General features: G+C 46.3%; 2 protein-coding genes and 1 pseudogene across 3 annotated transcripts; 1 reads left to right on the top strand and 2 right to left on the bottom strand.

Moving 5' to 3' along the window:
- Positions 1–303: 303 nt before the first annotated feature.
- Positions 304–57,700, bottom strand: KLHL18 (kelch like family member 18). Of its 2 annotated transcripts, none has more exons than XM_062200729.1 (10): positions 57,541–57,700; positions 26,283–26,413; positions 22,245–22,385; positions 16,601–16,799; positions 14,231–14,391; positions 11,455–11,591; positions 9,978–10,215; positions 6,378–6,482; positions 4,726–4,837; positions 304–3,490 (listed from the first exon to the last, which is right to left on the bottom strand). In XM_062200729.1, exons 1-10 carry the CDS (start codon positions 57,667–57,669, stop codon positions 3,104–3,106), a joined length of 1,740 nt encoding a protein of 579 aa, XP_062056713.1. In that variant the 5' UTR covers positions 57,670–57,700; the 3' UTR covers positions 304–3,103. The 2 variants fall into 2 exon arrangements, with proteins under 2 accessions (XP_062056713.1, XP_062056715.1); XM_062200731.1 differs by having other exon boundaries at positions 9,978–10,200.
- On the top strand, positions 39,942–40,597 carry LOC133766670 (large ribosomal subunit protein uL18-like; annotated as a pseudogene).
- A 12,107-nt stretch (positions 57,701–69,807) lies between the features above and the next one.
- On the bottom strand, positions 69,808–70,982 carry LOC133766902 (14-3-3 protein theta-like). The gene is given in 2 exon segments (XM_062200732.1): positions 69,808–70,317; positions 70,320–70,982. Coding segments are annotated over 2 exon segments (876 nt in total). The 5' UTR covers positions 70,744–70,982; the 3' UTR covers positions 69,808–69,865.
- Between the last annotated feature and the right edge of the window lie 42,151 nt (positions 70,983–113,133).

Below are 113,133 nucleotides of genomic sequence, written 5' to 3'. Positions count from 1 at the left end.
ATTTAATGCTATAACTAGTACTCAAAGAGTATGTTTCACTTTGTGTTTCTATGTGGGTGCAAACTGTTGAAATCTTTACTTAATGTGTACTAAATTGATCTTCTGTATATAAAGAGAATGGAAAATGAATCTTGATGTGAATAGAAGGGGAGAGGGAGCGGGAGAGGGGAGGGTTGCGGGTGGGAGGGAAGTTATGGGAGGGGGAAGCCATTGTAATCCATAAGCTGGACATTGGAAATTTATATTCATTAAATAAAAGTTAAAAAAAAATAAATCAATACAAGACAAGCGCTATTAGGAGTATTCTCTTTATTTCTCTCTTTGGTTTCTTAACACAAAAACATGCGCTCTATAAATAAAATAAGATTTTCTGGGAAATAACAAATTGGGGATATGTGAGGAGAGAATTCCTACCTAGTCATATTTCTGTGGCCAAGTCAAGAGGCTGGTCTTCAGGCGCCATCTAACTGTGATCTCGGATGAAATCCAGAAGAGGTTTCCTATGTTATCCAAGAAGGTTAGATCCCCAAGGACAATAAATAACCAGTCCTCTGCTCGGAGCTAGGCTAGACTCCAAGGCCTACTGAGCACACTGTCTGTCTTGCCTCCTTATTAAATCTTTTCCACAATATTCATGGATGACGCATCTTTAAGGTGGTTTTGGAAAGATTCCAACACCAAAGAGCCAGACCAGCCATTTGACATCAATCACACTGAAGAACCTTCTGGGGAACGTGTAAAAACGGTGTGTGCTCGAGCACTGGTGCGATCTGACTTAGAAACACTGCATTCAGGTACTGCAGCGAACTTTCACACCAGAAGTGGGAGTGGACTTGGGAGGGCAGACCACTACAAAGCAGCAAACCATGGAAAATGATCATCCACAGTGGCAGAATCTAGCCAGCATCCCACGGAGCCAGCCAGGCCCATTCAGGAATCCAGTGACCCCTTCCCAATCCAGGTTCATCAGTGCTGCTTCACATTCATGGCAGAAGGGCTTACAATGGTAACATCAGCACGGATACACTCCTAAGGAAAACACAGACCCCAACCTTCTTCCTAGCTTACCTCTGTAGGAAAACCGGGAGGAAGGGAGGAATGCTGGAGCTCCACCATGAGCCCAGGTTAAACAAAAACAAAAAACTACACCAGCTATCAGAATTTTGAGACTTTTTAAAATTAAAAAAAAAAAAAAATCCTTTTCAAGTGCTTATAGCAGAGGTCCAGCTCCTAAGTTGCAGATAACAAAGGTCCTGCCCTCTGAATGCATGGCGATTGCACACTGGTTCATCTCGCGGTCCTACACACCCTGGACTCCACATTGTGGCTTTCTGAACAGGCTTCCGGGCCACGCCAGGCAGACCGCCACGGACAAGAAACCAACCAGGTGGAGACTGGAACCCTAAGGCCCAGTCTTGGGTGAAAGGAACTGAATCCTTTTAGTCTCTACTGGAAGAATTTTAGAAAACCAGATTTTGGCAGCAGCAGTTGAAGGACAGCATCACTGCCCAGTGCACTGGTCACAGAAAACGTCTTCCTCGCTGGGTCCTGCTGTGCTACATTGAGGTCCCATCCAGGAAGAAGGAGGAAGGAGCGTGGAGTCTCTTCAAGAGGTCATTTGTCAAGATTAGAGGAAGAAATATAAAATCTGTTCTTTGCAGCAGCAAGAGATTCTTTCAGCCTTCAGTTCTTAACCAACTCTGCTTGCAGGTAAAGGTCCTCCTTGCTGGTCGGTCAGCCAAGGGCTGGAGGGAGTCCAGGCCCCTGGAATTGGCGAGTGGATGGAGGAGCAGCGGAATGGCAGGGCAGACAAGGTTCCCACACCGTGTCAGCCCATGGCTGGTAAGAAGGAGCAAGCCCCTGGTTAGGTTCTGGAGATAACAAATGGTGAATGTGCCCCAGAGACATCACAATGAGGAATATTTTCCAACAATAGGTGGACAGGTAAGAATCCGGCCGGACCTGCTGTTTCCTGCTGGTCCAAAAAGGAAGGAATGTATGTGGGAGCGGAGAATCTGAGCGAGTGCGGTGCTGGCAGTGGGAGGTAATCGCAGGGGCATCTGGAGCCACGAGGCTCCCACCTAGAAGAGTGGCAGGAATGCAGCCAACTCGCTAAGCCTATGATTAAAAACGTCCTCTGATAGTGGGTGTGGAGACAAACCCCAAGAGCACCTTGCTACAGGACCAGTCACGAATGCACTGATTCCACACACGCTGGGGCTCAGAGGGAACCCCAAGTGCTGTGCGAGGCCTCAGGACCCTGGGATCCGAATGTGGGAGTGGATACTGCCCTTTTCATGTCTGACAGTTTTCCACTGAATCTTGTATTTGTCTTTAGTGTCTTTTATGCTCTTCCCCTTCCTGCAAAAAACATTCCCTTAAAATAACCAAAAAACAGTATTTTTCTTTCCAGTTTCTCTCAAGTGTCTCTTTGTTGAAATTTCCTTCAGTTTCTTTCAAGTATCTTTTTTTTCCCCCTCCTTCAGTTTCTCCTGGACAAGATGAAAAAGACCTCACTGAAATCCCAAAATTAAACAGGGGAAAATTTTCTGTTCTCCCTGCTGACCCAGCAATGAGGACGCAATCCTCCGTGCCCGAGGCAGTGTGTTGCCACAGCTGCACCATCATCGGCAGGGTGGACACTGGGAGTGTGTGCTTTCTCTCCCTGCTACACCCCAGTTTGCAGCAGCTTTGGCCCCTGCAGCCTCCCCATGGCAAACTGGCCACAGCACAGATGGAGAACAAGCAGGCGGGGAGGAGTGGCAGATGAAGGCCTCTGGACAGCGGCAGCCCACACAGCTGTGGCAGGTGGCAGCTGTGGTCACATGCAGCCTGTGCACACAGGAACCGGCAAAGCGGTTCGTTCCATGTCACCAGCTGCAGACCTGGCTTCTGCTCTGTGCTGTGCATCTTGATGACCTAGGCCTGAAGGTCTCAAGGACAGCACAGTGAGGGAGGACTTAAGCACCTGGAAAAACTGTATCCCCGGCAAGCTCACATTTCATCCCATCTTTGGGTCACCACCTCTCTTGAGAGGGACTGTCCCTGGAAGGAAGAGCCTGTTTATACCAGATCCCTACCCCACCACATCCCACCCTCTGCCTTAGATGGTCAGGAGAGGGATGCAACCCACGCCAACCCCTCCCTCGTGGCATGCCATAGGAGCCATAAATGTCCAGCGGTCTGTCTCTGGGTCATACATCTCCACCGAGCTTAGGTTCGACTGTCCATCATAGCCTCCCACGGCGTAGAGGCGCCCACAGCTGGCCACGAGGGAGACCCGACTCCGACGTGTGTGCATGGGTACTATCAGGCTCCACTGGTCCGCCATCGAGCTGTACACTTCAGCGATGCTGAGGAAGCCGGAACCGTCATAGCCCCCACAGACAAACATCTTGCTTCCAAGGGAGGCAGCTCCGTGCCGGCAGCGCTTGTTGAGCATGCCAGCTGCTGGGTGCCAGGTGGCCGTGTGGTGGTTGTAGTGCTCCACCTGCAGTGTGGAGAGAGGCACAGGTACAGGACAGTCAGAGCCAAAGCCTTGTCCACAGGCTGACCTTGCACGGCACAGTAGGCCACATGGTACCACACTCTGGTGGAGGCCTGGGGATGAGGAACTCTGCCAGCAGGTGCTCCGGCTCCTCAGCTGCACACCTGCTCTCGGGTATACAGGGGAGCCAGAGAACAACCACTCTGGCTCTTTTTAGATGCAAGGAAACAAAAGGTTTGCTGAAGGGTGCAGTGCCAGGTAGTAACAGAGCTAGCTCTTTTTTTGGTCTGTCCAGAGAGGATTCTACCACAGCAGCGGCTGACTCTATGGGCCCACCACAAATAGCTGCTAAGCACTTTCACAGTTTCAAACCAACTGTCTCGAGTACAATTATCCGCACACTCACATTTGGTATATAATGGAGCTTACTTTGGGTGGGAATTTCACAAGTCTGATGCAGCATTTGATGGACAGGTAACCAGGGTGGTGGTGGTGGCAGGGTAGAGGTGACTATACTGGACCTCTCCTTTGTGTACACTGGCTACCATTTTCCCAAAGTTAAGCATTTTAGAAGGTGCACTACATAGCCTGAAACCTCACTACATGATGCATTATCCAGTAGTGGCAAGGTTGAATTTTTTTCAATCATCTTTGAAAACACTATCAAGCAGTGGGCATTTAGTCTAGCAGCTAAGATGCCTGTGTTATATAGTGAGTGCCTGGGTCTGATTTCCCCGCTCAGGCTCCTGACCCCAGCTTCCAGCCACTGCAGATCCTGGGAGGTAGTGGTGAGGGCTCAAGTAACCAGATCCCGGTTCCCAACATGGTAGATCTGGATTGCATCCTTGGCTTCTGGTTCCAGCTATGGTCCATCCCTGGCTATTGTGAACAGAGTTACAGAGAGAGGGAGAGACAGAGTTCTTTCATGTGCTGGTTCTCTCCCCAGGTGACTGCAACAGCTGGATGATCTGAAGCTAGGAGCCAGGAGCCAGGAGTTTCTTTTGGGTCTCCTACATGGGGGTAGGGGACCCAAGCACTTGGGCCATCTTCCACTGCTTTCCCAGGCCATTAGCAGAGAGCTGGATCAGAAGTGGAGCAGCTGGGACTCGAACCAGTGCCTATACAGATGCCGATGCTGCAGGTGGAGGCTGTAACCTACTACACCACAGCCCCTGCCTCCAAAATAACTCAACATGGAAGGAGTAGCTGCCCTTAGCCCAAGAGGAGCCCAGACTCACACTGTTGAAGATCTGCAAACCATCATGGCCGCCCGACACATATATCCTGCCCTCAAAGACTGTAACCCCAGCGGCACTGCGATTTGAGCTCATCGGGGTCACCACTGTCCACCTTTAAAAAAGAGTCAAAATAAAGAGAAGACATGAGAGCTGGTCTCCTAAGACAACTTACCAGGGCTTGGGTGGACCGTGGATAATCTCCCCACATTTTACCAGCTTTCCCATCATTTCTGTTGCTGCCTCTCACACAAGTGCAGACACAGCCCATCTTCTCTGCTCTTTTCCATGTGCACTCCAACCCAGCATGTATCAAACCAGGCCTCTTTCTCCCACATATCTGCTCCTCCCCTGTCTACTCCCTCATCCTGTTAATGGGACCACCAGCTATCTCCTTGCTGCACTTAATAAAAGTCAGAATTTGGGGGGCCGCTTCTCCCTCATCCTTAACATTCTTGTGGTCCCCAAGTCCTGGCTGGTTTGTTTCCTGGTTGCTGATTGTTCCCATCTCCATCCTTCCGCCATAGCTCTGGCCTCTCACCCCGACTATAGGAACAGCCTCCTTACCAGTGGCCTGGCTTTCAGACCACTTCCCATCCCAACCCATGTAGCCAGTGGCTGTACCACATCCCTCCTCTAAGGCAGTTTCCAAGTTCCTTAATGTGTTTTTTTACCACTTTGTCCTCACCCACTTTCCAGAGCCACCCCTTGCCACACTATATGTTTCAGCCCACTGGAGGCTAACTGCTGTCCTCGCCACTGTGAACACTTTCTTACCGAAGAAAGTGCTGGCTCCCTGCTCATGATGAGCAGCCTCTCCCACTGTCTGTCCATGATAGGTCTCACCTTGGAAGACATCCCGGCCACTCTGCCTCTCCTCCCAGCCCCAGGGAGGATGAAGGTGCTCCCCAATCTCTGTCCAAGAGCACCAGACACAAGCCTCCAGGGTAGAATGACAACGCATTCATTATGAAATACTGAGTATTACTTTAAGGATCTCATAGCCAGCTTATTGCCTGATATCTAGTAAGTTTGTGAAGTGACAGAATAGTAGCTCAAAAGCATCCTGATGAGTCCACTCAGCTCATTTGCTTATATTTTGTTACACAATATGAGAGTATTCAGGCTAATCTTGTGTTTTCCAGACTGTTTCACAAAATAACCTCAAGATGTTGCTAGGTATTATATAAAACACAAGGTTAAACTTCACTCTAGAAGTTTTTAAAGCCTTTAAAATGTTAACAGGGATTAAGGAAAGACAAGGACCCTGGTGGTACAGACATCAACATTTCCCAAGCTTATCTGATCATATAACATCTTTCTTTTTTTCCAAATCATATCTTTGGAAAAAAAATCATATCTTTGGAACATGTTGCTGGTCTACTTCCTAATCTCTTTTACTTGCATTTCCATTAAAATAGGCTGACTGATTAAGAGGTACACACCACCAAACAAATGCTTCCAAGTATCTGTATAGACTGTTTAAAAAAATTATTCAACAATTCATTCATTTAACTAAGGATTATTAAATACCTATCACACACAAGACATTATAGGTTAAGATTTGTCTACAGTCAAGAAGTCTGTGGTCCCAAGTTTTTTCACACTCTCTGTTCAGTAAGCTCCAGTTGCCCCAGAGGAGCCAGAACCCTTACTTATCCGTCTCAGGCGAGTAGGTCTCCACAGAGTTGAGGGAAGAGTTTCCATCGTAGCCCCCACACACGTAGATCTGCCCGTCCAGCACGACTGTCCCCATGGCACTGAAACAGACAGAGCTGTCATTCCAGATGGGCCTCAGACTTCCAGGTGCTGCCTCTTATGTCCACTAAGAAGTTAACCTATCAATGCCTTTTTCTGCCTGAAATGCTCCCTTCCAACCTGCCAGGCTCATGGTCTAATTTACCTTTACTGCCCAGGTCAAATTCCTCTTGCCTCTCCCTCCTTAAAAGCTATCTGAGACCCCTCAAACAAGACTTACTCTCTTCAACCCCACATTCCCCCAGCTGCTTCTTTCTTTATTACATCACTTGTTGCAATCATTCATTTATTCATCCATCATATTTTTATCAGTCACTCACAGGGCACACTGTCTCAGGCACTGGGTTTAGAGTGGTGAGTAAGCCCAAGCTTTTGCCCCCAGGACACTTATGTTCTGGCACTATGGAATGCTAGGGCTCGGTCTGCCACCTCTTCACAAGACAGGGAAGGTCTTCATATGTGTGACCTTGACAGTAACTAGTGCAGTGTCTGGGATACAAGGCCCTCACTACATGTTCACTGTGTTACCTCTGGTTCTTCCCGCTCAAAATCACAGATGTGTTTTCATTACACACATGGCCCTGTCTGATGCCTAATTGTCTAAGTGGGTGATGCATGTCAGCTAACAGAAACTTCACAAAATTATATACTTCATTCAATTGTTTTAAATGGATACATGGCTTTTAATCATAAGTACTTCAAGAGCAATAACTTCCCAATATTTTTAATATTGAAATTAGTTTTTTCTGCTCATACATATTCAGTTTTCTTTCTTTCTTTATTTTTTTGGTTCTCTATTTATTAGCTACCACTACACTTACTATTTTCAACCCTCTCCACACCCTGCAAGAAGTGTGGGTCACTATCATTAACTGCACAAATGAACAGCTGGGGCTCAGGAGGCTGGGTTTTCTCCAGTCTGCCCAGGGAGATAACTGCCTTCAATGTAAATGAGACAAGATCTACTCCCTGCCCCTCACCAAGCCAAGTTCCCAGAGTAGTAAAGACCCAGGGGACTGGTGAAAACATTTAATCTGCTTTGATTCCTTCTGATCCAGCTCCCTATTAATGTGCCTGGGACAACAGTAGAAGATGGCTGCAGCGCCTGGGCTCCTGTCACCCACATGGGAGACCTGGATGGAATTCCAAGCTCCTGGTTTCGACTTGGCCTAGCCCCAGTTGTTGTTGACATTTGGGCACTGAACCAGCAGATGGAAGATCTCTTCCTGTTTCTCCTTCTTTCATTGTAATTCTTTCAAATAAATAAAATAAAACTTGAAAAAAAGAGACAGATTAAACATCAATTAAGTGGCAAGACAAGTGTGTAGAGAAAAGGGAAAGTGTTGATCAGCGTGGACTGGAGTAGCCCAGAGCAATAAAGTTCCACGGAGGTGGCCTGGAAGACTGGAGGTAACAGGAAGGAAGACAGGAGAGAGGAGGTGTCACTAACTGACGGGATGGAGAACAGTGTGGGATGTCAGGAGAGAAGCAATGAGGACCATTTTAAGGTAACTTATAATTTAAAGGGGATGAGATGGAACTGGTCCCACGCTACTAATAACAGGGCATTAACCACAGTGAGCAGAGGAATACCCTGAGGACTTTCCTCCAGAAAACATTCTAAACCCAGTGACATCAAAGCAAGAGGCCCAGGGCAGACACAACGAAGGGCACCGGACTGTGGTTAGAGCAAAAAAGCCAGTATGGCTGGGGACACAGAGCAATGATTCCTTTGATCACAGAGCCTGCACAGGATTCTAGGGACAGAAGGGCAAGCACCAAGGTGGGCATGTTGGCAGGAAACAGCTGTGAGAGCACTCCTGGGAGGAGCAGATCTATGTACTTTTTGGTTTCTCCCAAAACTAACCTACTTTGATGCTTTGTGAATCTGGGTAGTTGGTACACAGGCAGGGTCCTCTTGGCTCACTGTCACATGCTAACACTGCAGTATGGAAGATGTGTAGCACAGCCGTGATGCTTTTATGTGACAGAGGACTTCTGCATTCACTCTTCTTTCTCACGTGTGTCATAACTTGATTTTTTTCTTCCTAGGTCACATGTTCTCACAAGTAGAGACTCCAAAGCAAGGACAGGCAAAGGAGTCGGGGAAGCAAATACTCTTTCTGTTCTAATCTACTTATTTATTTGACAAGTCAGAGAGAGAGAGAGAGAGAGAGAGAGAGAGAGAAAATCTTCCATCCCCTGGTTCACCCCTCAGATAGCCACAATGGCCAGGGCTGAGCCAGGCTGAAGCCAAGAGTCAGGAACTCCATTCAGGTCTTCTGAATGGATAGCAGGGGCCCAAACACTTGGGCCATCCTCACTGCTTTTCCTAGGCCACTAGCAGGGAGCTGGATCAGAAGCGGAGTAGGCAGGATACAAACTGGTGACCATATGGGATGCCGGTGTTGCAGACGGCGTTTTTACATGCTATGCCACCAAGTTGGCCCCAGGAAGCAAATTCTCTCATAACAGATTTACAAAGCAGAAAGGTCCTTAAAGAGCAATAGATTTAGTGGTTTTCAACCTGCCCCCTTAAAAAAGACAAATTCATGCAACTTTCCTCTCAAGGAAGAGAGCTAATCACAGAGGTGCTGTGGTTAAATGGGCAGGGGCCCTTGGACTGCCTTCCCTCCTTATAGGACCTCTGAAGAGAAACATTAGAGTGCCACTGGAAGCCACTCATCTGGTGTGGCCTCACTGGAGACTGAGGAACAGAACCTGTCTAGTTACATGGCTTGAGCAGTATCGGTCTTTCCACTGTCCAAGCACGTGAACCCTCTGCCACACATCTGCCTATCACCTGTGCACTGAGAAGCCTAAATGCAGTCACCACTGAGGTGTCCTCTAATTCCACTTCTAACTGAGGAAATGCTGAGCAGGCAAGTGGCAGAGGAAGTAAGTAGCTGGATTGTGTTCAGTGACATATAAACTTGGTCCACCTTGCAAATATACCTATGTGCTCATGTCCAGAACAATGTGTATGATCCTGCAGGAAGGAACACTGCTTTAATTCATGTACACCAGGGGCAGGGAAAGCACATGTGTGGCAGGAGTCCTAGGGGAAAGAAAGTTTAAAGAAAAACACCTTGCATTTCCTTTTATCGCTAGTAAAGTTAAATCCTCCTTATTCTTCAAGTTTCAACTTTAATCCCACCTCTTCCCTGAAATCTTCCAGATGTTCCAGTCCAGTTTCTCTCCCTCCTCGAATCTTCCATAAAACACATTCTCAGTCCTTATCTGGCACTTAAATAACAATACAACTTCCACATGTCCACGTCTCATTTCCCCAGGTTCCTCAAAGGACAAGGCAGGTATTTTACTTTTAAGCAGGTGGGGGCTCGTTCCCAGGAGGCACCGGCAGTGGCTGGCCTGGCTGCAGGACATTCCCAGGCCAAAGCTTGTGTTTTACTTTATTACGTGCCCCTGCTCGTCTAGCATGGCACTCCCCAGATGCTCAGTGTGTATGCTCAGGCTGCACGTGGCTTCCAGAATACCTTCTCTTGCTATTCATGCTCCCCACTCTGGTCCAAGTGTCCGTCTCCGGATTGTAGGCCTCCACGGTGCTCAGCCGTAGTTGGCCATCATATCCCCCGATGGCGTAGAGAAGCCCATTCACCACAGCCACACCAACGCGGCTGCGGGCTGTGGTCATGGGATGGCATTTCTCCCAGCGATTGGCGACGGGGTCAAACACTTCCACCACATTCAAGGAATCACCTGCATAAAAATTTGCTACTCAAATTAAAACAAATGAGACCACTTGTTTAGATCACAACTATTAGGCATTGACTATATGGAACACTGACTTGCTTCTATATTAGCTCTTCCCACAGAACCACTAAGGGCACAATGGCCCACTAAGAAATTTTAGCCATCATAACCTCCAATCTGACTTTTTAAGGAGAAATCAGAATAAGATAGGAGCCATTTACTTTTTAGAGAAGGCAGTTTTCACTTACAACCAGGGACTCCGCCTGCTTAAAGTAAAAGACACAGGCAAACAGTTATACTCTTTCCCCAGAGGGAAAGGTGTGGGTTGTAACCACAATGACTAAATGCTACATTAGGTAAAGCACCCAGCATGGCTCTAGTATCTATTTAGTATTCAATAAATAGTAGTCATACTTGTAGTAGCAAGGAGTGACAATCCCAGTGCTACCTTTTTCATGGTGCTTTTGTGATTACCAAATAACATGATCTCCCTTTCTGTCTTGTGCTACTTCGGGGCACTTGGCACCTGCCACACTCCAGCCTTTACTGAGTTAAGGACTTACCTTTGCCAGGTCATACGACGAACAAGCAGCGAGTTAGTACCCACTTCTCACTAACCTTCAGTTGAAAGTAAAACCGCCCAGCACTGTTCACCAACGCCCCCAGGAAAGGAAGGGACCCATATAACTTCCCTGAAAACCTGACTGTGTGATACAAGAGGTACCCATCACACTGAGGCTGCAAAGTGTGTGTGCATTTCACAGGGGGGTAGGGTGAAGAATAAAAGGTGTTACTGAGGTGGCAGGTCCTACACTCTGGATAAACGTTCATTTTTGGGGGGAGACATTCTCATAGTCAAGCACACATGACCAAATGAGAGCGGCCTGGTAACAGGATGAGGTCTCTGTGTCCTAGTCAGGGTTGAGTGAGTAAACACTACAGCCAATGTGATACTAGGGAAAAAGAGTTGCTTTAGCAATGACACTTGAGTTCTACCAAAAACAACCTGTGAAGATAGTGAAAGCTCTCCGGGCCTCAGTTTCCAAATCTGTAAGGTAAGGGGCGAGGCCTCCAGGATTTCTCATGCAATGGCATGAATATAGGACAAGCACTAATTATGGAGTAATCACATCAAATCAAGAAGGGAAAGGAAGGTGAGATCACGAAAGAGAGGAACCAGAAGGGCCAGGCTAAGTTGTTTGGTGCTTCTTTGTCCATGGAGTGCACGATGGGGCTCTACAAAGGGGAGTTGCAAGATACCTGCTGAGTTGAGGCCCCCCACAGCATAGATAAGCCCAGCAATGGAGGTGCAACAGCGAGGCCGAGTTCTGAAAGCTGGCAGATGGGGCCGGCGCTCTGGCATGAGGTGATAGTCCTTTGCTTCATCTACCAGGTCCCTGGAATAAGGTAAAAAGATGCTAGGATAGGAGGTATCTTCTCTACTTGGTCCACATTTGTACTTCTGATCCTGGCGCCTCAACCCTCACAGGAAAGTTAGATCTCAAAAACCCAAGTGTGGGTCTGGCATTGTGGCGCAGCAGGTTAAGCCACCACCTACAATACTAACATCCTATATTGGAGTTCTGGTTCGAGTCCTGGTTGCTCTGCTTCTGATCTAGCTCCCTGCTAACAGACTTGGAAAAGTAGGGGAAGATGCTCCAAGTACAAGAACCCCTGCTATCCAAGTGGGAGACATGGATAGAGTCCCTATCTTTGGTCTGCTTCAGCCCCAGCCATTGCAACCATCTGGCCATTTGGGGAGTGAACCAGCATTTGAGAGATCTCGTTCTCTCTCTGTCTCTCCCTCTTTCTCCTTCTGCCTTCAAATAAATAAAATAAATCTTGAAAAAAGAACCAAGGTGCGATCTGGGGAAACCATACAGAGCTGAGAATTGCTCAAAATTGAAGGGGCAAAATGAGTAGAGCCCTCCTTAGCACATGTGATCACAATGAGTATCTTATAATAGGCACAGACCAGTCACAAGAACAACTGGGTGGTGACTAACACAGCCTGCATCCTGCCACCACTCAGACCTGGCTCCTCCTTTCCACGCTAGGACTGTACTACGGCTCACATCCTGCAGTGAACAGGCAGTCCCAGCCAACAGCTCCTGGTGTATAATTTCCCCGCCTCCAGCCTGCCCCTCCATTCCATCCTTCGCACTATAGTCCAAGTTGTTTTTCTTTTTTTAAAAAATATTTATTTATTTATTTGAAAGGCGGAGTTGCAGAGAGGCAGAGGCAGAGGCAGAGGCAGAGAGAGAGATCTTCCATCTGCTGGTTCACTCCCCAAATGGCAGCAATGGCTGGAGCTGCACTGATCCAAAGCCAGGAGCCAGGAGCATCTTCTGGGTCTCCCAAGTGGGTGCAGGGGCCCAAAGACTTGGGCCATCTTTTACAGCTTTTCCAGGCCATAGCAGAGAGCTGGATCTGAAGTGGAGCAGCCAGGTCTTGAACCAGAGCCCATATGGGAATGCTGGCATTGAAGGCGGAGGCACTACCCACTATGCCACAGCCCAAGTTGTTTTTCTGAGATCCTCCGATAGCTGCCCGCTGCTGACAGAACAGTTCAGACTCCTCAACAGCACATTGCAGTCTGCTGTCACAGGGCTCCAGTTACTGCCACCCCTTCCTGACATACACCTTCACAGTGCCTGAATCGAGCCACTGGCTTCCTCCCGAACCAGCTGATCCAGCGCTGAGAAAATGGAAAGAACTGAGTATGTGTAAAAATCTTGTCAGCAAAGGAGAAGGAGGTATTTTACTGTTGTGAATACAATAAGAAATTCAGGGACAGAGGTTTTTCTTTACTGCTTTGCCTCTATACAATGCTCCAATAGGGCAGCCCTCTTCTGGTCTATGTTGGGAGCTCTACTGTGCCCTGTTATCCCTGATGTACTCAGGCTAAGTTTCATTTGCTGGGAAAGAAGTCCCCCTCCCCCCCAGACAATCATCATCGAGGCAAAGTCTGCACCTAGCAGCAGTCTGTGCACTAACTCATATTTACCAAAGAGGGGGAGGGGCCCAGAAAGTCCCATTTGCACCATCCAGTGAGCTGCTGGTATGGATAGGGTCAAGGCAGGTGGTATAGTTGCTTGCACATTCATAAAAAATATCAGTGGACGAAGATGCTAGAAAATCATCATAAAACTTAAGAGAAAAGCCCCTCTGACTTGCTACTTCCAAATGGCACCTCTCTTTGCCCAAGGATTAAGACTTATGTTCTTGCTGGCGCTGCAGCTCACTAGGCTAATCCTCCGGGCACTCCAGGTTCTAGTCCCGGTCGGGGCGCCGGATTCTATCCCGGTTGCTCCTCTTCCAGTCCAGCTCTCTGCTGTGGCACGGGAAGGCAGTGGAGGATGGTCCAAGTGCTTGGGCCCTGCACCCGCATGGGAGACCAAGAGGAAGCACCTGGCTCCTGGCTTTGGATTGGTGCTGCACACCAGCTGTGGCGGCCATTTTAGGGGTGAACCAATGGAAGGAAGACCTTTCTCTCTGTCTCTCACTGTCCACTCTGCCTGCCCAAAAAAACAAAGACTCATGCTTTTAACACTTCTTTTTCTAGATCCTGGACAGAGGACAGACCAATGCATGTGCCATGAATTAAGACTATTTGGCCGGCGCCGTGGCTTAACAGGCTAATCCTCCGCCTTGCGGTGCCGGCACAGCGGGTTCTAGTCCCGGTTGGGGCGCCGGATTCTATCCTGGTTGCCCCTCTTCCAGGCCAGCTCTCTGCTATGGCTCGGGAAGGCAGTGGAGGATGGCCCAAGTCCTTGGGCCCTGTACCCGCATGGGAGACCAGGAGAAGCACCTGGCTCCTGGCTTCGGATCAGCGAGATGTGCCGGCTGCAGAGGCCATTGGAGGGTGAACCAACGGCAAAAAGGAAGACCTTTCTCTCTGTCTCTCTCTCTCTCACTATCCACTCTGTCAAAAAAAAAAAAAAAAAAGACTGACTACTCCAAATTCTTCCTCCCCTAAGCTGCAACAGGTGGCTAGGTCCCCTTCTCTGCCCAGACCCTCAGCAGTGTCACTTACCTGCATTTGTGGCAGCAACGCACCAGGTCATCTTGCTGCACTCGATCTGACAGGAACTGGGGCCGGCAGAGAGGCAAGCGGATGCTAGACAACAGCTCAGGCAGGTAAGGTCCTCTCTGTTCCCGGTCATATCTGACCCAGGCCAATGCGGCTTCAAAGACCTGCGTGACAGAGTAGAAGCTCTGGCAACACCTCCTCTCATCGAGGATAAACCCACCTCTGCACATCAACCTCAATCCCTTCATTTTCTATACTGAGGCAGCCCCTGGAGTCATCAGTCTTCCCAGCTACTCGCCTCTGAATCCACTACTTTCTCTCCACTTCCCCAGCCACCCTCTTGGTTGTCCAGTCTTTAGCAATGCAAGCCAAGATGATTCTAACAGCTTCTTGGGTTTAAATATGATTTCCTAATGAAAAACTGTCAATGAATCTTCTTTCTTTCTGTATCAGAAGAAAATGCTCATGTTCCTTCTTTCCCGCTGCTCTGCACCCCACTCCCTCTAAACTACCTTCAATGCCTTTACTCTAGCCAGGCTGAGCCAACTCCCCTGTTCACACTGCCTGCCCCAAATCCTCCCCACTCCCAATACCCTCTCCTCTCCTTGTCACCTAAACCCACTCCCTTTTCTTGAATGCCTGCCTCTCAGAGGAGCCTTCCCTCTAACGGCTCCAGCCACAAGGATATCTATCTCCCTTACAGAATATGTCACTCAGATAAATTGGAGTTGCTCCAGGTCACATCACTTGGTGGAAGAGCTAAGGACAAAATGCTTTTTCTTGGGATGAGCCTGCTCTTCTAAATTACAGTGTTTCTACTGGTCACTAACATGGGGGTGGGAGCTCTTAAGACACTCAGGAAATCTGCTGAGTTGTGCTAGCATCCCAATGGCTGGCCTCCTGGAGCCTGGGGCTTCTGCTGAATCTGTTTCATGGCAGCCCAGAGCACTTTATTTCAAATATCCTAAGCGGCTCTGCCTTTGGCTGGACTGATGCTGCAGTGCCAGGTACAAACTTCTCACCTCTGTATTCAACACCCTTCAGTGCCAGCCCCTACCACAGACTAACACTTGCTCTCTAAGACATCTTGCATCACACACTGTTGTTGAACAGGAAAGGTCATCCTTTGTTCTTTTCCGGTTACTAAACCCCAAATTCTCATTTAGGCTTCTTAAATTCAACTCGCCCTCTATTCTGCACCAGCACAGTATATGTGGTTGACAGAAAACATACAACAGAGCTGACTGATGTACTTGAAATTTCTGACTACTCAGCCTATCAGGCCCTGCTTGCTACCTGGCCCTCTCCACTTCCCTAGCATTGTCCATTTATGCTCCTCTTGCCTAGAGAACTATTTCATATCTTTTAATCTCTCTCCAAATTTTTAATACTCCTCCCTCATCCTTCCAGCTGAGAAAAAAGAAAAAAAAACAGGCAAGAATATCAATTAGAATCTACAATCGTCTCTTTTGTCCACCTCCTAATGTCTGGCTGTGTGCAGTCAGTTCTCCCTCTAGCTGCTGTGGACACGGGTGGCGTGCACTCAAATATGCACCCCCTTAAGCCCTATATTCTCTCTTCTCACTCCAGAACATCATTCCAGCAACTATCCTCCTGTGTCTCCTTGTCTCCTACATTACCAATTCTTCCCTCTCTTCTAGAAAATCCCCATCGGCAGTACAAAAAAAAAAAGTTATTGGGACTGGAATTGTGGTGTAGTGGGTTAAGCTGCTGCTTGCAACACTGGCATCCCATATCAGAGCACTAGTTCGAGTCCTAATTGTTGTTCTTCTGATCTAGCTCCCTGGGAAAACAGCAGAGGATGGCCCAAGTACTTGGGCTCCTGCCACCAACACAGGAGACCAGGATGGAGTTCTGGGCTCCTGGCTTCTGCCTGGACCAGACCTGGCTGTTGAGGCCATTTGAGGAGTGGACCAACAAATGAAAGCTGTGTGTGTGTGTCTCTGTGTGTGTGTGCTCTCTGTCACTCTTTCAAATAAATCAAATCTTAAAAAAAATAAAATTCTTGATTTCACATTCCTTTCCAGAAACTGCCCCAATGTTCCGTTCTTTCCTAGGGGAAGACTCTTCCACAAAGTTATCTTTCCTTGCCATTTCTAGCTCACGGCAGCATTACTTTTAATAGTAAATATTGAAAATCACCCCAAAATCCAAGAATAAGGGAAGTGGATTTGACAAGATCGATAGAAAATTATTTAGACACTGAACTATAAAAAAGAAACCCCATAAAATACAATAGCTGCATATGTCATCTTAAATTTGTTAAAAGAGGAAAAACTGATACAGAAAGCAGTGATTAAAAAGAGCAGCACCCCAGAGGTCACCTACAAAGACCACTCTGCCCTCACACACCTGCTCCTCGGATTTGACGTTCAGCTCATCCCGGGACACGAGCTCCAGCACATCTTCCAAGGGCAGGGCCAGGAACTCCTCTGACATGGACACCTCTACGAAATGCTGGTGGATGAAGCTGTTGGCCGCATCATAGAGCACAGCACACATCATCGTCTCGGCAAACTGCCGTACACCCAGGCAGTTTTTTGGGTGAAGTCTTTTGGCATAAAAAAAGGAAAAAAAAAAAAAATTAGAGTAAGAGGGGTAGAGGATGGAAAGGGGAAAGCACAAGGGCTGTTAGTGCAGGATAATGAAGGGAGAAAGAGAAAGAGAGAGATCATCCATCCTCCCCAAATGCCACAACATTCGGCGCTGGGCCAGGCAGAAACCAGGAGCCAGAAACTCAATACAGCTCAGCCACGGGGCTGGCAGGAACCCAACTACTTGAACCATCTCACCTGCTGCCTGCAAATCAGCAGAAGTTGGAATTGGGAGTAAAATTTGAGGTTTTTTTTTTTTTTTTTTTTTTAAGATTTTATTTATTTATTTGAGACGTAGCGCTACAGTGAGAGGGAGAGACAAGACAAAGGTCTTCCTTCCGTTGGTTCACTCCCCAAATGGCCACAACGGCTGGAGCTGTGCCGATCTGAATCCAGGAGCCAGGAGCTTCTTCCGTGTCTCCTACGCCAGTGCAGGAGCCCAAGCACTTGGGTCATCTTCTACTGCTTTCCCAGGCCATAGCAGAGAGCTGGATTGGACGAGGAGCAGCTGGGACTAGAACCGGCACCCATATGGGATTCCGGCACCGCAGGTGGAGGATTAACCCACTGCGCCAGGGCACCAGCTAGATTTGGGGCTTAAACCCAAGCACTCTGATACGTGATGTGGACATCTTAACCACTAGGCCAATGCCCATCACAGGCTTATTATCTTTATCAGAATGCTTTCTTTCTTTTCTCCTATGCTGGTTTAAGGTTCTAAGCAGTTCTATTTACTAAGCAATATTCGCCACCGTCTCCTGGAAGCGGACTTGTTAAGGGCTGAGAGGTCAGGGTATCTCAGGAGCTTGGCTTTATGTCCACTCTAAATTTTACATAGCTGTGGTTTCAGTCCAGTTTCAATTTGGGCTTTCAGTTGCTTTGGAAACCATGTGAATTTCCAAACACAAAGGAAACATGAGCAGGGAACAACGTATAGCCAAAGCAGCATGGCCAGAGAGGACCACAGAGCTCAAGGTCAGAATGTCACTCAGGGGAAGACATTTGGCCCAGTGGTTAACACCAGTCACAACACTCATGTCCCACATCTCAGTGTCTGGGTTTCATACTCAGCCCCGGCTTGTGATTCCAGTGGACTCTGGGATGTAAAGGTGATGGTTCAAGTGGTTGGGTTCTTGCTACCCATGTGTGAGACCTGGATAGTTTTTGGTTCTTGGCTTTGTCCCAGCCCAGTCCTAGACATGGCAAGGACTGGGGGGAGTGAGCAAGCAGATGACAAGCAGATGAAGGAGTGCTCACTAGCCCTCTCTCTTAAATCCTAATACATAAAATTTTAAAATTAGAAAAAAAGTCACTCATTCATCTGTCAAATAATGCCTTTCGCCATAAACCCTTGTGATTTAGACTTGAAGCATTTCAAAGCGGGGGGGGGGGGGCAGTGTTGTGGCGTAGTGGGTTAAACCGCTGCTTGCAATGCTGACATCCCATATGGGCATCAGTTTGAGTGCTGGCTGCTCCAATTCCAATCCGGCTCCCTGCTAATGTGCTTGGAAAAGCCGTGGAAGATGGCCCAACTACTTGGGTTCCTGCCACTCACTTGGGAGACCTAGATGAAGCTCCCAGCCCAGCCCCAGCCGTTGGGGCCATTTGGGGAATAAACCAGCAGATGGAAGATCAATCTTTCTCTCTCTTCTTCTCTAACTCTCTCAAATAAATCTTTAAAAAACAAACAAACAAACAAACAAACAAACAAAAAAAACCAAAGAGTTAAAATACGTAAAGCAGGCTTGAGGATGACTTTTCCCTGGGCCTGTATACAGCATGTGCTTCACTCACTCCTACAATGTGACATCAACCCGAGAGAAGGTTCAAAATGCCACAGACTGGAAGCTGGTTAGTCCAAAGACATGGGAGAAGATGATCAATGGCAGCATCCCTTTCCATCCTCTCTTATTCAGGTTAGGATTTCTGTACCCAATTTTCAACAAACGCTGATGTGCTTGGCATAATACTGCACACTAAACACACTGTCTCAACTGAACTGGGCTTGCACATCCGAGAGGGAACAACGTGGGGAGAAGCCTGTTTATAAGGCATGGATGGGGAGGGAGGAGGGAGAGCTGTCACACAAGGAAACGGGTTCATGGCAGGAGGAGGAAGGAAACAGGAGAGAAAATAAGCCTACAGGGGAGATGCAGACCCAAATCCTTCACTAGCCACTTCATAACCTTTTTCCTTGCTGACGTAGCTCAACTTTTTTTTTTTTTTTAAATTTTATGTAAGTTATACAAGTTTCATGTATTTCATATAGGCAGATTTAGGAACACAGTGATACTTCCCTCCTTCCCACCCATGCTCCAACCCTTCTTCCTCCTCCTTCTCCCATTCTCACTCTTAATTCTTACAAAGACCTACTTTCAGTTTACTTAATGATTGTAAGGTTAACTCCAACTAAGGAAAAGAGCTCAACAAACTGCATGGAAAAAAAAAACAAAACAAAACAAAACACTGTAAGCAAGGAGGCTACATAAGACACAAACACTACTGGAAGCAGGAAGTGGTGACTTGAATTAAACAAGTTATGACTTGGTTCCTTGATGCATTTGATGTTATAATCTAGCTCTGAGAGGAGACTTTCAGAAAATACATAATTTCAAGGCTTACCTAGAAGCAAATAGGCCCATACATCTGAAGGCAGGGGAAAGGGCCACATGAAAAAAAAAAAAATCAACTGTAGCCTCCGGGAGGAAAAAGCAGGTCAGAGATCTTATACACTAAGCAACTTCAGCTACTACTGTTTTCCTGAAGCCGAGGGTAGTCCAACCTGGAAACTGAAATGCTCAAGGTGCTTGTCCTTGAGGGTACAAAGGAATTGAGGAGTTGGGAGGCCCTACCACACTCTGTAGCCAGGTTTGAGATGAACCACCCCAAAGAACAGAGGCAGTAACAATAACTACAGAGAAAACAGAAAGCAGGTCATGGCTGTGGGGTTTGTGGCAAGGAAAAAAGACAGGAATGAGATGTGGGCTTGAGTCTCAGAAGAGTTTGACAGGACTGAATGAAAAACTATCAAGGAAAGACTCAAAACATCAGGCTTTATGTTTAAGTGCCTGATCCTAAAATAGTACCGGTGCACATAAAAACATCTACAATGGCCTAAAAATCACTTCCTAGGGGCGTGGCACTGTAGCGCTGCGCATTAAGCACTACATGCAGTGCCATTATCCCATGTGGATGCCAGTTCAAGTCCTGGTTGCTCCACTTCCAATCCAGTTCCCTGCTGATGGCATGGGAAAGCAGTGCAGGATGGCCCAAGTCCTAGGGCACCTGTTACCCACGTGCGAGAACCTGGAAGCTCCTGGCTCCTGGCTTGGGCCTGGTTCAGCCCTGGCCCTTATGGCTATTTGGGGAGTAAACCACAAGGTGGAAGATCTCAATCTCTCTCTCTCTCTCCTTTTTCTTTGCAACCCTGCTTTTCAAATAAATAAATAATTTTTAAAAATCACTTTCTAAACATTTTTAGGTGACAGTGCTTTATGAGAAAGCCAGGATCCAGCGTTGACAGTCATGACTTCAAAAACCCCTAGGTGGAGCTGTTGTCCCTTGGTGAAGGTTTGAGGATGACCAACTCACTCCTTTCCAGAGTGTCTACTTAATCAGAAAGCCATTCTCTGACTTCTACAGGAAGTTACAAATAAGCAGCAAAGACACTGTGCATCCTTCCAGCCTGCCCTAGGAGGCGTCCCAGGGTAAGAATAAAGCAGGCTCTGGAGCTACACTCTAATTACAAGGTCTCCATCTGTAAACTCAGAACCCTACTCTGTTGGGTACCAACTAAAACCATTTACCCAGTGCCCAGCAGATAAATGTCCCTGCATTTTTAGGCATCATTCATGCAGTTACTATGAATGGCTGTCACATGGCAGTGTTCAGTAATGCTCATGGCACCAGCAGGCAAGATGAGCGTGGTGGACAGCAGGCAGGGTCTACAGACTGTTAAGCAAACTGGATTGGTGGAGCAGGAATGGAGGAAGGGTAGATCATTTGAGTCAGGAAGGATTGCTGGTGATCAGAGACCTTGTGAAAAGGGAAGGTTCAGGGGAGACTGGGCTACAAAAGCACTGCAGATATGGGTTGTCACGCCAGTTTCTCCCTGTACGTGGCCTAGCACTGACCCTTACCACCAAGCCTCTGATGGTTACATGGCCTTTACCTTGTAACTAAGGGCTCTTCTCTTGTAGGGTAGGGTAAGGGTAGAGAGGAGGAAGAGCCTTCTTTTTGCTAAAATATCACAGGAGACTCACAAGGCCCACTGTCAAGTGCTACAAATAGGTGGAGGCATAATGCATGATCCTAAAAGAGCACAGACTGCCTCAAGTTGGATTTATGAAATGCATGAAGTTTGTATACCTTAACTAAAAGGTTTCTGGGTTGGGGGGGGAGAGGATACAGACTGATTAATCCTAGTGTAACCAAGGACAGAGAATTCCTTGATATTGGGACCAGTGTTATAGCGTAGTGGGTTAAGCCACTGCCTAAAATGTATCCCTTATGGATGCCAGTTTGAGTCCTAACTACTCCACTTTCAATCTAGCTCCCTGCTAACAGCCTGGGAAAGGCAGCAGCGGACAGCCCAAGTGCTTGGGCCCCTGCCACCCACGTGGAAGACTCGGATGAAGATTGTGGCTCCTGGCTTCAGCCTGGCTCAGCCCTGGTCACTCTGGCCATTTGGGGAGTAAATCAGAGGATGGAAGATCTCTTTCTCTCTATATCCTTCTCTCTCTAACTGTGCCTTTCAAATAAATAAAACATCTTAAGAAGAAATTTGGTTGTGTTCTGAAAGAGTTGAGGTATAAAAAGGAGGGTCAAGAAATGCAAGGAGGGGCCAGCGCCGTGGCTCACTTGGTTAATCTTCTGCTTGCAGCGATGGCATCCTACATGGGCACTGGGTTCTAGTCCCGGCTGCTCCTCTTCCAGTCCAGCTCTCTGCTGTGGCCCAGGAGGGCAGCGGAGGATGGCCCAAGAAGGAGGGAGGGAGGGAGGGAGGGAGAAAGGAAGGAAGGAAGGAAGGAAGGAGAGGGGAAGTATCTAAACCAAGATGGAAATGGCTATCGAGCAGTCAGGGAACACTGAATAAATCAGTTTGGAAAGAAATCAGCTAAATGAGAGGCAGGTCAGGTTGGAGAGAATGGATCAGAGAATGGGCACATCAAGCCAAGGCAGAAAACAGGCACGATTATGTAGATCAAGTTCTGTAAAGATTCATCCCAAAGAAATGGACGTGGCTTGATACCAATTCAAGAAGTGTCATCAGTGCAGAGTACCTTTCCTAGCTCCTTAATAAAAATCCTCTGTGCACCGAGGACTCAGCAAATTGGCAGGGGGTTCCCGAAATGAGAAGACCATGCTGCCCACCACAGCCCAGGCCCACCACCCCATCTCACCGTTCTCGGAGGAACGTGCAGCAGGCGTCTTTGATGCTCTGCAGCTGCAGGAAGCTCGCCCCCATCAGCAGTGACTGGACATTTTGCTGGTCAATAGCAAGGTTGCCGTTGTAAGCAAAGTTGATCAGAGCCTCCAGGGCACTAGAGGAAAGAGGAAAGCTATTAGAAGCTCTTCAAAGACAAGTCTTAGTGTACAGGAGACTCAAGCCCTAACTTAACTGGCATTACTCCCTAGAGAAGAGATGTGCCACATTAGAAAATCCATTTAGCCTTGGAGAACTGATCTGAATGGAATCAGTACTACATGACAGTCAAAGATACATTCCCCTGTTACCTTCACTGCCCAAATAATTTTATTACAGGAATTTCTAAAACAGAGAAAATAATCACTCATAGACTGACTACTAAAAAAAGTCAACAGTGGTCATTTTTCTAGGTTCACTTTCAGTTTCTGTCAACACGCATGCATAAATTACATGTATATAACCACAAAACACTTATCAAGTCCTTTCCCATGTTACTGCACTGTCTTCAAGTTTTGCAGGAGTGGAGAATCTTTTTTCTGCCAAGGGCCATTTGGATATTTATAACATCAAGTAGAGAGCCACACAAAATTACCAACTTAAAAATTAGCCTGCTAAAGATTTATTGAATTTTAAGACCTGCCTGCAGCTGCCTTGGCACGACCAGACCAAATGATTTTGTGGGCCTTATATGGCCTTTTGTGGGCCAGGCATTCCCCACCCCTGTTAAGTGGCTTCTATATACTATTTCAACATGCAAAGATGCTATAATTTGTTTCCTTTATTGGCAGGCATAATAGCTATTATCATCTTATTACCATTATGGTTTTGGATTATTATTACTTGGGATAAATTTCTAGAATGAGATTTCCAACATTTTTTCTGGCTACCAATTCATACTGAGACTGAAATTCCAATTCACCTATGGAGCTGCTTGTGGACTAGCCTCTCTCCATCTCTGTGACCTCATTACTGTCATCTCTTTCCCATCCACACTTCATTCTAACAGTGTGAACACGCTCACCACAGGGCCTTTGCACAGGGGTTGCTCCTTCTGTTTAGAGGGCTCTTTACTAAGATTGCTGACTCTCACTTCAATTATGCTCAAATGTCCACAGAGGCCTTCCCTGATCACTCTGAAATAACACCAGTTTCTACCATCATTCACTGGTCTTTACTTTTTCACATCACTTTCACTCCTAGTCATATCATGTGTCTATTTGTTGCTAGATCCCCATGAGAAAGCACCATGAGAAAGCATGTTTCATTTTTATTTTTCTCTCTCTGCTAGAACTTAGTGCCTTGAACTGTGCACATCACACATGTTCACTTTGTTTATGAAGTACCTGAACTTGACACAGAAATTATCAAGGCTCCTTCAGAATTCAGAGGAGTACACAACTGCCCGTGGAGATTCACTTCTGTATTTTTCCTTACAAATAGCTGACCTGATATTTCTGCCTGGTAATGAGGCATATAAATCCTCTCTTTCTTTTTTTTAAACATGTATTTATTTATTTGAATCACTTTCTTTTTTAAAAAAACATATTTATTTACTTAATTTTAATTCATTTATTTAATTTAATTAATTAATTTATTTTTTTGGACAGGCAGAGTGGATAGTGAGAGAGAGAGACAGAGAGAAAGGTGTTTCTTCCGTTGGTTCACCCCCCAGTGGCCATTGCGGTCGGCACACTGCGCTGATCCGAAGCCAGGAGCCAGGTGCTTATCCTGGTCTCCCATGCGGGTGCAGGACCCAAGCACTTGCGCCATCCTCTACTGCACTCCCGGGCCACAGCAGAGAGCTGGCCTGGAAGAGGGGCAACCAGGACAGAATCCGGCGCCCCGACTGGGACTAGAACCCGGGGTGCCAGTGCTGCAGGCGGAGGATTAGCCTATTGAGCCGTGGCGCCAGCCTAACATGTATTTATTTATTTGAAAGTCAGAGTTACACACAGAGAGAAGGAGAGGCAGAGAGAGAGAGAAAGAGAGAAAGTGTGTGTGAGCGAGCTCTTCTATTTCACTGGTTCACTTCTCAATTGGCCACAATAGCCAGAGTTGCACCAATCCGAAGCCAGGAGCCAGGAGCTTCTTCCAGATCTCCCAAGTAGCTGCAGGGGCCCAAGGACTTGGGCCATCTTCCACTGCTTTGCCAGGCCATAGCAGAGAGTTGGATAGGAAGTGGAGCAGCCGGGACTTGACCGGCGTCCATTTGGCATGCTAACACTGCAGGTGGTGGCTTTACCCGCCATGCCACAGTGCTGGCCCTGGCAGATCACTTTTTTTTTTTTTTGACAGGCAGAGTGGATAGTGAGAGAGAGACAGAGAGAAAGGTCTTCCTTTCTGCCGTTGGTTCACCCTCCAATGGCCGCTGCAGCCGGCGCATCTTGCTGATCTGAAGCCAGGAGCCAGATGATTCTCCTGTTCTCCCATGCGGGTGCAGGGCCCAAGCACTTGGGCCATCCTCCACTGCACTCCCGGGCCATAGCAGAGAGCTGGCCTGGAAGAGGGGCAACCGGGACAGAATCCGGTGCCCCGACCGGGACTAGAACCCGGTGTGCCGGCACCGCAAGGCAGAGGATTAGCCTGTTAAGCCACGGCGCCGGCCCCTGGCAGATCACTTTCAATCATGCAAAGGATACCACACAGTCTCCTAGCTATTTTCTTTAGCATTTACCATTTGAGATTAAGAAGTAATTAAGTAAGGTTACTGGTTAATGGGATAACCTTGGCTTGATGTCCTTGGACTGCAATTTTCTGGTCCATCAATTAACCATAATACTTGCCACATTCTAGACCTGCATTGTCTGATACAGCAGCCATAAGCCACATGTGCTTATTAAAAATAAAACAATTCATTAAAATCAAAGAAAGTTTAAAACTCAGATTTTCAGTTCCACTAGTCACATCTCAAGTGCTCAAAAGCCTTCTATGGCTAATGGCTACTGTGAAAGACTGATAGACAAGACTGCTCTGGACTGCTGAGAAAGGAAGCGAAGGAAGACACATATTTGAAGAACTACTGTGCCAGCCAAAATCACTAGCTCAGGAAAGTACAAAGAAGAATATACTTGGGGCCGGCGCCATGGTAACTTGGTTAATCCTCCGCCTGCAGTGCTGGCATCCCATATGGGTGCCAGATCCTAGTTCCAGTTGCTCCTCTTCCAGTCCAGCTCTCTGCTGTGGCCCAGGAAGGCACTGAAGGATAGCCCAAGCACCCACATGGGAGACTGGGAGGAGGCACTTGGCTCCTGGCTTCAGATCAGCGTAGCTCCAGCTGTAGCGGCCATTTGGGGGGTGAACCAACGGAAGGAAGACCTTTCTGTCTCTCTCTCTCTCTCTCTCTCTCTCTCACTAGCTCTATCTGTCAAACAAATTAAAAAGAAGAAGAAGAATATAATACCACTCTTGTACCTAGAGTATCTTGGATTCTAGGTTTTACTAAATGTGTTATAGTAAAAAGAACATCAAAGCTCTCTTTCTTTTCTTTTTTAAGATTTATTTGAAAGAGCTACAGAGAAGAGAGAGAGATAGTTACAGAGAAAGGTAGAACCAGAGAGAGAGAGAGGTTTTCCATTTTCTGGTTCATTCCTCAGATGGCCATAATGGCTGTAGCTGAGCTGATCTGAAGTCAGGAGTCAGGAGCTTCTTCCGGGTCTCCCACATGGGTGCAGGGCCCAAGGACTTGGGCCATCTTCTACTGCTTTCCCCAGAGCTTTAACAGCTGGATAGGAAGTGGAGCAGCCAGGACTTGAATCAGCACCCATATGGGATACAGGCGCTGCAGGCTGGGGCTTTAACCCTCTGTACCACAGCAGTGGCTCCCACTCCCTTCATTTTAACCCTGCCTCAGGCACTGGCTGAGATTCCAATCTGTTGACAAATCACCTACTATGTGGGTGGAGTTGTTGTGCTATTATAGACATGTCCTGCTGCAGGCTCTCAAGAGGCACCAAGCACCAGCACAACTGTACCTGCAAAGCAGCCTGTGAAACCCAACTGTGAGATTTAGTACCTCGGGTCCATTCCTTGCATTACAATCTCATCCTGCTTGCACTCCATCATGTCATTTGTAAACATGGCATGGAAGTACGGGATCGAGGCTGCGAGGACGATTCGGTGAGCGCTGAATTTGTGGTCCCCAATCTGTGGGCAAAATAAAACACAAAGACAGATACTGAGTGATGCAAATATAGAAACCCAACCTGGCCTTCACAGTTTACCCTTTTGTCCACTACAATGGTGCTGGAGTCACTGCAGGGCATAACAGCTAAGGCTTATCATAGAGACCGTCAAGATCCACTTACTCCAATAGCAGAATGATGAGGTGGTAACACGGTTTGACAAACCTAAGCCTGAATGTCTCAAGTGGTAGCTTCTACCTGCACCCCTCTCAATTCTTCCACCAACTCAGATATTTAATTCCTTTTACACTATTATCCCAGTCCCCAAAAAAAAAAAAAAAAAGCGGATGGAATAGACAAACAGTCCAAGAATGCTGGAGATCCTAACAGCATGTTCCTAAAAAAAAAAAAAAAAAAAAAAAAAAAATCCAATACATAGTGACAGGAAGAGATAACGAGAAACTAAACCCGACCTCAGCTGGGGGCTTGTGTGGTGACAAAGCAGGGACCACAGGCTTTTTTTTTTATTATTAATTTAAATTTTTTTTACAGGCAGAGTGGACAGTGAAAGAGAGAGACAGAGAAAAAGGTCTTCCTTTTTCCATTGGTTCACCCCCCAATGGCTGCTGTGGCAGGCACGCTGCACTGATTCGAAGTCAGGAGCCAGGTGATTCTCCTTGTCTCCCATGCGGGTGCAGGGCCCAAGGACTTGGGCCATCCTCCACTGCTTCCCCAGGCCACAGCAGAGAGCTGGACTGGAAGAGGAGCAACCGGGACAGAATCCGCTGCCCCAACTGGGACTAGAACCCGGGGTGTCGGCGCCGCAGGTGGAGGATTAGCCTATTGAGCCGCGGCTTAAAATGCTGGGAGGTCACTGAGTACTAAGCAGGTTCTGGTAGCCAGGAAGCCCAGAATTCCTCTAGGGAAAACAACTCTGGCAGCAGCAGGAACAACTGGTGCTGTGTACTGGCCAGAGGTCTGTGTGGCCCTTAGGGATAGAAACCAACTCTTTCTCTAATTTTTATCAAACCATCCCAAAGGCAGGCACAGTGGCACAGCAGGTTAAGCCAATGGTTAGTAGACTGGTATCCTGTATCAGAGTGCCTAGAATCACGCCCCTTCTCCACTTCTGATCCAGCTTCCTATTAATACGCACCCTGGGAAGCAGCAGGTGATGATGGTTCAAGTACTTGGGTCCCTGTCACCCATGTAGGAGACCCAGGTGGAGTTCCTGCCTTGTGGCTTTGGCCTAGTCCAGACCTGGTTGTTGCAGGCATTGAGGGAGAAAATGAACAGTTCAAAGATCTCTTTCTGTTGCTCTGCTTTTCTTTTTATTCCATTTTTTAAAAAAAGATTTATTTATTTGGCCGGCGCCGCAGCTCACTAGGCTAATCCTCCGCATTGTGGTGCCGGCACACCGGGTTCTATTCCCGGTCGGGGCACCGATCCTGTCCCGGTTGCCCCTCTTCCAGGCCAGCTCTCTGCTGTGGCCAGGGAGTGCAGTGGAGGATGGCCCAAGTGCTTGGGCCCTGCACCCCATGGGAGACCAGGAGAAGCACCTGGCTCCTGCCATCGGAACAGCGCGGTGCACCGGCCGCAGCACGCCTACCGTGGCGGCCATTGGAGGGTGAACCAACGGCAAAAAGGAAGACCTTTCTCTCTGTCTCTCTCTACTGTCCACTCTGCCTGTCAAAAAAAAAAAAAAAAAGAAAAAAAAGATTTATTTATTTGAAAGGCAAAGATACAGAGAGGAGGAGAAAGAGGGAGAGAGACATAGAGAGATCTTTCACCTCTAGTTCACTCCCCAAATGGCTGCAACAGCCAGGGCTGGGTCAGGCTGAAGCCAGAAGCCAGGAGCTTCTTTCAGGTCTCCCACATGGCTGCAGGGGCACAAGTACTTGGGTCATCCTCTGCTGGTCTCAGGTGCACTGGTAGGGAGCTGGATCAGAAGTGGAATGGCCAGGACTCGAATTGGCACCCATATGGGATGCCGATGCTGCAGGCAGAGGTTTAACCTTCTATACCACAGTGCTGACCCCTCTGCTTTTCAAATTAAATACATTAAAACCTTTTATTTATTATTTTTTTAAAGACTGTTGAGGTCAATGCTGTGGCTAGTAGGTTAAGTCTCTGCCTGCAGTGCCGACATCCCATATGGGTGCCAGTTTGAGTCCCTGCTGCTTCATTTCCCATCCACTTCCCTGCTGGTGGTCTGGGAAAGCAGAAGATGGCCCAAGTTCTTGGGTCCCTGCACCTATGTGAGACCCGGAAGAAACTCCTGGCTCCTGGCTTTGGATCAGCTCAGCTCTGGCGGTTGCAGTCATCTGGGGAGTGATCCAGCGGATGGAAGACCTCTCTCTCTCTCTCTGCCTCTGGCACTCTGTAACTCTGCCTTTCAAATAAATAAATAAAAAATCTTTTAAAAAAATCACCAATGCATGTCTGAGGAATTCTATAAAGCATTTTCCAACCATCTGCCAAAAGACTATTCCCTTCAATAAGCCTTGCCATTTATAGCTCCAATTTTTGCAAATATTTTTACTTAAGAAACTCCCATTCTCCAGAAGGAACAAATTAGTCCCCCACCCCCTTCTTCAGATTCCACATTAGTTAAATGCCTGAGCATCTCACTGCCTGCTGTTCATCAGCTGTGTCACAGTATTCAGGGATGACAGAGCAGGTGAGGCCACTAAGTCCTCTTTCACTGAACTTCAGATTTACTACCTGTAACTAGTCCTTCAAGGTCACACACAAAATCTTAGAAATGCCAAAGGATCCTTACCAGATTGAAATTGTATTTGTTCCTCCTATAATCCACATGTTGTTTTATGTGCTACTATTGCAGATGTTAAATGGCTGCATGTTTTGGGCAGAGGGGGGTGTTCATAATTTTTTTCAAAAAATTTTTTTTGATTTATTTTATTTGAAAGAGTTACACAGAGAGAGAAGGAGAGGCAGAGAGACAGAGGTTTTCTGCTGTCCACAACAGCTGGAGCTGCACTGATCGAAAGCCAGGAGCCAGGAGCTTCTTCCAGGTCTCCCATGTGGGTGCAGGGGCCTAAGAACCTGGGCCATCTTCTACTGTTTTCCCAGGCCACAGCAGAGAGCAGGATTCGAAGAGGAGCAGCTGGGACTAGAACCAGCGCTCACATGGGATTCCAGCACTGCATCCCTAGTCAAGCCTGAATGATAGCTGACTGCAACTTCTTTAGGGAAACATGTGCCATTCAAAAAAATCATTTATTTATTTATTTACTTGAAAAGCAGAGTTACAGGCACAGGGAGAGAGATAGGAGGTCTTCCACATGCTGGTACACTCCCCAAATGACCACAACAGCTGGAGCTGGGCTGATCTGAAGCCAGGAACCAGGAGCATCCTCCGGGTCTCTCATTTGGGGTGCAGGGGCCCAAACACTTGGGCCATCTTCCACTGCTTTCCCAGGCCATTAGCAGAGAGCTGGATCAGAAGAGCAGCAGCCAGAACACGATCCAGCGCCCATAAGGGATGCTGGCACCTCAGGTGGAGACTTAATCTACTATGCCACAGTGCTGGCCCCAATATTTGTCATTTTGAATACTAACCCTAAGTAAATGACTGTTCTCTCAGGAAGCTTTTAGGACTTTCTCTTTGGGGCCAGCGTTGTGGCATAGAGGATACGGGTGCCAGTTTCTATCTCAGCTGCTCCATTTGAGATCCAGCTCCTTGCTAATGGCCTGGGAAAAGCAACAAAAGACGGCCCGAGTGTTTGGGTCCCTGCACCCCTATGGGAGACCCAGATGAAGCTCCTGGCTTCAGCCTGCCCAGCCCTGGCAGTTGAAGTCACCTGGGGAGTGAACTAGGAAATAGAAGATTGATCTCTGTCTCTCCCTAACTCTTTCAAATTAAAAAAAAAATTAAATAAAGAAAAAACCTTTCTCTCTTTTTTTTTTAAAGATTTATTTTTTTTACTAACTATCATATTTTTAATTTCCAAGAAGTCTTTTTTTTCTAAGTTGCTTTTTAAAAGAATCTTATTTACCTTTCATGAATACAATGTTTTCTCTAATTTCTCTTGGGATATTATATATGGATATTTCAGAAAGTTCATAGAAAATGGAATAAAAAACAGAATCCAAAGACAAGTTAAGAAAACCAGTGTTGTGGTGCAGTGGATTAAGCTGCTACTTGTGATACCCTCTATCACAGTTGGAGTCCTTGCCACTCCACATCCAAACCAGCTTCCTGCTAATGCTCCCGGAAAGGCAATGGAAAATGACCCAATTGCTTGGATTCCTGCCACTCATGTGGGAGACCAGGATGGAGTCCTTTTGACTCCTGGCTTCTTCTTCTTCTTCTTTTTTTTTTTTTTTTTGACAGGTAGAGTTATAGACAGAGAGACAGAGAAAGGTCTTCCTTCCGTTGGTTCACCCCCGCAAATGGCCGCTATGGCTGGCGCTGCACTGATCCAAAGCCAGAAGCCAGGTGCTTCCTCCTGGTCTCCCATGCGGGTGCAGGGCCCACGCACTTGGGCCATCCTCCACTGCACTCCCGGGCCATAGCAGAGAGCTGCAATGGAAGAGGACCAACCGGGACTAGAACCCGGCGCCCATATGGGATGCCGGCACCACAGATGGAGGATTAACCAAGTGAGCCATGGTGCCAGCCCAACTCCTGGCTTTGACCTGGCCCAGACTTGGCTGTTGTGGCCCTTTTTGAAATGAACCAGCAGATGGAAGATACTCATTCTCTCTTTCTCTCATTCTCCCTCTTCTCTTCTTTCCCCTCACCTCTCTGTTACTCTGCTTTTAAAATAAATAAATCTTCTTTTAAAAAGATTTATTCATTTATTTGAAAAGCAGAGTTACAAAGAGACAGGAGAGACAGAGAGATCTTCCATTTGCTGGTTCACTCACCAGATGGCCAAAATGACTGGAGCTGGGCCAAGCCAAAAGCAGGAACCAGGAGCTTCTTCCCATGTGGGTGCAGGGGTCTGAGCACTTGGGTCATCTTCCACTGCTTTCCCAAGTGGATTAGCAAGTAGCTGGATCAGAAGTGGAGCAGGGGCTGGCACTGTGGTGCAGTAGGTTAATCCTCCACCTGTGGCACCAGCATCCAATATGGGTGCTGGTTTTAGTCCCAGCTGCTCCTCTTTCCGATCCAGCTCTCTGCTATGGCTTGGGAAAGCAGTGCTTGGACCTCTGGACCCATGTAGGAGACCTAGAAGAAGCTCCTGGGGCTGGCACTGTGGCGCAGTGGGTTGATGCCCTGGCTTGAAGCACTGGCATCCCATATGGGTGCCGGTTCAAGACCCCGGCGGCTCCACTTCCAATCCAGCTCTCTGCTGTGGCCTGGGAAAGCAGTAGAAGATGGCCCAAGTTCTTGGGCCCCTGCACCTACGTGGGAGACCTGGAAGAAGCTCCTGGTTTCTAGCTTCAGATTGGCACAGCTACGACCATTGCGGCCAACTGGGGAGTGAACCATCAGATGGAAGAACTCTCTCTCTCTGCCTGTCCTCTTTCTGTGTAACTCCGACTTTCAAATAAATAAATCAAACTTTAAAAAAAAAAAAAAAGAAGCAGCAGCTCCAGTCTCTTGGCTTCAGATCAGCCCAGTGCCAGCCATTACAATCATTTGGGGAGTGAACCAGCGGATGGAAGACCTCTCTCTTGATTTCTCCCTCTTACTGTCTGTAACTCTATCTCTCAAATAAATAAATAAAATCTTTTTTTTTTTTTTTGACAGGTGGAGTGGACAGTGAGAGAGACAGAGAGAAAGGTCTTCCTTTGCTGTTGGTTCACCCTCCAATGGCTGCTGCAGCCAGTGCACTGTGCTGATCTGAAGGCAGGAGCCAGGTGCTTCTCCTGGTCTCCCATGTGGGTGCAGGGCCCAAGGACTTGGGCCATCCTCCACTGCACTCCCTGGCCACAGCAGAGAGCTGGCCTGGAAGAGGAGCAACCGGGACAGAATCCAGCACCCCGACCAGGACTAGAACCCGGTGTGCCGGCGCTGCAAGGCGGAGGATTAGCCTGTTGAGCCATGGCGCCAGCCTATAAATAAAATCTTTAAAAAAAAAAAAAGGTGGTGCAGCCATGACTCAAACTGGTACCCATATGGGATGCCAGCATTGCAGGCAGTGACTTTACCTGCTGAGCCACAGCGATGGCCCCCAAATAAACAAAAAAGGAAGTTTAAATGGCACAATGTTTTGTTTCTTTATTTTTTAAAATATTTATTTATTTTATTTGAAGTGCAGCAGCTGGGACTTGAACCAGTGTCCATATGGGATGCCAGCACCACGGACGGCAGCTTTACCTGCTACGCCACAGCGCTGATCCTGTGCAGTGTTTTAAAAATCAATGCATACAGGCCGGCGCCGTGGCTCACTTGGCTAATCCCCAGCCTGCGGCGCCTGCACCCTGGGTTCTACTCCCAGTTGGGGCGCCAGGTACTAGTCGTGGTTGCTTCTCTTCCAGTCCAGCTCTCTGCTGTGGCCCAGGAGGGCAGCAGATGATGGCCCAAGTGCTTGGGTCCCTGCACCCACATGGGAGACCGGCAGGAAACACCTGGCTCCTGCTCGGATCGGTGCAGCGCTGTAGCAGCCATTAGGGGAGTGAACTAATGGAAGGAAGACCTTTCTGTCTCTCTCTCACTGTCTATAACTCTCTCTTCACTGTCTAACTCTGCCGGTCAAAAAAAAAAAAAAAAAAAAAAGGCTGGCGTTGTGGCTCACTTGGTTAATCCTCTGCCTGTGGCGCCGGCACCCCTGGTTTTAGTCCTGGTTGCTCCTCTTCCAGGCCAGCTCTCTGCTGTGGCCCAGGAAGGCAGTGAGGCAGTAGAGGATGGCCCAAGTGCTTGGGCCCTGCACCTGCATGGGAGACCAGGAGGAAGCACCTGGCATCTGGCTGCAGATTGGCGCAGCGCTGGCCGTAGTGGCCATTAGGGTAGTGAACCAATGGAAAAAAGGAAGGCCTTTCTCTCTGTCTAACTCTGCCTGTCCCAAAAAAAAAAAAAAAAAAAAAAAAAAATCAATGCATACAAGGGGTCTTCAAGATAGTCATGGAAAATGCATATTACAGAAACCTATACATGGATTTTTAGATTTTTGTCCCCCAAATAAATTTACCCTTTAATTCTATTTTTCCAAAAATTGAAGTACCCCAAATGGTTAAGCAAATTTTTTTTCTCCTTTCCTGTTTTAACTGTTTCCTCTGTTACTTTCTCTTCCGTTTGTTTTGATCTGTCCTTTAAGGTACTTCCTCTAATCATCCGATGACACTTTGCTCTCTGTTCATACCTTTAAAGCTATTTGATAACTCCAGGGATGGTAAGGTTAGAGAATAATTTATGGTCAGGGCCGGCACTGTGGCACAGCAGGTTAAAGCCCTGACCTGAAGCACCAGCATTCCATATGTCCACCGATTCTAGACCCGGATGCTCCTCTTCTGATTCAGCTCTCTGCTATGGCCTGGGAAAGCAGTGTAAGATGGCCCAAGTTCTTGGGCCCCTGCACCCACGTGGGAGACCAGGAAGATGCTCCTGGCTCCTGGCTTCGGATCAGCGCAGTTCCGACTGCTGCAGCCATCTGGGAATTAACCAGCGGATGGAAGACCGCTTTCTCTGTTTCTACCTTGCTCTGTAACTCTGTCTTTCAAATAAATAAAATAAATATTTTAATAATAATAATAATAATAATAATTTAGGGTCTTCCCTTTAAGGCAAGAATCTGATATTGTATTGAAGATGCCTAGAAGTAGTATACCCCCCCCCCCCATTTTTGGGGGAAGATTTATTTTACTTATTTGAGAAACAGTGCGACAGAGACAGAAAGGGAGAGATGGAGGAGATCTTCCATCCTCTGGTTTACTCTCCAAATGGCCCCAATAGTCCCAGCCAAAGCCAGAAGCTGGGAATTCTGTCATGGTCTCCCATATGGATGGCAGGGGCCCAAGCACTTGGACCATCTTTCACTGCTTTCTCAGGTACATTAGCAGGGAACTGGATCATAGGCAGAGTAGCTAGAACTCGAACCAGCACTCCAGTGTGGGATTTCGGCAGTCAACAGTGGTTTAACTTGCTGGCACCTAGTCTCTTTAGGACGTCTTCCTCTGGGCCCATTTTTATCAGAGGAAGATCTTCTAATCTCTTGTACTGGGTGTGAAATGGTGACAGTGCTACCATTCACTATTTAGAACTAAAACCTACTAAACTTATTTTCAGTTTTGTTCTATATTGCACCCTTTCTTCTGTACCCACTGTGCCTCAATTTGGAGCCTCTGGTTGAATATTTTGGACTAAAACTTTTTTTTTTTTTTTTTGACAGAGGTAGACAGTGAGAGAGATAGAGAGAGACAGAGAGAAAGGTCTTCCTTCCGTTGGTTCACCCCCCAAATGGCCGCCACGGCCGGAGCTATGCCGATCCGAAGCCAGGAGCCTGGTGCTTCCTCCTGGTCTCCCATGTGGGTGCAGGGTCCAAGCACTTGGACCATCCTCCCCTGCCTTCCCGGGCCACAGCAGAGAGCTGGACTTGAAGAGGAGCAGCCAGGACTAGAACCCAGCGCCCATATGGGATGCCGGCACCGCAGGCAGAGGATTAACCAAGTGAGCCACGCCGCCGGCCCCAGGACTAAAACTCTTGTCTCCTGACAGTAGGGAAGGTAGTTTAGACATCTACAGGGGATTTTAAAAAAAATGTGTGAAGATGGAATTTAAAGTTTATTTTGGGCGTGGGCATTTGGTCTAGTGACTATACCAGCTGGAACACCCATATCCTATACTGGACTGCTTAAGTTTTAGAAGTGGCTTCACTTCTGATTTCAACTTCCTGCTCATCTGTACCCTGGCAGGCAGGAGATATTGGCTCAAGTAATTGGGTCCCCATCACCAACATGTGAGATGTAGATTGATATCCCACTTTTGGGCATTTGGGGGAGTTAAGATAGCAGATGGGAGTTCTTTCTCTCTTGCTCAAAAAACAAAAAAATTTAATAGTTTACTTTGGGGTCCCAGTGTAGTAGCACAGAGAGTTAAGCTGCTGCCTGAGATATGGGCATTTCACCATATGAGCATTGGTTCGAGTCCTACCTGTTCCACTTCTCATACAGCTCCCTGCTAACATGACTGGGAAAGCACATATCTCTTTCCCTTTACTATTATTTTAATGGAGCTAAAGGAGAGAATGAAGATTAAAATTAAAGAATGTGTTCAATTTGTTGCATATTTAACTGCTATGCATTTTTTTTTAATTTTTTGACAAGCAGAGTTAGTGAGAGAGAAAGACAGAGAGAGAGTTATACACAGTGAGAGAGAGACAGAAAGTCTTCCTTCCATTGGTTTGCTCCCCAAATGGCTGCTACGGCCAGTGCTGTGCCGATCCGAAGCCAGGAGCCAGGTGCTTCCTCCTGGTCTCCCATGCGGGTGCAGGGACCCAAGCACTTGGGCCATCCTCCACTGCACTCCCGGGCCACAGCAGAGAATTAGACTGGAAGAGGAGCAACAGGGACAGAATCCGGCGCCCGAACCGGAACTAGAACCCAGGGTGCCAGCGCCGTAGGCAGAGGATTAGCCAAGTGAGCCACGGCGCCGGCCTGCATTTATTTTTTTAATCTATAAAAATAACCAGGAGACAAAACACAAGCTATATGGGCATCAAAGGCTAACTTGATTTCTAAAAACAGAATTTGGCTCAAGAGCAGACAAGCCTATCTTGGAATATGCTAGGAAAATTACATCTGAGTTCTGAGTTTGATTAAGGGGAACAACAAATATGAAACTTGTCCAGAAGAGGGAGACCAAGATAGGAAAGGGTCTAGAAGCTGCATCTTAACGAGGAAGGGTTAATGGATAGTAAAATCTGGTGGGGAATGATGGTTGTCCTCAAATCCAAGAAGGCTACTGTATGGATAAGGGCAGATCAAGAAATTACAGCGAGGCAAATTTTAGTTTATCATAAACAGTAAGTATTTATCCCTATCAACAAAGAATGTTTAGGGAAGAGGGGCCTTAGGCTGGCTATAAAACTATTAGTTAACTGTGTAAGGGACCTTCTAATTCCATAATCCTGTGATACTCTGCTTTTGTGAAAAAGCTTTCAAAATCCAAATACTCATGTGGTGTAGCAGGTACAGCTGCTGCCTATGCAATGCTGGAATCCCATGTGGGCGCTGGTTCTAGTCCCAGCTGCTCCTCTTCCAATCCAGCTCTCTGCTGTGGCCTGGGAAAGCAGCACAGGATGGCCCAAGTCCTTGGGCACCTGCACCCGGTGGGAGACCCAGAGGAGGCTCCTGGCTTCAAATTGGCCCAGCTCCAGCCATTAAGGCCATTTGGGGAGTGAATGAGCGGATGGAAGACCTCTTTCTCTCTCTCCACCTCTGCCTTTCAAATAAATAAATAAATCTTTTTTTAAAAAAAAAATCCAAATACTCTCATTTGTAATCTCAGTTTAAAAAAATCACTTTAAAAAAAATCAGGTGTGGGGTGGAAGAAGTTATGAAATACCACAATATTCTTAGAATTTTATCTATGAACTTTTTTTTTTTTTAAAGATTTACTTATTTATTTGAGAGTCAGAGTTAGAGAGACAGAAAGGGAGAGACAGAGAGGTCTTTCATCTCCCCAAATGGCCACAATGGCTGGAGCTGAGCCAATCCAAAGCCAGGAGCCAAGAGCTTCATCTGGGTCTCCCATGGGGGTGTAGGGGCCCAAGCATTTGGGCCATCCTCTGCTGCTTTCCAAGGCTATCAACAAGGAGCTGGATGGGAAGTGGTCCAGCCAGGATGTGAACCAGCACTCATATAGGATGCCAGTGTTGCAGGCAGAGGCTCAACCTATGACACTATAGCACCAGCTCCCTACAAACTATATTGAATCTGTTAAAAACTAATTAAAAACTTAAACAGCTCATGTCAAGAGCCTCAGAGGGTCACTGATGTCATACATTAGAGTGTTAATTGTTAACAACAGGAGTCACTGTGTACTAATTTCCCATGCAGGACCTCTGTCCTCTGTCTTCAATGACTTGTATTATGAGAGTTAATTGTAAAACTTGTTCTCAGTTTGTGTGTTGTGTATGTGTGTGTGTGTAAATTATTGAAATCTTTACCTAGTATAGAGCTGGTCTTCTGTGTATAAAGTTAATTGAAAATGAATCTTAATGGAGAATGGGACTGGGAGTGAGAGAGAAAGGAGGAGGAGGGGTGAGAATGTGGGTGGGTATGGTGGGACAATCACTATATTCCTAAAGTTGTACCTATGTGGCCAGCACCGCGGCTCACTAGGCTAATCCTCCACCTTGTGGCGCCGGCACACCGGGTTCTAGTCCCGGTTGGGGCGCCGGATTCTGTCCTGGTTGCCCCTCTTCCAGGCCAGCTCTCTGCTGTGGCCAGGGAGTGCAGTGGAGGATGGCCTAAGTCCTTGGGCCCTGCACCCCATGGGAGACCAGGAGAAGCACCTGGCTCCTGCCATCGGATCAGCGCGGTGCGCCGGCCGCAGCGCGCCAGCCGCGGCAGCCATTGGAGGGTGAACCAACGGCAAAAGGAAGACCTTTCTCTCTGTCTCTCTCTCACTGTCCACTCTGCCTGTCAAAAAAAAAAAAAAAGTTGTACCTATGAAATTTGTATTCCTTAAATAAAAGGTTTCTTTGGGGAAAAATTTTAAAATAACAATAAAAAGAAAAAATCAGATGAGGCCATCATTGTGGTACAGAGGGTTAAGCCGCTGTCTGTGACACCAGCATCCCATATGGGTGCTGGTTCAAGTCCTAGCTGCTTCGCTTCCAATTCAGGTTCCTGCTAATGTGCCTAGGAAAGCAGTGGAACATGGTTTAAGTACTTGGGCCCTTGCCACTCATGTGGGAGACCCAGATGCAGTTCTTGGCTCCTGGCTTCATCTGGGCCCAGCTCAGGCTGTTGTGGACATTTAGGGAGTGAACCAGCAGATGGAAAGATCTCTCTCTCTCTTTCTCCATCTTTCTGTAACTGTGCCTTTCAAATAAATAAATATTTTTTTAAAAAATCAGATGACCATTTATAAGCTCTTTTTATATGTGGTGAATTATGTCAAGTTCCAGTTATGCCTGCTTTAAGTGTCCACTTCCACATCCTGGGAGGCAGAAGGTGATAGCTGAGGTACTTGGGACCCTGCCACCCATATGGAGACCTGGGCTGAGTTCTGGGCTCCTGACTTCAGCCTGCCCTAGCCTCCTGGCTGTTGTAAGTATTTGGGGAGTGAACCAGCAGATGCTAGATCCTTTTCTCTTCTCTGCTGTTTAAGTGAAAATGATGTGTTCATTAAAAAAAAAAACAAAAAACAAAAAACAGATCATATTCAGAATCTTCCCAGGCATGGCCCTGCCCTGTTGGTATCTTTGGATTGGCAGCGATAGTGCAGCATGACACCACAAACTCTGGTTCCAATTCCAGGCAGGTGGGCTCAGCACACAACCAGTTACAGGAAAAGCAGTTGGGCAAATCTGAGTTGGCAGTAATCTGAGACAGGTGTTCCCAAAGGAAGCAAAAAAATAAACCCAGAAATAGACTTCTCTCTAATGGAAAACATTTTCATACAACTGTTCCTACCTTCTAGGAGCTCACGATCAACATAAATAAAACAGTAAGTGAACAGTTAATTGCTCAGCCCGCAGGGAGAGAGACAACCCCTGGGATCAGTGGGTTTTAAGACTAAAGCTTTCAGGCAGTCACTAGAAATGCTGAAAGTGCATGATAAGTAGTAATCCATAATGTTATTGAGGCACAAATTGGATTCATAAAGGCTATGAAGCTGGTGTGTAAAAATAGATTTATAAAATGGAGAGGCAGTAGGAATAGATTAATGTCTAGCATTCCTTGAGGCTGGAAAGTCAATAATTATAAATTCTTAAAGATTGAGATGGCATATCATGGTGCATAAGAATAGGTACTTTGGAGACAAACTACCTAGGGTCAACCTAGGTCCCAACATTTATTCGTTCTGTAACACTGGGCTAAATCTCTTATCCTCTTTGGGCCTTAATTTACTGATCTGTAAAATGGGGGAATGCAGTACCTGACTCATGGGGTGACTGTGAGGATTAAATTAGCTGATGAGCTAGCCGTGGATGCTGGATAGGGTCTGTTAAAGTTGTCAAGAACAAAGCCTACTTTAAGAGATACCAAATGGGGCCAGCGCTGTGGCATAGTGAGTAAAGCCACTAGCTGCAGTGCCAGCATCCCATATGGGCACCAGTTCGAGTCCTGGCTGCTCCACTTCTATCCAGCTCTCTGCTATGGCCTGGGAAAGCAGTGGAAGATGGCCAAGTGCTTGAGCCCCTGCACCCATGTAGGAAACCTGGAAGAAGCTCCTGGTTTCAGATCAGTGCAGCTCCCAGCCATTACAGCCATCTGCGGAGTGAGCCAGAGGATGGAAGACCTTTCTCCCTCCCTCCCTCCCTCTCTCACTCTTTCTCTCTCTCTCCCTCTGCCTTTCAAATAAATAAATAAATCTTAAGAAAGAAAGAGAGAGAGAGAGAGAAAGAGAGAGAGAGAGAAAGAGAGAGAGAAAGAGAGAGAGAGAGAGAAAGAGAGAGAGAGAGAAAGTCTGTGCAACTTATGCATACAAACTACCAAAGTATGGTGTGAAAGCTGGCCTGATCAATTATGCTGCAGTGTATTGCACTGGTCTGCTGTTGGCTCGGAGGCTTCTTGACAGGTCTGGCGTGGACAAAACCTGTGAAGGCCAAGCGCAGGTGACTGGACATAATACAATGTGAAGAGCACCGATGGTCAACCTGGTGCCTTCACCTGCTATTCTGAAGCAGGCCTTGCCTTGACTACTACTGAAATGAGGTTTTGGAGCCCTGAAGGGAACTGTGGATGGAGGCTTGTCCAACCCTCACAGTACCCGAAAGACCTCTTGGTTATGATCGGAAAGCAAGGGGTTTAATGAGGAAGCGCATAATTTATCAGAAGCACATCAGGGGTCAGAACTCTGCAGATTATACATGTTACCTAATGGAAGAAGATGAAGAAACTGTTCTCTCCATACATAAAGAGCAGTGTAACTCCTAACATGATGGAGATGGATGAGAAAGTTCATGCAGCTTTATGAGAGAATTCAGTACGTAAGAAGAAGTCTAAAAGAGAAATTAAAAGGACATGGGACCCTCCCAAAATGCCCCTTAATCAGAAGAAAGGTCAGATAGCTCAAAAGAAAGCAAGCATCCTCAGAGCTCAGGAGCAGGCTGCTGAGCGCTAAACCAAACAATATTCTATGAAGAATTCTGATAAAGACAATAAACTTATTGACAAAGCAAAAACGATTATTTTTAATAAGTAAATTAACTGATATTTGTAAGGTTTTAAGATGGCATCTGGCACATATTTAGTGCTAGAAAAGAGCTTATTGAATGAATAAAAATAATATCCTAAAATTTAACTGTATAGAATTTATTTTTAAGAGCTTTAGAGAAGAGGTTGGCAAAGCATGGTCTGTGGGCCAAATCTGTCCTGCTTCCTGTTTTCGTATGGCCCATGAATTAAGAGTAGTTTCTACATTTTTTAAAAAGATTTATTTATTTATTTAAAAGTCAGAGTTACAGAGAAGGAGAGGCAGAGAGAAGTCTTCAAGCTGCTGGTTTAGTCCCCAAATGGCCACAATGGCTAGAGCTGTGCTGATCCGAAGCCAGAAGCCAGGAGCGTCTTCTGGGTCTTCCATGCAGGTGCAGGGGCCCAAGGTCTTGGGCCATCTTCTACTGTTTTCCTAGGCCATATCGGAGAGCTGGATCGGAAGTGGAGCAGCAGGACTTGAACCGACACCCATATGGTATGCAGCATTGCAGGCAGCAGCTTTACCTGCTACACCACAGCGCCAACCCCATTTGTACATTTTTAAATGGAAAAAAAATTAAAAGGCTAATAACTCCATGATGTGAAAGTTTTATGAAACCCACATTTCAATATTTCTGTATAAAGTTTTATTGGGACGTGGACATGCCATTATGACAGCAAAGCTGAGTAACTCCAACAATGACCACTGGCCCACTGAGCTAAAAAAGCATTTACTTCCTGCCCTTTTACAGAGAAAGCTTGCTGACTTCCGCTCTAGAGTCACCAGGAACAAATACTACAAATAGGGAAGTAAGCACAAGTGAGCACATTCTCTAGAAAGGAGAAGCAGACCCTTATCTCGGAACACTCCCCTCTCCCCACCCTCACCCCAAGCCCACAACACACCTAATCTCCTGCTGGTATTAATGGACTTCCCTGCTGAACTAACCTCAACTTTATGGAGTTCAACACTGAAATGAACTACATCCTATAAATGAGCTGTGTCTGAAATAGAAGCACTCACATGGGAGCCATAAATGGCCCCATGGGCCTGCCACCACCAATGTGCCTTTCTGCTGAACTTCAATTTCTTAACCACACTTACACAGTTATTCGTTTTTTCCCCACCTCCCATTGGGTTCAAGTGTTAATTAGCTTCAGCAAATAATGCAACATTGCCCATCAGAAATGGAGGAGATGGGGGGGGGGGGGCTGTTGTTTGGAACAGCAGGTAAAGCTGCCACCTGCAATGCTGGCATCCCTTAGGGGCACTGGTTCAAGTCCCTGCTGCTCCACTTGCAATCCAGCTCCCTCCTAATCTTCCTAGGAAAGCAGTAGAAGATGGCCTAAATCCTTGGGCCCTCGCACCCACATGGGAGACCCAGAGAAAGCTTCTGACTACGGGCTTCAGTCCAGAGACCAGCCCAGCTCTGGCCATCATGGCCATCTGGGGAGTGAACCAGTAGATGGAAGATCTCTCTCTCTCTCTCTCTCTCTTCTCTTTCTGTAAGCTCTGCCTTTAAAATACACAAATATTAAAAAAAAAAAAAGGGGGGGGGGGACCAGTGCTGTGGCACAGTGGGTAAAAGCCACCGCCAAGCAAGTCCAAACCTGTAGGCTGTGCTTGCAGGATGGAGATTCAGCTAAGATTTGATGTTACATTCCTGAGCCCCAAATACATGGGGCAGGAGAGCAGGCAGGAAACGCAGGCAGGGTTTTTATCAAGCAATCTTGAGACAGAACTGTTTTTTTCTTTAAGAAACTTAATTTTTGTTAAACATTGGAATAAAGCCCACCTACATTACATACCACATCAGAAAATCTGCTTAACTCAAATGAAATCACATAAAAAAAAAAAAGTCACAGTACTATCTAGACTGGGGTACGGCCAAACAATTGGACACAAGTTGACACATACAACCATACCATTACACACAGACAAGCTAGTGAGAACACAGGAACAGCCATTTCAGAAAACAGTTTGGCAATTTCTTCTAAACAAAAAAAGCAGTTATTGTATGACACAGCAATTGTACTCTTGGGCATTTATCTCAAGAGAAATGAAAATCTATCAAGAGTTCATATAAAATCCTATCCAGCAATGTTCACAGCAGCTTTATCTATAATAGCCAAAAATTGTAAATGTTTTTCAATGGGCAAATGATTAAACAAACTACGGTATAATTACCTTGGAATTCTACTCAGAAATATAAAGGAAAGACTGCCAATACACAAATAACTTGGATAGCTGTCTAGGGCACAATGCTGAGTGAAAAATGCCAGTCAAAAGGTCACATATTCAGGGCCGGCGCCGTGGCTTAACAGGCTAATCCTCCGCCTTGCAGCGCTGGCACACCGGGTTCTAGTCCCGGTTGGGGCACCGGATTCTATCCCGGTTGCCCCTCTTCCAGGCCAGCTCTCTGCTATGGCCTGGGAAGGCAGTGGAGGATGGCCCAAGTCCTTGGGCCCTGCACCCGCATGGGAGACCAGGAAAAGCACCTGGCTCCTGGCTTCGGATCAGTGAGATGCGCCGTCCGCAGCGGCCATTGGAGGGTGAACCAACGGCAAAAAGGAAGACCTTTCTCTCTGTCTCTCTCTCTCACTCACTGTCCACTCTGCCTGTCAAAAAAAAAAAAAAAAAAAAGATCAAAAGGTCACATATTCATGATTCCATGTACACAACTTTTAAAAATTTATTTATTTATTTATAGGTCAGAATTTCAGAGAGAGAAGGGGAGAGATCTATCCACTGGTTGACTCCTCAAATGGCAGCAATGGCCAGGCCTGGGCCAGGCTAAAGCCAGGAGCCAAGAACTTCATCCCAGTCTCTCACGTGGGTACAGGGGCCAAACACCTGGGTCATCCTCCATTACTTTCCAAGGCACATTAGCAAGGAGTTGGATTGGAAGTGAAGCAGCTGGGACTCGAACCACAGCCTGGACTTGAACCAGTGCCATATGGGATGCCAGCACTGTAGACAGTGGCTTAACCCGCTGTACCACAGCACCAGCCCCACAATGTTCTTAAAATGAAAGAAAAAGAACAAATTAGTGGTTTCCAGAGGGATGGTGGGACAAGGGGGATGAGTGTGAATACAAGGGGGCTGCACAAGGGAGATCTTTGTGGTTGTTGGGCAGCTCAGAATCATGGAAGTCACTGGTAACCTTGACAAGGGCAAATGATGGTGGCCTAACATAACTAACTCACCTATCCTTACTAAGAGTTCCATCAAAGGAGCAATCTGTATATTTCATGTTTCCTGAAGCAATCTGGCAATTAACATTCAGTATTTGTTGAACAAATGCAATTTCTTAATGAGTCAACTTAACATGAAGGTGCCTCAAAAGTTCATGGAAAAATAGAGTCAAAAGATGTTTATTTTAGTGCAAACCAAAATAAACCCGTGCATACTCATACAATAGTCTTGTCATGTCTGTCCCCCGAAATTGCAGTATCCTACTGCCTAACTCCAATCTAAATCCTAAACTGGCCCCAATTTACCTCATCCAGTTTTATCCCCCCTCCTCCATGCCTCTCTCTAAGCTGCTAGCATTTTTCCAGAATTCTCCTGTCCCCTCTGCTGGGGATCCCTCTCCTCTGTTCCTCCACCCAGTGAGTTACTCTTCATCCTTCAGCATTCAGCTCCAGTGCTCTCTCCTTTGAGGGCCCTCCCTGGCTTCCAAGCACTCAGGTCTCACTTTCTGGTGGCACCTGGTACAGGTCTCCACTCTGGCACACATAATATTGTCCCTAATGAACGTCTCTCCATCTAGGCTGAATATTCTTCCCACAGAAAGGAAGACTGCATTAAAAAAAAAAAAAAAGATTTATTTATTTATTTGAAAGGCAGAGCTACAGAGAGGCAGAGGAAGGGTGGAGGAAGGGAAGGGGGAGGGCGGGAGGGAGGGAGGGAGGAAGAGGATCCAAAGCCAGGAGTCAAGACCTTCCTCTGTTCCAAGGACAGAGAGAGAAATAGAGAGGTCTTCCATCTGCTAGTTCACTCCCCAATTGGTTGCAATGGCCAGAGTGCACTGATCTGAAGCCAGGAGCCAGGAGCTTCTTCTGGGTCTCCCATGTGGGTACAGGGGCCCAAGGACTTGGGCCTTCTTCCACTGCTTTCCCAGGCCACAGCAGAGATCTGGATTGGAAATGGAACAGCCGGGACTTGAACCAGCAGCCACATGGGATGCCTGCATTGCAGACGGCAACCTTTCTCGCCACACACAGGGCTGTCCCCTCACTTCTTTTAAACTGCTGACCTTTGACTGTGGAGCCAGTCAAAATGGGAGCTCAGAGATGGCAAAGTAATGAGTGTCACTCTCTAATTTTACCAGAAAAATCAGGTAAAGATTTGGCCCAACTTGGGGCAAAGGGACTTGATTTTCAGGCTAAGAGTGCATTCCCAGCACTAAAGAAATAAGCAAGCCATACTAGCTACGTTGTTCAGGTGCGTTTCTAACAAAGTGGCATGTATGGAAATGTACCTTCACTCTGAGAGCTGATGACCTGCCCAGCAGCCTAGAATTTGGGAAGAGGGACACTTATCCATTGTACTGAAGGCAGAAGTGATCAGTCCTCAACAACCTATGTGACTGGGAAACAATGGCAAGAAAAACAAAACACAGTGGACTCCATCTGTGCTTTTGGTGGTATTTAAAAGCACACTGGGGGGCTGGCGCCGTGGCTTAACAAGCTAATCCTCCACCTTGCAGCGCCGGCACACCGGGTTCTAGTCCCGGTTGGGGTGCCAGATTCTATCCCGGTTGCCCCTCTTCCAGGCCAGCTCTCTGCTATGGCCCGGGAAGGCAGTGGAGGATGGCCCAAGTCCTTGGGCCCTGCACCCACATGGGAGACCAGGAGAAGCACCTGGCTCCTGGCTTTGGATCAGCACAATGCGCCAGCCGCAGCGGCCATTGGAGGGTGAACCAACGGCAAAGGAAGACCTTTCTCTCTGTCTCTCTCTCTCACTATCCACTCTGCTGTAAAAAAAACAAAAAACAAACAAAAAAACAAAACAAAACAAAAAAAAACACACTGGGACCGGCACTGTGGTGTAGAAGGTTAGGCCTCCAGCTGTAGCACTGGCATCCCATGTGGGTGCCAGTTTGAGTCCTGGATGCTCCACTTCTGATTCAACTTTTTTTTTTGTTTGTTTTTTTGTTTTTTTTTAAAGATTTATTTATTTGAAAGTCAGAGTTACAGAGAAAGGTAGAGACAGAGAGAAAGGTTTTCCATCCTCTGGTTCACTCCCCAGATGGCTGCAACGGCTGGAGCTGCGCCAATCTGGAGCCACGAGCCAGGAGCTTCTTCTGGGTCTCTCACGTGTTTACTACACCTACCCACAAAGTTAGGAAAATAATATAATTCTCAAATGTGGCTTTTCTTGAAGTCAACTGTAGTTGATAAGTTTTATTTCACTGGTTAAGTTTTAGATGCAGAAAACCAATGTTATACTTTAATGAATTGTACATAATTTTTCCATTTCTGTGGTATCTGACAGAGTTAACATTAATTGCACATCATGCAAAAGGAAACAGCAGATTTCATCAGCATTGTAATGACTGCTCTTTCAAGGTAGTAACTGTAAACAGAAAACCTTTGTTTTGAAGCTAAACACTTAAATAAATCAGATATTTTGGTCAAGTAGCTTGACTCAGAATATAGACAGATACATATAAACATAAAATACAGGAAAAGAAGTCTGAAATTCAGATTGTTTGTTTAGATCCTGAAAGTAACTAGTAATCCCAGAGTAAAGAAAATGTTGCTTTATTGGATCCTTTTGTCATTTATTTCACTGTTCTATATTGAAAAAGATTTCTAATTATTTTAATTTATGTAAGTTGAGCCCATGAAGCAAAGAATATTTCTATTGTTTAATTTCCTGTGATATAAAACTTTTAAACTTTTGTTTTATAAAATCAAGCTAAAAATGACAATGATGAAATCAAGTTAAATTTGTCCTTTTTTTTTTTTTTTTAAAAGATTTATTTACTTGAAAGAGTTACACAGAGAGAAGGAGAGGCAGAGAGAGAGAGGCCATCCACTGCTGGTTCAATCTCCAGTTGGCCGTAACAACCAGAGTTGTGCCGATCTGAAGCCAGGAGCTTCTTCCGGGTCTCCCACGCGGGTGCAGGAGCCCAAGGACTTGGGCCATCTTCTGTTGCTTTCCCAGGCTACAGCAGAGAGCTGGATTGGAAGTAGAGCAGCCGGGACTAGAACTGGCACCCATATGGGATGCCAGTACTGCAGGCGGTGGCTTTACCTACTATGCCACAGCGCCAGCCCCTTAAATCTGTCTTAAAATAGTTTGATATTAGTATATTAATGCAACTTAATGGTCATTGGAATGAATTCAATACTCATATTACAAATGGTTTCTCATGCCTACTAGGCTGTAGGGCCTAAGATTTATCAAGTTGAGTAAGTCTTTGAATCTAATGGATAAGCTTTGATTATACCTACACCTCTTCCCTCTTATAACAGTAGACATTAAAATAAGCATCCTTTTAATAGGGCAGATATCATTTGCTGTTAGTTTAGCTGAGCAAATATTGTATTGTAGTGGTTTTCCACACTCTTTGCCTTATTGGCAGCCTAGTTTTCCTTATGTACTTAAAGTCATACTTATCTTTTGCCTTCATTGGTAATGTCATTAGGGATATTCTTTCTATCTAGTTGGTAATATTTTCTAATTTTAAGGCAAACTTCTAAAATGCCTTTTCTAATTTGTATTCTAAAATCTTACATTGTAATTATTCAAATTATTTCATGCTTGGTGTTAGTGTTCTAAGATCTTTGTGTTAACTCACTTAACTGTCACTTTTATTAAATATGTATTCATAGTCTGGAAAAAAAAAAAAGAATGAGGGGCTTTAAGGTACAATGGAAGTTGGAGAGACGTAAGACTATCTTCAGAAAGCTGGGACTTGGGCCGGCGCTGTGGCGTAGTAGTTTAAGCCTCTGCCTACAACGGTGGCATCCCACATGGGCTCCAGTTTGTGTCCCGGCTGTTCTTCTTCCAATCCAGCTCTCTGTTTATGGTCTGGGAAGGCAGTGGAAGATAGCCCAAGCAATAAAAGATGGCCCAAGTACTTGGGGCCCTGCATCTGTGTGGGAGACCTGGAACAATCTCCTGGCTCCTGGCATTGGATCGGTAAAGCTCCAGCTGCTATGGCCATTGGGAGTGAACCAGCAGATCAAAGAACTCTCTCTCTGTCTTTCCCTGTCTGTAACTCTGCCTCTCAAATACAATACAATAAATCTTAAAAAAAAAAAAAAAAGAATGCTGGGACTTTACACAATGTCCTCTCCACCAACCTCCGACAACCATTGCCACAGGACAGGCAGGGCAAAACAAAGATGGCATGGTATCTGACAAACATAAACTTACAGGTTGGTGAGGAGACAGGTGTACAAACTTGTGATCAGAAGATGATGTTGGCCGGCGCTGCGGCTCACTAGGCTAATCCTCCGCCTTGCGGCGCCAGCACACTGGGTTCTAGTCCCGGTCGGGGCACCGATCCTGTCCCGGTTGCCCCTCTTCCAGGCCAGCTCTCTGCTGTGGCCAGGGAGTGCAGTGGAGGATGGCCCAAGTCCTTGGGCCCTGCACCCCATGGGAGACCAGGATAAGCACCTGGCTCCTGCCATCGGATCAGCGCGGTGTGCCGGCCGCAGCGGCCATTGGAGGGTGAACCAATGGCAAAGGGAAGACTTTTCTCTCTGTCTCTCTCTCTCTCTCACTGTCCACTCTGCCTGTCAAAAATTAAAAAAAAAAAAAAAAATGGCTGGCGCCGTGGCTCAACAGGCTAATCTTCCGCCTTGCGGCGCTGGCACACCAGGTTCTAGTCCCAGTCGGGGCTCCGGATTCTGTCCCAGTTGCCCCTCTTCCAGGCCAGCTCTCTGCTGTGGCCAGGGAGTGCAGTGGAGGATGGCCCAAGTGCTTGGGCCCTGCACCCCATGGGAGACCAGGAGAAGCACCTGGCTCCTGCTATCGGATCAGCGTGGTGCGTTCGGCCACAGCGCGCCAGCCGTGGCGGCCATTGGAGGGTGAACCAACGGCAAAGGAAGACCTCCCTCTCTGTCTCTCTCTCTCACTGTCCACTCTGCCTGTCAAAAATAAAAAAAATAAAATAAAATTTAAAAATTAAAAAATAAATAAATAAATAAAATTTAAAAAAAAAATTAAAAGAACTGTCTACAGTAAGAAGCATCCTCAACACAGGCTTCTTAACCTCACCAGCCAGCCAGGCACCTGAAGCCTCAGGGTGAACCCCATGAATGCTCCTTGGCTGGTAACAGATTTCCCAGGCTGTAGCTCCAACCACGTTAGGCAGCTTCAAGCTCTCATTCACCCAAGTGGTGTACAAATTTAACAGCTTTACCCATAATGTAAACAGAATTGCTGATGAATATGAAATTCTTTCCACGAGTGCTCTGCTCCTTAAGGAGAATATTGATCTTCTCAGCCTCAATTGGTCATTTAAAAGATACAAAGGGAGCTCAGGTATTTAGCCTACTGGTTAAGACACGTGAATTCCACATGGGAGTACCCAAGTTCTATTCCTGGTCCTGGTTCCTGGCGCCAGGTTCCTGCCAATGCAGACTCTGGGAGGAAGCAGTGATGGCTTAAGTAATTGGGTTCCTGTGACTTGCATGGAAAACCTAAGTTGTGTTCTTGGTTCTCAGCTTCAGTCCCAGACAGAGAATATTGTGGGCATTCGGGAAGTCAACCAGTGGATGGTACTATGCTAGCCCCCTCTCTCTCAAATAAGTAATCATTTAAAAAAAAGAAAACAAGGCTGAAGGTGAATACAACTACTTAAATAAATAAATAAATTAAAAAGCCAGTAGAGGGGCTGGCACTGTGGGCGTAGCAGGTAAAGCTGCCACCTGCAGTGCCAGCATACCATATGGGCGCCGGCTCATTTCCAAACTGCTCCACTTCCAATCCCACTCTCTCCTTATGACCTGGGAAAGCAGAAAATGGCCCAAGTTCTTGGGACCCTGAACCCATGTGGGAGATCCAGAAGAAGCTCCTGGCTACAGATCAGCCCAGCTTTGGCTGTTGCAGCCATTTGCAGAGTGAAACAGCAGATGGAAGACCTACCTCTCTCCCTGCCCTCTCTCTGCCTTTGCCTCTCTGAAACTCTGCCTTTCAAATACATATATAAATATTAAAACAAAACAAAACAAAACAAAACAAAACAAAAAAAAAAAGCCAGTAGAAAACCCCAGGAGTGCAGCCGGTGCTATGGTGTAGTCATTTCAAAGTCAAAAGGCCAGCCCTGTGGCTCACTAGGCTAATCCTCCACCTGCAGAGCCGGCACACCAGGTTCTAGTCCCAGTCGGGGCGCCGGATTCTGTCCCGGTTGCCCCTCTTCCAGGCCAGCTCTCTGCTGTGGCCAGGGAGTGCAGTGGAGGATGGCCCAAGTGCTTGGGCCCTGCACCCCATGGGAGACCAGGAGAAGCACCTGGCTCCTGGCTTTGGATCAGTGCAGTGCTCTGGCCACAGCGCGCCAGCCGCGGCGGCCATTAGAGGGTGAACCAACAGCAAAGGAAGACCTCCCTCTCTGTATCTCTCTCTCACTGTCCACTCTGTCAAAAAACAAACAAAAAAAAAGCAAAAAAAAAAAAAAAAAAGTCAAAATCCTGCATCTTTCTTCTTTCCTGAAACAGAGAGACGTGGTGTTGCATCTGGACACACACATCACTGCCCTTCATGCACAAAGATGACATTAAAGGCGGTTTTTCCCTCTGCTTCCTACCATCACCAAGGCAGCTGGGTGACCTGACAGGATGTGAAAGCATTGCTTCCACCAATAAACAGCTGTGCTGGGGCTCAGCTAACACAGCTTTATGCCTTGGGCAAATCCCTTAATAGCTCTAAGCCTTAGGGTTTCTTAATCTGTAAAATGAATAGCTTTGATAAAGGGCTTCTACAGCCTCCTTTAAATATGATCATTCTAGCTCTGTAATCATCCCTGTGTAACTCACTGCACTACACACAACATGAAAATGGCATGCATCAACAAGTCCTTACTTCATTTCCTGATATCTTTCTCCACCTATTCTATCATCACAAAACCAGTGGTGACAACAAGTCTGGCATGATTCCGGATGCGGATGTTCAGCTCTTGAATCCAATTTCAGTGCTAACTGTGTACCTGGATTTAGCAGGTCAGAAGGAAATACTTAGGTACTGTGCCTTTCACCCACTGAAAAGACATTTTCTTCTGGAAGCTAAGTTCTCAGATCCTGATTCAAAGCCTCAGCAGGGGCCTTTGGCAAAATGCGAAGACTGATGTCAGCAAACCTTTCTTTCTTTTCTTTTCTTTTCTTTTTTTTTTTGACAGGCAGAGTTAGACAGTGAGATAGAGAGACAGAGAGTTATAGACAGTGAGAGAGACAGAGAAAAAGGTCTTCCTTCTGTTGGTTCACTCGCCCAATGGCTGCCACGGCCGGCGCTGCGCCGATCCGAAGCCAGGAGCCAAGTGCTTCCTCCTGGTCTCCTGTGTGGGTGCAGGGACCCAAGCACTTGGGCCATCTTCCACTGCCCTCCTGGGCCACAGCAGAGAGCTGGACTGGAAGAGGAGCAACTGGGACTAGTACCTGGTGCCCCAACCAGGACTAGAACCTGGGGTGCTGGTGCCGCAGGTGGAGGATTAGCCAAGTGAGCTCACGTGGCTCCTGGCTTCAGATCAGCGAGATGCGCCGGCCGCAGCAGCCATTGCAGGGTGAACCAACAGCAAAAAGGAAGACCTTTCTCTCTGTCTCTCTCTCTCTATCCACTCTGCCTGTCAAAAAAAGAAAGAAAGAAAGAAAGAAAGAGAGAGAGAGAGAGAGAGAGAAAGAAAGAAAGAAAGAAAGAGAGAAAGAAAGAAAGAAAGAAATGGACCAGGTAGCTCCAATCTCAAGGGTAACAACAAGGAATCTGGGGAGTCTGCCCAACTGGCTGGTCCCAGACAGACCTGACAAATGCTGCCTGAGCCGCAGTTCCTGTTGGTCCAGGCAATGAGATGGAATCACCCACTGGGGAGAGGGGATGAGAATCTCCATGGATGCAACACCCTACTGGGACCAAATCTTTTGTCAAGAAGTATTGGACTGGGACTGGTGCTATGGCACAGTGGGTTAAAGCCCCGGACCTGCATTGACAGTATCACATACAGGCACTGGTTCAAGTCCTGGCTGCTCTACTTTCAATCCAGCTCCCTGCTAATGTGCCTGGGAAAGCAGTGGAGGATGACAGTGGAGGATGTCTTAAGTCCTTGGGCCCGTGCACCCATGTGGGAGATCCAGAGGAAGCTCCTGGCTCCTAGCTCCAGTCGCTGCTGCCATCTGGGGAGTGATCCAGCGGATGGAAGACCTCTCTCTCTGTCACTCTGCCTTTGAAAAATAAATAAATAAATAAATAGTATTGGACTGCTAGCCTTCTAACCTTTAAGATAAAATGATTTGTCAAGGAGGACCAGGGGTTTTTCTTTTTTTCTAAGGTTAATTTAATTTATTTGAAAGACAGTTACAGAAAAAGGTAGACACACACAGAAAGAGAGAGAGAGGTCTTCTATGTGCTGGAGAGAGAGAGAGAGAGAGAGAGAGAGAGAGAGAGAGAGTCTTCTATGTGCTGGTTCACTTCTCAAAAGGTCACAATGGTTAGAGCTGTGCCGATCCAAAGCCAGGAGCTTCCCTCTAGAGGGGTCTCACACGTGGGTGCAGGAGCCGAAGGACTTGAGCTATCCCCTGTTGGTTTCACAGGTGCATTAGCAGGGAGCTGGATCAGAAGTGGAGTAGCTGGGACCCAAAGGAGCACCTTCATGGGATGCTGGTGCTACAGGCCAGGGCTTTTTTTTTTTTTGCCAGGCAGAGTTAGACAGTGAGAAAGATAGAGACAGAGAGAGAGTTATAGACAGTGAGAGAGACAGAGACAGAGAGAAAGGTCTTCCTTCCGTTGGTTCACCCCCCAAATGGCCGCCACGACTGGCGTGCTATACCGATCCGAAGCCAGGTGCTTCTCCTGGTCTCCCATGTGGGTACAGGGGCCCAAGCACTTGGGCTATCCTCCACTGTCTTCCTGGGCCACAGCAGAGAGCTGGACTGGAAGAGGAGCAACCAGGACAGAATCCGGCACCCCAACCGGGACTAGAACCTGGGGTGCCGGCACCGCAGGCGGAGGATTAGCCTAGTGAGCCATGGCGCTGGCCCCAGGCAGGGCTTTAACTGGCTGAGCCACAGTGCCAGCCCTCAGGGGTTTTTTCTGATGACTTTCAAGTTACCATAGATACAGAATGTAATTTTTTAAAAAAGATTTATTTGAAAGGCAGAATTGCAGAGAGGCAGAGGCGAAGATAAAGAAAGAGATTGAGAAAAAGAGGTCTTCCATCCGCTGGTTCACTCCTTAAATAGCCACAATGGCTAGAGCTGGGCTGATCCGCAGCCAGAAACCAAGAGCTTTTTCAGGGTCTCCCATGTACGTGCAGGGGCCCAAGGACTTGGGTCATCTTCTGCTGTTTTCTCAGGTATGTTTGCAGGGAGCTGGGTCGGAAGTGGAGAAGCCAGGACTCAAACTGGCGCCTATATACGATGCCAACACTGCACACAGCAGCTTTTAACTGTTACACCACAGTGCTGGTCTCCAGAAAATGATTTTAAAAAATAATGTATTACTCTTTTCTGTCATCCTTTTACTAGATTATTCAACAGGCTCTCAAGGAATTTAGATTTCCAATATTTCCAAAAAGAAAAGTCTAGGTCCATGAGTTCACAGTGTATTTTGAGAATGTGGCATGCCTACTAATGCTCACTTTCACACTCTACCTATAACTCAGGAAGACAGAAAACAAGATCACATATTAAAGATGAGTACATGGGCTGGCGCTGTGGTGTAGCGGGTAAAGCCGCCATTTGCCAGCATCCCCTATGGGCATCAGTTGGAGTTCTGGCTGCTCCACTTCCGATCCAGCTCTCTGCTACGGCCTGGGAAAGCACTGGAAGATGGCCCAAGATGGCCCCTGCACCTGTGTGGGAGACCCATAAAAAGCTTCTGGCTTGGGACTGGTGCAGCTCCGGCTGTTGCAGCCATCTGGGGAGTGAACCATCAGATGGAAGACCTCTCTCTCTCTCTCTTTCTCTGCATCTCTATAATTCTGCTTTTCAAATAAATAAATAAATCTTTAAAAAAAAAAAAGATAAGTACAACTGACCTGAAGGTAGATCAAGTCACACTGTTGCAGCTGAAATCAGTTCAGTCACTGTCAGAGACAGTGGAGAAGGAGCGCAGCAGTCTAGTCCTAATTCTAACTCAACCTGTGACCCTGGACAAGTCCCTTCCTGTCGGAGATCTGGTCCTTATCCGTAAAATGCAAGCTTATCAGAGCAGTGGGTAAGGCAATGACCATTTGGTTCAGATAAAATCACTCAAAATTAAATGAGGAGCTAAATCAAACTCAAAATGGCAGGGTGAATGTACGTATATATCTCTTCACTCCTTCTAGAAACTCCATCAAGTTTATTAACAAATATCTACTGCTTACTAAGCATCTGCTATGTAGTTATTTGAATACATTAGTCAATAGAATCCTCAAGACTCAGGTAGGGAATGATGCCCATTTTACTGATAAAGAAACGGAATCACCAGTATTTAAGGAAGCTGTTGAGTGTTTTTTTGTTTGAAGAGCTGTTTATTTCTTTGAAAGGTAGACCAAGAGGCAGAGAGACAGAGATCCTGCATCTACTGGTTCACTCCCCAAATGGCTCCAACAGCCAGATCTGGGTCAGACTGAAGTTAAGAGCCAGGAACTCTGTCCTGTCTCCCACATGGGTGCAGGGGCTCAGGCACTTGCACCATCTTCCACGGCTTTCCCAGATCCATTAGCAGGGAGCTGGATCAGAAATGGAGCAGCCCGGACTCAAACTGGCACTCTCCAACATGGGATGTGGGCGTCATAAGCGGTGATTTAACCTGCTGCGCCATACTGGTCTCCTTGTTTCCAAGTTTTCACAGCTAATGTGTGGCAGAATCAAGATGCAAACCCAGGCAGTCTGGCTCCAGAGTCTGTGGGATGCTGCCTCTGACTGAAATTAAGGCACAGCAAACATCCCAAGGAAAAACAGGCAGATTAGAAAAGTCAACAAAATTTTAGAAGATGAAAAGCAGACAAATGCATATAACTGTCTTAGATGAGAATTCTCAGCTCTGAAGATGGCAGGCCCCTGTAGAGCCTCTCCAGAACTTAACCACTGGAGGCACCAGCTTCCTCACGTGAGCACGAGGAAGGGCTGAAAACAAGCTGCACCTGTCCCCGTGCTCAGGCGAGCAACTGCGCAGTCACCACCCGTGAGGAGACGGGAGGCTGACTCTGAACAGGACGGACCGGAGACTCCAACTTGGGTAACGAGGGCGCCGCTGACAATCAGAGCCAGGCTTAAGGAAGCAGCCTGAAGGAAGGTCCATGGACTCTAAACATGGATCCATTACCCATGGCTCTCACAGTATGATGGTGGACCACGCATAAGCATCTGTGGGATTTGTCAGAAATGCAAGTTCTCGGGCCCAGGCCAGACCTGTGAACCAGTCATGCTGGGCTGAGGGCCCAAAACCAGCATTTACACAAGACCATCAGGTGATTCTCCTGCCCACTGCAGTTTGAGAACCACTCCCCTTCAGGAAGGCCTACAAATCAGTAAACAATCCCACACCAAAAAGCTTCCAGCCAGCTTTTGAGTACCTGTTTATCTGAGAAACAGCCTGGACGCACAGGAGTTCAGGAAGAACTCCATCATGAAAGACAGAGGCCAAAACAGAGTCCACGGAGCAGCCCTGGAGGAGGGCAGTGAAATGTGGCAGAGCCTGGTTAGCTTGGCCTCTCCCCGGCCTCCACACTGCTCAGAGCTAGGCCTCAGTCTCCACGTAAGAGTTCCAAACCCAGGGAAGCAAATGCTCTCAGCAGGCCTGTACGGCACTAGCCTAAGCCTTTTACCAACTCTTATGTCCCAGATCCTTCAAACTAACACAGCAATTCAGACTGACACTCCCGGCGCCACCTATCATAATTTACTTGTCCCTTTGAATGAATAAAAAGCATTTCAATGGAAAGTCATACAAGAATTTTTATAAGGGTTTGCTCTAGTCTGTACTTGCTTTATTTTAATTTTTATAGAAAGCTTTTATTTAATAAATATAAATTTCATAGGTACAACTTTTGGATTAGAGCAGTTGTTCCCCCCATAAGCGCCCTCCCATCCCCATGTACTTGTTTTTTTTTTTTTTTTTGACAGACAGAGTGGATAGTGAGAGAGAGAGAGACAGAGAGAAAGGTCTTCCTTTTTGCCGTTGGTTCACCCTCCAATGGCCACTGTGGCCGGCTCATTGCCTGATCCGAAGCCAGGAGCCAGGTGCTTCTCCTGGTCTCCCATGCGGGTGCAGGGCCCAAGCACTTGGGCCATCCTCCACTGCCTTCCCAGGCCATAGCAGAGAGCTGGCCTGGAAGAGGGGCAACCAGGATAGAATCCGGCGCCCCAACCGGGACTAGAACCCGGTGTGCCGGCGGCGCCGCAAGGCGGAGGATTAGCCTGTTAAGCCACGGTGCCGGCCTCCCCATGTACTTGTTTTAAATACATAGGTGAAATGTCCTACTTTAATTTCTGTACAAGTGGCAGTGACCATCCGACTCTGCCATGGCCTTTTTGCTTTTCTGTGTCTCACAAGCTCACCTGGATCATCCTTACTAAATCTTACAGCAAACATTCTCTCCCATTGCTGCTTTTCACCAGGGTTTACTCAGATGTTACTGCCACAACCACACTGCTCCCCCACTTACAAATCTCTAGCGGCCTTGACGCCTGCCATCTCATAAGCAGGTGGACCAAAACACCTCTCCTTTACTCGAATTTCCTCTGCCTCCTTTAGCCCAGTTCATTGTTCTCAATCCTTTTGGCTCCGCTCTCCCCACCTGAGAAGATCCTGCCACTCTGTCCTCTAAAGCAGAGGCTTACAGTAAGTAAAAAGTTTCGTCAGGCATAACGCAAGGAACACTTCAAATTTCCTCATTTAGTTCTCACACGAATGTGATGGATTCGGAATCATCTTTATTTTTACGTTTGGAAAACTGAAGCTTAGAGAGATTAAGGAACTTGCCCAGGGTTACCACTAGATATTAATCCAAATCCTCCTCTCCGAAGCCATCTTCTTAACCATCCCACTCGACAAGCTCCGGCGTTTCTGACGCACATATATGGAAAAACTGCCTTTACCATGAGAAGAATAAGAAGGGCAAAAAGATCTCTGCACAATTCTTTCTCAAACACAAGGTCACCCATAAACGCTGAGTCTTCCAGCCAAAGCCCGGCAGGGAACACACCTGCAGCCGCGCCTCCGCGGAGTCCCGGAGCCCAGGAGGGCGGCTGGCTCTCGCCACCGGAATGCGGGCGGGGAGCAGGTGGTGGACCACGCCTCTCCCCGCAGCCCGGCCCGGGCCCGCACCTCGGCGGCCTGGCGGGAGGGGTCCCCTTCCAAAGACCTCCAGGTCCGCCCGTAGCTCTTGAGAGGCGAGACCGCGACCTGGCGATCAAGGGCAGGCAGTGACCAGAGCGGGTAGCAGCGGCGCCCGCCAGCACGCGGAGGCTGCCCAGCCCCTCCTCCGCAGGGGTGACAGGCGAGGGAGGCGGGCGCCCAACGTCGCCCACTCCCAGGCCTCCCAGGCGCCCCCTCAGCCCTTCCGTCCGAGGGCTCCCAGACCGCGCCTCTTCGCCGCCCGCTCGGCCCCGAGCCCCCGTCCCGCCGGGGCCCTTTCCGCCCAATGCTCGCTCCCCGCCGGCCCCCCGCCCTGGGCGCCCCGCTCGGCCCCGTTCCCCTCAGCGCCCGGGCCGCGGTACCTTGAGCGTCACGTCGCACAGCTTGCCCTGCCGCCGGATCTCCTCCATGACGCCGTAGCCGCGGCTGGGCAACTCGGATACCGAGAAGTGCACCAGGTCCTCCAGCTCCTCCGCGCCGTCCTCCACCATCTTCCCCCGCCGCCGCAACTGCGCAGGCCTCGCCGGCCAGCCCCACTCCCACCAGGGCGGGGCGAGGGTGCACGCCGGCGGCAGCCGGGAGCGCGGAGCTCGAACCGGAGGGGCCTGCGCGGCCGCCGTAGTCGCAACTCCTGTCCGCCGGAAGCCCCGCCGTCCCGCTTCCTGGTTCATCCACGGCCGTCGTTCCCCGACTACATCGACCTTGGCTTCGCTCATGCAGCTGCCGCAGTCTTTCGAGGTTAACTGGCCTCATCTCCCGTCTCCCCGATACACGCCTAACCTCACCCGAATCCTCGACGGAGGCCCGCGGACTTCCTTTCCGCCACCACCCGTACTTCCGGAGTCCCCGGAAGCGCCCCGTTGCCATGGCGACCGCGTACCGCCGGGCGGCTGCGCCCGGGGCGTTCGGGTCTGGCGCGGGGTTTTGGTCTCTGCGTTTGCAGAATTTACAGTGCTGGAGCGCGGCGACCCCGCAGGCTGTGAGCAGGGGCCGCGCCTGGGCGGTGAGGGTGGACAGAGGGAGACGGCCGAGGGCTGTCGCCCGGGCGGCGGCCGCCGCTGAGCGGCGAACACGGCTCTCCGGGAGCTCCCGGCTCACCGCGGTCGCGCCCGAGTCAGGCCGTCTGGTCTCGGGTTTTCGGGCGCGGTGGGAGAGGCTCGGGACCACAGTCCGAGTCCTGCGCCCTTGCAGGTGTGAGGAGCCGCCGCGCAGAGGAGCGGGAACGGGCCCAAGGCCCCGCCGCCCGGGCTGCACAGGGCCCGGCACGTCGGGTGAGAAGCAGGAGAAAGGCGGTTGTGCCGCGGCCCCGGTTCCGCGTTCAGCCCAAGGCCGGGTGCCGCGGGACCCCGTGTGCTGGCTTCAGGTGCTGTTGCTGTCGTCGTCGTGAGGGTTCCCAGGAGGGCCCCTGGTATGAGCAGGACGATGGCAGGTGGGGACCCTCCCTGTGCCTCCCGGCCCTCCAGGCAGGGGTGCTTGGTGCAGTGAGGAGGCCGCGAGCCTCTCAAACCCAGGTTTCCTGATGGCCGCGTGGACTCCCTTTGTTACGCCAGAAATGTCCGAGGCCGGTGCCCAGAAGAAAGGGGCGTTCCCACAGCTCCGAGGGAGAAAGAAGGGGCTGGGCAGGCTTCCTGTACCTGGAAAACCGGTGTCCACCAGAGGTGGTGTAGAAGGGAGTGAGGTTACATGCCCCCTTGGGACCGTCAGTAGTGGCCAAAGATGGACCCACCTATGGACATTTGCCCAGCATTTCTTGAGCACCTGCTCCGCGCTGGGCATTGTTCTGGAGAGGAAGGGCACAGTTCTAGTCCCCATGCAGGTTGTAATTTAATTTGGGAGCTGAAACTCACCAGAGGAAGCCAAGGATGAGCTGGCCGGCAGCACTGAGTGCAGGATGGCCCGGGCTTCCCAGTGTCTGTGTGGCAGCCTCACAGGAGGGCACCGCTCATCGGGCAGGCTTGTTGCAGGTGGGTGTGGCCCCTGGCCAGCTTGGAGCTTTGGCGTAAGCATGGAGAGGGCATTAGGCAAATTGCAGGCATAGACGGGCAGGCTGGGGGGCGGGGGGAGGAGTGCTTAGAGCTCACATATGCCACCCTTGTGCTGTCCATGGTTGGGGGCTTCACAGGGAGAGGGCTGGGCTCCTGCTCCCAGAGCCCCTGCTTCTTCATGGTCTTCCCAATCACGCAGAGCTCCCTGGGTGATACCTTAACTTCCCTGGGAAGGGAGACAAGCCTGTGGGGTTGGTATGAGGAGCGGTTCTCAGAGCTTTAGAAATGAGTGTAAGTGTTTGAGTCAAACACTCAAACCTCTACCCCAGCGTTCCAACACCGCAGATCAAAGGGAATTGGAGATGAGATTGTTCTCTGCGTTCCTCAGTTTGGGGTTTTGTGATGTTTTACTTCTATAGCTCAGATATGTAGACAAAAATATTAGGACCTAAACAAGCCATTATTCCTGCTTACCACAGTATCTTTCAGATTCATAAAAGACTCCCGTGAGGGGCCAGCACCTGGCTCACTTGGTTAATCCTCTGCCTGCGGCGCCAGCATCCCATATGGGCACCGGGTTCTAGTCCCGGTTGCTCCTCTTCCAGGCCAGCTCTCTGCTGTGGCCTGGGAAGGCAGTGGAGGATGGCCCAAGTGCTTGGGCCCCTGCACCTGCATGGGAGACCAGGAGGAAGCACCTGGCTCCTGGCTTTGGATCGGTGTAGTTCCGGCCATAGCGGCCATTTGGGGGGTGAACCAATGGAAGGAAGACCTTTCTGTCTGTCTCTCTCTCTCACTGTCTAACTCTATCTGTCGAATAAAAAAAAAAAAAAGACTCCCATGAAATAATAACTTGAGAAATGTAAGATGTATACACACACTACACAATGGGCAAATGCTTAAGTACAAGTTTCCTGCTTTCTTTGACATCTGAAGAGCTTGTAGTTTGTCCATATCATTGAAGCAGTAAGCTGAAAGGGCAGGGTCTGTCTCTGACTTGCTTTTTTTTTTTTTTTTTAAGATTTATTTATTTATTTGAAAGAGAGAGGAGAGGCAGAGAGAGATCTTCCATCCAATGGTTCATTCCCCAATTGGCCACAACGGCAGGAGCTGCGCCAATCCGAAGCCAGGAGCCAGGAGCTTCTTCAGGGTCCCCCATGTGGGTGCAGGAGCCCAAGGACTTGGGCCATCTTCTACTGCTTTCCCAGGCCACAGCAGAGAGCTGGCCTGGAAGAGGAGCAGCCTGGTCTCGAACCAGCACCCATTAGGGGATGCTGGCACTTCAGCCAGGGTGTTAACCCATTGCACCACAGCGCTGGCCCCTCTGACTTGCTTTTTAACATCACTTGATGATAATTGATATAATTGTTATAAGAGGAAATGAAGTAGTTACCATAAATTGTATCTGGAAATATTGTGGATGTTACTATTTTAAAATTTGGAATCATTTTAGTTAGCATTTAACCTTTTGTAACACTGAATTTTGTTACAATCAGTGTTGTAACATTGAACCTTTTTTGGATAGTTACATATAAAATATTACCATTTGTTCTTTTACTTTTTTTTTTTTTTTTTTTTTTTTGAGAGATAGGCCAGAGAGAGGGAGCAGTCTCATCTGCTAGTTTATTCCCCAAATGTCTGTAACCTCCCCTTGGCTGAAGCTGGCATCCAGGTTCAGGCATGCCACGTGAGGTGGAAGCCCTTTTACTTGAACCATTGTCACTGCCTCCCAGGGTTTGCATTAGCAGGAAGTGGGAGTCAGGAGCCAGAGCTGGAAATCAAGCCCAGGAACTCTGATGTGGAGTGCTGGTGTTTTAACCCCTAAACTAAATGTCCACCCATATACTCTGGTTTGAAGATTGAAACTGTCATCTCTCTATGCCATGTGTACCCTAACTTTTCATAAATTCAGCACATTGCTTTGATGGTTGTCTTTTTCAGACATATTTCTAGGAGTTCTTATGGCCTCGACTTTGCCCTCCACTATGAAAGTACAGGTTATTTTAGAGAGAAATGTCTCGTTTATTATTAAACTGATATAACCCTGGAGCTGGTGCTGTGGCTTAGTAGGTAAAGCCACCACCTGTGCCACCATCCCATATAGTCGCTGGTTCAAGTCCCGGCTGCTCTATTTCTGATCCAGCTCTCTGCTGTGGCCTGGGGACTCAGCAGCGGATAGCCCGGGTACCTGTATCCCTATACCCACATGGGAGACCTGGAAGAAACTCCTGGCTCCTGGCTTGGAATCAGCCCAGCTGCAGCCATTGTGGCCATCTGGGGAATGAACCAACAGATGCCAGATCTCTCTGTAACTGCCTTTCAAATAAATAAATAAATAAATCTTTAAAAAAATAAAAATTTATATAACCTGAAGAGAAATCAAGAGGAGTGTATTTTCCTTGGACCTTTTCTCAATTCAAATTCTGTTTTGTATATTATGGAGTATTAATTCTAAATAGTTTTTTTTTTTAATTTAATATAAATTTCGAAAGTACAACTTTTGTATTATAGTGATTTTTCCCCCCATAACCTCCCTCCCACCCGCAAACCATCCCATCTCCTACTTCCTCTCCCATCTCTAAATATGTTTTTTGTTTTTGACAGGCAGAGTTAGACAGTGAGAGAGAGAGAGAGACAGAGAGAAAGGTCTTCCTTCCGTTGTTCACCCCCTAAATGGCCGCTATGGCTGGCGGACTGCGCCGATCTGAAGCCAGGAGCCAGGTGCTTCCTCCTGGTCTCCCATGCGGGTGCAGGGCCCAAGCACTTGGGCCATCCTCCACTGCCTTCCCAGGCCACAGCAGAGAACTGGACTGGAAGAGGAGCAACTGGGACAGAATCCGGCGCCCCAACCAGGACTAGAACCCGGGGTGCTGGCACCACAGGTGGAGGATTAGCCTAGTGAGCCGCGGCACCGGCCTCTAAACAGGTTTTAATACTGTATATTCATGGCTCTGTGAGAGGGAAATTCCTGAAATTTGAGAGCTCAGTCTCAGGGGCTGTGTAATCATAAACTACATGATGATAGTGTTTAAATTTTTACAAAGGAAATAACTGTTAGATTGATCTTAGAAAAATGTTTACATGTAAAAATAGAAATGTTCCATCTTAAAATAATTTAAAAATATATTATGTTCATTTCTCCCAATGGTTTTAGGTAATGACATTTTTTAGACTTCTATTTTATCTGCTAGTATTATTTAAGCAGATTTAACACAATTTCTGATGATTAGAGAAGGGTATTTGCTTAGCTTTCCTTAGAGCACTTAGGATTGGTATGTAATCCCTTGTCCTCAGTGTATCTAATGAGGCACCTGAAGAGCTGGTTAAGTTTTAAGTTCTCCTCAAAGCAATAAAAATTACTGCAGTTATTACCTCTATTTAGTAACCCTCTTTGCTTCACCACTGTATGTTAATTATTGAACCAAAATTCACTAATATTAAATATTTTCATTTAGGCACTCCAGGATAGGACCTGATGGTACCATCCTAACCGATGGTACTAATATCCAATAAATAAGAGATTTATCAGTTACCATTTAGAGAGTTGCACAATTTGACTTCCATAGTTTTTATGGCATATTGTCGTTGGACAAGACCTTAGGAGTCAAGGTATCTTACATTCAATGCACTAATTCCTTTTGTAGCATCACTTCTTGATTTTACCTGACTGTTCATGGTGTCTGTGGTCCTTACCTTGAGAAGATCTTTCCCTAAATCTGCCTTCCAGGGTGGGCATTTGGCTTGGTGGTTAGCCTAGGTTCAAGTCTTAGCTCCACTCACAATTCTGCTTTCTTGCTAATGTGCACCCTGAGAGGCAGCAGTGATGGCTCAAGTGATTGAGTCCCTGCCACCCACATGAGAGGCCTGGATGGAGTTCCTGGCTCCTGGATTTGGCCTGATCAGGCCCTGACTGTTAAGGGCATTTGGCGAGTGAACAAGCAGATGGGAGCTCTCTGTGTCTGTCTCTCAAGTAAATAAAAATTTTTCAAAAAGAAAAAAACCTGCTTCCTTATCACTTATGTCAGTAAGCTTTCATCCTGTTCCCTGAATCCACACTCAGTATTGTTTCAGCATTGATTATCTTGTACTCATGATAATTACTTATGATAGTATAAATGAAAGAAGACAGATATAGGCCGGTGCTGTGGCTTAACAGGATAATCCTCCGCCTTGCGGTGCCGGTACACCGGGTTCTAGTCCCGGTCGGGGCGCCGGATTCTATCCCGGTTGCCCCTCTTCCAGGCCAGCTCTCTGCTATGGCCCGGGAGTGAAGTGGAGGATGGCCCAAGTCCTTGGCCCCTGCACCCGCTTGGGAGACCAGGAGAAGCACCTGGCTCCTGGCTTTGGATCAGCGAGATGCGGCGGCCGCAGCGGCCATTGGAGGGTGAACCAACGGCGTAAAGGAAGACCTTCCTCTCTGTCTCTCTCTCTCACTATCCACTCTGCCTGTCAAAAAGAAAAAAAAAAAAAATCTTGCCTTGGAAGAGTTGATGCCTCCTGCCAGCCCTGAAACCCTGGCAGCTCATGGCCTTGCTAGAAAATGGCTAATGCTCCATATCTCCCTCACCTTCTTAGGAAAAAATTTTTTTCAGTTTTTCTGTTCCCTGAGATTCCATGTTCTTCCCAGAAATCCTAAGGCCAGAACATCTCTTGGTGTGGGGGATATTAGTGCATTTTGTAGACCTTAGAGTCTGGGCAGATGTCTGCTTTAACCAGTTAATGTCACTGTTCCTCATCTACCCATCCTCCTGCATGTTGGAATCCCTGATGTGCTTGGCTACTTTCATTGGTTCCCTTCACACCACAGGTCCTGGCTGATCCCAGACATGCTGGAGGATGGGAAAACTGTCCTTGGATCTGTTTTCCTGGGTGTCATTGAGACATGTTTGGAAGTGTTTGCAGGCATTATCATGTTTATGAGCAGACAGCAGCTGACAAGACATACAACATGACGTGGGCAGCTAAGAATTACAAGCACCAGGGGATCCTCCCTCGTGCCCTGCAGCAGGTAGAGAATGGGCTCATGGAAGGATGCCATACAAGTCCCTTCTGTCTGCCACAGATGCTGCCCATCCCAGGCCAGCTGCCAGAGAAGTGGGGTCCAGCCCTCGAAGGAGTTGCAGCTGGTGCTGGTACCAGAGTCGGGATACACATGGCTAGGTGGTGGGGAATCAGGGGCCTCGGGAAATTGAGTTTCAGATTCTGACCCACACCAAGCCTGCTTCCTCATTTGTGAAAGAGCTGACATGCTAATCGGCCTCGTGCTGCTCCATAGTCTGTGATCCTGTCATTAAGGACTTGGAGGTCCTAAACACGTTCCTTCCTGGTTTTCATGAGAATAAGAGCCTTGCAGAGCTTCCTTACCAGGCTGCTGTGGCTTCTTCCACTACCACACCCCTGAACCAAGGCAAGAAGCAGAGCATGACCTCAGCTGTCAGAACTGTCAGCCCAGGGGTTCTGGAGACACAGCTGAAGACAGGGCTAGCTTGAGTTCTATGAATATCCTTAGGGGGTGGGGGGGGTGGGGGAGCCAGCACCATGGTGCAGTAGGTTAATTTTCCACCTGCGGCACTGGCATCCCATGTGGGTGCTGGTTCCAGTCCCAACTGCTCCTCTTCCAATCCAGCTTTCTGCTGTGGCCTGGGAAAGCAGTAGAAGATGGCCCAAGTCCTTGGACCCCTGCACCTGTGTGGGAAACCTGGAAGAGGCTTCTGGCTCCTGGCTTTGGATCGGCGCAGCTCCAGCCATTGTGGCCATCTGGGGAGTGGACCAACGACAGAGGACCTTTCTCTCTGTCTCTCCTTCTAACTGTCTGTAACTCTACCTCTCAAATAATATATATATATATGTGTGTGTGTGTGTGTATATATATATATATATGGTCGGCTATATATATTTTATATATAGTACATTATATATATTACTATATATTATATTATATATTACTACATAGTATAGTATATATATTATCTCCTCTGGTTGGAGTTAGAAGGCAAAAGGCCTCTCTTCAAGAGCGTCTTGGGCTTCGTGGCCCTGTCCTACAAGAAGTATAGACATCCCTCTAAAATGTAAGCCATCTATGCTCAGTTTTTAAAAACATTCATGGCTGGCCAGCGCCGCGGCTCACTAGGCTAATCCTCCACCTACGACGCCAGCACACCGGGTTCTAGTCCCGGTCAGGGCGCCGGATTCTGTCCCAGTTGCTCCTCTTGCAGTCCGGCTCTCTGCTGTGGCCGGGGAGTGCAGTGGAAGATGGCCCAAGTCCTTGGGCCCTGCACCCGCATGGGAGACCAGGAGAAGCACCTGGCTCCTGCCTTCGGATCGGTGCGGTGCGCTGGCCGCAACACGCCAGCCACAGCGGCCACTGGGGAGTGAACCAATGGAAAAGGAAGACCTTTCTCTCTCTCACTGTCCACTCTGCCTGTCAATAAATAAATAAATAAAAACATTTATGTACTTTACTTTAAAGGCAGAAAGAAAAGGAGAGAGAATTTCCATCTGCTGGTTTACTCCCAAATGCCCACAACAGTCAGGGCTGGGCCAGGCCAAAACCAGGAACCAGGAACTCTATCCATATCTCCTTTGTGGATGGCAGGAACCCAAATTCTTGAGCCGTCATCTGTTGTCACCCAGGTGTATTAGCAGGAAGCTAGATCAGAAGTGGAGTAGCTGGGACTCAAACTGGCATTCTGATACGGGATGCTGGCATCCCAAAGCAGGAACTTAACCCTCCACACAACAACACTGGCCCCATGTTCTAGTTTTTGAGGTCTGTCGTATCACAGTGTCAAAACTTGTGTATCTCAGCATCTTAGACTTTAGTAGTATAGCTCAGTGCCACACAATAGAAATATAACTCATATATGAAAGAGTTTTCCAGTAACCATATTTTAAAAATTAAAAATAGGGTTCAGTGTTGTGGTGCAGTGGTTAAGCTGCTGCCTGCAGTGCTGATGTCCCACATAGGTCCCAGTTCAAATCCTGGCTGCTCCACTTCCAATCCAGTTCCTTGCTAATGTGCCTGTGAATTCAGCAGAAGATGGCCCAATTGCTTGGGCCCCTGCCACCCATGTGGGAGACCCAGATGAAGCTCCTGGCTCTTGACTTCAGCTTGGCCCAGTCCTGGCCATTGGCAGCACTGGACAGTAAATCAGCAGATGGAAGATTCTTTCTGTCTCTACCTCTCTCTCTGTAACACTGCCTTTCAAATAAATAAATATTTAAAAATAATAAAAATTTAAACGGGTTAAATTAATCGCTACAATATTTTATTAAACTCAATATACCTAAAATATAATTTTCACATATACAAGGGGTCTTCAAAGCATTCATGGAAAATATGTATTATGAAAACACTGCATGAATTTCAGTAATGTTTATATCAAAATAAACTTGTTCAATTCCATTTTTTCACTTACTTATCCTCATAATCTAAAAGCTTTTGAGGGGCTGGTGCTGTGGCGTAGCAGGTAAAGCCACCGCCAGCATCCATACTATACCACAATGCAGACCACTATTTTTTTTTTTTAAAGATTATTTGAAAGTCAGAATTAGACACACAGAGAGATCTTCCATCACCTGGCTCAATCCCCAGATGGTCACAACAGCTGGAGCCACGAGCCAGGATCTTCTTCCAGGTCTCCAACACTTGTTCATCTTTCACTGCTTTTCCCAGGCCATTAGCAGGTAGCTGGATTGGACTCAAACTGGCACCGATTTGGGATGCCAGTGTTGCAGACAGTAGCTTAACTCACTATGCCCTGATGCCATAAAGACTTATTTATTTAGAAAAGTTACAGAGTCAGAGGGAGACAGATCTTCCACTGCTAGTTCATTCCTCAGACAGCTGCAACGGCCAGGGCTGGGCCAGGCTGAAGCTAGGAGCTTCATCCAGGTCTCCCACAGTGGGTGGCAGGGGGCCCAAATACTTGGGCTATCTTCTGCTGCTTTTCCCAGGCTGTGTAATTATTTCTTTTAAATCTTTTATTTGGGGCCAACACTATCACGTAGCTGGTAAAGCTGCTGCCTGTAGTGCTGGCATCCCATATGGGGGCTGTTTCGAGTCCCAGCTGCTCTACTTCTGATCCAGCTCTCTGCTATGGCCTGGGAAAGTAATGGAAAATGTCCCAGGTCTTTGGGCTCCTGGACCCTCATGGAAGACCCAGAAAAAGCCCCAGCTCCTGTCTTCGGATTGGCCCAGCTCTGGCCGTTGCAGCTATTTGGGGAGTGTACCAGCAGATAGAAGACTCTCTCTCTGCCTCTGCCTTTCTGTAACTCTGCCTTTCAAATAAATAATAAATAAGTCTTTTAAAAAATTAGTCTGCTGTGGCTGGTGTTGTGGCGCAGCAGGTTAAACCTCCACCTTTAATGCAGGTATCCCATGTGGGCACTGATTCAAGACCTGGCTGCTATACTTCCAGTCCAGCTCCCTGCTAATGCACTTGGGAAAGCAGGAAAAGATGGCCCAAGAGCTTGGGCCCCTGCACCCACGTGGGAGATCTGGAAGAAGCTCCTGGCTCCTGTCTTTGGCCTGGCCCAGTCCTGGCCATTATGGCCATCTGAAGAGTGAATTGCTAGATGAAAGATCTCTCCCCTTCTTTCTCTGTCTTTCCTCTTTTCTCTGTAACTCTGCCTTTCAAATAAATAATAAATCTTAAAAAATAATAATCTGCTATAGATTTACTGATTTTTAAGTCCTACCTACAGTTGCTTTGGTCAGACTAGACCAAATGATTGCATGGCATTATATGGCCCGCGAGCCACATGTTCCCCACTGGATTAGGGAGTGAACTAGTAGATGGGAGATCTCTGTCTCTCTGTGTCTCACTCTCTCTATGCCTCTCCCTTAAAAATAAATTAAAAATTTTAAATATTTACTTTTTATTTATTTGAAAGGTAGAGTTATAGAGAGGCAGAGGCAGATGAAGAGGTCTTCCATCCCAAAGGGGCCCAAGCACTTGGGCCATCTTCCACTGCTTTCCTAGGCCATAGCAGAGAGCTGGATTGGAAATGGAACAGCCAGGACTTAAACTGGTGTCCATATGGGATGCCTACACTGCAGGCAGAGACTTTACCCACTATGGCATGGCACTGGTCCCAGACTAATTTTTTTTTTTTTGGTTTATAAAATGTAACTTTATGTTCTGTTGTTACATAGGGCATAACATTTTCACAAGGCTTTTTTGGGACTACAGTCAATGATTAGCAACACAAAATAGTGGTCCCACTCTCTAAGCAACAATCACTAGACAAATTGGTCACCTCCTCACCTGTGCACAGATCTGCATGGAAAAGTACTGAAGTTTAGATGTGGACTGGCGCTCTTTAGCTCCCCTTGCTAGTGTGTTCAGAAAAGACATGCACTTTAATTTGCCAAAGCAATGCTTGTATTATGGCAGCGACATACTTCTATTACGTAGTAAAGTGAACACCAGAACTACAAAGGCAGGAGGTGCAAGTGAATTTTTATTGGGAGGGAAATTGTCAACTCAAACAGCAGCAAACAAAGAGTGAGTAAGAAAATTCCCTGTTGTCATCTATCCGTGTCCTCTGTGATCTGATGCAGGAGGCATTCTAATTTGTGACCCCCCAGCCCAGAACTGCCAAGTGCTTTTCTATTCAATCTAATACTTACCAATTCCTACTAAAAAGGAATACATGGGGGCTAGCACCATGGCGCACTTGGCTAATCCTCCGCCTGTGGCGCCGGCATCCCATATGGGCACTGGGTTCTAGTCCTGGTTACTCCTGTTCCAGTCCAGCTCTCTGCTATGGCCTGGGGAAGCAGTGGAGGATGGCCCAAGTGCTTGGGCCCCTGCACCCGCATGGGAGACCAGGAAGAAGCACCTGGCTCCTGGCTTTGGATCGACGTAGCTCTGGCCATGGCAGCCATTTGGGGAGTGAACCAACGGAAGGAAGGCCTTTCTCTCTGTCTCTCTCTCTCACTGTGTATAACTCTGCCTGTTAAATAAATAAATAAATCTTTTTTTTTTTTTTTTGACAGGCAGAGTAGATAGTGAGAGAGAGAGACAGAGAGGAAGGTCTTCCTTTACGCCGTTGGTTCACCCTCCAATGGCCGCTGCGGCCGCCGCATCTCGCTGATCCAAAGCCAGGAGCCAGGTGCTTCTCCTGGTCTCCCATGCGGGTGCAGGGCCCAAGGACTTGGGCCATCCTCCACTTCACTCCCGGGCCATAGCAGAGAGCTGGCCTGGAAGAGGGGCAACCGGGATAGAATCCGGCGCCCCGACCGGGACTAGAACCCGGTGTGCCGGCGCCGCAGGTGGAGGATTAGCCTGTTAAGCCACGGCGCCGGCCAAATAAATAAATAAATCTTTTAAAAAAAAAAACATAAAAAAAGAAGGAATACATGAAGAGCATGGTAAAGCTGCTCACTGAAATGAAACCCCTGAAGAAGAGTAATGGAGGGAATGAAGAAATTAAGAAGTTATGCAGAACATCCTTTGAATTGTAATTAACTACATTTTCATATCTTCACAGTAATACAAAACACACTCACTTGCAGCTGGTTCAGATTACTTAAATACCAGATACATTTTTAGTCCTCTACATAAGTGTTTGGAAGTTACTTATGTTTACATGAAAAGAAGCTATTAATACTTTTTTACAGCACTAACTGCACACCAGGAAGACCAAGACAGACACAGACCAAGGAATGGAGTTTTCCTAAAGTTGCAGTGTGAAAGAACTATAAACAGCTGCTTTCATACACATGAACGGGCTTCTCTGATATAGGAAATCCAAGTGGCTGAAGGAATGGAGATGTGTAAAAAGGTTTTTTGAAGGGAAGGAGGATGACGCCTTGTGTCCATTTAGTTTTCCGCCCCTCTGCTGCTCTGTCTGATGTCCATAATGTTAAATTGTCTCTAAGCAACTGCATGAGGGTGCTTTCTTTGTAGGAGTCTACGTTAAGTGTGTCGAGTTCTGCAATGGCCTCATCAAAAGCCGTTTTAGCCAGTGTGCAGGCGAGCTCTGGGTTATTAAGGATCCCATAGTAAAATACAGAAATGTTCAGAGCCAGCCCCAGGCAGGTTGGGTGTGTGGGTTGCATCTCTTTCTTGCTTATAAAAAATGCCTCTGAGTAAGCTCCGTGGGAATTATCTATCGTTTGTTTTTGATCACCACCACATGCAACTTCACAAGGTACCCGAAGTAATCTCCCTTCATTTTCAGATAGGAGACCTTACTCTCTGGATTAGTTACATTGGCTATTAAATACTTATCCAACAACTCCAGCACCGAGGTGCAGATGGACCACAACTCCAACTCCACCTTCTCCAGGTAGTCCTTGCTGAGCTGCAGCTTCTTGTCGGAGGTGTGGGTCTTTTGCTGGATGCTCGAGATGACCCTCCCGGCAGACTGGTGGCCCCCGACCATGTTCTTGTAGGCCACCGAGCGCAGACTGCGCTCCTCATTGGCCAGCTCGGTGTCCTGCTCCGTCATGGCCTTCATGCAGATGGCCATGTCATTGTAGCGCTCGGGCTGCTCGGCCAGTTTGACCTGGATCAGCTCCGTCTTCTCCATGGTGGTTGCCGTGCACGAGTGGGTTGGGACGAGGGCCTCCATGAGGGCTTCACATCTTGGCAGCCGTGACGTGAGTCCCCCAGACTAATTTTTAAGTTGATAATTTTATATGGCCCCCAAGTGATGTTATAAATATCCCAATGGCCCTAGGAAGGAAAAGGGTTCCCCACAGAAGGTGAACGGAGGGAAGGGAAGGGAGAAGCCTTGTAGACTACTGTGCAGTACAAAGTTCAGCATGGCTGCTATGATTTCTTGAGCCAAAGTCAACCAAAAATAATAGATCCTCACTAACATCCCTGCCGTACTCAGTCATTGCTAGAAGCATTGCTGGGGTGACTTAACACACATTTATTATTTCACAGATCCTCTGGGTCAGGAGTCCAGGCACAGAGAGGGCAGGTCTTCTATTGGGTGTTGTCACGAGGCTGCAATCAATGTTTGTTTGATCTGTGTTTCTTTCACTAGCCTGGGGGCCTTCTTCAAAACTTGCATGGTTGTGGGCAGAATATGGTTTCTTGCAATTCTAGGGTTAAAGTTCCATTTGCTTGATGGTTGTCAGCTGGAGCTTCTCTCAGCTCCAAGAGTCTTCTCACAGTAATAGTGGCTACAGTAATATTATAGCTCACATTCCTTGCACCCAGTTCCCCATGGAACAACGTGGTGAGGGCAGGTACAACGTGTTTATGGAGGGGATAGGTATCTGCACTACTGGAGAGGATAGGAGCTGGCACATTCATCCTGTTTCCCCTCTGTGTAGCAAAGAAGATTGAAAGGTGAGAGGAAGAGAGGGAGGGAGGAAGAGAGGAGAAGAGGAGAAGAGAAAGCACATGTAAGCAAATCCTCTTTGGAGAAAGAAAGGGAAGGTCCCCATCCTGGAATGTAAGCATTTGGCTATTCCACAGAAAGATCTTATCTCCCACTGAGTGGGAACAGATGGCTTGGGTGAGTAGATGGCCTGGAAGTAGAGGGAATTAGAGGAGGAGACAAGTGGCTCCAAGTCTACCTTCCTTAGAATGTGAATAAAACAAATTGTCCTGGGCTGTGTGGGGAGACATTATCTTCATGTCAATTCCATTGCTTAGAGCCACAGGGGGAATCCAGGGAGGCTTTCCTTAAAGCAGATGCCCTCAGGACAGTGAGAGCCCTGGTTGTTTACAGTCCCTGGATTCACACCTGCTTTCCACCTGGCCCCTGGATACATCCTTTACTTTCTTACAATATCAGACTTTCATTCAAAAGAAAACTTTAAATATTTGTCTATCAACTTTAGGTGTTTTGTAGGAGGAGGGTTTCTAAATACTTAGTCCATTGTATCATTGAAAATGGAAGCCTCCACCTTTTTTGGGCTGAGATACACTGCAAAAGGTGTAGGACTTGGAACTGGAGGTCTGGGGCTTAATTCCAGGTTTTTGTTTTTTTTTTTTTTTTAAAGCTCTGAAGCCTTAGCAAATCATTTTTCCCAAGTCCCAGTTTACTAATCTGTAAAAGTGGAGACGTAATAACACCTATCCCAAAAGGTTGTTCTGTGGCTGGCATTGTAGTGCAGTGAGCTAAGCTGCTGCCTATGACACCAGCATGCTGTTAAGAGTGCTTGTTAAGTCTCAGCTGCTCCACTTCCCATCCAGTTCCCTTCTAATATGTCTGGGAAGGTAGCAGAAGATGGCCTAGGTATTTGGGCCCCTGCCACCCATATGGGAGACCCAGACGGAGCTCTGGGCTCCTGGCTTCAGCCTGCACCAGCTTCATGGGATTGAAGCAGTAGATGACTTGCATACATGTACGTATGTCCTGTTTTTATTATCCTGAAAGTGTGCACTCTAAAGCTACATCAGGGCAGGTGTCTGATTAAGAAGCCGGTCTTAAAGACGCTGGTGTCCCACACGGGAGTAGCCAGGGCCCAGCTCCGCCGGCACCCTGCTAACGCAGACCCCAGGAAGCGCTGGTGATGGCTCCAGTGATTCGGGTTCCTGCCACCCACGGGGGAGATGTGGAATTTGTTCCTGACTTCAGCCTAGCCCAGCTATTGTGGGCATTTGGGGAAAGAACACAGATTGGAAGTTCTCTTGTCAAATAAATCTTTTTCTTTAAGGGACATCAGGATCCCACCCTCTTCCTCTTCTCTATCATTGCCCCTTCAAAACGAAAACAAAAAGTTGGTCTGAAAATCAGATAGGATCATATATTCCAAGCATCTAGTCCAGGGCTTTGCACACAGTAAGTACGCTGTGGAGCTGTTCAGAAGCCTGATGGGTATTGCATGAGCACTTGGTTAGCAGCAATAATTCCTCAATCCTTAACGCCTTCCAGAACTGTGACCTTGCTGAGCTCTGATGATAAAACGACAGATGCGAGGCCCAAAGATGTTTCCTGTGGGGTGGGGAAGAGGGTGGGAAAAACCCATGACAACCATGGCACAGTGTGAGCCATGTTCCGGGAGTGACAGGCAATGGATGGATGTGGGCCAGGGTGGGGGAGTCAGCAGAGGACTCCTCTGGAGGAAAGGGTACTTCCTGTGACCTTTGGAAGTATTCAAGAGCCAGAAAGGCAAGGGAAGGGGTCTGAAGAACAAACATGCAGTGACCCCTGTACTTTCAGCGAGTAAACAGGATTTATAGAAGAGGTAGACAGTGAGAAGCTGTAGAGATGGAACTACATCCATCCATAGCTCCAACTACCCCCATCCATAGCTCCACAGCCCAGGCCTCCCCTCCTTGGCAGGTGCTCTCCTCTCTCCCAGGGGTCATGACATCCCTTCCTAAAGCTTGTTCTCAGCATTTTTCTCAGGGATCTTTAAGGAAATAGGAGTCCATCCCATCAGGACTTTTTTTCTCTAAGAACAGTCATTTCTGCCACACTCCCTTTTAAGTGTACCCTGGTCATAGACCCCAGGGCTGTGAATTGAAAACAAGATCCTGCTGTCCCTTTACAAATACAGATTCTTTCTTTTTTATTTTTATTTTTTAAAGATTTTATTTATTTGAGAAGCAGAATTACACAGAGAGGGACAGAGAGAAAGTAAAAATTATTTCTTTTTTCTAATTTTTAAAAGTAATACATATGCACTGGAAAAAAATTGAAAGCACACAAACTGCATAAAAAGGAAAAAAATAAGCCTATATATCTTAACCCAGGAGCAGAGCAACTATTACTAACATCTTGGTAGCAACATTCTGCTAATCTCTTCTACGCTTTTGCCTTCTTTAGATCATACCATGATGTATTTTGGATTCCACATTTGTCTTTTCAGTATACTTTCAGTATTTTCCTGGCTGCCTGATATTGTACCACCCTGTGCAATCGTTCCTTAACTGTTGGCTATGCAGGCTGTTTCCAATACACTACTCATGAACATTTTAAAGGGGCTTGATTCTTATTGTCCCCTTGCTTTTCGGGAAGCCGTACCAATTCACACATCCTCAACAGCAGGGGAAAGCAGAGATGCAGACTCCAATTTGTCTTCCTTTTTAGTAGTGTGCAATGGAAGCTTGCCTGGAAGGTTCAGCTGCTGGCAGTGATCTGACATCCCTCCTACAGCTACTGATGTCACTGAAAACCCAGGGGAGAGCACTGTGGCATAGCAGAAAATGCTGCTCCCTGTGATGCTGGCATCCCAGATGGGCACCAGTTCAAGTCTCAGCTGCTGCAGTTGCAATCCACCTGCCTGCTAATGCGCCTGGGAAAGCAGCAGGGGATGGTCCAAGTGCTTGGACCCCTGCCACCCATGCGGTAAACCTAGAAGCTCCTGGCTCCTGGCTCAGTCTGGCCCAGCCCTGGCTGTTGTGGTCATTTGGGGAGTAGGCCAGCAGATGAAAGATCTCTTTCTGTCTCTCCCTCTAACTGTCTTTCTTTATTTCTTTTTTTTTTTTAAATATTTTATTTATTTATTTGAAAGAGTTACACAGAGAGAAGAGAGGCAGAGAGAGAGAGGTCTTCCATCTGATGGTTCACTCCCCAATTGGCCACAGTGGCCGAAGCTGCACCAATCTGAAGCCAGGAGCCAAGAGCTTCCTCCAGGTCTCCCATGTGGGTGCAGGGGCCCAAGGACGTGGGCCATCTTGTACTGCTTTCCTAGGCCATAGCAGAGAGCTGGATCAGAAGAGGAGCAGCTGGGACTAGAACCGGCGCCCATATGGGATGCCAGCGCTTCAGGCCAGGGCGTTAACCCACTGCGCCACAGCGCTGGCCCACCCTGTCTTTCAAATAAATAAATTAAAAAAAAAAAAAGGGGAAAGAAAAGAGGTTCACTGTTGTGGCACAGTGAGTTAAACTGCTGCCTGTGATGCTAGCATCCTATATGGGCACCAGTTTGAAACCCAGCTGTTCTGCTTCTGATCCAGCTCCCTGCTAATGCACTTGGGAAAGCAGCAAAAGATGGTCCAAATGTTTGGGCCCCTGCCACCCACATGGGAGACCAAGATGGAGTTCCTGGCTCCTGGCTTCAGCGTGGCCCAGCCCTGGCTGTTGCAGCCATTTGGGGAGTGACCCAGCAGATGGAAAAATCTCTGTCTGTCTGTCTGATTCTCTCTCTGTAACTCTGCCTTTCAAATAAAATAAATAAATATCTTAAAAAAAAGAATTTATAGGGCATTATCTTACTTAATGTTTACAAAAATCCTGTGAGGTAGGACCTGTCCCTGTGTGGCAGCTGTTGCACATCTGCTGATTCTGTTCCTCCAGCAAGCCCATGTGCTCCATGTGGCCTCTCTCAGGACTGTGCTAACACCCAAGGAGAGGTGGCCCACATGTGCAGGCACTGTGGGCACTAGGCTAGAAATAGGCCCAGCTTGTTGAGAAGGAAATTGCAGCTTCCTTTCCTTATCCCAGACATCCTCAGCTTCTGGGAGCCTGCCAGATCCACGCAGTTAACTGTGGAAGTGATATACTTTTCATCTGATAAGGTCTCAGAATAGATTATAAAACATCCAGACAGAAGTTAGACTGTCACAGGGAAAAGCTTCTGACAGACCAGTCCCCATGGGCGTCAGCTGTCGCTTCTAGTCTGATTGAAGAGCTCACACCTGCCCCCACATAGATGGTGAGAATGCAGTGTAACCTGAACAAGTGTTTGATTGTGTGTGAGGCTATCATCCTGTTGGTGTCTCCCTGAAGAGGCAGAGAAATGTGAGTAACAATTTGAAAAATCAAATGATGAGGCATTTGGGTAATTTTCCTTTTTTTTTTTTTTAAGATTTATTTATTTATTTGAAAGGCAGAGAGACAGAGAGAGAGAGAGAGAGAGAGAGAGAGATTTTCCATCTGCTGGTTCACTCATGAAATGGCCACAACTGCTGGAGCTGGGCCAATCCAAAACCAGGAGCCAGGGGCCAGTGCCATGGCGCAGTAGGTTAATCCTCCACCTGTGGCACCATCATCTCATATGGGCTCCAGTTCTAGTCCTGGCTGTTCCTCTTCCAATTCAGCTCTCTGCTGCGGCCTGGGAAAGCAGTAGAAGATGGCCCAAGTCCTTGGGACCCTGCATCCACATGGGAAACCAGGAAGAAGCACCTGGCTCCTGGCTTTGGATCGGCGTATCTCCAGCCGTTGTGGCCACTGGGGAGTGAACCAAAGGAAGGAAGACCTTTCTCTCTGTCTCCCTCTCATTGTCTGTAACTCTATCTCTCAAATAAATAAATACAATCTTAAAAAAAAAAACAAAAAAACACACAACTAGGAGCCAGACCCTTCTCCCAGGTCTTCTACATGGGTGCCAGGGTCCAGGGACCTGGGCCATCCTCTGCTGCTTCCCTAGGCACATTAGCAGGGAGCTGGATCAGAAATGGAGCAGCCAGAACTTGAACCGGTGTCCATATGGGATGCTTAAACTGTAGGCCATGGCTTTAACACACTGTGCCAAAGTGCCAGCCCCACAAGCAGATTTTTCAACACGTTGATTGTTGGTTGTCTGATACATAGATTTTCTTCCTATTAGGAGAAATGTCAACACATTGAAGCTTCTCAACAGCGTCAGATCCTTCGATCTGCATTCTGCAGACTCAGACACTGCCCCAGAAGCTTGTGACTTTGACCTTTCTTACATTTACCCCCTAGAGATATGTTTTAGGGTTCTTTCCTTTGGAATGCATTCTATAGGAATAAAGATTCTTCCTCCTAAATTTGCCAATGTCTTTAGAAGCCTTTTACATAAAAGGTTTTTCTATAACCAGTCCTGCCGTTTTTGTTGTTGGTCCCCTCCCACCCAGCAACCTTTTATTTAAGGAATACAAATGTCATGCATTTCATAAATACAACTTTAGGAACATAGTGATTCTCTCCACCATACCTGGCCTCCCACCCAGACTCTCACCAGTCTTCCTCCTCCCTCTCCTATTCCCATTCTTATTTTTTAAAAAGATTTATTTATTTATTTGAAAATCAGAGTTACACAGAGAGAGGAGAGGCAGAGAGAGAGAGGTCTTCCATCTGCTGGTTCACTCCCCAGTTGGCCGCAACGGCCAGAGCTGAGCCAATCTGAAGCCAGGAGCCAGGAGCTTCTTCTGGGTCTCCAATGTGGGTACAGGGGCCAAAGGACTTGGGCCATCTTCTACTGCTTTCCCAGGCCATAGCAGAGAGCTGGATTTGTAGAGGAGCATCCAGGACTAGAACCGGCACCCATATGGGATGCCGGTGCTTCAGGCCAGGGCGTTAACCCACTGCGCCACAGCGCCAGCCCTCACATCCTTATTTTTTCACTAAGATCTATTTTCTTTCTTTCTTTTTTTCAAAGATTTATTTATTTATTTGAAAATTGAAGTTATAGAGAGGCAGAGGCAGAAAGTTATAGAGAAAAGAAGTTACAGAGGCAGAGGCTGAGAGAGAAGGAGAGGCAGAGAGAGAGAGAGAGAGAGAGAGAGAGAGAGAGAGAGAGAGAGAGAGAGAGGTCTTTCATCCGTTATCTTACTCCCCAATTGGCCGCAAAGGCTGGCGCTGCACCGATCCGAAGCCAGGAGCCAGGAGCTGCTTCTGAGTCTCCCACGCGGGTGCAGGGGCCCAAGGGTTTGGGCCGTCTTCTACTGCTTTCCCAGGCCACAGCAGAGAGCTGGATCAGAAGTGGAGCAGCTGGGACTCAACCGGCACCCACATGGGATGCTGGCACTGCAGGCAGCAGCTTTATCTGCTATGCCATAGCGCCAGGCCCTACTTCATTCATTTTTATAGCCAAATAATACTCCTTTGTATACCACTCATCAGCTAATGGACATTTGGATTGTCCAGTTTTTTACTATTACGAATAGTATTTTATGAACACTTATGTACAACATTTTTATGGATATATGTTTATTTCTCTTAGTTATATGCTTGTGTATAGGACTAGAATTGCTAGGTCATATATTAACTCCATATTTAACTTTTTGAGGAACTGCCAGACTGTTTTCCAAAGTTGTTGCACCATTTTATCTTTATCTAGCAGTGTATAAGGATTTCAGTGTCGTCACAGGCTAAATAACACTTGTTATTAAATGTCCATCTTTTTTATTATAGCTATCCTAGCAGATGTGAAATGGTATCTCATTGTGATTTAGATTTTCATTTCCCTAATGACTAACAATGTTGAATGTCTTTTCATGTGCTTTTTTTTAAGATTTATTCACTTATTTGAAATATTATTTTCTATAATATAATATGTATAATGCATTATATTGCATATTATATCATATGTCATGTACAAAAGAAATTCAACCTTATGGCATACACAGCACAGATACCCATAGATTGGAAAAAATAACTCCTACTAGATTATGGGCTTAAATATAATAGTTAAAAGTACAAAACACTAGAAAACATCTCTTTGACTTTAAGTTGGGCAAAGGGTTCTTAGAAATAATACCAAAAATATTATCCATTAAAACAAAGGGGATAAGTGAACCCTAATAAAAATCTTTAAAATTTGTGGTTCAAAAGATACCGTTAAGCAAGTGAAAAGATGGGGGCTAGCTCTGTGGCATAGTGAGTTAAACTGCCACCTGCCATCGCAGCTGCTCCACTTCTGATCCATCTCCCTGCTAATGTGCCTGGGAAAGCAGTGGAAGATGGCCCAAGTCTTTGGGCCCCTGCACCCACATGGGAGACTCAGAAGAAACTCCTGGTTCCTGGCTTTGGACTGGCCCAGCTCCAGCCATCAGGGCCATTTGGAGAGTGAACCAGTGGATAGAAGATCTCTCTCTCTCTGCCTCTCCCTCTGTAACTCCACTTTTCAAGTAAAATAAATACATCTTTTTTAAAAAAAAAAAAGGAAAGCAAAAAGATAAGTCGTAGACTGGTAGAATACATTTTGAGGTCATATATCTAATAATACATGTATCAGTATGGGGAAATGAAAATTAAAACCAAAATGGCATACCATTTCACACTTACTAAGACAGCTATAATAAAAAATACTGAGAATAATGAGTTATCAAGGATGTGAAGGAAATAAGATTCACACATAGGGGCTGGCGCTATGGTGCAGTGGGTTAAAACCGCAGCCTGCAGCGCTGGCATCCCATATGGGCACCGGTTTGGGTCCCAGCTGCTCCTCTTCTGTTCCAGCTCTCTGCTGTGGCCTGGGAAGGCAGTGGAGGATGGCCCAAGTCCTTGGGCCCCTGCACATGCTTAGGAGACCTGGAAGAAGCTCCTGGCTCCTGGCTTCGGATCAGCTCAGCTCAGGCCATTGAGTCATTTGGGGAATGAACCAGCAGAATGGAAGACCTCTCTCTCTCTCTGGCACTACCTCTCTCTGTAACTCTGTCTTTCAAATAAATAATTTTTAAAAAAAGATTCACACATATTGTTTGTGGATATGCAAAACGGTACAGCCATTGGGAAAAGAGTTTGGGACTTTCTTAAAACATTAAGCAAAAATTTACCAGATGATCCAGCTATTTCTCTCATTTGTATACATCCAAAGAATTGAAAATAAGGATATGAAAAGATATTTTTACATCCATATTCATAGATGCATTATTCACAGTAGCCAAAAAATGTTAACAAGTCAAATGTCCATCAAGAAAGGAAAGGATAAACAAAAATGTGGTTCACACACATGATGGAATACTTTTCAGCCTTAAAAAGAAACTAAATTCTGATACATGCTACAATAAGAATGATCCTTGGCTAAGTGAAAAAAAAACCAGCCAGACAAAAAAGATAAAATATTCATATTGTATGACCATCTATACAAGTTACTTGGAATAGAATGGTGGGGCAGGTGCTGTGGTGCAGCAGGAAGAAGCTCCTGGCTATTGGCTTCAGATCGTGCAATTCTGGCCATTGCAGCCATTTGGGGAGTGAACTAGCAGACAGAAGACCATTCTCTCTCTCTCTCTCTCTCTCTCTCTCTCTCTCTGTAACTCTGTCAAATAAATAAAATAAATCTTAAAAAAAAAAAAGTAGAATGGTGTTTTCCAGGGTCTGGAGAAACAGGTCATGGGAAGTTATATATTTTGGGGGCATAGCATTGTGATTAACAGTGGTAACTTAGAAGTAACTAAATGGGAGGGCCATTATTGGGCAGTGCCGCGGCTCACTTGGTTAATCCTCCGCCTGCGGCACCGGCACCCCAGGTTCTAGTCCCGGATGGGGCACCAGATTCTGTCCCGGTTGCTCCTCTTCCAGTCCAGCTCTCTGCTGTGGCCCGGGAGTGCAGTGGAGGATGGCCCGAGTGCTTGGGCCCTGCACCCGCATGGGAGACCAGGAGGAAGCACCTGGCTCCTGGCTTCGCTGCGCTGATCCGTAGCAGCCATTTGCAGGGTGAACCAACAACCTATGGAAGGAAGACCTTTCTCTCTATCTCTCTCTCATGGTCTAACTCTGCCTGTGGGGAAAAAAAAAAAAGAAGAAGCAGAAGTAACCAAATGGAATATAATATAGCCGGAATAAATGGTTTTCTTGACAATATAGTAACTTTCAAAAATGTGATGAGAAAGTTAACTTGAAAAAGGCAGAATGGGGGCTGGCGCCACAGCTCACTAGGCTGGCATCCCATATGGGTGCCAGGTTCTAGTCCCGGTTGCTCCTCTTCCAGTCCAGCTCTCTGCTTTGGCCCGGGAAGGTAGTGGAGGATGGCCCGAGTGCTTGGGCCCTGCACCTGCATGGGAGACCAGGAGGAAGCACCTGGCTCCTGGCTTTGGATCGGCATAGCTCCGGCCAGAGCGGCCATTTGGGGGGTGAACCAACAGAAAGAAGACCTTTCTATCTCTCTCTCTCTCTCTCTCTCTCTCACTGTCTTTAACTCTACCTGTCAAATAAAAAAAAAAATACGACTTCTCTCTCCCTCTCTCTCCCCCTCTCCCTCCCTCCCTCCCTCCCTCTCTCTCTGTCCCTTTCTTTTTCAATATCTCAAATTTTAAAAAAAGTGCCAAATCATGTCTACATTATGAGTACAACTATGTAAAATTATGTACACATGTAAATAAAGAACTATAAGAGAACAAAGGAAAGTGAAAGCAGTTTGTGTGTTAGTATAATAGAATAGTGGGGTGATGTTTCCTTTCCTTTTAAATTACTTCTTTATGGAAAGTTATTTGTGGCTGGCGCCGTGGCTCAATAGGCTAATCCTCTGCCTGCGGCACCGGCACCTCGGGTTCTAGTCTTGGTCGGGGCGCCGGATTCTATCCCGGTTGCCCCTCTTCCAGTCCAGCTCTCTGCTGTGGCCCGGAAAGGCAGTGGAGGATGGCCCAAGTCCTTGGGTCCTGCACCCCATGGGAGACCAGGAGAGGCACCTGGCTCCTGGCTTTGGATCAGCGTGGTGCACCGGCTGCAGCGCCCATTGGAGAGTGAACCAACGGTAAAGGAAGACCTTTCTCTCTGTCTGTCTCTCTCACTGTCCACTCTGTCAAAAAAAAAAAGTTATTTGTTTAACAAATACAGAATGTGTGTTATGAGGAAAAAATTTTAGAAATATATAGTGGTGATGGTTGCACAACATTGTTAATGTATTTAATGCCACTGAATTTTATACACTTTAAAATAGTTAAAATAACAAATATATGAGACTGAACAACATATTTCTAAATGAACAATGGATCACTGAAGAAATCAAAAAGTAAATTTTAGGGGCCGGCACTGTGGCGCAGCAGGTTAACACTCTGGCCTGAAGTGCCGGCATCCCATATGGGCGCCGGTTTGAGACTCGGCTGCTCCACTTCTGATCCAGCTCTCTGCTGTGGCCTGGGAAAGCAGTGGAAGATGGTCCAACTGCTTGGGCCCCTGCACCCACGTGGGAGGCCCGGAAGAAGCTCCTGGCTCCTGGCTTCGGATCAGTGCAGCTCCAGCCGTTGCAGCCAATTGGGGAGTGAACCATCGGATGGAGAACTTCTCTCTCTCTCTGCCTTTCCTTCTCTCTCTGTGTAACTCTGACTGTCAAATAAATAAATAAATCTTTTTTTTAAAAGTAAATTTTAAAATTCCTTGAAAGAGGGGCCAGCATTGTGGCACAGTGGGTTAAGCGACAACCTGTGATGCCAGCATCTCATATGGATATTGGTTTAAGTCTCAGCTGCTCCTCTTCCAATCCAGATCCCTGCTAAAGTACCTTAAAACAGCAGAAGATTTGGCCGGCGCCGTGGCTCAACAGGCTAATCCTCCGCCTTGCGGCGCCGGCACACTGGGTTCTAGTCCCGGTCGGGGCACCGATCCTGTCCCGGTTGCCCCTCTTCCAGGCCAGCTCTCTGCTGTGGCCAGGGAGTGCAGTGGAGGATGGCCCAAGTGCTTGGGCTCTGCACCCCATGGGAGACCAGGAGAAGCACCTGGCTCCTGCCATCGGAACAGCGCGGTGCGCCGGCCGCAGTGCGCTACCGCGGCGGCCATTGGAGGGTGAACCAACGGCAAAAGGAAGACCTTTCTCTCTGTCTCTCTCTCACTGTCCACTCTGCCTGTCAAAAAAAAAAAAAAAAAAAAAAACCAGCAGAAGATGGCTCAAGGTCCTTGGGCCCCTGCCAGCCATGTGGGAGACTTAGATGAAGCTCCTGGCTCCTGGCTTCAGACTGTCCCAGACCTGGCCATTGCAGCCATTTGGGCAGTGAACCAATGGATAGAAGGATAGAAGATCTCTCTATCTTTCTGTGACTCTTGCCTTTCCAAAAATGTTTATATATATATATATATATATATATATATATATTTAATTTTAAACTCAGAGTAACAGAGAAAGAGGGAAGGTCAGAGGGAGAGAGAGATCTTCCATCTGATGATTCACTCCCTAGATAGCCCCAATGACCAGAGCTGGTGGGGCCAGGCTATAGCCAGGTGCCAGGAACTCCATTTGGGCCTTCCATGAGGGTGACAGGGGCCCAGGTACTTGAACTATCTTCCAGTGCTTTCCCAGACACGTCATCAGAGAGCTGTATCAGAAATGGAGCAGTTGGGGCACAAATCGCTGCCCATTAGGATGCCAGCATTGAAGGTGGTGGCTTTACCTGCTGTGCCATAATGCTGGCCCTATGACTCTTCCTTGCAAATAACCAATGAATCGTTTTTAAAAATCCCCTGAAATAAAAAAATATGGAAATACAACATACTAAAATTTACAGAATGCAGCAAAAGTAGCACTAGGAGGCAACTGTATAGCAATAAATACCTATAATATATATATATATATATATATATATATATATATATATAAAACAGATACCAAATAAACAAGCTAACAATGCATTTCAAAGACCTAGAAAAGCAAGAACCATCCAACCCCAACCTAAAGTTAGTAGTAGGAAGGAAATAACAAAAATCAGAATAGAAACAAAGGAAATAGAGGTTTAAAAAATAATAAAATAGGGGCAGGTGTAACAGCACAGTGGGTTAGATTGTTACTTAGGATGCCTACATCCTATATCAGAGAACCAGTTTGAGTACCAGCACCTCTGCTTTTGGTCCAGTTTCCTGCTAATGCATACTGGCAGAAAGTGGCTCAAGTACTTGAACTTCTACCACCTACATGGGAGACCCAGATGGAAATCCAGGCTCCTGGCTTTGGCTTGGGCCAAGCCTGGCTGTTGAAAACATTTGGGGAGTGAACCAGCAGATGGAAGATCTCAACCTTAATCTCTCCTCTCCTCTCCTCTCCTCTCCTCTTCTCTCTCTCTCTCTCTCTCTCTCTCTCTCTCTCCCTGTGCCTTTGAAATAACTAAATAAGCAAACCTTTTTAAAAAATCCAGTTAAGGGGCTGGTGCTGTGGTGTAGTGGGTACAACTGACGCTTGTGACACTAGCATCCCATATGGGCTCTGGTTCTTGTCCCAGTGCTCCAGTTCTGATCCAGCTCCTGGCTAACATGCCTGGGAAAGCAGCAGCAGAAGGCCCAAGTGCCTGGGTCCCTGCGCCCACGTGAGAGACCTGAAAGAATCTCCTGGCTTTGGATAGGCCCAGCTCTGGCCATTGTGACATCTGGGGAGTTGAACCAGTGGATGGGCTAGCATATGAAAGATCTCTTCTCTGCCCCCCTCCCTGCCACTGTAATTCTTTCAAATAGATAAATAAATCTTTCTTAAAAATCCAGCTAAGAAATGGACAAAGGATCTGAACAAACCTTTCTCAAAAGAAGAGATATAAATGGTCAATAAATATATTTAAAAATTATCAATATCACTAGTCTGGAAAATGCAAATCAAACCCACAATAAGATATCACCTCACCCTAGTTAGAATGTCTGTAATCAAAAAGATAAAATAACTTTTGGAGAAAATGTAGAGGAAGTAAAGCTCTGATTCAGTGTTGGTAGAAATGTAAATTAAGATAATCAATATGGGCCGGCGCCGTGGCTCAACAGGCTAATCCTCCGCCTTGCGGCGCCGGCACACCGGGTTCTAGTCCCGGTTGGGGCACCGATCCTGTCCCGGTTGCCCCTCTTCCAGGCCAGCTCTCTGCTGTGGCCAGGGAGTGCAGTGGAGGATGGCCCAAGTCCTTGGGCCCTGCACCCCATGGGAGACCAGGAGAAGCACCTGGCTCCTGCCATCGGAATAGCGCGGTGCGCCGGCCGCAGCGCACTACCGCGGCGGCCATTGGAGGGTGAACCAACGGCAAAAGGAAGACCTTCCTCTCTGTCTCTCTCTCACTGTCCACTCTGCCTGTCAAAAAAAAAAAAAAAAGATAGTCAATATGGAAAACAATATGATGGTTCCTCAAAAAATCAGAAATAGAGCTACAGCATGATCTAACAATTCCACTACTTGGACATATAACCAAAAGAAGGGAAATCAGGATATTGGATAGAAATCTGTACTTCATGTTTATTATCACACTATTCGTAACAATCAATATCTGAAATCAACTCAGGTATCTGTTTTCAGATGAATGGATAAAGAAAAGGTGGTATATATATACACGATGGAGTATTATGCAACCATAAAAAGAAGGAAACCCTGTCATCTGCAACAACCTGGATGAGCCTGGAAGATGTCGTTACTTGAAATAAGTCAGACATGGAAAGATAAGTGCTATATGTTCTCACATGTGGGAGCTAAGAAATTGTAGCTCATGGAGGTGGAAAGTAAAATGGGGATTTCCAGAGTCTGGGAAGGGTGGCAGAGAAGGAATATAGAGACAGGACTGTTAACAGGTTCAGGGTGCAGTTGGATAGAAGGAATAACTTCTCATGTTCTACAGCAGAGTAGGATAACTGTGGCTGACAAAAATTAATTCTATATTTAAAAATAGCCAGTTGAGAAGGTTTTGAATTTTTCCAACACAGAAATTATAAAAATTTGAGGTGGGGCTGGTGCCGTGGTGTAGCAGGTAAAGCTGCTGCCTGCAGTGCCGGTATCACATATGGGCAACAGTTCAAGTCCTGGCTGCTCCTCTTCCGATCCAGCTCTCTGCTATGGACTGGGAAAGCAACAGAAGATGGCCCAAGTGCTTGGGCCCCTGCACCTGTGTGGGAGACCAGGCAGAAGCTCCTGACTCCTGGCTTCAGATAGGTGCAACTCTGACAGTTGCAGCTATCTGAGGAGTGAACCAGCAGATGGAAGACCTCTCTTTCTCTCTCTCTCTGCCTCTGCGTCTCTGTAACTCTACCTTTCAAATAAATAAATATTTTTTTAAAATTAGAAAATAAACATAAAATTTGAGGTGATAGTTGTGCCAACTATGATATGATCATTACACATTGAAATATCACATCATACATCACAAATATGTATGAAAAAAGTTTCAATTTTAAAATTTATTTTAATTTTATAATTAGGTAGGGAGATAGAGACAGGGAGACAGATGGAAAGAGAGATCTGCTTGTTCATTCCCAAATGCCCACAACAGCCAGGCTAGGCCAGGCTGAAGTGAGGAGCCCTGGACTCAATCCAGTTTGTCCATGTGGGTGATAGGGATTCAAGCACTGGAGCCATCGAACTATGCACTAGTAAGAAACTGGATGGGAAGAAGAGTAGCCAGGCTGTTTTCAGATGTGTGTGTTCCAAGTAACAACTTAATCACTGAATCAAACACCTGCCCTGAGTGTCCATTCTTTTTAAAAAGCTGTTGGCTAATGTGTTTGTGGAAAATGGGGGTAAGCTGATCATATTTTATTTAAATGCTTTCCATTATCTAACAACAATGGAAAGAGCACTGCTGTGGAAGAAAAAAAGCCCTGGATCTAAGCATAGTTGTAACACTGAGGAACTGAACATATAAGTGGACAATGGCCAGATCATATATAAAAGTAGAGCTCTTATCCAAAGCCGGCAGCCACCAGTTCAGGAAAGCAATCTGTTACTTAGAGTAATTGGCCTACTACCTGAAAGTCAAGAAGTCCAAGCATTATCTTTAGTAAGTAGCCTAAGAAGCCAAACAACAACCATAACAAGGAGCCCAAACAACCAGGAGTTGATAAATAACTGACAATTTCCCTAAATTTTGTCCCTGTTTCCAATGCTTTCCTAATCAATCATATAAGATGTCCCACTTCTAATTAGCCTGCTCATAGCTTCCCTCATGCCAGCAGCCTCCAATCAGGGCATACCTGAAGCCCTCCCTTTTATCCACTGTAAAACTTTGCAACTCCTTTGCTGGTTGTTGAGTCTCTGTCAGAATGCATGGTGTGACTGACTCCTTTATTATACCAAACATGGAATAAATAGCTTTCGCCTATTCTTACCTGGTTGGTCTTCACTTATTTCCAAATCACATACAAGCTACCTGATTCTATAAATTCCCACTTCTATCTCCTAGGGCGTAGCAAAGTGCCAATAACAGTTACACAACACATCCCAGACAACCAGCCTGAAAGGCCACTTCTACAACATAAGAAGCCAAGATCTATGATGCTGTGTTCCTCTCAGGCTATCTTAATTACTGAAAACCAACAGATTTAATTTATCCTAGCATAATTTTTAAGTGTCCTAATGACAATAACATAGAGTTAATAGCCTATCATTCTTTTTTTTTTTGCATTTTAATTTTCAAGGTTTTGTGATTCCTTTCATTAAAAATTTTAGCCAGAGCTGTATTTAGCCATTTTCAGTCCCAACCTGAAATTGCAAATTTCCTGGCAATTGTAGAAAATGTCCTCTTGGGACAGCTTTAAATTAGGTTCAGGCAACAAAAATGCACATTTCACTTGAAAGCTTTAGTGCAGGTGTGCCCAAGCAGTCAAATCAAATTAAACAAGACCAAAAGCATTAATAGTTAAAGACTTACTTTTTCAGCAGGCTGTCTCAAGAGAGATTCCAAGTAAATAAAATGGTGAAATCCCAAGCAACTTTTTTTCTTTTTCATTCTTTATTTTTAAGCACAAGGCTTAAAAATAAAGGCAAGAAAGTAAAAATAAAAATAAAGCAAGAAAGATTGTTACTACGTAATTTGGAACAATGATCAAGTCTGATTCAGTTTGCTACAGTGGTGATTCTGAGGGGAGGTGCCAACTCATTTGTCCTCCATGGTAAATGTTTCCTTGGTCTCAGCAAAGGTAAATGGATCCTTGGTCTCAGCAAAGAGCCACAGAGTTCTTGGTTGAGGGGAAAAGGTGGGCAATGATCCTGGGATGGAAGAATACGGAATTCATGGAGGAGAATGTATAGAGTACAGTTGGACTTAAAAGACATTCTGGGATGGATGGTGGTGGGCAGGAGGCGGAGTTGCCTGGCTTAAGAGACAATGAAGGTACTGCCAAGAAAAATTATTTCAAACTTGGAACAAGGCAAAGCAGGAGTAGGCATATACTTCCAATGTCATACTGGGAACTGAAGTCACGGTGGTTTCATCTAAGAACAATTAAGTCCAGGGGAATGTGCTGTTGTTTGACTTTGCTATTTATTATCAATTAAGAGCTTTCAATCTGAAGTTACATACTATATGTTACCCAGTGGAAAAGATAACCCCAAACATTAAGGTCTGATTGCACTTTAATTCTAACATTCCTGGGGCCGGCGCTGTGGTGCAGATTAATCCTCCGCCTGTGGCACCGCCATCCCATATGGGCACCAGTTCGAGTCCTGGCTGCTCCTCTTCCAATCCAGCTCTCTGCTGTGGCCTGGGAAAGCAGTAGAAGATGGCCCAAGTCCGTGGGCCTCTGCACCCATATGGGACACAGGGAAGAAGCGCCTGGTTCCTAGCTTTGGATCAGCACAGCTCCGACTGTTGCAGCCACCTGGGGAGTGAACCAACAGATGGAAGACCTTTCTTTCTCTCTGTCTCTCCCTCTCACTGTCTGTAACTGTATCTCTCAAATAAATAAATTTTTTTTTTGACAGGCAGAGTTAGACAGTGAGAGAGAGAGAGAGAGACAGAGAGAAAGGTCTTCCTTTCCGTTGGTTCACCCCTGAAATGGCCTCTATGGCCGGTGCACTGTGCTGATCCGAAGCCAGGAGCCAGGTGCTTCCTCCTGGTCTCCCATGCGGGTGCAGGGCCCAAGCACTTGGGCCATCCTCAACTGCCGTCCTGGGCCACAGCAGAGAGCTGGACTGGAAGAGGAGCAACCAGGACAGAATCCTGCACTCCAACCGGTACTAGAACCCAGGACAGAATCCGGCGCCCCAACCGGGACTAGAACCCGGGGTGCCGGCGCCGCAAGTGGAGGATTAGCCAAGTGAGCCACGGCGCTGGCCAATAAATAACATCTTTAAAAAATTTTTTTAACATTCCTTATTAACTATTCATGAATACCCAGTTCTTCAACATGCTCTTTGAATCAGCTTTACTATGTTACAGGTTCCCCTACTAAGTTCATATATCATTGACACATGTTCATACTATAATTATATGTCGTGTTTTCAATTTTTTTTGAAAATTGTACTTCGACAGGTTTCAAATGTGATGACACAAACTGACCACTGGTTAAGCGCACTTTGAGGGGAAAAAAGCCATCCTCACTCCACCAAGTGGTTCAACTATAAATTATTATTGGATTCTTAATTCTTCATGGATTTGTAAGGGACTAAATAAAAATGTCTGTGAAAATATTTTCCAGAGGAGAAGCAGGCTGTTTTCTAAGGACTGATGATACTGCTGATACTACACCACAGTACAAGCCTTAGCCAACCAGATGTATAAGATGAGTCGGACATTCCCACGTAAGCATGTGTTTAAGCATTTCAGATAGTCTTCCATCTGAAATCCTGCCACAGCTAGCTGCTGCTCCATTGTTGAAAGTCCATGTTAAGATATTTAGATGTTCATAACCTAGCATGTAAAGCTGGCTGACTTCTGCTTTGGTTCTTTTGTAGGACAGAAGGGAGCACCCCTCTTGGCATTTAGGACAGCCCCCAAAGTTATTAACAAACTCATTAGCGGGGCTATAGTTTACTACCTGGAAATGCCCTCATCTGCCTCCTTTTTTTGTCAAACAAGAAATTTCATTATTTAATGCTTAGTTTATGCATCAACTCCTTTCTCAATAATGCCAGAGAGAGAGACAGGCACTTCTCTTCTCACTTTGTTCCCATCTTTACGGTATTTCCAATACAGTATTGTTTCCTCCTTGCTTAGAAGTATTCCTCCAGATAGTCTGTCACCTTTCTAAAGACAGGGGTCAGATAATTTATCTTTCTATCCTGTTTATACCCACAGTATTTGGCATATAGAAAGCATCTGGGCCGGCGCCGTGGCTCAACAGGCTAATCCTCTGCTTAGCGGCACCAGCACACCGGGTTCTAATTCCGGTTGGGGCGCCAGATTCTGTCCCGGCTGCCACTCTTCCAGGCCAGCTCTCTTCTGTGGCCCGGGAGTGCAGTGGAGGATGGCCCAAGTGCTTGGGTCCTGTACCCCATTGGGAGACCAGGATAAGCAACTGGCTCCTGTCTTCGGAACAGCGCGGTGCGCTGGCCACTGCACGCCAAACATGGCGGCCATTGGAGGGTGAACCAATGGCAAAAGGAAGACCTTTCTCTCTGTCTCTCTCTCTCACTGTCCACTCTGCCTGTCAAAAAAAAAAAAAAAAGCATCTGATAAACTGTTGAGAACAATTTTTCAAAAAGTTCTATTGGCAGATATCATCACTACTGGGGAACCAAAAAATAAAAAATAAAGGATCTAATAACTTACTACTCCAAGCTTGAGGTTAATTTTAACTTGCTAAGGTTTCTCCTGGTAGGAATGAAGTGTTCTTGAGTTACATTAAAGTAGAAAAATGTAAGATTTAAAAAAATAAAAATTAGCCTTTTACAGTAAGATCTGAACACTAACTCTATAAACTATTGTCTCAATTTAAAAAAACCATAGGAAGTTATTGTATTTCCTTGAAGTGTATACATAAGTCTTCTTTCTGAGTATACATAGCTGTGAGTACTACCTGGAGAGACAGAAATAAGGCAGTACAGTATAAAGATAAAATGACACAAAGCGGCTGGCACCATGGCATAGTGGGTAAAGCCACCACCTGCAGTGCTGGCATATCAGATGGGTGCCAGTTGGAGTCCTGGCTGCTCCACTTCTGTTCCAGCTCTCTACTATGGCCTGAGAAAGCAGTAGAAGGTGGCCTAAGCCCTTGGGCCCTTGCACCTGCGTGGGAGACCCAGAAGAAGCTCCTGGGTCCTGGCTTTGGATCGGTGCAGCTCCAGCCACTGTGGCCATCTGGGAAGTGAACCAGCGGATGGAAGACTCCCATCCCCACCCCCTACCTCTGCCTCTCTGTAACTCTGCCTTCAAATAAATAAGTCTTTTTAAAAAATGACACAAAATATCTATTCTATATGTAAGGACTTGGCTATGCTGAAGTATGTTTAGTCATTTGCTAGAGTTAAATTGTATGAACTAAACTGCATATTACAAAGGGATTAAAAATAGGGGCTATAAACATTAGATAATCTCTAGTTAATATACAATTTTTGAACTCCAAATATTAATACTTTTATATTTTCTATTTGACATTAATAATTTTGCCCTAGCACAACATATTCAGGGTATTTGACAATGCACAGAATATAAAAAATATTAGGAATATATATTCTCTAATTTGATAGGTTTGACTGTAGAAGCTATAACTAGAAAATTCCACATTTCAAATATGGCTTTATTATCTGTGAATTCAGCAAGAGTTCCTTTCCATAGTCTCACAGTCCATGGGAGGTCTTAGAGGACACACCATCTACTAAAACTCTAAGGAGTGAATGGTGAGAGGCACCAGCATCACTAAGTCAGTACTGGCTTTTCCCTGTAGGACAGCATTTAACTTAGAAGATCCCACTAATCTGGGCTCTTTCACAGCAATTGGAACGCTAGTACTCATGCACCTCATGCCATTCCCCATATCAGCTAGCCTTTCTTAACTATTAGAAGTCACATGGGTGGGTCCAGCATTGTGGCACAGCAAGTTAAATGCTGCTGGCATCCCATCTGAGAACCGCTTTGTGGGTTCAGATCCCAGCTACTCCACTTCTGATCCTGTTCCCTGCTAATAAAACTGGGAAGGCAGCAGAAGATGGCCAACTGCTTGGGCCCTTGCCACCCACTTGGGAGATCTGGAGGAGTTCCAAGCTCATGGCTTCAGCCTGGCCTATTTTGTGGCCATTTGGGGAGTGTACCTTCAGATGGAAGATCTCTCTCTGTTGCTTTGCCTTTCAAATAAATCATTTTAAAAAGAAGTGGGTACAACTATTATGATTGGCAAAGTCTGTTTTGTGTTGCCATAACAGAATACAACAGACTAGTAAATTATAAATAATAGAGATGTATTTAGCTCTTGGGTCTGTAGGCTGGTAAATCCAAAATTAAGGGGCCACACCTTGTGAGGGTCTTTATGCTGCAGTATCACATTGTGGAAGCATCTCATTAATTCTCCCCTTTTACAACGAATCCATTCCTGAGGCTGGCCCTGTAGCATAACAGATAAAGCCGACGCCTACAGTGTTGGCATCCCATATGGATGCTTGTTCGAGTCCTGGCTGCTCCCACTTCTGATTCAGCTCCCTGCTAATGTGCCTGGGAAAGCATAGAAAGACAGCCCAAGTGCTTGGGTTCCTGCAACCACACATGAAACCTGGAAGAAGCTCCAGGCTCCTGGCATTGGATCAACCCAGCTCCAGCCACTGCGGCCATTTGGAGAGTGAACTAGCAGATAGAAAACTTCTCTCTCTGCCTCTGCCTCTCTTCCAAATAAATAAATAAACCTTTAAAAAAAATAGTAACTAATCCATTCCTGAGGTAATGGCCTTAATCCATTCACAAGAGTGGTGCCTCAGTGATCTAATCACCTCTTAGAGGACCCATGTTGAATAGAGGATTAAATTTCTAACACATGAACTCGTGGCGCAATATTCAAACCATAACTGTTAGAGTGGTAACCAAGGGAACCAGATAGATGATGAGAAAGAAAACTATCTTAAAGACCCCAAGAAAACAGGGGTAGGGCCTCCTTATATCTCCATTTAATGCACTAGTTTGACTCTTGCAAAAATCACATGGATCCTGGATAGTGAAATCTGAACTACTGCAAACTCAATCCAACTAGTAGCCCCAATCGCACCTGCTGAACTAGATGTGGTATGTTGGCTGGATCAGATTATCAAAGCTTCAAGAACATGGTATATGGCCATTATTCTGATGAATTGTTAGTTTCTGTCCCTGGAGTCAGAGTTACATGGGGGGGGGGGGGGAGAGAGAGAGAGAGAGAGAGGGGTAGAGGTCTTCCATCTGCTGTTTCACTCACCAAATGGCCACAGTGGCTGGAGCTGTGCCGGCACTGCAGGCAGACTTTACCTGCTATTACACAGTGTTGGCCCCTGGAAAATCAATCTCAATCTCTCTCCTTCTCCCCTTTCTCTTTTTTTTTTTTTTTTGGACAGGCAGAGTGGATAGTGAGAGAGAGAACAGAGAGAAAGGTCTTCCTTTTGCCGTTGGTTCACCCTCCAATGGCCGCCGCGGTTGGCGCGCTGCGGCCGGCGCAACGCGCTGATCCAATGGCAGGAGCCAGGTGCTTCTCCTGGTCTCCCATGGGGTGCAGGGCCCAAGCACTTGGGCCATCCTCCACTGCACTCCCTGGCCACGCAGAGAGCTGGCCTGGAAGAGGGGCAACCGGGTCCCCTTTCTCTTTAACTCTGCCTTTCAACTAAAGAGAGAAAAAGGTTGACCTTTGTTTGCAAAGGTCAATTGCCCTTCAAAGGCACTTTTTTTTTTCTTTTTTTTTTTTGAGAGGCAGAGTGGATAGTGAGAGAGAGAGAGACAGAGAAAGGTCTTCCTTTTTGCCGCTGGTTCACCCTCCAATGGCCGCTGCAGCCGAGCATCATGCTGATCCGAAGCCAGGAGCCAGGTGGTTCACCTGGTCTCCCATGCAGGTGCAGGGCCCAAGGACTTGGGCCATCCTCCACTGCCTTCCCGGGCCATAGCAGAGAGCTGGCCTGGAAGAGGGGCAACCGGGATAGAATCCGGCACCCCAACCGGGACTAGAACCCAGTGTGCCGGCGCCGCAAGGCGGAGGATTAGCCTGTTAAGCCACGGCGCTGGCCTCAAAGGCACTTTCTTTTTTTAATTTTTTATTTATTTTTTGACAGGCAGAGTGGACAGTGAGAGAGAGAGACAGAGAGAAAGGTCTTCCTTTGCTGTTGGTTCACCCTCCAATGGCTGCCGCGGCCTTCGCTGATCCGAAGGCAGGAGCCAGGTGCTTCTCCTGGTCTCCCTTGGGGTGCAGGGCCCAAGCACTTTGGGCCATCCTCCACTGCACTCCCGGACCACAGCAGAGAGCTGGCCTGGAAGAGGGGCAACTGGGACAAAATTTGGTGCCCCTACCAGGACTAGAACCCGGTGTGCCGGCACCGCAGGTGGAGGATTCGCCTATTGAGCCGTGGCGCCGGCCTCAAAGGCACTTTCAAAAAGTGTCTGCTACTCCTCTCTGTATGAATCACACTTTTACGTGGTTTGTGTCTCCACTTGTAATTCTTCGTTAAAAAGTAGACATTTAAGGGGCTGGTGCTGTGGTGCAACAGGTTGGGCTGCCACTTGCAACTCCTAGCATCTCATTCTGGGAGTTTGAGTCCCAGCTACTCTGCTCTTGATCCAGCTTCCTGTTAATGTGCTGGGGAAGGCCTCAGAGGATGGCTCAAGTATTTTGGTCCCTGCCACCAACGTGGGATACCAGGACAAAGTTCCTGGCTCCTGGCTTCAGCCTGACCCAGACCTCAGTGTTGTAGCCATTTGGGAGTAAACCAGCAGATAGGAGATTCTCTCTCTGTTGTTCTGACTTTAAAATAAATAAATAAATAATTTTTAAAATAGACATTTTAGATAATACAACATAGCAATTCCAAATACTGATCTTTACTTCTACTCCCCTCCACACCCACCCGCCAAACCACGGCTTGTTGAGGTTGTTGGCTTGTTTTCTTCCTTATTTGCTTACTAACCTGGCTGGATTAGTACAGTAAAGTCTGTTTACTCCAGAGTATACAGCATCTGATTGCTCCTTAGAAGCTGCAGTTTTGGTCACCCACACAGTTTCTCTCACAACTATACACACCGGCAGTTTTACTTAGGCGGTCTTTAACAGGCTCCTTATCTCCTCATTAAGTTTCTGGCTAGTCTACATCTTTCCTGTCACACCGGATATTATTTTCCCCTAATTGCTGGCTGATTTTTTTAGCTCCCTGGGGGTATTATTACTGCACTTATGATCCAATTAAATATGGGTACCTTATTAAGAGCAGAGTTTTACCAATATTTGAATTTTGCTCCAACGCAAAGAAGGCTTTTAGTTGTCTGTTTCTCTAGTTCTGTCAGACTTCTAGCTGGTTTACCATTTTGCTGAGTGCTACTAGTATGGTGGGGTGAGAATTGGGAGGTGAAGGCCCCGTCTGCAGTGGGTCAGGTGGACATCTCTGGGCCCAGCACTCCTTTTTCCTTCCTCTCAGATGGAATATCTTGCAAGTGGACCTGGCTCATCCCCTTGGCTGCACAGAGTTTGCGGTCCTCAGCAGGACAGGGCCATAGCCCTGCACTGCATTGTTGCTGTGAGCGTGTCTCAGAAAGGAGAAAGCGTGTCCACAGACAGCTGGAGGGCTGGTGAACGCCTGCAATCCTTTCATCAGCACTGTAACTCAGCATGAGTGCTGTCCTGGGAAAACAAGAGGCCCCAGGTGGTTTTAGAAAGTGCTTGAGGGGCTGGCGTTGTGGCACAGTGGGTTAAGCTGTGGCCTACAGTAACGGCATCCCCTATGGGTGCCTGTTTGAGTCCCAACTACTCTACTTCCTATCCAGCCCCCTGCTGATGCATCTGGGAAAGCAGTGGAGGATGACCCAAGTGCTTGAGCTCCTGCACCAACATGGGAGACCCAGATGAAGCTCCTGGCTCCTGATGCAGCCATTTGGGGAGTGAATCAGCAGATGGAAGATCTCTCCAGTCTCTTTCTCCCTCTCTCTGTGTAACTCTACCTTTCAAATAAAATAAATCTTTTTTTAAAAAAAAGTGCTTAGTTTTTGTTAACATGGGTGATGACCTCCAACCCCTTTGTTGTGAAGCTTCTGCTCATTGGATTGCCTTCATCTTGTTCTATGTTATGTGTACCTGTCTAGGTAGACAACGGGACATGTTGTGTTAAATGTTTTTTTGTTTTGTTTTGTTTTCAATCTATATGCAGTTGGGTTCTCATATCCTAAAGCAACTGATGGTGGAATAAATAGTTGAGGAGTATCAAAAAAGTGTTTTTATTTGCTGTGTGTCCCTTAAAACAATTTTTGGAAGCTTCAAACGATTTTATAATACAATAATAACTAGTAATTTAAAAAGATGTATTATTTATTTGAAAGAGAGGTGGAGAGAGAAAGAGGTTTTCCATCTGCAGATTCATCCCCCAAATGGTCTGACCTAGCCAGGAGCCTGGACTGAGTCTGTTTTCCTTGTGTGTGGCAGGAGTCACGATCTTCTGCCTCCCAGGTACATTAGCAAGAAGCTGAGATGGGATGCAGGAAGCACAAGCTGCAGCTTAACTTGTTGCATCATAACCCCATCCCCAAATATTAATTAATAATAACTTTATAATAATAATTTTCACCAGTTAAATGCTTATTTTTCTGGGGAGAGGGATTGCCAAGTTCTTCACACCATCATTATGGAGATATCACCTCTGCCTACTAGTTTTTTCTTTTTCTTTTTTAAGATTTATTTATTTATTCAAAAGGCAGAGTTACAAAGAGAGAGGGAGAGACAGAGAGATCGATCTTCCATTCACTGGTTTACTCCCCAAATGGCCATAACACCCAGTGAGCTGAGGCCAGGAGCTTCATCCTGGTTTCCCAAAAGGTTGCAGGGACCCAAGGACTTGGGCCATTCTCCACTGCTTTCCCAGGCACATTAACAGGGAACTGGATTGGAAGTGGAACAGCCGGACTCAAACTGGAGCCCTTATGGGATGCTAAAGTTGCAGGTAGCAGCAGCTTAACATACTGTACCACAATGCAGACCCTGCCTACAAGTTTTGTATATTGACCTTTCAAGTTAAAGCCTTGCTTAACTTATTAGGGCTAATTTCCTCCTTTGTAGGTTTCATTAGAACTTTTGCATAGACAACCATGTTTGCAAATAAAGTTTTACTTCTCCTTTTCCGATTTTTTTGTTTCTGTTTTTGCCTAGTTAGCCTGGTGGAAACTTCTAGTAAAATGTTGACTACAAGTGGCAAGAGTGGACTTCCTGTCCTGTTATTGACACTGGGGGAAGGCTTCCAGAATTTCTTTTAAAAATCTTTATTTGAAAGACAGAGAGAGAACTCCCATCAGCTGGTTTGCTATTCAACAGCCACAACTGATGGGCTGGGCTGAAGCTGGGAGCCAGGAACTCAATCCAGGTCTCCTATGTGGGTTACAGGAACTCAATCACTTGAACAACCACTGCTGCCTCCTGGGTCTGCATTAGCTGTGTGCTGGACACAGAAGCCAGAGCTGGAACTGGGTGACAAACCTAGGCACTCCAGTATAGGACATGGGCATCCCAGCCAGCATCTGAAATGCAAGGCCAAATGTCTGTCACTAGGTTTCTGTCTCTTAAGTATGATGTTAGCTATAGGTTTTCATTAATGGACTTAGCAGGTTGAGGAAATCCTCTTCTATTCTTAGTTTAGCAGTTTTTGTTTTAATCAGAAATGCATGTTGAATTTGTCTGTGTCTATTCAGATGATCATGTCATTTTTCTATTTTTAAGATGATTAATTACCTCGATTAAAATTTTTAAAAATTGTGGTAAAATACATATAACATAAAATTTACCAGTCTTAGTCCATTTGGGGAGTGAACCAGCAAAGGAGAGCTTTCTCAAGTAATAAATATTTTAAGATATATTTTCAGATTCATTTGCTAAAATTTTATTTAATTATTTGCATCTATGTTCATGAAGGATACTGATATGTAGGTTTGATTTATCTTGTGGTAAAGTGTGTTAAGCCTCAGCTTAGGACACGCATATTCCATATGGGAGTACCTGGGACTTGTCCCAGTTCTGCTTCTCTTCTGGGTTCATGCTAATGCTTCTGGGAGGCAGATAATGGCCCAAGTACTTGGGTTCCTGCCACCTACAGGGGAGACCCAGATGGAGTGCCTGGCTCCTGACTTCGGCCTGGTCTAGCCCTGGCTATTGTGGCCGTTTGGGGAATGAACCAGCTGATGGAAGATTTATCTCTGTCTTTTCCTCTTTATGTGTCACTTTGCTTTTCAAATAAATAAATAAATAAATCTTTTAAAACTAATAAAAATTAAAATATAGAGGAAAGGCAAATGTGCTCTTTTTCTTGGAGCTGGGACATCATTCTGTCCACAGCATCACAACTTTAGGCTCTCTAGTCTTTGGGCTCTGGGACTTGCCGTAGTGCCACCCAGGTTCACAGCCCTTTGGCCTGGATTGAGACACTGATTCTGAGGTTTTTGGACTTCGACTGACACGTTAGGTCTCCAGTTGCCAGACGGCCTATCATGGGATTTCTCAGCTTCCATTATGATGTAAGCCAATTCCCTAATAAATCCCCTCTGTCTCTTTACCCTTCCTTCTTCTTTCTTCTCCCCCTCCCCTTAAATCTCCCCCTCTCCTGCTCTTTTCCCCCAACCCACTGGTTCTGACTGGAGAATGATGACTAATATGGTATGCATATATATGAGGGTACTTCAAAAAATTCCTGGAAAATGTGAATTATGAAAAAATTATGCATAGATTCAAAAAAATTTTTGCACCAAAACTTATTAGTTTCATTTTGCTGGAAGCTCTTTGAAGATTCTTGTATGTGTGCATGCTTTTATCTATGCCTGCCCAAACATACTTATTTATTTATATATTTTTGGGTTCTCTATTCTATTGGCTTAATCTCTTGCTGTATCTCTGCTGTTTATTTTTAAAATTAGGCTTACTGAAGCATAGTTACTTTCAGTAAAATTCACTGATAAAGGCACAGCTGTATAATGGCCACTACCAAAATAACTATATAGAAGAGTTCAACCACTGCAAAAATTCACATTCAGTCCTTTTTAGCCAGCACTTCTCCCTGTCCCAGCCCCCTGACACCACTTACGTTTTCTGTCCCTATAGTTTTTCCTTTTTCCAAATTGTCATATAAATATACAGTCTATGGTAAGACAGCCTTTTTTTTTTCACCTAACATATTGCATTTGATATCCACCCATATTCTTTCATGTATCAGTTTTACTGCTGATAATATTGTAAGGATTTCTTAAAACTTGTTAATTCATTCAACAGTGGAAAGATATTTAGATTACTTCTATTTTGGTGATTATAATAAAGCTGCTATAAAGCTTTCAAATCTTTGCATATGAGGGGTCTTCAAAAAGTCCATGAAAGTGTTTATTATGAAAAAACTATGCCTGGATTTCAATTTTTTTTGCTAAAAAATAGAACTATTTAATTATGTTTTTCTATGAACTTTTGGAAATACTCTCAGGTCATTTGAATGGTTTTAATGTAGATTTATAAATGCATATGAGCTAATTATTTCAATTAAATATTTTTATAGTAGTCAATTCTGTGTTCTCTAGTCCAGGATTTCAGAGTCTTTTATTTTTAAAGATTTATTTATTTATTTGAAAGGCAGAGTTACGCAGAGAGAGAGGGAGAGAGAGGGAGAGGGAGAGGGAGGGGGAGGGGGAGGGGGAGGGGGAGGGAGAGAGAGAGAGAGAGAGAGAGAGATCTTCCATTTTTCTGGTTCACTCCCCAAATGGCTACAATGGCCACCGCTGGGGCAGGCCAAAGCCAAGAGCTAGGCCGGCGCCGTGGCTTAACAGGCTAATCCTCTGCCTTGCGGCACCGGCACACCGGGTTCTAGTCCCGATTGGGGTGCCGGATTCTATCCCAGTTGCCCCTCTTCCAGGCCAGCTCTCTGCTATGGCCCGGGAAGGCAGTGGAGGATGGCCCAAGTGCTTGGGCCCTGCACCCGCATGGGAGACCAGGAGAAGCACCTGGCTCCTGGCTTCAGATCAGCGAGATGCGCCGGCCGCAGCGGCCATTGGAGGGTGAACCAACGGCAAAGGAAGACCTTTCTCTCTCTCTCTCTCACTATCCACTCCGCCTGACAAAAAAAAAAGCCAAGAGCTAGTATTCCATATGCATACAGGGGTCAAGCTCTTGGGCCATCTGTTGCTTTCCCAGGCACATGAGCAGGGAGCTGGATTGGAGGTGGAACAGCAAGGAAACAAACTGGCACCTGTATAGGATGCTGGTATTATAGATTGTGGTTTAACCTGCTATACCATGACACCAGTCCCCTCTCCCAACTTGTCTTAAAAACTTATATTTCTTCTATATACATTGAAAACCACACCAGATAATATCATATATTTTGTTACAACTGTTAAACACAACTTAGAAAACTCAAGAGAAGAATGGAGTCTATTGTGGTTACCAATATTTTTGCTCTATTGTGCTTCAGCCAAGTTTTCACCTTTTTCATTTCCCTTGTTTCAAGAACATTTTTTTAAACAACTTTTATACTAGGTTTGGTGGCAACAAATTCTTAGTTTTGCTTACTTTCCCTTCCTGAAGAATAATTTCACCAAATGCAGAATTTGGGGTCAACAGTTCTTTTAGCTCTTGTTAAATGTCATACCATTGCTTTGTAATCTCTATGGTTTCTGATAAGAAATCTTATGTCACTTAAAAAATTTTCTGGAGCAGACATTTTGCTCAGCAGTTAAAATACTTGCATTCCCACATCAGATATGTGAGATTTGATTTCCAGGTCTGACTCTTGACTCCAATTTTCTGTCAGTGCAGACCATGGGAGGCAGCAGTGATGGCTCAAGTAATTGGGTTCCTGCTATCTATGCAGCAGATCTGGTTTGCATTCCCAGCCCCTCCCTGGCTTCAGTCCCAGCTTAGCTTTGCTCATTTTGAGCATCTGGGGAATCAACAAGCAGATGGGAGGTGTTTTGTTTTGTTTTGTTTTGTTTTTTTACTTCCTGCCTTGCAAATAAATAAAAATGTCTCTTACAGACATTATTTCTACTTTTTCTTTGTATTTAGCTTTCAGACGTGCAAGTATGAAGTGCCTTGGTGTAGATTTCATTGGGTCTATCCTGTTTGGAATTTGTTCAGCTTCTTGAATCCCTACCTTCATGTACTTTGGAATTTTGGAAAATTTCAGCCACTATTTCTTTGAATACTTTTTCAGCCCTACCAACCTTCTCTTCTTCTGCAGCTCTAATTACACAAAAGTAGAGCTTATGTTTTAGTCCCACTGGTTCCCTAAAAGAATGGAGACAACTGTCCCCAAGGACCAGTTAGTAATTTCAGTTTCTTTTCTCTTTGTGGTTCAGGTTAGATAGTTTTTCATTTATTTGACAGATAAAGTTAGACAGTGAGAGAGAGAGACAAAGAAAAAGGTCTTCCTTCCTATGGTTCATCCCCCAAATGGCCGCTACGGCTGGAACTATGCCGATCCAAAGCCAGGAGCCAAGTGCCTCCTCCTGGTCTCCCACGTGGGTGCAAGTGCCCAAGCACCTGGCCCATCCTCCACCGCCCTCCTGGGCCACAGCAGAGCTGGACTGGGAGAGGGGTAACCAGGATCAGAACCCAGCGCCCATATGGGATGCCGGCGCCGCAGGCGGAGGATTAACCAAGTGTGCCACGGCACTGGTAATCAGGTAATTCTGATATCTGATTCATTTCAAGGTTGGCTTTTGTTGATTGTATTTTGTCATTAAAGTTGAAATTTTCCTAGTTTTTGGTTTAAAAATGATTTTTAAATTACTGTACTCTCTGGGCACTTACGGTATTATGAGACTCTCTTAAATCTTCCATCTCTTAAATCTTCCATCTCAGCAGATCTTTGATTCTCTATTAGTGGATAGAGTACCACCTCCTTACTGCCAAGTGGGGGTAAAATTCTAGGTTTCTCCCTTGAACCTCCTGACACTGAGAGGAGACAGAGTCTCATTAATGCTGATGGAAGTGGGATATCTGGCCTTCAGCCATGCCTGTATGGGCACTGGTTCATGTCCTGGCTGCTCCACTTTGATCCAGCTCCCTGCTAATGGCCTGAGAAAAGCAGTGGAAGACGGCCCAAGTGTTTGGGCCCCTGACACCCACATGGGAGACCTATGTGAAGCTCCTGGCTTTGCCCTGGTCCAGCATTGGCCATGGTGGCCATCTGGGCAGTGAACCAGTAGATGCAAGATATCTGTCTGCCCTTCTTTCTCTGTAACTTTTTCAAATAAATTTTTAAAAAGTTCTTTCCTGATCTTCTAGCCAGCTTACTGAGGTATGATTGAAACAACTACACCTATTTAAGGTGTACAGTGATGTTTCCAGATACCTGTTATAGAATCTTATCTATGATTAACACAATACATTCATCACCTCAAGTTATCTTTTCTGGCAGTCAGAACAGTTAAGATATTTCTTAGCAAATTCCAAATATATTTTCATCAATTACAGTCACCATGCTCTAATTAGGTCTCTAAAATTTACTCATTTTGAAATCGAAACTCTGTACCCTTGAACCAGCAGCTCCGCATTTCCCAATAGGAAGTTCATAATGTTACTGATAATGTTTTGTGTGCCCAGAGCATTGGGTGATGCTCTATCATCTTATCAAGATTGTTTTGCAAATATCAAGATTGATGATGTGCCTCATTTTTCTATTGGGTTCTCATTTCTGTTACCATGAATGGTTATGGAGCCAAAACAGTTGCTGTCATTCCCAATCTCTGATAAAAGCTTCTTGTACTGAAGTGGAATTTTTTTGGCAGAGATAATTCACATGTGTTGCTATAGTTTGATGCAAGAAAGAAGGTGCTGTGTGTGGCCCTGGAAGGGGAAAATCTAAGAAGGCTTTGTCTGACTTCTCTGCATTTCACCCAATGCATATTTTTGCTTTTTTCCCCCTATCTTTTGCTGTAATTTCAGCTCTGAAATTACATCTGAGTACAACGTGTTGAGTCTTAAAAATCAATCTAAAGAAAACATCTAATTTGAGACTTGAGGGAGATCATGGGACTCCTCAAACAATTTTTAAAAGTAGATTGATCATATATCCAACCAAATTGATGTTAAACCTTTATCAAAGCTAATAGTTTTCCAGTTGATTTTAATTTCTGGGGAGATGACCATATTGTCTGTGCAATATTTTCCTTAATTTTAATTTTTTGAAAATACTTGTTTGAAAGGCAGGATTACAGAAAGGCAGAGGCAGAGGCAGAGGCAGAGGCAGAGGCAGAGAGAGAGAGAGAAAGAGAGAGAGAGAGAGAGAGAGAGAGAGAGAGAGAGAGAGAGAGAGAGAGTCTTCCATCCGTTGCTTTACCCCCCAGATGGCTGCAACAGCAGGAGCTGTACCCACCCAAAGCCAGGAGCTTCTTCTATGTCTTCCATGTGTGTAGCAGAGGCCCAAGTACTTAGGCCATCTTCCACTGCTTTCCCAGGCACATTACCAGGGAGCTGGATCAGATGTGGAGCAGGGGCCGGCACTGTGGTACAGCAGGTTAATGCCCTGGCCTGAAGCGCCAGCATTCCATATGGGCACCAGTACAAGACCTGGCTGCTCCACTTCCAATCCAGCTCTCTGCTATGGCCTGGGAAGACAGTAGAAGATGGCCCAAGTCCCTGGGCCCTGCACCTACGTGGGAGACGTGGAAGAAGCTTCTGGCTTCTGATTGGCACAGCTCCGGCCATTGTGGCCAATTGGGGAGTGAACCATTGGATAGAAGACCTCCCCCCCCCCTCTCTGCCTCTCCTCTCTGTGAAACTCTTTCAAATAAATAAATAAATAAATAAATCTTTAAAAAAAAAGTATAGCAGCTGGGACAAGAACCAGTGCCCATATAGGATGCTGGCATTGCAGGCAGAGGCTTTACCCACTACGCCACATGGTTGTTTCCTCTATTATTATTTTAAGATTCATTTATTTATTTGAAAGACAGAGTTACACAGAGAGAGCAGAGGCAGAGAGAGAGAGAGAGTCTTCCATCCGATGGGTCACTCCCCAGTTGGCCTCAATGGCTGGAGCTGTGCTGATCTGAAGCCAGGAGCCAGGAGCTTCTTCCAGGTCTCCGACATGGGTGTAGAGGCCCAATGAGTTGGGCCATCTTCTGCTGCTTTCCCAGGCCATAGCAGAGAGCTGGATCAGAAGTGGAGCATCAGGACTCAAACCAGCATCATATGGGATGCCGGCGCTACAGGCAGCGGCTTTACCCGCTACGCCACAGCGCCAGTCCCTCTCTTTTAAATTAAACCACTGGTCCCTCTGGTATAATGTTTTTTAACAGTGTACTTACCTTGTTTCTAGTTTTGATGGCAACTTCCAAGTGTTCTATCATTAACAATGATGTACACTATAATTTTCTGATAAACATTAAAGCAATTTTTTTTTAAGTTTCTTCTCATAGTTTCCATGACCTCAGGCAAAGTGACACAGAGAGATCTTTTGTCTGTTGGTTCACTCCCTAAATGACTGCAATGGCCAGGGCTGAGCCAGGCCAACGCTAGGAACCCAGAACTCCATCTGTGTCTCCCACACGGGTGGTAGGTGCACAAACCCTTGGGCCATCTTCTGTTGCTTTCCCAGGTACTTTTAGCAGGGAGCTGGATGAGAGGTGATGCTGGTATTGAGGATGGTGGCTTAATCTGCTATACCACAATGCTGGTCCCCTCCTATGTGGTTTTTTTTTTTTTTTTTAATATTTATTTATTTATTTATTTGAAAGTCAGAGTTACACAGAGAGAGGAGAACCAGAGAGAGAGGGCTTCCATCCACTGATTCACTCCCCAGTTGGCCACAATGGCCGGTGTGCCGATCCAAAGCCAGGAGCCAGGAGCTTCTTCCAGGCCTCCCATGTGGGTGCAGGGACCCAAGGACTTGGGCCATTTTCTACTGCCTTCCCAGGCCATAGCAGAGAGCTGGATTGGAAGTGGAGCGGCCGGGACTTGAACTGGAGCCCATATGGGGTGTTTTAAGGGCAGCAAATAAACATTATTCTGGAATTTACTTTTTTTAATTGATATATCTGTAGAACTGAAGATTAGATTATAACTAATCTGTATTATACAGTGAACTCTATTTCCACATTCCAATTTCTTGATATATAAATACAAATATCTGTAGTTTGACACACATGGGATCTCAAAGCATTTAGTGAGGAGTGATGGTGAAATTGGAAAAGAACCCCTAAAATCTACACTAAATTGTGGCCCCTTAAAGTTCCCTAGAAATGCTATACAGGGTGCCACATGTGCTACCAGAATTTGGGGTGCTTTACGATTTCACCATGGGCTTATTACTAAATCCCCGATATTAATAAGCCCAAGAGGGTTCTTGCCTAATATTTAGAGAAGAATTCTAAATACTGGCACAGATAAACAATGTACCATGGTACGTTTTAAGCTTTTATTTAGTAAGAAAGGTGTGTAAGAGAGTGAGAGCTTTATTTAGGAGAGAGAAGTGAATGGGGGTTCATACTGAGCACCAGGAACCAGCCACTTGGATGAGCATCTAGGCCAGGAAGCCTAGAGCACATGGCCCGAAGGCCATGCGCCCTGGAGGCACAGGGCTACAGCCAGCCTCTTCCTAGCAAGAGGCCAGGGAAAAAGAGCAGGGCTGGGCCACACTGTGTCCGGCTTTTAACCCACTTCCAAAGGGGTGTGGTCAATTAACCTGATTGGCTGGTGGGCACCCGGGTCTGGCCAGGTAAGGGGATGAGGACACACAGGGGCGTGACGAAGGCGTGGTCTTCCAGCTCACAAACCTAATTGATTTTAACCTATATGCCTGCCCACTTCAATGGTAGTAAGTTTTCATTTTTTCTCAATTTTTTTTTCTGGTTTTCCTAATTCCTAAGTGAAGATAACTCAAGGTAACTAAATGGGGTTTATCTACTTCCTTTCTCCAAACTCAAAAAATCAAATAAATGTATCCATGTACATATATATCTGTGTGTGTGTTTGTGTGTTCATTTGTATATAAACCTAAACATCTTGTTTTTCCCATTTGGTTAAAACCCCAAACCTCATGAAAATGCCTCCAGAACATCAGAATGCACCCTTTAAAAATATTTTTATTTTTAACTGACACATAGTGATTATATTTATTTATGGAGTAGTGTGACATTTCAATACATGCATATAATGCACATTGATCTGATCAGATAAATTGACATATCTATCACAGCAGACATTTACCATATTTATTAATTTATTTGAACATCAGGGTTACAGAGAGGGAGAGGCAGGGGCAGAGAGAGACAGAGAGATGACAAAGAAAGGTCTTCCCTCCGCTGGTTCATTCCCCAAAAGGCTACAACAGCCAGGAGCCAGGACCTTCATCTGGGTCTCCCACATGGATGTAGGGGTGGCCAAGCACTTCAGTCAAATTCCACTGCTTTCCCAGTTACATTTTCAGGGAGCTGAATCAAAAGTGGAGCAGCTGGGTCTCGAACTGGCACTCATATGGGCTGCCAGTGCCGCAGGTGGCAGTTTTACCCATTGTGCCACAGGGCCAGCTCTGTTTACCATTTCTTTGTGATGGAAACACTCAAAATTCTCTGTACTAGCTTGAATTCATTCTTTTTAATGAAGTATAATATCTCTTGTTATGGATATTTTTACCCATTCCCTTATTTATGGGCAGTCACTTAACTTTTCCCACCAGAAATAATGATACCATTAACATCTTTGTGGATGTAGCCTATGCACTTTTTATTTCTATGAAACAAAATTTCAGAAATACCATTGGAATATACTGTTAGAATCAGAATTTCTGGGTCAAAGGACATGCTCACAGAGTTTTTATTCAATAGAAAAATAGACACAAATACTCATCATATATAAGGTAGACAAAGTAACATTAAAATAAATAGAATACATCTCTCTTACCACTTAGTTTAAGGAACAGAAACTTATTTTCTGAAATCTCCTGGGTGTCCTTATATATGATCCCTTTTTCTCTTTAGAAAAAAGATGATTCTGAAAATTTTTACCTTCCCCTTGTTTAGAGTTTTGCCATATTTAATTTCCTATATAATGTTTTTACTCTTAAAACTTCATACCATTGGAAAAATAAATTTTATGCCTTCTATCCTCTCCCTCCACTTTATTTTTATTTTTTGAAAGATTTACTTATTTATTTGAAAGGCAGAGTTAACCAAGAGTGGGGGGGGGGAGGGAGAGAGGGAGAGAAAGGGAGGGAGAGGGAGGGAGAGGGAGAGAGGGGGAGGGAGAGAGGGGGAGGGAGGAAGAGGGAGGAAGAGAGAGGGAGAGAGGGGGAGGGAGGGGGAGGGAGAGAGGGGGAGGGAGGGAGGGGGAGGGAGAGGGAGAGGGAGAGAGGGGGAGAGGGAGGGAGGGAGGGGGAGAGGGGGAGAGGGGGAGAGGGGGAGGGAGAGGGGGAGAATGAATGAGAATATCTTCCACCTGCTGGTTCACTGCCCAGATGGCCCTATTGGCCAGTGCTGGACCAGGCAGAAGTCAGGAACCAGGAGCTTCTTCCAAGTCTCCCCTGCGGGTAGCAGGGGCCCAAGCATTTGGGCCATCTTCCGCTGCTTTTCCAGGCCATTAGCAGGGAGTTGGACTGGAAATTGAGCAGCTGAGACTCAAACTAACACCCATATGGGATGTTGGCATCATAGGTAGCAGCTTTACCCATTATGCTATAATGCCAGCTTCACTATCCCATTTATTATGCTCCTCTGATTTAACTATTTTGCTAGGTGTAATTGACAAGTTCACTCATTTTCACTGCTGGTTAGCACTTTCGGTGCTATAATTTATTAGTTTACTATAGTTGATGGACATTTGCCAATATTGCTATAAACAATCCCGAATATGTCCCTTGGTGTACATGAGCAAAAATTTGTTTTTAAAAAAGATCTATTTCAGGCCGGCGCCGTGGCTCAACAGGCTAATCCTCCGCCTTGCGGCGCCGGCACACCGGGTTCTAGTCCCGGTCAGGGCACCGATCCTGTCCCGGTTGCCCCTCTTCCAGGCCAGCTCTCTGCTGTGGCCAGGGAGTGCAGTGGAGGATGGCCCAAGTGCTTGGGTCCTGCACCCCATGGGAGACCAGGAGAAGCACCTGGCTCCTGCCATCGGAACAGCGCGGTGCGCCGGCCGCAGCGCGCTACCGCGGCGGCCATTGGAGGGTGAACCAACAGTAAAAGGAAGAGCTTTCTCTCTGTCTCTCTCTGTCCACTCTGCCTGTCAAAAAAAATAAAAAATAATAATAATAAAAAAGATCTATTTCAAAGGTAAAGTTACAGAGTAAGAGGAAAAATCAGAGGGAGAGAGAGCCTTCATCTGTTAGTTCAATCCCCAAATGGCCACAATGACAAGAACTGGGCCATGATGAATCCAGGAGTCTGGAATTCCATCCAGGTCTCCCATGTGAGTGGCAGGGGCCTACAGCACAAGGGCCATCATTCACTGCTTTACCAGATACATTAATAGGGAGGTGGAGCAGCTGGGACTTGAACTGGTGCTCATACGGGATGTAGGCATCACAGGCAATAGCTTAAACTATTGTGCCACAATACCAGCCCTTTGCAAAAATTTCTTCAATTTGTGTACTAGGACTGTAATTGTTGGGTTGTAGGGCACCCCCATACTCAACTCTACTAGGTAATGACAACTTATTTTCCAAAACCAATGTAACAATATTCCACTAGTGAACTGTGTTTGATTTCCCTGAATATCTTTGAAAATGTTTCTTGGTCATTGTTTTTTCTCTTTCTGTGATATTTGCCAATTTTTTTCTTATTGCTTTGTTTTTATTTCAATAGAAGTAAAACACAGGGTTGGTACCTCCAGGTTAAGCATGAGATCCCATATGGGTACTAGTTAGAGCCCCAGCTGTTCCACTTCCAATCCAGCTCCCTGCTAATGGCTTGGGAAAGCAAGGAAAAATGGCCCAAGTACTTGGGCCCCTGTACCCACGTGGGAGACCAAGAAGCTCCTCCTGGTTTTGGGCTTCAGCCTGGCCCACCTCCAGCCACTGAAGACATTCGGGGAGTGAAGCAATGGATGGAAGATCTCTCTGTGTCTCTCCCTCTCTAACTCAGCCCTTCAAATAAATAAGTAAATCTTAAAATATATATATATATATATATATATATATATATATATATATATATATATATAAAATGCAAGTCCTAATTCTTTTTTTTTTTTTTTTTTTTTTGACAGGCAGAGTGGACAGAGAGAGACAGAGAGAAAGCTCTTCCTTTTACTGTTGGTTCACCCTCCAATGGCCGCCGCGGTAGGCTCGCTGCGGCCGGCGCGCTGCGCCGATCCGATGGCAGGAGCCAGGTGCTTCTCCTGGTCTCCCATGGGGTGCAGGGCCCAAGCACTTGGGCCATCCTCCACTGCACTCCCTGGCCACAGCAGAGAGCTGGCCTGGAAGAGGGGCAACCGGGACAGGATCGGTGCCCCGACCGGGACTAGAACCCGGTGTGCCGGCGCCACAAGGCGGAGGATTAGCCTAGTGAGCCGCGGCGCCGGCCGCAAGTCCTAATTCTAAGATACCACATTGAAAAGAGTAAACACCGACAATATTAATTTTAATAATGGTTTATGTAACCTTAATAACAGGGCTTACTAAATTATAATAAAACTTATCAAATATTACCATTTTAATAGGTTAATAAGAAAATTACTTTTATGCTCTTTGAAATCTGCTAATTTTTTTTTGTTTTGTATTTTACACTTAAGTATATCTTAATTTGGCCTACCTGAATTCCAAGTGCTTTATAACCACATGTGGTTAGTAGCTACTGTACTGGACAGTGTAGTTCTAGATATTCTTTAATGGTTAGTTATGTGTGTTGTGCATTTTTCCAGTTTATTTTTCTTTTCACTTTCATTTTGTCTTTGGATGGTGAAAGTTTGAAGGGAGTTCAATTCTGCTTTCTTTGATTTGCACTTGAAGTTTCAAAAGGCTCCCCAAATGGCTGCAATAGCCAGGTCTGGGACAAATTGAAGTCAGAAGCCAGAACTCCATCCTGGTCTCCACACGGGTGGCTGGGGCCTAGCACTTGGGCCATCCTCCACGTCTTCCCATGGGCATTAGTAGTAAGTTGGACAAGAAGTGGAGTAGTTGAGACTCAAACTGGTATTCTGACATGGGATACCAGCTTTTTTAGTGGTGACTATCCTGCTGTGCCACAATGATGGCCCATTTCACATTCCTTTTTGTTTAACTGGGAAGCTTACTCCACTTACATTTACTGTGATTACTGAAATATTTGCACTTATTTTAACTACATTATTATTTTGTGATTTCTGTTTGTCTCATTATTTCTGTGCTTCATTCTTAGACTATCTTCAGTAACATTTGTGGCTATTTTTCTTCATTCTATTTATTTGTAAATGATATACTCTCTTAATAGTTACTCTATGTATTTTAACATACACTTCAAAGAATAGAAGTGAAAGTTAACATTTTCCCCCCTTCCCAAATAGTATAAAGATTTTGGAAAACTTTGGTTCTAATAATCACCCTACCTATCCTGCTTTCAAATTGCATGTCCTTGTTGACCAGGATATTAATTTCTCCTTGCTTTATTAATCAACAATTTATGTATTATTAGTATTATTACTATGTGATAATGTTTAGTTTTAAACATTTATTTACTAATCTCTTTGCTCATCAGTACTTATATTAAGGATTTTTTTGTTGTTGGTGATAAAATCTAGATGTTTTGTCTAAAAAATGTCTTGAATCAGATAACCTAGTTTAAATCCTAATTTTACCCTAGTCATGTGCCCACCCAAGAGACATACCTTAACTTTTGAAAATGTTGGTTTTTTCATCTGTGAAACTGGGGTAGCCTTGAGCACTTTCATCTTCTGTGGAAGAGACAAATCTGGGAATACAGATGCAAGGAGAAGCTCTGGAGGAGGTGAGTTCTTTGGAAAGCTGCCAAGATCCAAAATGAAACAGAGTAAAACAAAGACACTGCATTCATTTCCCTGGACATTTAGTAACTGTATGAAAGACAAGGTTAACATACACTGAAAAAAAAATTACCTAGTAACATTCCTGTTAGAGTGTGTGATTCTTCTTAGTCTGCTCTTTCAAGCCCAAGAAATGGCTGGCTAACAGGAGCTTACTGGGGCTGGTGTTGTGGCGTAGCAGGTAAAGTGCCACCTGCAGTGCCGGCATCCCACATGGGTGCTGGTTTAAGTCCCAGCTGCTCTACTTCTGATCCAGCTCTCTGCTATGGCTTGGGAAAACAGTGGAAGATGGCCCAAGTCCTTGGGCCCTGTACCCATGTGGGAAGACCCAGAGGAAGCTCCTGGCTCTTGGCCTCGGATTGGCACAGCTCTGGCCATTACAGCCATCTGGGGAGTGAGCTAGCAGATGGAAGACCTCTCTTTGACTCTTCTTCTCATTCTGTGTAACTCTTTCAAATAAAGAGGGTGCACATGGGTGCAGGGGCCCAACCACTTGGGCTATCCTATACTGCTTTCCCAGGCCATAGCAGAGAGCTGGATTGGAAGTGGAGCACCTAGGACTGGAACCAGCACCCATATGGGACACTAACACTTCAGGCAGAGGCTTAGCCCACTATGCCACAGCGCTGGCCCCTTTCCACTAACTTTTAAAAATGTTAATTTATTTTTTCCATCTACTTGAAAGGCAAGAATGATAGAGCAAGCTAGAGAGCTCGTCCATCTGTTGGTTTACTCCCCAAATCCTGTAATAGTCAGGGTTGGGCCAATCTGAAGCCACGAGTCCAGAACTCCATCCAGGTCTTCCATGTGGGTTCAAGTATTCAACAGCATCCACTGCCTCCCAGTATGTATTGGCAGGAAGTTGGGTCAGAAGTGGAGCAGCTGGGACTGGAATCAATGCTCATATGGGATGCTGGCACTGCTGGTGACAGCTTAACTCCCTGTGCTACGACTCCGGCCCCAGGTAGCTAATTTTTTATTGTATGGCTATTAGCTTATATGTAGTAGCTATGTTCTTAGAGATGATCTCATTTCATGCTCTCCCAAATGCTAAGATTTTACTGGTAAATGTATCTAGGCAACAGAAAATATACATTTAAGGCATTTGTTTCAAATCTCTCATTTATAATACACTTCATTTTGAAAAAAAAAAATCTTTCCCCGTGTATTTTTATAATTAATAGAAAGGAATTTTAGTGTCAATAGACTAATGTGATGCTCTTTTAAAACTAAGTAGCGGCGGCGCTGTGGCTTAACAGGCTAATCCTCTGCCTTGTGGCGCCGGCACACCGAGTTCTAGTCCCGGTTGGGGCGCCGGATTCTATCCCGGTTGCCCATCTTCCAGGCCAGCTCTCTGCTATGGCCCGGGAAGGCAGTGGAGGATAGCCCAAGTCCTTGGGCCCTGCACAAGCATGGGAGACCAGGAGAAGCACCTGGCTCCTGGCTTCAGATCAGCGAGATGCGCCGGCTGCAGCGGCCATTGGAGGGTGAACCAATGGCAAAAAGGAAGACCTTTCTCTCTGTCTCTCTCACTATCCACTCTGCCTGTCAAAAAAAAAAAAAAAAAAAAAAAAGTAGTAGCAAGTCATCATAAAAAAAAACTATAAGGGCTGGCATTGTAGCATAGCAGATTAAGGAGCCACCTGCAATGCCAGCATCCCATATATGAGTGCCAGTTGGAGTTCTGGCTGCTCTGCTTCTGATCTACTCCCTGCTAATGTGCCTGGGAAGGGAACAGAAGATGGCCCCAGTACTTGGGCCTTTCTACTCATGTGTGAGACCCAGATGGAGTTCCTGGATCCTGGCTTTGGATTGTCCCAGTCTTGACTATCACAGCCATTTGAGGAATGAATCAGAGGATGGAAGATCTCTCTCTGTAATTTTACTTTTAAGATAAATAAACACATAAATAATTTTTATTTATTTATTTATTTATTTTTTTTTTTACAGGCAGAGTGGACAGTGAGAGAGAGAGACAGAGAGAAAGGTCTTCCTTTGCCGTTGGTTCACCCTCCAATGGCCGCCGCGGCCGGCGCACCGCACTGATCCGATGGCAGGAACCAGGTGCTGCTCCTGGTCTCCCATGGGGTGCAGGACCCAAGCACTTGGGCCATCCTCCACTGCACTCCCTGGCCACAGCAGAGAGCTGGCCTGGAAGAGGGGCAACCGGGACAGAATCCGGTGCCCCGACCGGGACTAGAACCCGGTGTGCCGGCGCCGCTAGGCGGAGGATTAGCCTGTTGAGCTATGGCACCGGCCAACACATAAATAATTTTTAAGGCCGGCACCCCATGGGAGACCAGGAGAAGCACCTGGCTCCTGCCATCGGAACAGCGCGGTGCGCCGGCCGCAGTGCGCTACCGCGGCGGCCATTGGAGGGTGAACCAACGGCAAAAGGAAGACCTTTCTCTCTGTCTCTCTCTCACTGTCCACTCTGCCTGTCAAAAATTAAAAAAAAAATTTTTTTAAAAACCTGTATATTATAGTTTCCTACTTAAAGATATCCAATCATATTTCTATTTTAATGCTGGATTTGCCAATATATAGTCATAATTTTATGGTTAATATGTATATACTAGTCCATTTTTTATTATTGAAATATGAGATAGCTACTTTTTTTGTTAAAATTGAGACTCATACATACACACTGACAGAGGGACAGAGAGAGAGAGCAACAGACAGATA

The sequence above is a fragment of the Lepus europaeus genome, chromosome 9 (genome assembly GCF_033115175.1).
Source record: "Lepus europaeus isolate LE1 chromosome 9, mLepTim1.pri, whole genome shotgun sequence".
In the NCBI taxonomy this organism is placed as follows: domain Eukaryota; kingdom Metazoa; phylum Chordata; class Mammalia; order Lagomorpha; family Leporidae; genus Lepus; species Lepus europaeus.
This window is presented reverse-complemented; position numbering and strand designations above follow the sequence as displayed.

Excerpts from the sequence above, each read along its gene's own strand:
- KLHL18 (XM_062200729.1), bottom strand. The coding sequence starts at position 57,669 with ATGGTGGAGGACGGCGCGGAGGAGCTGGAGGACCTGGTGCACTTCTCG. Across the intron at positions 11,592-14,230 it reads CGTTGCTGCCACAAATGCAG|GGACCTGGTAGATGAAGCAA; the intron begins GTAAGTGACACT and ends ACCTTATTCCAG. Across the intron at positions 3,491-4,725 it reads GTTTGCAGATCTTCAACAGT|GTGGAGCACTACAACCACCA; the intron begins GTGAGTCTGGGC and ends TCCACACTGCAG.